Source organism: Tachysurus vachellii, chromosome 10 (genome assembly GCF_030014155.1).
Source record: "Tachysurus vachellii isolate PV-2020 chromosome 10, HZAU_Pvac_v1, whole genome shotgun sequence".
Classification (NCBI taxonomy): Eukaryota; Metazoa; Chordata; class Actinopteri; order Siluriformes; family Bagridae; genus Tachysurus; species Tachysurus vachellii.
In genome coordinates this window covers 10457554-10601181 of record NC_083469.1, presented here as the reverse complement: position 1 = coordinate 10601181, position 143628 = coordinate 10457554, and the positions used below count along the sequence as shown (strand labels likewise).

The window sequence follows — 143628 nt, the reverse complement described above, 5'->3', positions numbered from 1 at the left end:
TTTTTCTGTTCGTGTGACACACAATCCCTTTTATTTGTAATCTTATTTGTAAGTTTTTGCCATAATGTGAGTGTGTTTTGGAGGAATTGTGTGTCACGCGCAGAGATAAAGGGAGATTCAGCACTTTTGATGATATGTGGTTACATTACGGCTCTCAAGGTTGGTCACGGAGTTAAAATGTCCAAGTAACATTTCCTTTTATTTATATCTGTAGACCTTGGTTGGGGTAAATGAGTTGAGACAAAGAGTGTACTAGACTCGGGGCTAAGAACAGTTTCTTGTCATTGGGTGACAACGTTGAATTTTAATCTCAGATGTTGAAATCGAATGTTAAAACTAAACTACCCCGTTATAGCGGAGTGAGAGCCAGTCGTATCTCAATAAAAAAGAGCTTTATCCAGTGTGTGTACATGTGAGAAAATCTTTAGCGTTAGCGACGTTCAGCAGGCCGAGACGTGGCCTGCATCTGTCTCTGTCTTTGTCTCTGTCTCTTCTTCAGTCTTATTTCTTCCCGCCTGCTTTAAATTTACTGCCTCCTTTAATATTCTGTCATACTTAAAGTTTTATTGCTCCGTTTTTACGACAGCATCCTTATGTCCCGATGAACTTTTCTATGCAAATCGCTCACTCTCATCCTTTCCGCCTCCAAAGAAGTTGTATATTCAGGGTTTGTCTTCCGTTTCCGGTTTGTTTATGAGAAAGGTGAAGAGATGCCATGTTGAATCAGAGCTTCAGTGTGCCTGCTTTGAAGCAAACAGACATGCAGGTTGTACTGCAAGCGACCCTGGTGTGTTTGTGCAGTAAATCACATTAACTCAAACGGTGAATTAATTGGTTTTACTTGATGGTCATGTCTGGAGCTTGTCCTAAAGTTCAGTCTGATGCATTCAGACAGCAGGTTTATTCTTAGTTTAAAGTAAAACAGACTTTTTGCTCTGTGTTGAAACTTAACACTAACAAACAAACCAATTTTTGGTGAGATACTGTAATAATACAAACATGCCAGTGTATAGCTATTTATAATGTATAGCTGTTTATATGACGATTACAAATGTAAGATAATGTAACTGACATTATTTTATACATTGCTTGCAAATGCTAATCTCCTGCATTAATGAATCTAAACTAATGCTAACAAAGCTACTGTAACACTGTAGCCTAAATGATATTTCTTTACTCCCGAATTCTCACTTGATCCTAAATGTTGGTATTTTTCTGAACTCTGGGGTCCTGAATTCACTTAAATATTACAATTTTGCTAGTTACAACAAACATGTCCATTAAGGTCATATTGATCACTGAATATTTGCTCACTTCTAGAAGCAGCACTGGTGTGTTTTATTTGGTTTATTTATACTTATTTTATTATGAAATCTTTATTTTATGTTATCACAAATGTTGCTTTGTTTCATTTGGTGTTTTAATGTTGAATTTTATGCTCATTTCTGTTCATGCACCCTTAATGTAAAATACTAACAGCAAGGCAAAAGGGTGCAGTTTGTTCCTTTTCTTATTATTTTACATTTACGGCATTTAGCACACGCTCTTATACAGAGTGACTTACATTTTATTTCAATTTATTCAAGTGAGGGTTAGGGGCCTTGCTCAGGGGCCCAGCAGTGGCAGCTTAGTGGCATTCAAACTCATGACCTTTTGATTAGTAGTCTAACGCCTTAATCACTACGCTATCACATTTCTTTTTATATCTATTTATATGTAGAACAACATTAAGAATATTGATTAATATTGCTTGAGTGTCAGTGAGTAAAAAAGTCTTACAAGACATGACCTGAAGTATGAAATGTTTTCTGAATTAATATAAAGCTGTAAAATTGATATTCAATTAAATGTCAGTATTTTATTTTATTCACTGTTGAATTTCTCAGGGTTTGCATTTTGAGGCTCCAAACATTCATAACGTAATGTGTAGTCTAGTTACCCCAAAACGTAGAAAATTAAATTTAAAGTTTCTATCCGTGCTGAAAGACAAAACACACTGATATTCTAAAAGTACCAGGTTATATATATATTTAATTTGCACTTTAATTAGCATGTGATAAATGTTTTAAAAATATGGCTATGAAACTGTCTAAAGTTATACCAGGCCATATGATTATAGCACACTTTATTCAAAACACTGTCTATCATCCCTTTCTTATTTAATTTTCCTTAAGTTATTTTAAAGAGTGTGTTATTTTCTTATATAACCAGCACAAGTCTTAAACTGTGTTTGAAGACTGGCACTGAAAAATCTCGGTGTAGTATGTTTAAACTGACACCTTGTGCATAGACATTTCATGAAATCAGGTTTCCAGTAATTACAGTGTCCCTGCTTTCTCTGCTGTTGGACTGTCTCAGTCCTCGGAGTGGATAGTGCCTTGGCACATTAAGTTCTGAGAAAGCTAATTGCAGCCAGCAGGCTCGCACCGCTTTTCTCCACCTCATTTGTCAAACTAAGTCTCTGTTTTAACTTTGTCGATTTCTTCCTAACCCCTTCCAATTAAAGCCCACTAAAGCCCGCCATGGGAGATAGAGAGAGGAGAGGACAGCTGTCCCGTGTTACAAATGACGGTAGCTTACTGTCTACCTCAGTCACCAAGAATCCATGACATCAGCATTACAGTGCCCTCATTGTGTGTTCAGTGGAGGTTAGGGTCTTTGGCTTAGACTGCATGAAACAATACGAGAGAGATGATTTCCGAATTGTCTGGCAGCTCTGTTTTCACACATAAAGTGCTTCTGTTACTGTGTTATGTACAGGATGGATCACATCAGTCATGGAACTCTTGGCCGAGTCTAAGTAATATCAAATCTTGTTTTTTCTGTTCTTTTTATTAAATTGTAACTTGATCATGTAGAATTAGTGTGTGTGACAATCAGGACAGATGGTAAAGTGTGATGACTGTGTTTCTGTGTGCAGCGCAAATGTTTTTCCCCCTGAGCCGCTCCATGCCGACGCTCACAAGGGGGACTACTTGTTCTTGGCTCAACTCTTGTAATCACCTCACCTCTGCGTGTTGTCTCTCTTTGTCTCCTTCTCCACCTGTCCTCTTCCTCTGTTTTCTTTTCTAGACTCTGTTTTCCGCTGGAAGATCTGAGCTGCTTTGACAAGCTTGTGACAAAAGGCAGGGAGTGGGGGTGCGTGAGGGTGAGATTTATGAGTATGGATATACCTCTGCGGAATTGGGTTTAGGTATATGTTTCATTTTTTACTTTACTGTCCGCCTAGCATTATTGTCTGAGATGGCAGAATGGGCAGAGTGTATTATCTGTGGCTGAACCAGACTGAGCAAAGCTATATGAGCTGTCATATGGTTTTATACACGTGCTTACAGCCTTATAAGCTACCTCTAGTTCCTGAACTACAACATGGCTGATTTTTTTTCTATCTTTCTGTATGTAGCTGATTAAAGTGAATATAGACAGTGTTTGGTCCGTATTCAACCACAGTTTGTGAAATTGCTTGTACATATTCAAGATCAAAGGACTTACAATCGCATGCACAAGCTTCCTTGAACAATGAAGTTTGTGCATTATCTGAGATGTTGGAATAGAAAATAATACTGTAGATAAATAAAATAATGTTGAAAAGTGTGGGGAAAAAACAGACTTTTGGCTAATTTTTCAGACTGTATGACTATGAATGTGTGCATTATTTGTGCAGTATTGTGCAACCTTGAAACAAGATAACAATATGACATAAAACAAAGAAACTGAAGTTCAGAAATAATTAACAGTGTTGTAAAAGTAGTGGTTGTATTTGGTCGTACCTGTATATCAAATTGAAATTAAGTGTAGACGTGGACCTTTTATATATATGTGTGTGGAGTATATGTATGTGTGTTAATGTGAGTTCACTGCTTTAGATTTAGCCTACCTTATCATCTTACCCTTACTCAACTAACTCCATATCCGCACTTCATACTGCACCTGACGCCAGCACAGTTCAGTTTTGACACCGTGTACTTGTCATTAAGTAGCTGAAGGTGGAACGGGGGACAATCCTGGCTAGGGCAGGATGCCGTCCTGATATGCAGGGTGCCTCTAAGTGTCTGCAAATGGTCCTAACGAGGGTGGCAAATGGAGACATAAAGAGAAAATGGGTACACTTTTCATTTGAGCCTGACATACTGTTGCTGCCCCCCTGAGCCCTTGAGAAGGGCCGAGGACGGTGGGCGGCCATGCTTAAAATTCCCCTCCTCCTCCTTGGGCTAATTGTTGAAGATATTGACCTTGGGTAGGGGAGAGTGGGAGATTGGTGGGGGGAGAAGAGCAAAGTGCTGGTTGGTTGTAGCGCTCTGATGAAAAGACTCATGCTTGGGTTGACCTAGAGATAACATATAAAAAAAAAAAACAGCACACACAACATAAGATGCATCATGGAAACTTGATCTGAAGCATGTATTGACCTGGACAGACATACACATCAGCACAGATACACGGACTCAAAAATATCCTTCGTTGCACACCCTAGCATTTACCTAAAATGCTGTTAGAAGTCAGCGATGCACAAAAAGTACAATGTGTTTTTTTTTTTTTTTTTTTTAATGCCATTTTATGTCAACGCACAGACATTGATTAGCAATGGCTATGCACCGATATATATTCTCTTCCCTTCCACCAGTACACATAGATACACACGCACTGGTCCCTTTATGTCTTGACCCCAATCCTTGTACAACAAGTTCACCATCGCGTTCTCACACAGACCAGTCGATGAGTGTCAATATGCTGGATTGGATGGGCGAGAGGAGAGTCGATTAGGGGCTGATAAGCGGGCGAATGCTTTGTTTTAGTAATGACGGCTTAAACGAATACCTCTCCCAGTCAAGGCAGCACTTCAAACATGATTTTACATCAATAGATGTGTGGAAACAAAGCCAGCTGTCTCAGCGTGCAGGAAAGCCGATGCTGTATATCACTGACAGTACACGAGTATAGATACAGACATGCATGCTATATCGTATACTCATTGACTTGAATGTTGAGTTTGGTCCTTTGGATTTCATTCATATCACTGTATAACAGTAAATTATAATAAATTTGAATTAAATAAATTTGATGTTCGTACCTTTCTGTGTGTTTGCTTGGTTTGGATATGTGGGATTGTTAGACACATCTGTTAGGGGAGTCATACGGTGGCCGAGAAGTGCAAAACACATTAACAAATCCGATAACAAAACAACAAATCCAAAAACACAAGGACAATTCAGACAAACCGGAAAAGGTAGGTATCGTTTGTGATTGGAAACTTACCGATCATTGGACAAGACACCTGTCATTCAAGATATACAGGTGAATGAAAGGTGTTTCGTCCAATGATCGGTAAGTTTCCATTCACAAACAATACCTACCTTTTCCGGTTTGTCTGAATTGTCGTTGTGTTTTCAGATTTATTTGTTTTCGGATTTGTTATTTTGGTTTTGCATTTGTTAATTTGTTTTCGGATTTGTTAGTGTTTTCTAATTTGTTATTTTGTTTTTGGATTTGTTAATGTGTTTTGCACTTCTCGGCCACCGTAAAGTCACATTCAAACATGCAACGTATAAATAAATAAAAAGTGTGGGTTCAAACTTAGTCCTTTTTGCTGTCCTGACATTCACTTGTAAAAGATTTTAGCAATAATAATACTGGACACATTTCTTTGTACAGTATGTCGATCTCAGCTAGCTCATCTACAGCTTCGAGTGCCTTGGAGTCAGAGGGACAACAGAAGCAAAGATAATGATCACAACATTATGCTGAAGCTTTTGTTGTATACGGTTTTAAAAACATGATGGGAAATAACACTTTGTGAATGTTATAACTGCACTGTTGTAGGGACAATAAACATGTAACACAATCTGTATTTTGTTTTATTTTTTTATTTAAATCTTGCATTTCTCTGTGATTAAGCTGATTCCACAGTCAAGAATTTAATGAGGTTCGGTGTATTCTAGCGATTGGGATATTTCTAGACGAGAACTTCAGATATTTTCAGATGATTAATTGCCCCTTTAATGGTATTTTGCAATATAATTTGAACACTTTAATGTGTTGGTCTTGCACATAATAATTCATAAGTTCATTAGATATTAATCAAGTCTTACTGCTCACAATGCATCCATTAAATTTTTTCTAATTGTCTTGATCTCCTTTGCCCTGACGTTTTATGGCGGAAATATCTAAATTATGCACATACGTCATAACAGACATGAAATTTCTACCCCGCGGTGAAGGTGACAGAGATACAGCAGGTTTGTGCATGTAGAGTACATGCATGATGAACTTGATCCATGAATACAAATCCATCCAAGTTCTGCAAACAAATGTGACTTGACAATATTATATTTAAAACAACTGCTGTGGTGAAATGAAATCTTAAGTTTGATGTAAACGTGCCTGACACTGAACTACAGGAACTGAACCACGTACAGGAAGCAGTGAAACAGCTGTGTTTTCGGTCTGTTATTTTGTAGGAGGTCACATGTGTGATCCGGTGAGAGATTTTTACTTTGAACACCTTGTAATTACTTCCAAACAACAGGCTCGCACGTGCCAGTGCCGCTCCTCTTCAATAATCAGGCTCTTTATGGAGTGACAGTTGCACTATACCTCCACAATTACTTTTCAATTAGTGCGATGAACATTTTCAACACTGCAGCGCAATCATTTTATAGCCCAGTGTCTTAGCCAATTAATGGCGCTAGCAACAGCGGCAAAGTGATAAACCATCTGGCCTCGCTCCCAAAGAGATAGAGCACACTTAATGGAGTGAAAAAGTAAAAGCAATTAATGTCACATTAATATAACGATAATAATACCTTCCCTTGCAGCATCGACAGGCTGAAACAGGAGCTGGAACTGAACTGGAAAACGGGGAAACTAGGTACTCTTTCCCAGGGGAGGAAAACACCTGAGAAAGCAATTTCTGCATGAGTTAGTGAAAAGCATGCAGAGCTTACAGGCATGAGACAAAGACAGAAAAGAGGTGAGTTAACTGATTTTTTTTTATAATGCTTTAATAAAGGAAAATTAGAACTGTTTATACCTAAGAGACCTGAAATGTGTGTCCATAGAAATGCACAGTTGTTTGAGTGTGTGTTTGTTTGTGTGTGTGTGTGAGAGATAGTGAGTAAGAAAGAGAGATCCTGTCTCCCCAGACACTCCCATGTCCCTTTCTATCTCCTGACCCCTCTGTGTTCCTGCCTCCCCTCTCTGTTTGTGTTAATTCCTCTACATCCGCAGGGTGGCTTATATTAGAATATCTTAACCAGCCGCCCACATTAGCATAGCGTGATGGATGCTGTTGAATCTCTGTGCCAGATAATGTCCACATTTTGCATTTTAAACTAAGCTACGCCACAGACGTGCTATCCATTCTCACGGGAGACAATTAGGCTCCATTGGCAAGGCAGAGATTTCTATTCCTAATGGTTTGGAGCGGCCTGCAGAAAGCACGCTAACGGATTAGGAAGCTTTGAGCAGTTGCTGTTGATGAACCCGTTCTTATTCCACCAAGAGATGTGACATCGTCATCATCATCATCCTCCTCCTGATGGCTTTCAATAGGAATCATTTGGGATACATGATTAACATTCAAAATCTGTTTACACTACATACTGTATTGAATGGAGTGAGAGATTCCGGGTGAACACTGACACACAGTGACGCTGACGTTTAGCGTCTCAGGCTCCATTCAAAACTCTGTATCAGTTAAAGAGGCATCTGTACGTCGCCAGTGTAAAGGGTGTTGATGCTGTCTACAAAGCTGTCAGACCCTCCGGCAGCTAATCAATGGCCATAAATCATGGCTGCTCTTTATGTGGCTAGAGAGAGTTGTACATTTATAAGCTCCTTTATGAGATAACATCTTGACACTTGAGCTCACGTCATACACACTTGCACTCGCTTGCTCAGCTGTGATCTAGCATGCCTAAACACAAGATCATACGCTGGATATTTTATTGATGATGTAGTCATGTTTAATAGCAATGTTTTCAACTTATTGATTTGTAGCCTAATGGCTCCTTCCCATAGTTTGAGTAAATGCACGATTGTGTGTAAGATAAATAGATGAAGTGTATAGTTATAAGATGCTCGAAAAATAAATATGTGATGTATTAATGAAATCTAGTGCTTTTGATGTTCGGTGCTGTTTTTTTTAAGGTTGCACAAGGAAGTGTGGAGAGGCATGGAAGTCACATGCTTTTTGTTTGTAAAAGATTGTCTTTTTTAATGTATGACCAGGAAAATGCTACTTAATGCATCATATAACGTTACAATATACCACAGTGACTCTTAATTTCATGGAATCTGAGATTCATATTGGTGCATATTGGTGAAGTAATTAGAATTTTTGAATTGTTTTTACATTTTGTAGTGAAGCTGTATTTTGTGGAATACGAAACGATGTTGTAACTTGAATGATTTACATAATTATATTTATATAAAGATTTAAGAGTTAAACAAACATTACATTTGTACATATAGCCAAAAGTATATGGACACCTGTGACCATGGCACCTATATGAGGAGCTTCCCCAAGCTGTTAATATTGATGCCAGTGGTTTTGGAATAAGATGTTTAATAGAAAGAGGTCCACAGATTTCTGACCATGTGCATGTGTGCTAATGAAATCAGATTAGTTCATTAGTTGTTGTCTGATGTGAAATAAATTGTAATTATGTTTTGACATTTAGCATTTGCTTTATTTCTTGTGCCTGAGATTGGTGTGTGTGTGTGTGTGTGTGTGTGTGTGTGTGTGTGTGTGTGTGTGTGTGTGTGTGTGTGTGAGTGTGAGAGAGAGAGAGAGAGAGAGAGAAAGCGAGAGAGAGATAGCACACAAGAATGCATGTCACTCTACTCATACTGTGTTTATTGGATACAAACAATAGTATAATAGTTGTTAATAGTTGCTAAACAATAATATAGTTGTTTTAAAAAAAATAATAGTTCTTAAACTTGGAGACAAGGGCATTTATACACATTTACATAATGCACCCAAACACTAATCAGTTTTTAAATATATGTATATATTTTCACCTTATATTTTATTTATTTTATTTTATTTGGTATGCCAGTATATAATCCATAGTAATACCTCACCTGCACGCTGTAACTCTCACGTCTCATGTGTGTAAACAAACACTTAATACATATGATAGCATTTACTGTCACATTTACTCCCTCGTAACCTACTGAATGTTACAGACAAAGCAAATGCGTGCTGTGACATCGCACTGTCACATCTCAGCACGTACTGAACTCTTGCACCTGCTTGAAGATGCATTAGCGTTTGTGCAGTAATGTTAATGTACAAAGTAAGAAAAAACTGTGTGTGTGTGTGTGTGTGTGCATGCAGCTGGATGTCCTGGTTGTATACGAATTAGCACATTTTGTTACAGTGTGAGCAGCGATGTTACACCGAAGACTATTGACTCTCACCAAATAAGTGTGCTAATCTTTACTATTTGTTAAGTCCAACCTTTGTGATATTACAGTTACAAACATTCATCTGTACATTCACACAATAATCCACAGACTTGACAGCCACATATAACGAATAATGAACAGACACATAACAAGAGCTTGGATGTTCATATTAACCATTAGAGTCTGATTCCAGTGACTTTACTGTAAGTGTGGAATTGTTGGTTGTTGGTTATTTCAGAAACTGCTGATCTCCTGAGAATTTCACACATTCAAACATTCTGTAGTGTTGACACAGAATGGTGCAAAAAGCAAAACTATGATAAACTAAGATAACTCAAATAAGCTGTCTTAGCAAACATGCGGAGCAGAAAAGCATCTCAGAGCACACAAAATTTAACAACACTGAGGTTGATGTGCTACAAGAGCAGGTTCCACAGCTATCAGGCAAGAATAAGAATCTGAAGTTACAGTGTACACACACTTCATTAGTCTTTAATTCTTACACAGAAAATCTACTCTGGCATACTGCATAATGTTTTTGTATTGTTGAAATATTTGTCTATTCTTTCCACCACATCTCCAATTTAATGGTAAAGAATTCAAGTAATCCCGCATGGGGAGAATATTCGCACCGCATGCCTTCACCTTTGTGTGTATGCCTACACATCGACAGGCATCAGATGACAGCCAGTTCCTAGAAGTGGATTGATCTGAACATTCTTCTCAGTAGCAGCGGTGAGTCAGAGAGAAGAGCTGCACACGTCCTGCATTCTGCATTCTCACATGGCCTGTAAAAAGCAAGCCAGAGAAATGGGGTTTGGGCTATGTGCTGAACATGGAGACTAATTTAAACATCTATGTGTAGATGAGCTTGTGGAATCAAAGGTGTGTGTGTGTGTGTGAGAGAGAGAGACAGAGAGAGACATAGAAAGAGAGAGAGAGAGAGAGTAGAGAGAGAGAGAGAGAGAGAGAGAGAGAGAGAGAGAGAGAGAGAGAACGAAAGTGTGTGTGTGTGTGTGTGTGTGTGTGTGTGTGCAGAGAAGGGGGTATGCAGCAATGCGTCCCGGCTTTCCGTGGATGATGGATAGCAACAGTAGGGGGAACAAAACCAAGCATTTCTCATGCTGTCACCACAATGAAACAGGGACAGAGCAAGATTTGGTCACAATGTGAATGTGAGGACTTCAGAGAGATGCCAGGCCATCATGCCACTTCTATTGGAAGTCAAAGACTCCATCCATCACTACGTTAGGTCCCTTTAGCATTTGACTGAGAGCAGTGTTCGGCACTACCTCGCTTGTTTGTGAGGGACTTCCCATAGTCACTTAAGACTGCTAGCTCTGATAAATTTATTTTTTGCCACCATTGTTTTCTAGTCCATTGAGGTGCAGGAACAGGTGTGTGTGAGATAGAAGGAAAGAAAAAGAGAAAGAGAGACATATGTTATATCTTGATCTCACAGTTTTGATCTTGAGGGGACATTTGATAAGTCACCATGTTGATTTGTTTTTCTGTGTCTTTTTAACAAACAATCTAAACAACAGTTCCCAAGCATTTTCCTTCTGTTTACTGAGGATAAGGTTTGGAATTAATATAATTAATTAGCTGAATTAATAATAGCGTTGGGGGGCACGGTGGCTTAGTGGTTAGCACGTTCGCCTCACACCTCCAGGGTCGGGGTTCGATTCCCGCCTCCACCTTGTGTGCGTGGAGTTTGCATGTTCTCCCCATGCCTCGGGGGTTTCCTCCGGGTACTCCGGTTTCTTCCCCCGGTCCAAAGACATGCATGGTAGGTTGATTGGCATCTCTGGAAAATTGTCCCTAGTGTGTGATTGCGTGAGTGAATGAGTGTGTGTGCCCTGCGATGGGTTGGCACTCTGTCCAGGGTGTATCCTGCCTTGATGCCCGATGACGCCTGAGATAGGCACAGGCTCCCCGTGACCCGAGGTAGTTCGGATAAGCGGTACAAAATGAATGAATGAATAATAGCGTTGGTGGGAGGTTCAAAGTCAGGGTGGGGTTAAGGCTAGGTGTAAACACAAGACAGTGTAAAAACTTAACAAATACTGGATTACGTGTGTGTGTGTGTGGGGGGGGGGGGTGTTTATAGTTAAACTGGTATTAACATCAAATAAACTCTTGGATAGATTTTGTGGTTATTTAGCATCACCTATAAACCTCATTGACATATTTCTATGGCTGCATACGTGCACATAATTTATTTGATATATTTGCTTAAGCCGCTTTCAAATCTCATATGCATATTTTATACTATACTCATTCTAAGCTTATAAAACTGATGCTTATTAGTAGGCAGATGGCCTTTGTAACAGGTCATTATGTAAACCCGAAGTGAGCCCTTGCGTTCTGTTTGTCCCGTGCATGCTCTGTTTCTTAGTGAACGCTAATGTGGAAAATCGTCTTTAAAGGAGTGACTTTCACACACATTAATTCTGATACAGAAGGATTTAAACAGGATTTAGAATAAAAGGCTTTAAGTTCATTTTGGTGCTATTGTTCTATTCGAACACAAGCTGCCCTGAGTAGCACTGCTTTAAACAGCAGCCTGTATTGCCTGCTACTGTAGAAGGCAATGACCCCTCAGTCCCCAATGGCAAGAGATCAACTCTATCTCTACCACATGCTGAATGGCCCTCAAAGCACAAAGCCACCCTGGAATTCTGCTGAGAGAAATCTAGTAAACACTCCTGTGCCACAATCAAGAGGAGAATTACTGCTGGTTGATGGTGATCAAAATTGCTTTATGCTCCTATGTGAATTGTGTTTGCGGGGGGAAGCAAATGAAAGGTTTGTATTGGGGCGGTGGCTGTGGGGCACTTGGGGCATTCTTAAAATTAAAAGTTGTAGCCTATTAGTCTGTGTTTGGTAGCTGAGCACGCACCCATGCCTAGCATAGGAGCTAATGGGAAAAGATGTGTGGAAGTGTATGATTTATGGTTGCACGCAAGCAGGGGTGGAATAATTTGGTGCAGAACGGGTACTTACTGAACGGCAACAACTCGCCTACTTATCCTTACTTTCTGGTGATAAATTAGCTCTTGTTTAAAGTAGCCGGGGACCCATTTTTCATTTTGATTACTACACTTGATATCTCTTTCTTTCTTACTCTTTCTTTGTCAGAAATGGTCCTTTGCATTTTTGTGTACCAAGTCTGTGTGTTTGAGTATTCCCCTGCTCCCGTCTCTCTGTCCCTCTCAGTCCAGTCCTCCCCAAATCATACACTCCCACACACACACCTTTTTCAGGAGATACACACACACACACACACACACACACACACACACACACAATTCACTTCTTACTTTGGACTTTGGTGTATTCAATGCTCTGTGGCATTCCTCATTGACCGTTGGCTGCCAGTCATCTGATGAGTCCAGCTTGGACTTTCCTCCCGCCAAGATGACATTCCCATTGATCCTCCTCTGACTGGAGTGACATGACTCAGGAAAATAAGCAGATGAAATATTAAGTTATGGAGGCAGGTCCCAATCAATAAACAACCCCCATGACTGCAGTGGCCACCAAGGTCCCTCGATAGTGGACCCTGGTAATGTGTTTGACGTGGATCTGGACCAAAGCTTTATGAGCTCAACCCGTCCCTGATCAGACCACATTGTAGTGTTTGCCCTGTAGCCAATTTCTTAGCTGGCATCTGCTGCTCATGTCCTCCGTTCTCTGGCACCGCTACCGGTGCCTGTGCCTGGGGTAGTGTTGGCAGAACTGGACACACTACAGAGTGCATAAATAAAACATATGACCACTGTAATGAGAAAATATGGAGGACCAGCAGCAAGCACTGGTCATTGAGGCGAAGGACGGGCTTGGGCCTGCTAGTGGCCAGTCACCTGAAGCTCTGCCTTCATCCCGGAGCAGTGGGATAGAGGATTTGACATTGAGCAGGGTACATAGCATAATTAAATAAAAAAAAGCACCTGCTCTGAACACATGGACAAAGGTTTTTGTTATGCTAGAAGTATTACAGGTTTGTAACAGGGCTGATTGACTAATTTCTATCCCAGTATGAATCATATTGAACTGTATTTGTCATACTTTCTTTAAATATTTAAAGGTCTCTGTGTCTGATTTATTTCACGATCTAGACCACTGTGTCAACTCTGTGACCAGTTCCAGTTGTATGATGCAGAAAAGACCACAGCTAGAAGTCATTAGTCATTTTCTTGGCTTGTGGGACAGGGGTCAGGACAACAATGGCCATGCAGACCCTGGGTGTCACTGACTTTACTGCCCCCATTTAGACCCAAAAGAGCAGCTGAGTGAGCAACTGAAGTTGCGCTGTGCACTGCCTCGTCAGGTCTACCCCCACTGCATCTTTCACCACACGCTTTTGAAATGTGCACCAGCTGACTGACAGCTATCTCCTGCACACCATACAAACCCCCTGCCCCCACCTGCCACACCACTGATAAAATGTTAATGTAATTAACAGATAATGACTGTTGTTTTTAGCTGTCGATACACAGACTGCGGGAGGGATAACGGATCCAAGGCCCACAAAGTCACTTTCAGATATCTGCCAGCCATTGTAGATTTCAATTATTTGCCAAACACTCCCCCTCCACCTGTCTTGATCAACCATCCCTCCCACTAGCCCATACTTGTCTGTCTTCGTCCTTCCAAGGCTGACAGACATGCTGTGCTACTGAAAGAGCTGGAGTCTGGGGCCGAATCTGGCTATGGTACACTCCAGTCTCGACGGCATGGGGGCGTCTTATTAACTCTTACGGTGCTGATGGTCTTTTTTAGAGAAACAGAAGTGAGTATGTTCATAAATCATAAGCCTGAACCGGGCAACTAGACACCCTTCTCACCTCAGACATGGACGGGTACGCCTGGCACCTACAAGACAAATGTATTTATTTTGAACAGGAAGCACTACTTAGGCCTATCAGGACATGGAGAAGAGCAGCCAGTGGCATGGGTTCTTTCTTACCCCTACATTTTTAATAAGCATCATGCCCAAACAAGATTAGGTGCTTCCAGTTTACAAAATGTCAAAGAAGGCAGCATTATCACTCATAATAAATGGGCTTATGCAAACAGTGGAGTTTGTGAAATGCATAAGCCTGTGTTCGGAGTGTGAAGCAGTGATGTTGTGTGCTGATATGCAATTATTCTAAAGAGTATCAAAGTTGAGGCGCAGGCTGTGCGTTTGTCTTCCCAGGCTAAGGCTTCCACTAAGAAAGAGCTCATGAATAAAAAAGAGAAATACCAACAACTAATGATAAGCACAAACTCACACAATACAGGCACAGCTTTTCTACCAAAATGTCTTGTTTGTAAGCGTCCTCCTTATCCATCTGTATATCTGTTACCAATTACTGTCTTGGTTTTCTCACCATTTCAAGGAGGCTTATAAAATAGTTTCTGGATTATTAATGTATTTGCCAAATTCTGTAAAACTTTATGATACCATGTTTTCCATGTCAGATTACATTGATTAAGATCCTATAACTATAGAAAATGAAGAAAATGACCACATAATCATCATGTATGTGCAGAAAATAGGATCCCATTAATAAACATTCTCCAAAGTGTGCTTAAGGTGGTAAGGATATATCTTTCTGTTACATTTTGCCAATGTCTTTACTGTTTTTGTAGCTGTCCTGTTGATATCCTCCTATTTTGTACTAATTCAGTAGGTGCTCTAGCAGCAGTCATACTCTGATTTGATCTGATTAAAAGCTGTAACTTTACAAGGTGAAGATAAGTGTTCAATGGGAAAGAGATAGGAAAACTAATATAAATAAATAAGGAAGAAAAATAGATGCTATTATACTTCCTTATCCTGAAATTATGTTGAATTAACTAATGAAGTAACTTTCCATTACAAAAGCTTTATTATTTTCATCATGTAATAATAATAATAATAATAATAATAATAATAATAAATAAATAATCTTGGATGATTTCTATTTCCCCGTTTCAGAAAATACATGTGCAAAATTAAAGTCTGTATTTGCCTGAAATACGACAAATGTGTATATACAGTATAGCAATACGGGTGACATATTGCACAGCTCATCATAACGATAGCAATCATGAACTTTGTCTAAAGTGTTTGTGTTGCTGCAATTAACCCAGTTTGTGTGTGTGTTAATGACACCTAATTATCACTTCTGTAATAACATTACCCTGTGCATCATAATGAGAAACTGCCGAATGTTTGCCCTCTTCTGCTGGGTTCCACCCTTTATTAGCAGAGTTTTGTATGCAATTACTGCTAATTGAAGTGTTAATTAAATCAGGTGTAGCATGTTTGTAAACAGAAAAGGAGGCTGTATAATGTGCAGTTTGTCTGTGTGTGCTTTAAGAAGCACATTGATTTATGGAGATGTCTGATAATCTAGCTTCCAATTCCCTCATGATAGCATGTGAGAAAAAGATACATGTACCAGAGTAGATGCTGGCATTTTCCTCCGCTGCTAAAATCAAGCCTGGTCCTCTCTTGGGTCTTGCCTAATTGCCATGCAGTAGAGGAAAGAGGGGCAGCTACACTTGACCTTGTCTGACAACACGGTGTTGTATATTTGCATTGCGAAGTAATAAGGGTATCAAATAATCAGCTATTTCAGTGGTCACTGACAAACAGAATTTTAAGGTGAGAGAAAATGATGTGCAGTAGAATTCAAAATAGCAATTAACCATGGAAAAAAAGCTGCAATTATTTTGACTGGCTTTCACTAGCATTGCAAAAGCAATGAGTCAGCGGAATCACGATGACAGATCATTTCAAATGACTTAAACTACGCTTCTTCGCTTCCTGTTTATGTAGGCTGTTTTGATGTCTAAATCTTGTGGGAGAAGGCTTCATAAACGTGCATGTACTGATATGTACGCCTACATCCACACTCATTACCTCTAAACCCTTACACCGTCCCCTGAATTTACAGTATTTACGTTAAAGCACTAGAAGAAATCATTTAGTATCATTTGTCCAGTATGTCGACTTTTGCTTCAGATTTTGCTTTAATATACTGTCCTTTTGACTTTTATTATTCTACATGAAATAGGGGGACAAATTAAAGGGAAAAGCAGTGACTTTGTTATACTGTAAAAGGCATTTTGCTGGAATGGTTTGATGGAGTTCCCTTCCCTGGATTCCTTGGTATGTCACTTCAAACCAATTCAAACTTCTAAGTTCTGACTCCACAGCTTAATTCAGTGCTGAACATTTCAGTCCTAAGGGGCGTGGTCTCTTCCAGAATGATCCCGCCCCCCTCTCCAGGACACGAGGGCTCAGTGAATGGTTTGATAAGTATGAAAATATGTAAATAGCCTTCACCATTGAGGCGTCTCAACCAAATTAAACCCATATGGGAGATTTTGGAACAAGTTTGTCCACTACAATCATAAAAACATGGTGCTTGTCCCAACAGTACAGTTCCACATACTTTATCGCTGTCTTTTCATTAATTTGTCACTGTCAGCATGTATACATATGAAGCGTTCAGTACAGTTGATCTGGTATAGACAAAAATATGGTGTGTATATATTATGATGTTTAATCACATGATCAGATTATTATCACCGCTGACTGTGAACATCTACTGCATCAGTCCTTCTCACTCCTTTTATGTGTGAACTGTGTGGAATAAAATGTAGAACAATACCTGAATGTTCATCTTTCAACTTTAAATTGATTTTTTTTTTCCTGCCCCACAAATTCTGCCTATTTTCTACAGTTAAGAGCACACTTGCTTGAATCCCAGACTTGACCTTTCCTCTTCTACTTTTGGCTGATTTCACCTCTAAGTGTTTTTTTTTCTGTGGCCTTTTCAGCTCAGCAGGTGGCCTTTTGTGTGCAGGACCAGCAAACATCAGACAATTTACTACACTACGGTTTAAAAGGCATAGCATCAGATCTATCCTATAAGGAGCATTCACAAACATGTCTGTAAGAACATGTATACACTTACCTGCAAAAGTTTCCATGTGCTATGTTTTTAAATTTAGGAAAAATAACAATTTCTTTCTATTTACAGGTTTATCTTCAAAAAATATTTTGAAGGACCCCAAGACATTAAGGATGAAACGTAGGCATATCATGCAACAACACAGAATAATTGCATCAACTCTTAATCTCCAGACTTGACATAAAGAAGGCATCCGGGCAGAGTTTATACAAATCTATCCAGATAAATCAGGGTAAGTATTACAAGGAAGTGGTGAACCAATGGCTGCTCAGAGAGGTTATAAAAGCAAAGGGAGTGCAAACAGACGATCACAGAATATTTATGTGATAACTTTTCATACGCTGTTGATGGAGAAACATCAACAAATTAATGTGTTAAATACATGTATTTCTTATTCACAATTAGTCATATTCAGACTTTTGCATACTTTAATAGGAATTCCTATAGAAGTGGATCCTTGTGTGGTCTTCTGTTTATTTAGCCTTTATGTGATGCTTTTTTGCTCACAACGGTTGGAAAGCATGGGGATGTGGGAGCCTAATGGTTAAGGTGTTTGACTAACCACTAGGAAAGTTGTGAGTTCAAATTTCAGGTCCACCAAGCTACCAATTCTAAGCAAATCCCTTAACCCACCATTGCTCAGTTGTATAAAAATGAGATGAAATATAAGTCACTCTGAATAAGGGCGTCTGTCAAAATGCCCTAAATGTAAAGAGTGGTTATTTTATCTGGTTCCTGTTAACCTCAACCAGCTTGGCCTCTCTCCTCTGACATATCACATCAGCAAGGTGTTTCTATCAACACAACTAACGCTCACTGGATGTTTTTCTGTGTAAACTCATAAGACTCATAGATTTGTAAAATATTCAAATGAGTCTGTTTGGGACCAAACACCATGCATTCACATGCTGATGTTTGATGAGGTGAAGCCTATATATATATATATATATATATATATATATATATATATATATATATATATATATATATATATACTTTTTTTTGACTTAAACTTATACTTTTTTGTGCTTAAAAGGCACTTAAAATTGGCACTATTTGTCTTTTTATGTATATTTTTTATAAGAGAACAGAGTTAATTAATAATTTTCAGGAACAGATCTTTTTTTCAGCCATTATATAATGCATTTGTTTTGTTATACAAGAGATTTAATCACACAGTATTTAGAATTTCAGCATCTCAGTATTAATTTTTCTGTAGTTTAGTCTTTTTTCTTTTTTTTTTTAATGATCATGACAGGTCAGCTCAAGACCCAGTTCTCATTTCCTGGGCATCTGCTCGGGTTTGGTGCTGTCACCTGGCTTGGCCCGGCTGCTCCTCTCTGCCCTGGTCCAGCCTCATGTCTGTCACGCTCAGGCTCCTACTGAGCTAATTGAGAATGGGGGAGCTGTGGAATCTTTTCCATTAGCCACCCCTCTAATGACAGGCAGGGAGACAGCTACACATGTTCAGACTCTCCCACTAGAGGCTTGTGGAGATAGCGGCCTGTCAAGCACAGCAGCTTGTCACCACGCCGTAGTTCCGAGGAGCCCCAGTGGCCCCGAGAAGCAGCTTGCTGAACACTGTACTGTAGTGCTGCCAAAAGTAATGGAGATTATTATTTACACCTCTCAAATGACAGGAACTTGCCACAACGATGGTGAACTGTTTGCTTATCCTTTGGCTTTGATACAGGACTGATGTAGGGCTTGTGCCAGCTAATGTTAAGTGCACATTTCTCTTATTCTCCTTCTAGTGTGCAAAAAATGAAATGTTTTTAGCTTGATGACATTCATTCGTTTTGAATATGGAGTTTCAGTTGATTAATAATGTCTTTCTAAGCAGTTTTTTTTTCTTAAACTGGTATTTTATGACCACATACTTGAGTTGCTTGTTGGAAATGTAATACTTCCATCACACCACTCATCTGAATCATACACCTAAAGGCACGTGCTACTTTGAGCTATGAATACAGACGTGTTGAACACATGTGCTAATATCTCCTCATAGAAACCCCAATGAGCCATTACATCCATCCACTCTCCATTCGTTTCCCCATCTGCCACAAGTTCATCAGGAGATGCTCAGCTACCTCCTTCAGCACAGATGGAGCAGGAGAGCTTTGATTGGATCCACTAAGCAGAGAGGAAATGGAGGAGAAAAGCACAGTGGGACAGGAGGACAGGTGAGGAGAAGCCCATCATGCTCTATCCTGAATAATATGATTTACAAAGCCTAGCAAAATGTGAAAAACAAGACCATCCAATGAAGCAGAGAGAGAGAGAGAGAGAGAGAGAAAGAAAATTTAACAGCTGTTTTTTTTGTCAATTGTAGCTGCATAATAGTACAAGACAAACTAAGAGAAGCACTGTAGAGATGGGGAAAAAAGTACAGCCTCACTGCTGCTGCTGCCTCAGGGGGAGGAAGACATATAACATTAATGGTATCCTTTAACATCTCCTTAACCCCGTTCCCCCCGGTGTGTGTGCTCCCCCTCTCCTCCCTTGGGTCCTGTTTGTTTCGCCTGCCAGGGGGGCCGCAGGCGGCGGGCCACTGATGAGCTGCTCAGGCCACCGTGAAATGCACCATAACCTGCCAGCCAAAGGGGCCCTAGCGAGATTGCCATATTTACTTTTTAATCTGGCCGCCTTAATACACGCGATAAAAACTTTGTCATATTAGATGGTGACAGATGGGCCCTGAGATCTTATTGCTGGTCCGGGGGGCCGAGGGGAGGGAGTGCTGAGTATGAATGAGGAGGGGGCAAGAAAACTGAGAAAGGGAGGGAGGAGCTGGTATGCTACCCCAATCACGATAATTTTTCATCACCCCAATTACATTCTTGAGCGCATCACACACACACACACACACACACACACACACACACACACACACACACACAGTGCCTGCACCCTTGGTTCTGCTGGGGAGGACATAAATAAAGATAATATGAGGTGCCCTGGGTATTCAATCCACACACACTATTTCTCAGGCATCAAGGCACACCATGCTGATGCAGCCATGGGTTTAAACAAGAGCTATATCTTATTTAGATAAAGGAATTCTACAGCACAACTGTCTGCCTCTTGAGGGTTACCACAAGGAGGCAGGAGAGTAAAACCTGTTTTTATTTTTCATTATGCACCTCTATGGTCTAGTATTGTGATCTAATGTCATATTCACTCCCAGTTTTTGAACATTCTGTGTGATCATTTGTGGGTGAACCCAAAAGACCCCACAAATATCTAGATCTACTCAGAAAACAATTTAATATTTGATCACTGTAATTCATTTGCAGTAATAACACATAAAAGTCACATAAAATGATTTTCAAATTGTTTAGATTTTTTTCACATATATTGAACGTTTCACCTGTAGGGCATTTGGTTTCATTTTAAACTGATATGATTTTTGGTTCGTGATTAATTCCTTTTCACATGATTACCTAGAGCAAACCTCCATAACATCAGAACCACTGACAGGTGAAGTGAATAACATTGATTATCCTATTACAATGGAACCTGTATAATGAGTAGGAAGTGAACTGTCAATTCTCAAAGTTGATGTGTTGGAAGCAGGAAGAATGGGCAAGCATAAGGATCTGAGCCACTTTAACAAGGGACAAACTGTGATGGCAGCCGACTGAGTCGGAGAAGCTCCAAAAGGGCGGTTCTACCAAAAGTGGTCCAGGTAAAAACAACCAAAAGCTATTGTAGAACAAATTGCTGAAAAGTTAATGCTGGCTCTGTTAGAACGGTGTCAGGATGCAGTGACAGGTATGTTTGCCCATGCTGACACCTTTCCACCATTAAAACTGCCTACAATGGGGATGGAGCAATGGAAAAAATCTGGTCTGATGAATCACATTTTCTTTTACATCATGTGGATGGTGTATAATGCTCTGGGCATCTGGTCCAACTTTGGGTCCTGGCATTCATGCAGATGTTATTTTGAGATGTTCCACCTACCTAAACATTAGGTTACAGACCAAGTATATGCTTCTTCTTGGCAATGGTGTTCCCTAATGGCAGTGGCCTGACACTGCAAAAAAATTGTTCAGGAATGGTTTAAGGGAGATGACAAAGACTTTAAGGTGTTGACTTGGCCTCCGGATTCTCCAGACATCAATCTGATCAAGCATCTGTGAGACTGAACAAACACGTCCCATGCATGGAGGCCTCACCTTACATCTTACAGGACTCACAGGATCTGCTGCTAATGTCTTAGTGCCAGATACCACAGCACACCTGCAGAGCTCTTATGGAGTCAGAACTGTTTTGACGGTACAAGGTTCGCTTTCATAATATTAGGCAGGTGGTTTTCATATTATGGCTGAACGGTGTATCGTTCAGATGATGATGTGTATCCTTTAGTTCAAATGCGCACATTTATTTTTATATTTTTCTTATTTATTCTTAATTCTGTATCTTCTGTACTGATCCCAAAAATTCCATTGCCACTGAAATTGCCACTTCCAATCTGAAGAAAAATCAGCACTACTATAATGGTGGTGTTATTCCTCCTGGAACATGACGTTTTTTCTCACAGGGACATACAGCTGGCATCATAATTATGGAACGTTTATGTTTATTAATTTTTTTTCCATCTCAGTCCGCTCCACCTCTTTCTCATGCTCTCTCGCTCACACACACACACCTTCTTTCTCTTGCTTCTGTTCCCCACACTGCCTTGAGCGCCTCAAGTTTACCAACTTTGTTTTCCTCTCTCTAATTGTTGTCTAAATGTAATGAGTGGGTTTGTTTGTGACATGAATGTGGGTGGTAATCAGGAGAGCTGTTAACAGCTGTTGAGGCTGTGGCACAGTGAAGCATTAGGAGGCTGCCGCTCTCTCCTGAGTGCTGCGCTGTCGAACGCTGCTAATGAAAAGAATGTAGTCACAGATCTCATTTTTCAGGCAATTCTTGTGTAAACTGGAGATTTTCCAGTCTCTGCACTGTGGAAGCGAGGGGGGAGTCCCATTAATCAGGCGGGCCAACTGCTTAGGCTGTGATGGAGCATCGGTGCAGCATCTCTAAGTAAACACACAAACACACACACACACACACACACACACGCATGTCTCAGGTGGATGCAAAAACAACATACAGTAGACTAACACCACAATGCCAGGTTGCTTAACTATTATGTGTACAGAATTTCATTTTATGTCTGAGTAACAAAATAGGACTCATGGCTGTTATCATTCATTTTAATGGATACTTACAAATCTAAAATACAAGTAGAATCAAAAAGGCAATGTAAGAAATTAAGAAAGTAACTTAGTTTACCCCTAAATCCCACCGCATTCTTTATCTTCATCTCCTTTTCAAGATTCCCCTCCCTATTTAACACACACACACACACACACACACACACACACACACACACACACTACACCCCCAGGCAAGCTAGTCAGCCAGTGAAGCTGTACGAGCCACTGAAATGGGTCATTTTTTAATTAAATACAATATTAATTACTGCGAGCATCATTAACGATATGTGAGATTTGACTAATTAGTGTAATAGTTTTGGAGTCACGCTCATTAAATATGAAAATTACGGTGGTCGGAAGAATCAGTTCCATGATCAATCTTGTATGGACAGAGGGGAAATGATTTAGAGAATAGCTTTTATTGTACAATTATCTCCATTACAAACCTGCCAGACATGAAGAAAGAGTGAGAGCCAGGCTTTGGGGAGGTGTTCATGAGCTGCTGAAGGGAAACAACTCTGGAGCTGTGGCCTCGCTCTGGCGTCTTCTGCCTTTCAGTCACAATCGTGTGAGTTTAACCAGACGAGACAGTCGCCACAGCAGCTGAACCTCTCCAGAGTGGAGTGTGTGTGTGTGTGTGTGTGTGTGTGTGTGCTGGATGATGGAGGCAGTCCAGACAGTTGTTCAACTGCAGACTTGTTGATTGGTTGAAATGACATGGTACGCAGTTGTATGTGGCTCCATCAGGGCCTTTTGGTTCTGTGTGTAATATGACAGCACACTCTTCTGATCGGCCGAGGAACAGGTGGCATTGAGAGAGAGAGAGAGAGAGAAAGAGAGAGAGAGAGAGAGAGAGAGAGAGAGAGAGAGAGAGACAAGACTGTCGGATACTTGACCTGGTTACTCATGGTGAGAATAGCTCTGCAATTACATATTATGTGTTATATTTATCTAGCAAGTTTTCAAAGGTTACACAGACATGATATAAGTATCTGTAGCATGCACTGCTATGGTGATGAATTCTTCATTCTGATTGATCAGATGCTGTTGATTCATTAGCAGCAGCAGCACTGACAGTAGATCCAAGCTGCAAAGCAAATCCGTTTTGCAGATTTTAAAATCATTTGCAAATTCAAATTTTTTCTATAGTGACAACTTTCACAGGGACTTGTACGGATGACAATCCACATTAACATATTTCACAGAATTTGTCACTGTGAGATCTTTCGGAAGATGTATCAGAAATTTGTCACAGTCAGAAGTGAGGCTCTATCTTACGTTTTCAGACATGTCTTCAGCCTTGGGGGACTTTGCAGTGACTCTTAACAAGACAGAATAAAGACAGGCTGGTGAGGGAACAACTGCTTAGAGCTGTGTAGATGATAACTATATATACAGATTTAACAGTATGATTTTTTTTTTAATTAATTACAGTTGTAAACGTTAACAGATTGCTGTGGTATCAGATTGCTGTGGTATCAGTGGAATAGCACTTTGGGATGTGCTGTTATTGGAAAAGAATAAACACATCCTGCAGTTCAGTCGCTTCCAATAACGTCACACCTATTGTTTCATTCTTTACATAATGTTTTCTCCAGGTTGTTTTATAGATGTAGATTTTTGGCATCAGTACACTTTAAAGTCCTGAAAATGCAATAAGGACACAAACACTCTCTCTCATGCTGTTGTAAACAGGCAGGTTAGGCCACTGGCCAGCTTTATGGTGTTGTATTTGTGGGATGTTTAGACTGCATAAAGTTGGACTTGGGGGTGGGGGGGTGGGGGCGTGATTTGGCCAAAGTAACTGCAGTGTGAGTCCAAGCTGTGAAAATACAAAATGTTTACTGTGCATCCCGCACTCTCCAGGTGTGCTATCATATTTGGACCAGAAGCCATTGTGTTAGTATGGGAGTGGTTTTATATTGATGCAGTATTGTTTGTACATGTCTCTCAGCTGCGTCTGGATTGCACAGATGCACTTTATGTGGCTAGGACTAACTTACTAAGTCCTTATAGCTCTGTCTTTGTTCTGTGTAGCACCCTGGTCCTGGAGGAACGTTGTCTCATTTCACTGTGTACTGCAACAGCTATATATGGTTGAAATGACAATAAAAGCTTCTTCTTGACTCAAATAATAATAATATGCATACTCAAAAAGTAAGTATGCATACTTAAAAAATAAGTATGCATAGTATGCATACTCAAAAATTAAGTATGCATAGTGTTTTTTTATTCATATTAATATACTACAGTATATATATTGTGTACTATACTATAGTGTATACGTTTTTATCCATATAAAATATGTGTGTGGAAATCTGTATACTTAAAAGACAAGAATGTATATATGAATATTCTGTGAGTAAATATACACAAACTTCTGCAGTCACAACACACACACACACACACACACACTCACTGATTCACACTTTGAGTAGTTCACTCAGTTATAAAGCAGGGTTTTATTTTTATGGAAACTATAGCATGCTGGGAAAACAACTGACTGCTTAAACTACTCATTAATCTAACAGGTCCAGTGCAGTTACGGAAGGTAATAATAACCTGTAATATTCACTATACTAAAACATTATGTCAACATCATTACTGCACATTGCTTTACAGAATTCTAGTTACTTTTAGATCCCTAATGCGATAACTAGTGGTGACAGTGGCAAGGAAAAACTCCATGAGACAACATGAGGAAAAAAATGATGAGAGGAACTAGATTCAGAAAGGAACCCATCGTCTTGTAGGTGACACCGGACAGTGAGATTATTAATCATTATTCTTCTATAGCTGTATACTAAAAGTCAAACCGTAAACAGTGGATTTGTTACCATTTTTCTTTTGGACCATTATTTATTCACTTTGTCCTGATCTGACATATTGCACACTGAAAGTTTCAGAAGGGAACCAGCGCTTTTGCAAAACTCTCTGTGTTTATTGCTTTTCCCATAATGTCAGCCAGAGTGGCACTCTGCATTTTGTTTGTGACCTTGTATCCTTCAGCCACCTTTTGTGTACCTACTTTTCACACATAAACATCTCCGCACTTTAAATATATGCAATAATGCTATCTCTACACTCTTGAGTACTAGCTCTCTGTATTATTTTAATGCTCTCCACCGGACCGCACTTCCAGATAGCCAACACTTTATCACATTTTACTTTTTTATTTTATAGACCCTCTGTCTTTTTAAAATGATTGCACCTGTTTTTGATCTGATTAATTTTGTGTGAGCGCAAACAATTACTTTTCATCTTTATCAGTTAAAGGGATCACCCTCCTTTTATGGGTATCATTTATAACAAGTGGACAGCTACCTGTTTATTAGAATTTCAAGCAGCATATCGGCGCACTGATCTCCCACGGTCCATATTTACATTTCAACTTCGGCTAAACAAGCATGACAAACACACATAGCGCGGGGCCGGCAGGGCGCCAGGCCTCATTTTCATACTGCTCCCCCTTTACACATACACACACACACACACACACACCATCTCCTGTAGACAACAAGGTTTTTAAACCAGCACTGGGACCTGACAGAGGGATGAGGATGGGAGGCTGGCTTGGGTGGAGCCTGGACTACTCCGAATACGTCAGTGTTGCAGATTGTAAGAGCATGTCTATCACTCATATTGTGTGTGTGTGTGTGTGTGTGTGTGTGTGTGTGTGTGTGTGTGTGTGTGTGTGTGTGTGTGTGTGAATGTGTGGCTGTGTCTTTACTGAGAGCAATAGAGAGAGAGAAAGAGACAGGGATCATGGCCTATAAAATTCAGCCATGGCACAAAGGTCCAGTGTAAGAATACAAGCACATTTGCATGTGCCATGGCCAGGGCCACTTTTGACAACTCAACAGCTGTTAATTATGAATTGGCCTGTGGAGAAGTAGACAGTGTTGTGAATATGCAAAACAGAGAAGTGCGGCCAGGGTCCATCCAACACGAGTGTCAAACTCCCACCCTCCCTGCGCACAGTGCCCAGTGCGACACGGGCTGCCAGAAGTGTCAATCATCCGAGCATGGCCTAACACCTGAGTAAGATTGTGTGCAGCTGGAGTTTAACTAGTTAGTCTTTGTCCACATAAAGCTCTTAGTTAATACATTTCCTTTAAAATACTTAGGCAATTAGATCTGAAGCTTTGATTTAGACTCTGAAAGTCAGCCAGGAGTCGTTTTGTTAAAGAGAGCTGTATTCTTGACAATTAATTTAAAAAAAAAAAAAAAAAAAAAAAGAGAGAAGAAAAAACAATGCATTATGCTAGTTTTCTAGACATGTGATTAAACAGTTACACTGTGGGTCAGTTGAAGTGGTGTTCTTCCTTTAAAACAACTTCGACAATTGGATCTGATTAGACTCTGAAAGTCATCCAAGAGTCATTTTGTTAAAGAGAGCTGTCTTCCTGACAATTAATAAAATACAATAAAAAATTAAAAAACAAGAGAAAAGAAACCACAATGCACTAATGCTAGGTTTCTAAACCTCTGATTAAACACTCACTCTGTGGGTCAGTAATAGTGGTGTTTTTCCTTTCTGTGTACCTTGACGGTGTAGTCAGGGATCCCAGGTTTATAGATTTTCCCTAGAATCTGGAAACCAAAAATAAAATCTACCTTTCATGATTGGTGAAGATTTTAGCCAATCACTCTCCTCTGTCATTAATCTATGAAGCCTCTAAAGCCCATCTTAGAAAGCACTTAGAGGTCTATATTTTTCCTTTACAGCTTGGGCATACTGTACTATGCCAAACTCTCAGACCAAGGGTTGAGGAGGCTCTGTGCCTTTAATGTGAAGAGTATCTTCAGGAATTTTAATTAATTTCCCTATTACACCAGCTGAATCTGCTTTAATTTTCCCCCCAAGGACTTTTATAAATTTCATCATTAATAAAATCAGACATTCAATTAGTCCAAAAATCTAGATTGCCAACTGTTTCATAACAGTCTTGCTATGGTTTCCCTCCCTTTTGTGTTATAAGGTAAGAAGAGAGACGCAACGGTGTAGGAGGGGGTAGAGAGAAAGTTAAAACTAATTTCATTAATCTAATTGTCATCACTTCGTACCATCTCTTAATTAGTACAAATTAATATGATTAATCACAATAATGACAAAAACTCATTCAATTACAGCTTTTGAATGGAGAGGGGATGTGTTGGACTGATATGGGGGGCATAAAAAATGGGGGTGGTGGGTACGCTCAGTTGAGCCAGCCAGGATTCATCCTGATTATTCCAATAACTGACAGGTTATCAATCACCCTCTTCTTTTCACAAAAAGAGCAGAAAGTTAAGGCTTCTATGTCACTTGCTTTTTCCCTGTTGTCTTTCTCTCACCGAAGCACAAAGGGTAAATTTATAGTATTTACTATGTTCCGTTTCAGTCATATGAAGTTATCAAAGTGTGTTTGGATTATACATTGTAGTTCAAATACAATCATGGAGCTCGAATACCTGGAGCAAATATATGGAGCTTTTAACCATCACATAGATTTGAAGACAAGATGAGCAAACATGACCGAACTTCAGGTCTATAGGTAGTTACTAATAACTCCCTCATGTGACCTGTCTCTCTTTCTCTGTCTCTGTTATATTACAATTACCATCATGACCCAAAATTTAACAAGCAAGAGAGCAGAAGGATGTCACCATTTGTCACATGTCATCCAGACACAATATGAACAGCAGGTCTACCTCCTGAGGCAGTGCAGAGCTCATAGGGGACTGGCACCCAGCTCACGTCTCAGGACATGCCATCTCTTCATAGTCTGGATACAGGAATAGAAAGAGAGAAAAAAAAAATCTGTGCATCTCTACACCCAGAAGGGAGAAGAGTCTCAGCAGGCATGTCTAAGGAGTATTATTCCTTAAATGTGGGAAAATGTGGGACAAGGAACCATTTGTAATCGCACAAGGAACCTTAAGGTCATCTTCTGTCAGAAAAAAACATGTGACATTACAATTTAAAAAGCAAGGTATTAATTCCACAATAAATTAACAGTCATTTGTCAAATTTTTAAGTAAATGTTTAATTTTTTTTAGTATTTAAAATAATTGGTGAAAGGGTACAGTTACATTCTTAAATGTATACACTTTCTTAAGCAATTTTATATAAGATTTTTTAAAATCATTTTATCCTCTCACTCATCTTCTACCGCTTATCTGAACTACCTCGGGTCACGGGGAGCCTGTGCCTATCTCAGGCGTCATCGGGCATCAAGGCAGGATACACCCTGGACGGAGTGCCAACCCATCGCAGGGCACACACACACTCTCATTCACTCACGCACTCACACACTACGGACAATTTTCCAGAGACGCCAATCAACCTACCATACATGTCTTTGGACCGGGGGAGGAATCCGGAGTACCCGGAGGAAACCCCCGAGGCACGGGGAGAATATGCAAACTCCACGCACACAAGGCGGAGGCGGGAATCGAACCCCCAACCCTGGAGGTGTGAGGCAAACGTGCTAACCACTAAGCCACCGTGCCCCCCTATCATTTTATCCTGATTAATGTATTTTTTACTGAAATGCCCAATCACTCACTCACTCAAAAAAAAACTGGTATAAAGATTTCTGAAAGTAGAAAGGTACTAGGCGACAATACCAAAATGCATACTCTATGAGCTATATGAATAATAAAGTTCAAAGCATCCCAAATAAAATCCACAGCGATGGCCTGAACTTTAATTTACGGCTTTTTGTACAGCAGTCATATCAAATCTGACCATGTGGTCCTTTTCATTATGATTAAAGCTAGTGGAGGCTTATTCAGACAGTCACAGGACAAATAGGGCATTTCTCAAGGTCTAAACATTGCAACATTGAAAGCTTTGCCATGTACATACCCCTATACCCATCCTTACACACACACAAACACACACACACACCAACACATGCCTGTGAAATCCCAGCATGCAGCATATGCAAAAAGATGGAGTAAAGCCAGTCATTGTCCCTGTGCTACCTATGTGAACCCAATTTCCACGGTTTCCAGTTTAAGTGCAGCAGCCTGCAGTAACGGCACACTAATCTCACTTTGACTCCATCTTTTTTTCTCCACATTATTGTTGAAATAAATAACCTTTCACCACAATCAGTTTGGGGGATCTTCCCTTAAATTATTACGCCACAGATAGCTCACTCATGATCTGCCTCTATATCCATTAACGATGGGGGAAAGTGATTTATTGGTGAGGTGCAAGTAGATGAAAAAAATTAGAAGACAGGAGAGGTGAGATGAGTTACAGTGAGGCAATTGTGCCCTCTACTGGTGTTTGGCATTAGCCACAGGTCTTCAGGTAGTTTAGTTTGCATGTATAATCACTGAGCATTTTTTTAAACACCTGATCAATCATCTAATTATTCAAGCAGACAGTCTTGTGTTAGAAGTGCAGCATGACGAATCATACAGATACGGGTCAAGAGCTTCACTTGTGGTTGATGTTTACATCAAAATTCCTAATGGCGGAAAAATGTGAAAAGTGTTGTTGGTACCAGATGGTTTGTATTGAGGATTTAAGAGTATTTGTTGATGAGAGAAGTCAGAGGAAGATGGCCAGACTGCTTCAATCTGACAGAAAGGATATGGTACTGTAACTCAACCACTATTTACCACTGTGGTACGCAGAATGTACAGCACCGCGAACCGTGAGTCAGATGCTCTGCAAAAGCAGAAGAGCACTTCAGGTTCCACTCCCTATCAGGCAAGAACTGGATTCTGAAGCTACAGTGATCACAGGCTTGACACTGGGTAGTTGAAGTTTGGAAAGAAAGACCAGACAATCTTTTTTCAGTCATGTGATTGAACAAATGGAGGATTACAGTAGATTAATAACCATAGCTAATCTTATCCAAACAACATTGGCTGCCTAGTTCTGTAATGACAACAAAGAATATCATGCTGGTCTCTTTCTTCCTTCACAGTCATTATACACATGGACATTGCCAGAGTATCGTTTGAATTAGATCAGCTTTGAGTTAAAAAGAAAATGAGTTTAGAGTGTTGTTTTAATTTTAGCTCAGTCTCACTATTGTCACCTGATTAGTTGTTTGGCAGCAACGTTCATTTCCACAAACTTCAAAATAGTATAAAAGCAATGGTGAGTACAAACCATCTGAAATACAGTGGAATAGGCGGCGATCTTTACTCTAGCAGACTAAGTTCTATGCTTGATACACCATGCAATGTAAAAAAAAAAAAAAAAAACACACAAAACTTTGTCTGTCTGATATGATGCACCTATCAAGGATCATAGGTGATTGAACCGTTTCTGCCATGATGTATAAGGCCATAGACCATGTCTCATCAAACCCTCTCCTCTCCCCCTTGCACTCCAGTGAGGTGTCGTTACACGCTCGGCTAACTCCTCTTCCATGACAGACTGTTACCTCTTGAAGCGGAAACACATTTGATTGTTAACATCTGGGCTATTACAATTGCAAACTAGGGCTCTGTACATCAATCAGAAAGTGATTTCAAAACAAAGAGACCATCTTCCAATCAATCTATTGGGAAGCAGGGGCATTACATGCTCCTGTAATCCCGGCTAATTAGCAGGATAATAGGAACGAGATTTATGAATCCAGTGGAGAGGAATGGAGGCGCGAGAGGGATAGGCGCAAATTAGAAGGGAGGCATGCCAGAGCCTCAATAAAGCCGATGAGCTCTTCTTCCACTGTGTTGTTTTTAATCAACTTCTGTCCCTTATTCCATCACCACAATTCACTTCCTCTCCTTGTCTTTTTTCCTCTCTTTTCATTCCCTGCAAACATGAAGGATGTCAGTGACTTGTTCGGATTAAATCGGCTTTAAGCCTGATTAAGGACCTTGAAGCTGAGAGATTACAGACAGACAGATCTTTCCTTTTTATTCAGCTGCACCATTGTTGCTTAATTGGTCACTATTTACTTGTTTTGATCAGAAGGTTTGATTATCTGTTCACGCTGCTGATCTTTCTGCTGCAAGGCAATCATCATGAAGAATGGCTGTGAAGGCTATTAGCAGTGAACTGAATGTGGTTCTGCAGTGGATGATTGGGGGTGAAGTGCACAACCATATGGAGGTTTCTCAGCTGACTGAGCAGATGGAGAGAGAGAGAGAGAGAGAGAGAGAGAGAGAGAGAGAGAGGTTCCTCATCTTTGGTTCTGGGGCTTGTTGGGTTTACCCTTCATTACTAACTGGATAGTAGGGAGGGGACATGAAAGAAGAGATCAGTTTTATTAGAGCACACTGGCTCATTATTACTCGTATGACTCATTTACCTCATTCATGTACAAAAGTATTTCCATCATTCAATAATTCTTTAAATAATTGTTCTGGTCTGGTTTAGATCTTGCTTGGGAGACTTGCTTATTAATGGAGATTATTCAGAGCCTAAAAGTACAAGTTTTTCTGTGTGACACATAATTTGCAAAAGCAATATTGTTTTTTATATGTACACTGATGATATATCAGTTTAGCCAGATTGAACATAGAAAAAAGGCCAGAAAGACACTTTCCATCTTATTCCATCTACATTGGCTACCTAATTAATAACCACAGTGTAATAACTATAAAGCATATATTGCTTGAAGGATTATATCCCAGTGCTTTGCTCAGCAAAAGCAGATGTGCTGTTAATTTTTATGATATTCACCCCAAACTTCTGGATTAGTGTTCCATAGTATACCGTATTAGGAACTGCTGTTTTTTAGGTGTTTATAGTTCCAGATGTGGAATTTCATATATTCATTGATATATTCATAGTTGTTTCATACTTGTGCTGTTAAATATATTTTTACATTTTTTTGTTATAAATTATTGTAAACATTTTAATAATGTATGCAAACTGGTGGCAAAATCATGAATGAATGAATGAATGAATGAATGGAGAAAAATATATATGATTGCAGATGCCTCCAGATCTCCAGGTGCTACAATTAAGCAATTAAGAGATTATATGAATCATACGATGTGGCCGTCAGAGTCGACTGATCTCAACCTAAAATAAACACCACTTGCAGATTTTGGATTGACGTGTTATTGTCATAACCACAAGGAAACAAACAACATGAATGGAAGGGAATACAGAATGTTTTAAAAGAATGGTGTTCAGGCCTCAAACCAGTACAGTTCCAGAATCCTGACAGATTGTGATGGTCCAACATCTTATCAGAATGCGCTGTTAGTTTTATTTTAATTTGTCACCAGTCTGTTTATGAACCACAACATAACTGTGACAATTGTGCTAGCTTTTTGTTGTCATAACAGTGTTTTTCTAGCCTATAAGTATACGCAGATATGTAATATGGTAAAGAGTCACATAAAGAATCTAGGTCATGCAAATCATAATGCTCTACTTAAGCTGATTTATGACTACTTCCCATAAATTCACTCTTCCTCCCTAGTCCCTTGGCCCTGGTGTGTTTGACAGGACTTGTCAGAAGTTCAGCACCGGATTTGGCACATATTCCTTATATACTGTACCTGGGTTCTGACAGAATGCAGATCAGGCGCATGGCTCCCTGCAGTGCCCGGTCAGCTGTGGAGCGCTCAGACAGACAGCAGCGCTAAAAGGTTACCAAGGTCTCCCTCTGTCCTGCTCATCCAGAACTCAGAAGTGCTACAGTGCATTAAAAAAACCCTCACAACATTTCACATAGCACTGGAGCCTTGATTAGACATTCAAGGCCTTTCAGACTTTGTATATTCAAAGCATAGGAATAGTGTGTCTTGGTTAAGAAACTTTTTTTTATGCAGGTTTTTTTTATTGCCTTCTGAAGTAACTTTTTTGTAATCTGCCTGAAATCCAAGAGGGAAAGTCAAGATCCACCATGACAGCCAAGTATTAAAGTCATAGAGTGTGAGCTGAGCAGGGAGAGGGGGTGTTAGGGGGTGTTAGAGCAGTCTCAAGAGCACACAATCCACTGCCACCCAAGCAGCCTGGTCCTCTTCCCTTGCGGCCCTCGCAGTCCCTGACCTTGCCTCGTGGTGGGAGGACATCTCCCATTAAACCGTTGCATTCTGATAAGGCCATTTCTTTTCTTTCAGCATCCCTTTAATGTCAGGCCTGAAATATGAAGTCATTAGGCGATATTAAAACAGTGCTGACAAACTAATTAACAGAAGACATTATACGGGATGGGCTCAATTAATCCGCTTTAATTGCTCTTTTAAATGGGGGGCTCAAATTAAAATTAATAAAGATTTACCGGTGATCACACAAAACTATGCCAAGGAGTGGCTGTCTGAAGGGCAGGCAAAAGTCAGCCTCTTCTCTGCTGAAGTTCCAGGCTGCCTGCTCCGTGTGCCCTCCGTGCCTGAGCTCCTAATCATAAGTTTATGCACCCACGAGCTCAAACCATGAAACACACAAACTCCCAAACCACTCAAATCCTCTTACAACCAAACCTTTAAATACTCAGACAGTAAAATGAGTAAATACTTACACTCTCACAAAGACAGCCCAAAATATTTAATGCATTCCAACACTTATCTGTTACTCATACTCTTTCTGTTCCTCTATCCTGACAACAGATAGATTTGATCTGTTAATTATAGATTGTTTATACATTTGTATACATATACATTTTATACATATCAATTTTTTAAATATATGTTTAGCCTTTAACACAGAAAATGTTTTCATTAACTCTCAGGCACATATTGAGAATTGGTTTTGGTTGGTTATGACTTTTATTTAAACAATAATTATTTTCTAATATGCCCCAGAATTGAGAGGGGTTGGAATTTTTATTTTATTATATATATATATATATATATATATATATATATATATATATATATATATATATATATATATATATATATATATATATAATATATTTTAATGTTTGTTTTTTGTGTGAATCAATTGATTAATTATTTGGATTAAATTTTTGCATGTTGAATTAAATGGCCTAGTGTCAAAATCTCTGTATCACAAATAGTTAAAACCTTGCCTGGCATTTTGTTATTTTTATATTTAGTATGTGTGTGTGTTGTGTGTGTGTGTTTGTGTGTGTGTGAAATGAAAAACATTTAACAGAATATGTGAAATATAGACTTTCCTATTGTGTTTAAGGTTAATGCCCTTAATTCATTATGAAGTACAACCAATAAACTAAAAAGTAATATCATATTTGAAATATTGTACTGTTGGGTAATTAATTGCAAAATAGATCAGTCTTGTAAAATAACTATATTAAAATGTAATCGTTTTAATACAATAACACAATGGCACTAGTAGAGCTAGTGGGTTTCTGCAGTCAGAATTTCTCTGCAAAGGTGTCAAAGGTGAATAAAACACTATAAACACCACAGTATATAATAATGCAGCTATATAAGTATATATTATTAGTAGTATTTTATAAGTTGCATTTGTAAGTTGTGGCTGAAGAATGAGGCACTGTTCTTATGTAGTTTGTCGTTTATATGTGATAGTGTTTCCCTCTTCTGGTCAAAATTATAAATGACAGAAAGCATTCAAATGTTTCTCTCTGTCTTAAGTGTTTCAATTCAAAACTATATCAATAAAAAATTACAAGAAGAGCTCAAAAGTTACTGACCAAGCTCTTCGGATGGCATAATATACTGTACACCCATATTTTAGAGTATAAATGAACATTAACTTCAGATTTAAAGGCTTTATTATAAATGTTTTATTATTATAGCGAAATGCAATAGACCTATAATGTAAATGATGCATGGCAATGGTAATCTTTGCTATTTGGACAAGGAGAATTAATAGGTGATAAAATATTTGACAGGCATCCTTAATCTTGCATTTGGGTGTGAGGCCACTAGGTGGCATTGTGTTCCTTCATTCAGGAGAAAAGAGCTTTCTGGGCCTAATAATTGGAGTGAACATGGGCACGTAGGAAAGCTTGCTCTTTTTCCCATTTCATATATATTGTGAATAATAATAATAATAATAATAATAATAATAATAACAACAACAACAACAATAATAATAGTAACAATTATTATTATTATTATTATTATTATTATTATTATTATTATTATTATTATTATTATTATTATTATTTTGCCTGTATTTAATTGGTCTTGCTGTCTGATATGACTGTGTTTCATTCAAGTCTCACCAAAATTCATCAGTTTATCTCACTCACTCACTCATCTTCTACCGCTTATCCGAACTACCTCGGGTCACGGGGAGCCTGTGCCTATCTCAGCCATAATCGGGCATCAAGGCAGGATACACCCTGGACGGAGTGCCAACCCATCACAGGGCACACACACACACTCATTCACTCACGCAATCACACACTACGGACAATTTTCCAGAGATGCCAATCAACCTACCATGCATGTCTTTGGACCGGGGGAGGAAACCGGAGTACCCGGAGGAAACCCCCGAGGCACGGGGAGAACATGCAAACTCCACACACACAAGGCGGAGGTGGGTATCGAACCCCAAACCTGGAGGTGTGAGGCGAACGTGCTAACCACTAAGCCACCGTGCCCCCCTCAGTTTATCTCATTCAAGTTTATTAAAGAGCAAAAATTAAAAATGGCTCTTCAGCTGAGGTTGAAAACAACAAAAAGCACTTACCACCTCATTCTCGTCAAAACACTAATCGAACGAGCATCTTACCCTAAGCAAAACACTTCAACACAATTATGTATGTTTTAATTGAAAAGGTAAGCCAATTAATTTGGGGGGAGATTGATCCAATTAAAAGCAGATTTCTCAGAATTCATTTCCTCACTTTATTATTATTATTATTATTATTATTATTATTATTACTATTATTATTATTATTCTCCTCCTCACAATGCCAATTAAACTTGTGTTTTAATTTCTCCAGTATTGTCATTTCAGATTTAATTGTTGCTTGGGTGCCTTGCAGGGTTTACTATTTAATCTGTTTTCCTCATGGCTTACAGTGGCTCTGATTAAAACATTAACACAAACAAGTTATTGCAGTCTCAATTAAAGCAGTCTTTAAAGTGTGACCAGTTATCTCATGCTGAATATGTTAATTTGATTTTGTGTGACTAAATGAGGATTGAGAGTTTATGTTCAGTCTGAGGCTACAGTGAGTGCACGTTAATGGAAACTGAACAGTTAAAAAAGTCGCCTGGTCTTTTTTTTTAGTTAACTGTTTCACCTTAGGATTCTGTTCTTGGCTGACATGAGTGGAACATGTTGTTCTTCTGATATTGTAGCTCATCACGTCTGAGATGCTTTCCTGCTCACCATTATTGTAAAGAGTAATAATTCGAGTTACTTTCAGCTTGAACCTGTCCAGCCATTGTCATTGACAACATTGATGTTTTTTTGGGGTTTTTTTTGCATGGAAAAACAAAGCAGAGCAGATTCTGAAATACAACCACAGTCAAAGTCGCTGAGATCACAGAGTTTCCTGCATTTCGGTTTTATTATTCTGCTTGTTTTAAAAATTAACCGAAGTTCTTGACCTGTATGATTAATGCATTGTGTTGCTGCCACATGGTTTGGACATGAATTTCATGAATGTACAGTTGTTTCTAATAAAGTGGACGGTGAGTGTATGTATACTGTGAGTGGTTTCTACAATGGGTTCCCTTTTGAGACTGGATTCTGTCAAGCTCTCCTCGTGATTTCCATTTCTAGGCTTGCTCGTTAGAATTTTAAAGCTACTATTATTAAAAACGCTATACAAATTACAACGATATGGATCAAATTATTTTAAATGTGGTTCGAGAGTAAAGAGCGAGCACTTCACAGCAGCGGTAAGGAGCGATGAGTCGGCAGTACACGGGTGCTTGGAGGAAACACTCTATGTTTGGGTGGAATTCTGCCTGGGTGGCAGATCTCTGTCATGTGCTCGTGTGCATTAGTCATGACCAGAGAATGCATTGTTGTTGTTTTTAAGACATGGCAGTTGCAAACGCTCGTGCCTGCCCTGACACAATGAATGAAAGCCTTAGAAATGTGACTTGAATCAGCTGCAGAGAACAAAACAACTCTGCACTCTGAACAACAGCCTTTATGTCCTGGATTACTAGCACCTTAGTGGGCTGCGTTGGGGAAAAGTACTTTCAATAGTGTATTCGGCGCATCACATGGGTGAGCAGACCAGATGTTTCCAGAGCTTGAAACGTCAACCAGCAACATAATTGTAATTTGACCACGATGAGAAGTTCAAATGAATCCTCCAATACACCAAAAAAGAAATCATAAAAGTATGCAACAACTGATAATATATATTACAAATACTTCATAGGTATCATTTTATTTTTTGTAGAGGTATAACTCAAAACTACTATACTTCAAATAATTCATTTGTCATAATATACCATACTACACAACTACAGGCAGGAAGTAGAATCTCTTTAGACGTATTATTTAATTTGTTACAGACTTTTTTTTTCCATGAGATGAAAGTTCCGAGTTATATCACAATCTTTTATATAAGATAAACCCGAGGTGACACAAAAAAAAGGTACATTTCTCCAAAACAAAACTGCATAACTTGACAAGAGTTCCTCACCATTTGCAGTATAAAACTAAAGTACAATTCACACCAATTAAAAGAAACTGATATTTCATTAGATTCCCTGTATCGGGACTGAACACATTTCAAAATGGCTACTGAATCTCCTAAAGTATTCATATTCACGGCTTATATCAGATCTCCATCCTGCAAGTATCTACAAATATGAAGGAGACTTGAACTCATCAGGAACGTCACTGTCCAGTTTACCGATGATTTTGTAAATGGCTTTTTTCCATGATGGGTCAGAATCTTTGCTGAGAGAGATGGCATTATAAAACTCATGCAGGGTGATTTCAGCCACCTCCAAGAAGCGCTCCGGCACCTGTCAATCAAAACAAGGTCTTATTGGTAATGACTTAAACTTAAAATGAAAGGATTCTCATTCTTAAGGAAACAGCAGGTGAACTCATAATATTCACATATGAGCTTAATTTATTCTTGTCTAAGTGAATACGCTCAGTCTTTGATGTAACACCATGATGGCACGAAGGGAATGGCAACAGACAAGTGTGATCTCCCTTTTGCTTAACCTCTTCATTAGCACAGTACTCCGTACTAACCAACACTGCAGAGCTCGTCGTCTTTATGTGCGATCTTTAATGCGCTCACTTCAAAACAGAGTTCAGCTTTTTTTATATATGCTGGCTTTGCTCTCAGCATGTTTCAAACAAATACAGTGTCAGAACCATTAGCTGACCGGCACTGACTGATTCTTTGATTTTTGTGCTTAAAAATTACTAAAAAAAAACAAGTTTGGGGAAAAAATAGACTCAGAATTCAGGCCCTTCCCTGGACTTCAGGCTTTATCTGGCACAGACAATTCAGTGTGATCACATTGGATGTGTGGGGGTTTAGTGGGACGATGCAGGATCTATCTGGTGTCATTTTTTCCCATAGAATGGCTAGTCAAGCTGCTGACGTCCACACAAGCTATTTTCTTTCTCCAAGTACAAAAGCAAGCCCTGGGAAAGGAATGTCTTAGGCCCAAGGTAAAGACAACTGTCTTTGCACGTTCCCATCAGCCGGGCCTTCATCCTCAGAATCTGCGGCGTCTTTCTCAGCATTCCGCATCAGTAGCAATCACAGTCTCACTCAGGCATGGCCAGTTCGTAATCCTGAGTTGTTTTAGCAGGATTCTGTGGCTTCCTCTTCCCACAGTAGGCTAAAGCGGTGCTGTTCGCTTGGATAATGGCTGCCAAAGGTGCAGTATGACACATGGGTCACACCGTGGACAGCAGCTATATGTGATCATCTGCTGACAACATCAGTGCCTAGCTTTAGTTTCTGTGCAGTGTGTATCATACTCAAGGGAAGAAACAGTAAGTCACCTAGTAGTTATATAAGAAGTACAACATTTAGGGAAATACTGTTAGAGGAAAATAAACAGTGGTGAGTGGCTTGATGTTTCAACTCGACTGCAAACTGTTGTAGAAATGACATTATATACGTATACATTTACATTATTTACTGTCCAGTGTCACCTAGATGAGGATGAGGTTCTCTCAATGGGTTCTTCCTCATATCATCTCAGCTAGTTTTTCTTTATCACTGTCACCTCAGGTTTGCTCATTAGGGATAGATGTTAGAGCTATTCTGTTATTTAATTCTGAATAATTCTATTTAATTCTGTTTCTATACTTCTGTAAAGCTGCTTTGAGACAGTGTGAATTTTTAGTATCACTACAAATAAATCAAATTGAATTGACTTTACTCTTACAACCCGGAAAAGGATTATTTTCAAATAAAACAGCAACTTAACAACTCTGATCATTTTTATACATACAAGTGATATTTTCTGCTTTCACTATCATAATATACAATTCTTCTCATTCTTAAAATTCAATAAAGCTAAATAAAAGCAGCAGAAAATGTAAAACAACAGAACTTTACCGATTCTACCTTGTTCTTTGTTAAAACTCTAAAATAATTGTTATTTATCTCTCAAATTCTTATTATTGATTTTTTAAAATTATTTCTCTTATGTTTTATTGATTTTTTTTTGCATTTTTTTTATTAATCTTTTTTTGCATGGTGTTATCCAAACACAAGTTAATAAAAATGTAATGTTTATAATAAAATGTCTGTAAAATCATTGGGAAACAAATTCAACAAGGTGTGTCAAAGCATGTATGAAAGGAAACGTACCTGGAAATCGTTGGCTTTGTTGTAGTGCATGTTAAGAGCACGGAAGACTTCAGAGTCTCTAGTAACAGAGATGTCCTTCACATCACTCACTCCATCTACGATGGCATGGCGTGCAAACTTCTCCATCTGAATGTAGTAGAACTCTCGGAAGTTACTGAACCACTTGATTAACTGGGACGTGATACAGCGATTAAACTGAAAATAGAGGAGGAAACAGATTTGACATTTTAATTAAGAGCATAATTAATTCGAGATTTGTACATTCTAATACATTTAACTAAAAAGGTTATAGATAAATGTTCAGAAACATAGAAAAGGTCTTATTAAAAAGATAAAAACATGGAGGTTCTCTGGGTTCTGCAGAAAGAAAGAAAAGCATGTGAGAGCCAGTCTCCAGATGAACAGTGGAAATTTTTCAAAAATGTTTAGAACAAACTAAATGATGAAAAGTCTTTATGATTACAACCCGATAGGGTATCTTAGAGAGTTAATGCAGTTTTAAGGGCATGGGGTGATCATACCTAGCATTAATTTTATTTCTTACTTTTACTATACTTTTTTGTACATAAGCATATATAAAATATAAAATGACGGATAAAGTCCTCTGAGGGTCTAAGCAAGGGCCAATATTTTTCCTATTTTATTTACAGATCAGCTGTCATTTCCTGATGTTTACATTTAGATGTGTTAAATAACTTAGAACATAGTGCGTTTTGTTTGAACAATTGATAGCTTAGAATGTTTTCTCTGTAAAGACTGCATTTTTTGCTAAAAAGAACAAACCAAATTGAAGACCTTGGAGCTGTCTACAGGTGAAAAGCAAGTCATTTTGAAGCTGTGAAGAAAAGGTATTTCGATATACAATACATCAATTCCGAATGGCTGAAAAAAGAAAGAAACCACTGGTATACAGAAAACCAGACACAGAACAAGTCAGCCAAGGAAACAACAGCAGACTCTGAAAGAAAAATTGTCAAATCAAGAAGAACAGAAGAACTTTGGGAACAGAAATACAAAGGCCAAACCACACGATGCAAATTACTCATCAGCAGTAAGAATTGAAAGGCAGATTAAATCACAAGTATAGAGATGAGCCACAAACGTTGTTGAACCTCAACCAAAGTGAGGTAAATGTTAACATGTGGAGAAAGAAAGGATCTGCTCATGATCCAAAACTTACAAGCTCCTCAGTCTAGTATGGTGGATGTAGTGTCATGGCTTGGGCTTGTGTAACTGCTTCAGGAACAGACTCATTAATCTTTATTGAGACACATCTTTATTTAGATGTTATTATTGGAAACTCATGAAGTTAGGAGCAGAAGGAATTCAGAATTTTTCAGAAACATTTTGTTTAGATTGGACAAGTCAGTTACCGGACCTTAACTTGCAAGACGTCCAATACTTTCCACGGTGACTGTATGTAAAATAATGGAGCCTGTTTGATGGAAATCTGTTCTAGTACTAGTTTGAAAAATGTATTTTTTATTTAGGAATCAATAAAGTTTATCTTAACCTATGTAACTAATGCATTAGTCCAGTTATACATTTCAGTCCATTTATTTGATTTATAGAGGAACACAGAAAGAGGTTTTTATTTTTACATTGCTATCATTGATTATATGGTCTGCTTCACAAGTACTCATTTATCATTTTAAGTCCTTTTTCCCATTTCCTAGTTCCCACCAGCTTCTTGTGCATAAACAACCAGCAATGAAAACACTGGGCTAAACTCAGTCTTGACATTAACCTTGTTATTTTATCTGCTCATCCAAAAAGAAAAAAAAATGGAGCAAAAAATGCCCATAGGGCTGAGCGGCCATCAAAGATGTTTCTTCCCTCTCTGTGCCCTGTGTGAGAACGTGACTGTGGAAGAGTCCAGGAGGAAGCCTCACTGTCAGTGGGTTTAGATGATAGGAATGGAATCAGACACTGGGATTAACTTTGTCTTTGTTCACTTTGACTCCTCACAGAAGGGTCAGCAATGGACTAGGAGGAGACTCAGCCAAGGCTCTCCTCACTAACCCCTGGAGGGCACGGAAACATTCCCAGGAAGTGCTAGAGGGGTGCAAGGAGCCAAACCAGACAGGATGATGTGTTCCAGTTGCTTTAAAACCTTCAGTACTCGGTATAGCCGAGCAAGTTTGGTGCGTAATAATAGGTAGGGAAATAAAACACAACTGAGTGTGATGTTATAGATAAATAATCAATAATTGGGTGGTGTACCAATCCAAAGTATGTCTCTACATGTTTTACTACTCTTATACCACATCAAATTGCCAGTGATTGTTTTTATTTTATATGAAAATTTTTATTTAAAATCAGTTTAGACAGTTTAGAATTACAATTAATCTTATGAAATAAGTGTTATGTGAACATTGTTATGTGAAACAATTAGTTCTGTTATCACATATGTGCTAGTTTATAATTTAACACCTCACCAGCCTCTTTATTTCCTTTTCTTGAATTTAATAAGACAAGGCGAAAAAAATAAAGCATGTAATGTTACCAAGAAACCAGAAAGTATAAAGTACTCTCTTGTACTGGAGTCCTTATAAATAAATAAATAAATAAATAAATAAATAAATAAATAAATAAATGTAGAGCATTACAAATATTACAACAAGCACATGAATATAATCCTGGGATTTGACTACTGTTACAGATGCTATAATAGAAATGTAATTAACATCTTTCTTAGTAAGTCCTACAGTCCTTTGTATGACCTATTTAACACTTTGCTGTGATTTACAGAATTGTCAGAATTAATTATTAGTCACATCATTTTAAACCCCAATCTAATTCTCTCTTGGTAAACTAAAGCAATATAAATGTTTTGCATTATTTTTTATTATATTCAGGAACAGTGGGCTGGGAGCAACTGTGAAGTTTTTTAGAAAATATTTGATTGAGTGATTCAAAATAAATGAAGCTGATCGTTTCCAAATCATTTCAAACTGTTATTTCTGTGTTCATAACCCAAGGAATAGATAGTGAGAGGTAATAAATCCTTCTGAAAAAAGTGATGTTTTGTATTCAGATGATTTTTGAGCCTCGGGACATGTCACACACTCACAGGATGTGCAGTCAGTATACACAGGTTGTTGTTGTAGAGCCTAAACTCTTCGTCTGTGTCTGCAGCTCAGCAGTGCTCTTTTGTTGCTTATTGACAGCTCACTGACTACACAGCATTTAGGGGTTAACTCTGAATAGAGAAGGCTGCACACTTGTCTCCTTTCTCCTTTTGTCTCCTTTTGCTGACTTGAGGAACTTTTTTAAACACTCTGTTAAAGATAAACCATCAGTCCCTGTCGCCTAAAGTCCTAAAATCTCAATGACAAATTATGGAAACTGTTTAGTCTTTTGTCATGGTCAAACGTAACTTAAAAAATGTGCTAAATAAGAGGTATATGTGTCCGGGTTAGATTATACACAAAACACCCTGGTTAATTACATGTGTATAAACAAATAGATTTAAATGCTTTAGATACTAGGAAGGCGGCGAACTTGGAAAAAAAGAGTTATATTGAATTGTGTGCAGAATTTTAATGTACCTTGACATCGGGGAAATAGGCCTTCAGGATGTTTGAACTTGGATACCGTGTGTAGAAGAACATCAGCTTGGCTTTCTTCAAATGGTTAGGTGTTAGTCCCTCTTGGATGTAGGACAGTTAAGGACAATATGTTTGATAAAGATGATAAGACACTTCTATTCAATGAGGAAAAATGTTACATCACGGTAATCTTTCAGTCAAAAAATTGTTACTGGTTGCCTCAGAACTGGTTTTAAATTTGCTTACGCCATCACCTAATTTCATTGTCTTTGTGTAATGTATTCTATAAAGAATCCTATTTAACTCCTGAGGATTTATCTTGACTAGTGATTTTACAGTGTGGTGCAAATGAAATATATTAAGAAAGCTCTACACTAACCATAGACTCAATTAACACCTAACAGTACATGCTAATTGGAGACATCACTAAACAAATCAGATTAGGGATTTCAATTAGAGACTTCCACAGAAGCCTCTTAGTTTCATGTCCATCAATAGTAATCGATTTGTTGGGAAAACACTAGGAAGTAAACGCAATTTGGATATGAGGACCCCACTGTCCTGCATCTGAGCATCGCTTTCAAATCTCTCCCGAATAATCTGACGACTCATGCATTAGGTAATAGTTTCTTATCCACTATAAGGTCCTATCAGGCCATCCATTAATTAGTAAACAGCACTTTTGAAATGGGAATACTGAAATAAAAGATAAATTAAAGACCAGCGTGCTGTAGCACAGTTCAGAAGAAAACTACAGCATATGTTGTGAGAGTCCTGGTAATGCAGGATCTAACCTAGCATTCTAACAAATCACAATAGAGAGAAATTCACCAGCATCACATCTTGAAAGGTTCAGTGTGTGTACGTGAACACATGCATACTGTATATGTAAGATATGCATATGTATGGAGTGCTGGTGGTGAACTTAATGATAGCAGAGAGCTTCCTTTTCATAAAAAAAAAACTAAAAGTGACCACTCTGTGCCATTCCATTCACATGTAGAGTACCGAAACATATTCTGCACCTTTTCAAGTCAAGGGGAAAAAAATCAAGAGAATTTCCTGAGCAGAAACTGCTGCTTTTTCTGCCTTTGAAAATTGGCTTTTGTTCCTGACAATTCTTATCAAAGCCTTGTATTCCTTTTTATTTGTCTTTTTCTGGACTTACAGTCATTACTGGGCCCAGATTAAAGAAGATGCTACAATTTTCTTTGGGGTTACCAAGATCAAAGGAAATATTCTCCTTGAAGTCTGGGTTAGTGGACCTGCTCACTGCAGCACTCAATTCAACGAGTCATTGTTCGCCATGGTCGGGCTACCGGAGCAGGTAGTTTGTTCTGCAGCTTCTCTCTGTTCCATATACAGCACTACATTGCAAATAGCAGTAATTTACAGAGAAGCAAGTTGGTTCAGAAAACAGTTCTAATAAATTGTACAAATACTTGAATGAATATTAAACTAAGCGTATGTGCCATAAAAAAATTAAAAACCTGCAGGTAAGGCTGAGTTTTTAGAGTATAATTTTTTTTTTATTAGATTAGATTAGATTAGATTAGATTAGATTAGATTAGATTAGATTAGGGAGCTTTATTGGCATTGGTAGTACAAGATAAGAGTTCTACTAAGCCTTGGTGCAACATTACAGAATGTGAATGTTTACGCTAATATATCGCTATTCTAATATACACCAATAAATAGTGTTGTAACACAATGATACTAAATTTCACATGTGATCATTTTATTGGTGTATTTTGGGTCAGAGATTATGAATGAATAGATTTGTGAAAAATCCCACATACACACACATGCATGCATGCATGTGTGTGTGTGTGTGTGTGTGTGTGTGTGTGTGTGTGTGTGTGTGTGTGTGTGTGTGTGTGTGTGTGTGTGTGTAATTTTTTCACATTCTCCTCAATGATCAAATTCTCTCACCCACAATACTGCAATAAAATTACCGCACGAGACCTTTCGTGTTATGGTGTTACAACACTATTAGTTTTCACATGGTCTTTGTTTACTTATATTTGCATATCTCTTTAGAACCCCTGATCTGTTTTTTTTTTTTTTTTTTAAGAAATAATGTTTTTGTATTCAGTTTCATTGCTACTTCATGAGTTAAATCATAAGCACTGTGATTACACACCAACTGTGTCATGATCTGAACTTTAAAAAGGATATATTGAGTGACATGAAGTTGCTCCTTTCTGCCATACTCTGCAGTTGTCCACATTCCATCTTTACTTGCGGGAGGCAAAGGCTTTCGATTGCCACTTGGCTGAGAGCCCCGGGGTGATGGTGCTGCCCAAGATGACCAGAGCTTACCTTTGACCTCATTGCAATGCTTTCCCAAGGAAGAGCCACAGAATCTGTAGATGATCTGTCCAGTGATGGAGGAAGGCAAGAGATCCCACTGAAATTAGCATGAGGTCCATACTTGAGGAGGTGCTCCAGGATTTGGCTGTCATGCAGAGGAGTGCTGTGACTGAACTGGAATGGAGGTTGGTGCAGAGGATATGGTCTCTTTACCGGATGAGTTACTGAACCCAAAGGATTTAATGGAGGTTTTCGGACCACTAGAGATAAAGCTTCTGTCTGATGCTCTGGGCTGTGAGAAGGTGTGCTTTCAAAGCACTCTGCAGGCCTTGGTTTTGTGGCAGTCTCTAATTCAGAAGACTCTCTAGAACGTGCTTGCTGCTCTTGTTTCTCCATATTTGAGTGCTCTGGACTCTGACACAGGTGTAGCTGTGGTGATTGGTTCTCTAGGATCACAGAGAGTCTTCTGAACACCATATCAATGCTTTCACTTATAGCCCTGGAAAGCTCACATTTGAGCATTTCCTGGAGGTTCTTTTGATCCCTCTGCAAGCTCAAACAACCATCCCCTAGTTTCCAGCTATCTTTGTGTTCATGTGTGTTGCTATTATCAGAATTCATGCCCACATCAAGATCATGACTGTCTTGCTGTTCCCCTTTCTCTTCACTCTCTGAGCTACTGTGGTCGTACATATGTAGAAATTTCTCCTGGAGTTGGTGTAAGAGCCGTTGCATGCTCTGGAGTTGTTTTCTTAGCTTGTGACACTCTTCCTCCCTGCTTGCATTAGCATCAAGGTTTGTCTCTGAAATTCCAGAATGGTTGTGCTCCTGGTGCTGAGGAAGCTTCTGTTTGCGTTTGTTCTCTTTATAAACTTCTCTGCCATACCTGCTGACTTCACTCTCAGAATTCTCTCTGTCTGCATGTGACTTGTCGCTCGGTGAGCTCGCCATGCCTCGTATGATATTCTCCACCCTGGCTCGTTTGGCCTGGACATGCTCGCTCAGTGGATATTCAGGAGATGCTGATTCCAGCTGGCTGTCTTTGGAAGACAGGTTACTCCAGTCATCCTGAGCAGTCTCAGTTATAGTGGGTCTTGATTCAACCATGCTGGAACTAGAAATGGAGGTCGCTGGCATGTAGAGTTGGTTGTTGTTAAGAATGGAACGCTTATTGTGGATGGTTTTTCGTAAGAGATGAGAGATGAGCGGTGAATTGTGGTAGGAGGAGAGAGGCTCCTCGTACATGTCTCGGCGAAAGCACGGGAGCATTACATCTGCTTTGTTGTCCTCCACGCAGACCTCATTAGGATTATGAATGCTTTGGTCCGGTGGCGTCAGATTCATGTTTACAATCAGTTGTATTATTTTCTGTTGCACTTTAACTTCACAATAAATCAGTGTCAAAAGATTGACCTCAAAAATACATATATTGTACCTAAGACAAAAGAAAATAGAGAAGAAACAGAAATGTTTAATATATTAAACCAAGGTAAAACAAATAAAGGTTAAAAAACGTTAAAAAACAAGGTTAAAATTAATATTTGTCTAAAACAGAAATCCTTTTATGCACAGTAAGTGCAATCAAACCTTTCTTTGTAACTATAATTTTTAATGTTAAATGCCAAGAGGAAAAAATCTACAAAAATATATGTGTGGCTTGATGTTCATTGTGTCTAATGAATAATTTAATAATAATAATAATAATAATAATAATAATAATAATAATAATAATAATAATAATGCCATTCCTTTATAAACATATAATAATTTTAATGACATAATATTCTATAGTAAATACTGTGGGTTGTATCTGTTAACATTTTAATGAACGATTTATTGTGCATATGGTGATAAAGAAATTAAACAATAGGGAGTAAAGATGAGGAAAAAGAAATAGGTGCTTGAATAAACCAAATATTTTTACATTTAAAATTTTAATTAATTATGTTCTAATAATAAAGCATTTTCTTAGTTAGTATTTTCTGCTGCATTTAAAACGAATCAACTCAAATCACTGCATACATTTCAGATTTTAATATATGATAAGCAATATGCAAAGAAAATGATACCTGAAAATGATCTGGAAACAAACAGGGAACATACATTTGCAATGCGAAATACATTTATGGGTAATTACAAATGTCTATATTTCTATATTTCCAGAAGTCTTGTCATGATTTCAAAATCATAGAGTCCTGTTTTGAATAAAAGATAACACAAAAGTCTTGTGTGTAGCTTATTTGTAATGCTCAAGTAAATGAATTCAGCATAACATTCATTTGAAAACCTTTTTTTAACCTTTTTATAAAAATATAGAAATAGTAATCTCCAGCTATGCCTAATGACCACACTATGACTCTGTATGTTCCAAAATGAAGAGCGTTTTTATTTAATCTCGTACACATTTAGGTTAATCATCATCATAATCGGGTTATTCAATTTGACAAATAATAAAAATCTAAATATTTCTTTCCAACACATAGGTCACATTTATAAAAATGTAACATTACTAAATTGCTTGTCTAAAATAAAATAAAATAAAATGTAAAGTACGAGTCGAAAGACCGAACACACCTATAGATTTCTTTTTTACCTACATTCACGTTTTAGAATAATGCTGAAACTATTACAAATAAAGCAAAACGTAAAACATAAAACATGAAACTATAGGATGAGGAAAAATAGATAGAGAAAAAAAAAACAGGACAATTAATGGAAAATATGAAATTCTCTTATCCAGCTTATGTTTATGTAAGTTTATGCTGTGCTTCTTTCTTAGAAAGAACATATATATATATATATATATATATATATATATATATATATATATATATATATATATATATATATATATATATATATATGTACATACATATATATATATGCTGGGGGTAAATAGGATGTAAGAAAGTGCTTGCTAAAAAAAAAAAAAGTCTGCAGTGCAACTCATAACCCAAACATCCTAAGAGTAAATGATTTTAAAGTATGAAACAATTTTTATATAATCCTATAATAAGACTGAGAAGAAATAGAACAGAAGTTAATATAACTCCAGTGCTGTGTAATGATGCAGTTGAGTATGAAGAGAAGATAGAGCTCTTACCTGTTGCCTGGTCTGTGACACACTGACAGTGCGGCTGTTCTCAGCACCTCCCAAAAGCCTTAGATAGTTAAGGGGCGTGGCCTCCAGCATCTTGTGCTCAGCGCGCGACCTACCGAAAACGCGCGTGCTCCCGGCTACTTAAGTTAATCACTACGCAACATGTGCAAACATTATGATTTTGACTTCAGGTCATCTCCGTGTAATAAGAATACGCGGGTGGCATCGTTGCAGTATATACTAATAAACAACCTATAGATAGATAGATAGATAGATAGATAGATAGATAGATAGATAGATAGATAGATAGACAGACAGACAGACACAGACTTTTTGTCTTTTGTCCTGCACAGCATATCTGTCTTTTGTCTTGCACTGTCTGTCTTGTTTGTCTTGTCTTCTCCTGCACTGTATTTCTGTCTTGTTTGTCTTGTCCTGCACTATTAGCACCAGGTTATACAGCTGCACTTTATGTGGCTAGGACTTACTTAGTAAGTCCTTAGCTCTGTCTTTGCTCTATGTAGCACCATGATCCTGGAGAAATGTTGTCTCATTTCACTGTGTACTGCAACATCTATATATGGTTGAAATGACAATAAAAGCTTCTTGACTTGACTTGACTTGACTTGATGAGGATGAAGCTTTGACCAATATCTTGACCAAGACTCTTTTGCTGACAACCAGATAGTAAAATTGTAAATCCTTACACTATATAGTTCATTTTGAAGGTAGCATCCATAAAAAAATGCTTAAGTGTTTTAGCCAGGTTTAGACCTATATTGTATCTGTATCTCTATTCCTTCCTTAAGTAGACACATTATCTAATATCATATTCTTACCCAATGAGGAGGATGCTCGGTTCATGCACTTCTTTGTCTCAATGTTTCCATAAATATATATGGTCCTATATATGGTCCTATGGTCCTGGAGAAACGTCTCAATTCACTGTGTACTGCAACAGCTATATATGATTGAAATGACAATAAAAGCTTCTTGACTTGTTGACTTGACTTGAGATAGACAGATAGATAGATAGATGGCAGTTAAGAAGAGTGAATTTTCTCAGAAGTATGTGCATATTAACAAATTATTAATACAGATCTGTCGCTCAGCATAAACAACGTGACGGATTTCTGTCCCAAACACAGACTGTTGTAGTAAATAGCATGACACAAGCACTATTTATTCTACAGTTGGCCATTATAGTATTACTTACTATTTAATACGGTATAATGTTTTAGCAAAATGCACGTCTAATTTAGGCCAATCATTGAATCAAGGGTAACGGGTATACTGAGACAGTTAGGTTTTCAACAGCCTGACAATTAAAGTCTTCTCAGACTGCTTAACAGAAATAAGATATAGGTTGGTGTGGCCAGCATCAAAAAAGGACGCTGAACCCCAAAATACTGAGATAAGGAAAATGACTTACGTATGTTGGCTTGTCTTTTACTTTTTTTTTTCTTTTTTCATTTCCCCAGATTACACATATTTATTACATAGCATGCATTACAGTAACAAAACAGTTATTTAAAATTATTACAGGTGGTTGATATTTGCTAATAATTTTTATTAGTTTTAAAATGCACTAAGTGTGTTTTTTAATAAAACTCCTAAATACAGAATGCTGCACAGGCTTATTGCTGATTATGCAAAGATTTTTTAAAGATTTGTACTGTGCAGAATTTCTGAGATTGATGTTGAGATTGCAGTTAATGTTATTTTATTGTTTGATTTGTTTTAAATCCTGTATTTTGCAGCTACTGCAAGATTTTGTGATTCTAATTTGTCATTCAAACTGATTTCTTCTAATTTCATTTTGAAAATGTGAACTTTTGAAACCTTTTTTGTTTCAGATGCTGTAACTATAAGAAATTATTATTATTATTATTATTATTATTATTATTATTATTGTTAATATTATTATTATTATTATTATTATTATTATTATTATTATTATTATTATTATTATTATCCTATCTCCCTAAAACATGCCAGTAGGGGTGTGTGTGTGTGTGTGTGTGTGTGTGTGTGTGTGTGTGTGTGTGTGTGTGTGTGTGTGTGTGTGTGTGTGTGCGTGCGTGCGTGCGTGTGTGTGTGTGAACATATCCTATTCAGAATGTATTCCCTGTGTTCTTGGGGTAAGCTTCAGAGTGATTTGTCATGCATTTATTAGATATTTATATACAAAGTGGTCTATTGTACATTTACATGACAAAATGGCTAATATGTGTATTTGCAATTATAGAGTATTTATAGCCTATACAGTGGTACTGATCACTTTAATTTTTCATTACAGCTGTGCACACATTTAAAAGAATTTTTTCTCTTCCCTTTTTGTTAGGTGCCGACTGTAACCTATCTTATGTGCATTGTGTCATCCCACCCATTATCACATCTGTCAGAAGCAAGAGCTGCCATAAAACCACCACTGAGGAGAGATTTGTTGTGGTGGATCCCTCTCAGGCCTAGCAGTGTGATCCTGACATGATAATAGCATTACGCATGTGGTGTTGGTGGGAGTAGAACAGAACAGAATAGAATAGAATAGAATAAAATAAAATAGAATAGGACGGGGCATAGAAGCCTTTATTATCGCCACATATACATTACAGCACAGTGGAATTCTTTTCTTCACATACCCCAACTGAGGGTAGATCAGGCCCAACAGGGCTAATAAAAAAAAGTAGATAGTGGATAATGATCTTCTAAAACTTCCTGGGTTCTTTGTGTTGATACCTGGAAAGAAGATTATTACAAAATATATTTTACTCTACACCCATATACCAAGCACCTATATGGTATGCAGTGATTACTGTATAAACTGACCATTGAGAGTAAAGTAGTTTGCAGTACACGCATGCGCAGTTCATGTCAGCGAGGCACGCAGGCGTCAAAGTTTGTGCGCGTGCTCAGTACGGAGCTGCCTGGAGACGCCGCTCTGACTTCTTTCTGTTGGGGTTCGTGCTGGTGTATCATACCTGTGTGTACAGCCGATATGTTATCCCGTTCCCGGTGTCTCACGCGCTCTGTCGTTGCCCTCCGACAGGTACGTAGTTACAGCTCCCATGTTAACGTCCCGGTTGGTGAACCGGGTCGCTGTCCTCAGTTCCGAGTCATGCTAAGCTAATTGTGCTAGGGCTGTATCCTAAATCAGGGTCTCCTCAGTACGTAGGGCACTACACCTGTCTTATGATCGTGTATATTAAAGGCTATGTAGGGCACTTATATAGGAAGCATCGGACGAGTTGGGATCAAGCCTTAACTACTACAGCGTTTATTAGGCCCCATTTCCAGACCAAGGGCAGCATGTTATCCTGTTTCTGCTAATCTGAGATAACCTTAATAACTATATTAATAAGTACACGTCTTAAATTTATCATAACAATAACTATTCGTTTATAGATAAACGTGTTATCTAGAATGGCTGTATTTTGCTTAGTCCAGAGAAGGGTAACGTTAGAGGGGACTTTGGTACGAGGTCATTCAATTGCTAGCCGTTAGCTAGCTACATATTAGCCGATTAGCAACGTCAAATCTGTTGCTTGTTGGTCGCAGTGCGAAACGGGAACTTTGCTCAGTTGTCAGTTATTTGAAGTTAATTGTAATCACACTGATTTAGACATAGTCAACAGTCTGTATCTCTATACTGCTAAAGTGCTAACAAGTCACCTGACACTATAAATGGTTTTTATGCCACCAGGTAACACGTCACTTTGAATACTAAATCAATGAAAATCTGACAGATGATCAAGGCTACGTGTAAAAAAGTGCCTTCATTTCTTTCACCTTATATACATAAGCTTGACACTTTTGTTTAACGTAATCACACATTGTTGAAGAACTCTGCTTTGTACCTAATGTGACATGATAACTGACCAATTTACTAAATAAAGACAGATCATGACCAAGTTCTGGCAGGGAATTTTAATTTATTCACATCTGGGTGTGATCTGTCACGGGCTCTGGATATATATTTATAATATTTGCACAATAATGAATTCTAGATGCACAAGAAAGCAGGCCACATGGCAGAGAGAGAGGCTTTCTGGTTGGATAATGCATTATTTTTTATATATATTTTTTTATAACCTAAAAAAATCTAAAGCACCAAGACAGCTGAAAATGGGAACTGCTTTGGCATCTGTTGCTGCTCGTGTGACCATAACCTCCAGACATGTTAGAACGAATGCCTTCCTTCTGCATGAGAGAGCCCTGGGATCTTTTGAGAACATTTGTATGTTTGTTTTGAAATGAGTTTTGTAAGTGGGTAGCATTTAACAGGATTTGTCAGATTATTAACGCTGCAGAATTTTGTTCTTCATAAATGATCTCAGTGGTCGAGTTTCTGCTAAGCAGGTTAAATATAGTCTTGTGGCTTCAAGAGTTCATTTCCCAATAATCAGCAGTGGTAAATGACTCTTGCTCTATCTCTGTCTGGCATTTGACTGTGAACACCTAAAATATTTCTGCCTTACAAATGGCATATATCTAAGTACAGTTTCAGTGCATATGGCTCTTGAAAGTGTCTTTTCCCTAAAATATACGACCAAAACAAACTACCCAGAAAATATCTTTATAATTATTAGACATTGATAAGTGGTCGTTTTGTTTTTATAGAGTAACCATATCCTAGCGAGACGAGCTGCTTCGGGTAAGTTTACATTAACTCAAATTCCGTGTCTGATATATAATAATGTAATCCATTTTTCCAATAACTGATAATAACACAGATTTGTTTCAGATAATGTAAAAAAAAAAAAAAAAAAAAAAAAAAGATAAAATATGTTCTTGGTTCTTCAGGCATATCGGCTTCTCAGTGCATCACCGCCAAGAACAATCTGTAAGTATTGCTTTAAGGATTAGGATATTAAAAGCTGAACTACTTTTTAACCATGTCTTTCCTTAATAAGAAACACTCGACTTTTGTATTATTTCAATCGAATTGCAGGAAATTTGAGACAAGGGCCAGTATCTTCCAGATCAGATACTTCAAGACCACTGCGTCCCACAGTATGTAACTTCACATACTTTGTTTTGTTGCAGGTTTTATACGTTCTATCTGTAATATGTAGCCTGTTGATATTAATTGTTCTGAAATTCCATGGTTGCATTACATCTGTTTAGAAAAAAGGGAACCAACTACAGTGATACCACGAGATACGAGTTTAATTCGTTCCATGACCTTGCTCGTATCTCAAATTGCTCGTATTGCAAAGCAATTTTCCCCATTTAAATTAATTGAAATCCCATGAATCCGTTCCAGCTCGCAAAATTCCACTCTGGTTGTTTTGTTTGTGTTTTGAATATGAAAAATGTACAGTACCTGTGTGTGTGTGTGTGTGTGTGTGTATATATATATATATATATATATATATATATATATATATATATATATATATATATATATATATATAAATATATAAATGACAAATATTGTATAAAAACATACAGTAATAAAAGAGAATGTTAAAAACTGTTTTTACTTTACGGAAGATACGCACAGAGGTTGAGGGACGAGTAAAGAGGCGGAGGAGTTAGGAGGAATTACACTTTCACTTTCGTTCACTTACTCGCACTCTTAATGCTACTTTACACTTAAATGGAACTTAACTAAACTTCATTTAGAGCGGGAAGAGCAGCAACTAGAAAATAGAATAGACCCCCGTATAACAGAACCATTAATCATGCATAGAGTTAAAAATAGGAAAGGAAATAATAAATGGATAAATAAATAATTAGAGAGAGAGGGAGAGAGAGAGAGAGAAAAATACAACAAACACATTTTCTGGCATGGTGGAGTCGGGGTTGGAGGAGTGAGTTTAAATCGCAGCAGCAGCGAAGCACTAGAGCGGCTCTATGAATGGGAGTTTAAATGGTCGGGTAATATGGATGTCGTAACCGGATTGGTGCGCGTCATGGACAGCTGATTAACAGCTGATGCACGCTTAACGACGTGGCCTGCCAGAACTAAAGCGATGCTTGATTTCTCTTAATTTAACGGAACTTAATTGCTACGATTTCTGTTTTCTTTACATTAATTTTGCTTAATTTTCTTCATCGCTTTTCTCTTCACTTGTTTTTGCTTTTTTTGTCACTCTTTCCTCACTAACATCTGCCGGTCGTTTTAATAAAAACCTGTCCGGTCGGCATATCAGATGTGGTGTAGACGCACAAGTTCAAATTTTTTAACGTATCCAACGCTCAAAATGGATCCAAAAATTACGGATCCGCAGATGGTCGGCACCTCACGCAGCACCTTTGCGACTCTCCATAGGAAATGAATGACTTCCTGTTTATCGGCCCCGTTTGTCGTGTGCAGTGGAAAGGCGGCTTTAACCGAGTGAGACGCGGGAAGCTGAGGCGGGGGAAACAGAGCACACGTGGTTGTTGGGGATCTTTGTTTCGGTGGCGGCGGCTCGGATGCTCATATCTCAAAGATTTGCTCGTATCTCAAGCCAAAAATATGGTTGAATCACAGCTCGTATCTCAAAAAATTCGTATGTCAAAGCACTCGTATCTCGAGGTATCACTGTATCTCTTAAGACCAGTGTATCTGGGGGAAGAAGTGGGGTGTGTTGGGCTGTTGGTGTCCTTGTTTATCGTGTTCACAGAATTTAAATTGCTTGATGTAGGTCCATGAGAATGTGAGACATTACCATTGCCATCCATAGCATAAATACAGAGTAGGTTTATTCAAAACTGCCAACTAAACTGATACTGTGCTTCAGTGTAAACCTTACAAAGAGGCAGAAGATATTGTCTTTGTCAAATAAAAATCCCAAACTGTTGTGACTACCTTCTTTTTCCCATCTGGAGACACTAAATTATTTTACTGCTAAATGTGTTTGCTCTATTAAATGCAGGATGCGTTAACTGACATTTACTGTTACATAATAAGGATAGTAATAACGTGGTTATTATTAGCTACATCTTAACTTACTGTTTTCATATATCATATAAGCCAAGCGTTTATCTAATGTCGTAGTAACCGGTGCTGTAGCTGCTAGGAAGCTGTACACACATGATATGGGAGTTGTAAAGATAAAGGCTTAACAGATACACAAATTAAATAGTGTCACCAGTGTCTTCACCGTGTTTTCTGAATGGAAAAGAAAACAAATCTATTTTAAAAAGTTATTAAAAATAAAGACATTACAAATGAAACGTAAGCGTGCAGTAAGAGCTCTAACTTATTGAAGGCTTCCTCACTGGCCACTTTATTAGGAACACCGGTACATCTGCTTATTCACACAGTAGCCAAGAGCTTCTATTAATGTTCACATGTTGTTATTATTGTCACTGTAACATGGTTTTATTGCCAGAGACATTGGTTTGGGTATTTCAGAAACTGATGATGATATGCGAATTTTACACCTAACAGCCTGTAGGGTTTTAACAGATGGTGTGAAATAACACACAGACATCCTGTAGCAAGAGGGTCTGCAGACTACAACACCTTCACGAGAGAGATAAGAAGAAAATGACCAGGCTGGTTTGAGCTGACCGCAAGTTTATAGTCACTCAAATAAGCCCCTACAACCAGGCTGAGCAGAAAAGCATCTCATAACACACAACACATCTGACCTTGCAGTGGATGAGATATAACAACAGCAGAAGACCGCTTTCATGCCTGTCAGCCAAAAATATGCTCTGTGGCTATCATCCATGAAACAGGACAGATGAAAATTGGAAAAAACACCAATTTGATGCATTGTGCTGCTGCCACACGATTGACCAAATACTGCATATATAACCTAAATCAGGTGTTAATAATAGTGGATGGGATTTTCTTCAGTTATGTAATCGCCTGTCAAATCAGACACTATACAATATTCCTTTCTTCATTTCATACATTTATACATTTTAAAAGGCACAGCTATTTTGCGTCTAACCTCTCTTATTTTCTTTGTATTTTTTTTTCCGCAGGGAACGAAGTTATTACCGTCAACACACCACCCTTTGCGGAGTCTGTCACAGAGGGGGACGTGAGGTGGGAAAAAGGTATACGTGTGTCTTGTGATCGCCCCACTGACAGCCTCAGCATGTTAACTCATTATTAACATAATTATTAACGCTTTGTCCCGTCTCGTAGCTGTGGGGGACACCGTCGCAGAAGATGAGGTGGTCTGTGAAATCGAGACCGATAAGGTAAAAGATGAAAAATGAGCTAAATGTACATTGTTCATGGATGATATGACAACGATTGTAACAGCCTGTGGTGGTAAGTGTTGCGCTGTGTCTGTGTTCAGACGTCATTGCAGGTGCCCTCTCCAGCCGCAGGCGTGATCGAGGAGCTCCTGATTCCTGATGGAGGCAGAGTGGAGGGAGGCACTCCCCTGTTTAAACTTAAAAAAGGAGGTCAGTGCACGATGGTCTCTTCATTCCACTTAGAGGGTTTTCGTGGTTTTCTGCAGTGGGTATATGTTTTAGAGAATGAGTATACTAGTAACAGCTAGACAGCTTGCTGTTTGTCAAAATTGGCTTTATTCGTAAAGCATGCACACACACACACGCACACACACAAGGAACTTGTTGCTCTACTAAACATAGTGTGTACATTAACACAAAAAAATGTTTAAAAGGGTAAAAAGATAAAAATATACATAATATACAGGGTGCAGTTGAGTACAGATGTGTCCAGCAAGTGCTGTATATTACAACTGTGTATACTGTACTTTTTTAAAACCATAGAAAATAGGAATGTGCATTTACATCGCTCCATAGATTGTTGGACTCGCATTGATTTTAGTTTAAAGGAACAGCCGGTGAAATAGGCATCGCTTCCTCCCTGTCGTCTTCATCTGATGGGATTTTATATTTTAAATCAAAAGTTAACATATGAAAAATGTGTCATATGTTCGCCGATGTCACTCATTGTAGGCAAGGCAAGGCAAGTCAAGTTTATTTGTATAGCACATTTCATACACAGTGCTTTACATAGAAATTAGAAAACAGTTTATAAGAGAGAAAAAAAAAAAATATATATATATATGTAAAAATAAGACACACACAATAAAATCATCATAAAAACAAAGAACAATTAAAAAAAATAAATGATTTTGATAAATTTTTTTCTAAAAGATTTTATAGATTTTAAAATATGTTAAAAAGAATAAAACAGGAGTAAAAGTGATTTGGATAAAAAGTGCAGGCAGCAGTCATTGTACTATAGTAATGCTTTCCTATATCAGTTGCTACAATTTACATTTCAGTGTGACGCACACAGTAAAACGTTCCGGCTTGGTTTACACCATACACATGGAATGCCACTGGTCCAGTCAGATATGTGAACCATTTTAAGACCCAACAAGACACCTGGGTGAAAGATCTCTTGCGAGTGACGTACTTTCGTTTGGGAGGAGTGTAGCGCTGACGTATGTAGCTTGAACAACCACATTCATTTACACCTGTCCAGTTTCATCTGAAATGCGTCCCAGACCACCTCCTGAAGTGGTTTGAACGATCGGATTTATATCCGTCTCGAAAACGTTTCAGAGGGCATTTAGACCTGATCTTTTTACCATCGGATAGCTATCGGATCACAGAAAACGCATGAAGTGACCAGGTGTAAAAGCCCCCTATGAATAAGTGGCTTCTTTATGTGTTTACAGAGATAAGATTCTCATAAAGGTTTGGTACATAAAAACAAACTGAAAATACAATATCCTTGTCCTTGTGAAGGTTGAGACTTGTTCTGTGGTTTCATTCTCTCCTTAGCTGGCGTTCCCAAGGCAGCTGCAGCCCCCACTCCAGCAGCTGAGGCCCCGGCAGCAGCTCCTCCTCCTCCTCCTCCTCCTCCTGCTGCTGCTGCTGCTACAGTGGGACCCATCCCAACCACCATGCCCCCAGTGCCACCTGTGCCAGTTCAGCCTGCATCTTCTAAATCAGGTGAGCCAAACGCAGGCCAAGAGCGGCACTGCACTCGTAATTTTTTCACCTGGGCTCTGGAGGGGAAGCAAATTTCTTCCAGTTTCAACACTGATATTACGTTAAAATAGTAAAATATTAAGAAATTATTTTCATTTCTTAATGAGAAACCGACTGTCAGTTCTTCTTTTGGTTTTAAAGCAACATGGAATGCAGTGTCTTGACACATTATACATGTTTGTTATTTTACTGAAGTTTCAGCCATCAAACCCACTGCTGCTCCTGCTGCCCCTGCTGCAGACGCTGGAGCAAAGGGAGCACGCTCCGAGCACAGGGTAAGAGACTACTGAGGGTGGCAGTATTTATTCAACACCATCACACATTTAAAGAAAAGCAAGTCTACAGAGGCTTGTTGTAGACTGTAGTCTAGACATGCATGCTATAGGTACCTTTTTTAAAGAAGGGAAACTGTGAAGGGCAGGACTTTAATAATTAAGATATTTTTCCATTCTCTTTAATCTGCAGGTTAAGATGAATCGTATGAGGCTGAGGATCGCACAGAGGCTAAAAGAAGCTCAGAACACCTGTGCAATGTTGACAACTTTCAATGAGGTGGACATGAGGTCAGATTAGTCAATAATACCTGTATTTTTCTTTTTTTCTTTGTTTTTTTTATATAAAAGAGGCTCTGGGTCGTAGGCCGAGTTCAAGTCAATAATATTTAGAAAGTAAAGTCTTGTAATGGTGGAGCGAAAGTCCTGTTTGTTGCCTAAACTTGATTAGAACCTCAGCAATGCCTAACACAAATGGTTATAGATTGGAATCTGCCCTACAGGAAGAGCTTTTTGCAACCCGATGCCCATTTAAAGCCTGGAATGTAAATATTTGGTACTAATGTCGGTAAAAACAAAGATAAGATTTGGGTAAAACGTGCTTTATTAATTTAGAAGGAAACGTTAATGTCCTCAGACCCCCACCCTCACTTCAGAAGATGACACTTTGAGGATTTCTCCCTGGTGCAAATGGTGGTGTCGGCTTTCGGCTGCGCATGAGGTTTCGTACTCACACAAATCTAGTTGGTATCGACGGGATGGAGCAAGACTCCGCAGACCAGGGTTAGTGCGGAGACGAAGAAGCGTGGCCGGCCAGGGGCCGAGAGCATCTGCACTGCTCTCCCCTGAGAGCAGCCCTCAGAGAGCAGACTGCCTGCAATGTTATGGGCTTTTATGACAAGCCAATAAGATTTGAAAGGTTTAGAAAGTGAAGATTTTTATCTTGTCTTCTCTCCTTTCTCGGAGAGTGTGTCTCGGGACGGTGCTAATTCCGTTAGCGGCGAAACCCTAGAGCTTAAGCGGAGTTGGAGACAGGAAAACAGACAATTAAAAAGCGCTGGGCAAGTGCACCGTTTTTATCGTACACGCAAACCATCGTCAATAACATCCCTGATGTAGCACTTCAAGGTTGTGCTTTCTGGAAGGCATTTTGTTTTTGCCGTCAGCAGCAACTATTAAAAATATAAATTGAAACAATTCTCCTCTGGAAAGTTTATGCAAAAAAAAAACATGCAATTTTATGATTAATTGGTTATCACTTTGCAAAGGGAACAATTGCTTGGATTTCATGCTTTTTTCGCCTCTTTTTGTCCATGATTGCAGCAACATCACAGAGATGAGGAAAGTCTACAAAGATGCTTTCCTCAAGAAGCATAACATCAAGCTGGGCTTCATGTCTGCATTCGTGAAAGCAGCTGCCTACGCTTTGGTAGACCAGCCAGCGGTCAATGCAGGTATATCTCTCCAGCAGCAGCTAGTCATGTTTTTCACGTCTCCACCTCACAATCGACTACTAGCAAGTATATGTGGTTATTGAGGTTGTGTTCTGCATCTAAGATCACAATTTCTAAACTATTTTTTTCCCCCTCTACTTCCTTCAGAACCACAGAAACCTGGCCTAGATAAACAAGCCTCACTTAATCTAGATTTTATATTTAAGTATTGAGCCACAAACCAGTGTGGGCAGGCGTAACTGCTTTTATTTTCCGTGTTCTTGAACGATTTAATTATAAATACAGGGAATTGAACAACATTGTGCTCAAATCCTGTCGCTGTTAAGACATTCAGTTCACAGTTAATAAAATTTTACACCAAGTCCAAAATGTTGAAGACGTTCATTTGACTTTTTTGATTGATTTTTTTTTTTTTCCCCCTCGGCAGTAATTGATGACACAACCAAAGAGATTGTGTACCGAGATTATGTGGACATCAGTGTGGCAGTAGCGACACCAAAGGTGATTTCTGGCGCTTGTCTTTTTTTTTTTCCCTAATAATTTGGTAACAGAGAGCATTAGCGCAGACTGCAGCCTTTAATGCTGTAACGTGCATTTAGCCAAAAACGCTAATCCTGTCAATGAGAGTGAACATGATGCATTTCTGCTGTAATGCACTATAACCACTTTACTATAAATGAGTCTCATTTTAGTCTGAGACCTGCAGACTGACATGCTAGAAGCTGATATTTTGCTTTCATGTGGAGTGGCACTTTCTGTTTATTACTCAATGTTCATCTTGTCTTGTGCCTGTATATAAGCAACTCATTTCAAAAGTATTTTGCACACGAATGTAAAGTCGATTCTAATTATTCTCATCTTATCCTTACAGGGTTTAGTGGTGCCGGTAATTAGAGGTGTGGAAGGAATGAACTTTACAGATATTGAAAAAACAATAAATGAGCTGGGAGAAAAGGTAGGAGCCAGTATTTGCTCTGCAGTTGAGCACGTTTCATGTGATGAAAGACATTAGTCATCATCTTTATGTGCTTTTATACTCCTAGTGCAGTTTGTACCATTAGATTACACTGGGTGCTCTTCAAACTGGATTAACAGACTGTTCACAGAACCTGCTATGTTTTAAATGGAACAACTAACCAAAACCTTGTTTTTAGACAAATTTGTGATATGACCTCATTTATAGTAGTTATACTTTGGGTTAAGCAGATGGTTTTAAAGGGGAACAGATATTTAGTATCTAGAAAAATAAGTGGTTTACTCTTCGGTGGCTTCAAGCTTTGGCCTTTAGAGTCCTAGAACGGAGCTTTAGATTTGTTGTACTTATTTATTTATATATATTTATAATATATATATTTTGTCTCACAGGCACGCAAGAACGAGCTGGCAGTGGAGGATATGGATGGTGGCACGTTCACCATCAGTAATGGCGGAGTTTTTGGCTCACTCTTTGGCACACCCATCATCAACCCACCACAGTCGGCCATTTTGGGCATGCATGGTATCTTTGACAGGCCAGTGGCTATTGGTGGCAAGGTTAGTTATACGCGTGTTGTGTTTCAGTTTGGCCTATCTGTCGGATGTGTGTGCTTTCGAATTTTCTCTGCCTCACAATGTCTCTCTCTTTTACTCTCCTTCTCTCTGAATTCTTAGGTTGAAGTCAGGCCTATGATGTATGTGGCCCTGACATATGACCATCGTTTGATTGACGGCAGAGAGGCCGTCACCTTCCTACGTAAGATCAAGTCTGTGGTTGAGGACCCCAGGGTGCTCCTCTTGGATATGTGAGACGTCATAATGTGCACATTAATGGCCGACTTCCTCAGAGTCTCGCACAGTGGTTATCCCTCCTTAAAAAAAATCCTTACTGTGTATGACATACTGTGTTGGTTAACTAGGAAAAGAAGCATTCTGAATGTTCAATAAGAAGATAACAGTTGACATTTGCATGGGCTAGACAGGAGTAAGGATATTCTTGTACAGGTCTCAGCTGGCATCTTCTTAGCCAGAAGGCTGTCATGCCATTCATAAGTGCTTTTTGCCATTGCTTAACTTGATATATATATGATTATTGTAATACATACACAGTTATATGAATAAGTTGCTCAAAATATGCCCAATATATTGGTTTCCTGACTGGTAAAACAAGCACAGTAGTAGACAGTATCTTATGTTTCACATTGTGTGTTTAAAGAGGTAGTAATCTAGTAACCAGCAAATCTCAAATACGATTTAGTTTTGTTCACAAAAACTTTTTTTTTTTTTTTTTTTTAAAGAAATCACTCTTTGGTACATATTTGTATACCTGTGTTAACAGTATGGCCCTTAAACAATGTCAAGTTCAGATCCGTCAAACTCATTGGGAACAGATTCTGTCTCTGCTGTGTAAAGAAACAAATATTTAAGAAGAAAAAATAAATAAATAAATAAATAAATTGATGAAAGTTATTTTTTTCTTGTCCTGGTGTTTCGTACAACTCCTTTACTTAGACAACAAAAGTTACAGGCTAATAGCTGTTGAACATCATGGCTATTGCTAGCTGTGAATCAACAATTTTGTTGCTGCTTCTTTTGCGACTTTGATCAACTTTAAGCAGACATGCATGCGGTTAAACGTAGGTGCATGTGGCTAATCGTTCTGCGAAACACTGGTGAATCTGAAAGGAAAAACCCATAAATTCATAAACCTCATGTCTCATCTATGACTTCAGTGGCAAGACAGGATGTGGTTGCTGGGCTAGGGCACATGCTGGGGGGGGGTAGGGTAGGGGGCCTTGTGCTGAAATAAGTTCTTGATTTTTACATTAAGATTGATGCATGCATGGGTGTATGGTCGCTTGACTGAAATGCAAACTGACAACACTGCAAAACACGGTGATCAAGAAAACACAAGACACGGTTTTCTTTTTTTAATTATTACTTTTGCTTTGGTTAAAAATGTAGGTTGCTCTTGAGCATAAAAATGATTCTTAATGCAGACAGTAATCATTTGAGGCACAAATGTTTGACATGAATGTCAAAATTATTAAAATCTGTACTTTCAAAATGGACTGATATTACATTGCATGCTTGATAAACATGGTCAGAAGTAAGGTTAATATTGCAGATCAGTTCATCTGCCATCCAGAGGTGCAGCAATAATTTGATGCCTGAGATGTAGGTATATGTTTACAATAACCCCATACATGTGCTGTAGGTTCTTTCATTATTACTGAAAAATGTCTGTTTAGTTTAATACACAGTCAGAAGTGTGTTAAATGTTAGTTAAACTCCATAGTTCCCTTTTTTTTTTCTTTTTTTTTAATGTTCAGCTGAGGGTTTGGAGATCCTCGTGCTTCTTGTGTCCTACACCAGCAGGGGGCAGTACAGACTTTTCTTTGAATTTCCTGACCCACTGGTGTTAGGTGTATCAGTTAACTGGCCAGTGTGTGCCAAGGAACAGAGTTAAAAAAGGGGTGGAACTTAATGTCACTCACACCTCCACCTCCAGAGCCCAGTCGATAGCCAGCATCATACTGAAGGAGCTGTGTGGAAATACATATAACATCACTGCTTTTTTTTAAACAACGTTATACATGTAAGTGTACGCACATTCAGCACGTGCTTTAGACATACCTCTGTGAGTAATGAGGCCGCTGCGGTGCTCAAGTGGTCTGGAATACGTAGCTGTGTGTGTGGATGCACACCTGTAGGATGACACTGCCACAGGGGCTGATATTACAGAAGAGGTTTTATTTTCCCAATCTCACACACAATGTATAGTCATATATGAGTTTGTATATGAAGGGTGGTTTTTAGTTTAGGTGAAGTCATATATGCTTACCATTCCAGTAAGAAGTTCAAACAGTAAAGCTCCCAAACTCCACCAATCACAGGCCTCTGTGATTTTAGATACGCCCCCAATCTCTGTTTCCAAAAGATTAAAAACATAAAGTTACTGCTGAGCAATATGACTGTTATTCCAAAGTCATAATGTCATAATACACCTTTGAGATATTGCAGTAATATGGAATTATTCCTCAGTATCATTCATTCATTCGTTCATTCATTCATTCATTCATTTAGTATGCTGAGAATACTGCTCAGGTTCGTGGTATGATCCAGGAACACTGACTTATTGTACTATTACTTAATACATGAAATTATGTATACCACTAAAAATACTTTTTATAATACAAAAATACATTATATGCAAAAACTATACAAAATAAGGACACACATTGATATAAAAAAGTGTTTAAAAAAAACACTGGACAAATAATTGAAAGTTATATTCAGTATCATATATGCTGAATTTCAGAAGATCAGAATGATTAGGCGTCGCTGCTTTAACCAGACAGAAGGCATCGTTAGGTGGTGTTGTATTGTTCTAATGGTTGATCCATAAAATGCATATGATCTGAAAAAACACTTGTAGTACGTACACATGGATTGTATTATACATTTGTGCATATTAGGATCAGCCACAGCACTTATAATAAATGAAAAATATTGTAATTCCCATACTGATTCATCCCTAATAATAAAATAAATAAACAAGTTTCCATGGGAATTATGTTTTTGTGTCCTCACCTGGTGCACAGTACATTTCATCCATAGCTTTAGGACTAACTTCTGTCTGAACCTCAGTCCACTGTCCAAAGTAAGTCAGGCACACATTTCCTATTCAGAATACATCTCATTATTTGCTGCACAGACAGAGCATTTTATGTCAGTGTTAAGTAATTAAGGCCATGGAAATACTATAAAACAAATCCGTATGCAAATGTTAGCGTTACTGTAGAGTCGCATACTCACCACTGCTATTGAGCAGAATGTTTCTGGGGTTGAGGTCCTGGCACACGATGCCTTGCTCATGAAGACTCTCGAGAGCCAAGAGGATCTGTGCTCCCCACATTCTCACTTCTATTTCAGGAAGACCCCATCGAACAGGCTGTTGCTTTGTTGCCCTAAACTGAGGCAAGTGACACCATCCGTCAACTTCGATAAGCTGCTCTTCTTGGAAAGAGCGAGGCCTGAACAAAGGATCCTGTGTTTTATCTGAGCACAGTGGGCTAAGGAGTTCCCAGTTCTCTTCTCCAATCTCCACAGGCACTCTTTCCACGTCTTTACTTATATTGTTCACCTGAGGAGCTGTTGTCATGAAGTCTAAGGTGAAAGGTCTTAGAAGTCCGTTATCCACAGTAGATCCTGTTCCGTTGTGGTACTCTGTACCTGGTTGGGAATTTCCTGAGCTTAAGCTTACCGTATACTGGGAACTCTCCAAATTTGTTGTTTTTTGGTGAGTAATGCCATTTTGTTTTTGGTTCTGTGAGGATAATGGGAGGGAATTGGGAACTACACGAACTTTCTGTGGAAGGATATTGACTGTGCTACACAGGGTTGGCTGTGTGGCATCAAATAAAGAGCTCAGTGTGATCTGAGGTGCACGGTTGAGTCCAAGAATGTCTGGATTTGACCCGGTTCCTATTAAACACTGTTCCTGAGCAAAATCTAAGCTTGAGTCGATCCGCTCAATATGGACGTCGTTTCCTAAAAGATCAGTTGTGACACTGAGTGGGTCTCGAGTATCCACAATCACACAAGGATGAACAGGAAGTGGAAAGCTTTCCTGAGATAAAAGACAATCTTGCAGACCAGTACTAATACTGGAAATAGAATCTGTCCTTATTGCATAAGGGTGAGAGGATTGCCCTTGCTGGAATTCAGCTTTTTCCGACCGGGAATTTTGCAGGCATCCTGTTTCCTCACAGTATGAGTGTGTGCCATAGGTGTTGAGCTGCCGCTCAGTCTCATTCCAAAAAGTCAGCCCACTGTCCGTTTCTAAGCTTCCCACATTCTCCCTCTCAGCAAATATGGATGTTCTCTGGTGGTGCTCTCCATTCAAATGGCACAACTGGGTTAGAGCAGGTGAGGTGTAGCTGTTCTTTAGCTGGAATTTGTGCTGGTTGGCGGTGGAGCAATCTGGATGTTCTCTGGCTAACTCACTTCTGATCGGGTGCAGTTTGGAAAAGAGCCTTCCACCTGAACAGGGACAAACGATTGGCGTTCTCACATGTTCTGTATATTATTGAAACCTATTTGTTATATAATAAGTATAAAATGTGTGATGTTCCATCTGATCAGCAATTCAGTTCACTTCTAATTGCTAAGCATGATAGAATGAAGGTAATGTACAGTATTTGTAATATAATACTAATACACATAATACACTAATACACATTTACATTTACAGCATTTGGCAGACGCCCTTATCCAGATCGACGTACATAATTGCTTAAATCTCTAACATTGAATCATTAATGCTGGCTCACTAGGTTACATACTTAAGATACCATGAGTTTAAAACATTTGTTCAGAGTTACCATGAAAAAGTGTCAAAGGTGTTTTTTTTTTGTTGTTTTTGTTTTTTTTTAAATGCAAAAGATAAGGAAAGAAGTGCTAGTTGAAGTGTTTCCTGAATAAGTAGGTCTTCAACCGCAGCTTGAAAATAGCCAGTGACTCAGCTATCCGGACTTCTGGGGGAAGTTCGTTCCACCACCTTGGTGCCAGAACAGAGAAGAGTCTTGTAGTATACTTGCCTCTAACCCTGGAACCAGTCGAGCAGTGCTGGTACTGTAGATCAGAGGGTGCGGGGTGCATAGTATACTATGTGTATACTATGTATACTATGTGTATTAGTGTATTATGTGTATTAGTATTATATTACAAATACATTACCTTCATTCTAAGGTAAACATGAGACAGCATAATTTTGGCTAGTTGTAAGTTATCCAAACAGGCGCTAATACTTAAACTTAGTATTGTTTAAATATCATATTCAAATATTATTGTATGATTCTTTCGTGGAAGTTCTTTATTTTTGTCATCATGTTACATCTATTGTATTGAGTATATATAGTTCATGAAAAGCTATTTTGGATTAAATATGGCAAATGTTAGCTAGATGTAACCATGTCTGTGACTAGAAAACATTATACTGGGAACTTCTGATAAGAGTTCAAGAGTTTTCACCTTTCTTATTTACCTTATGTTATAGTGTAGTGCTACTGCTAATGTCCCTTCTTTCTGTCTTTATATTCATAATGCTTGATGTACATTGTGTTTCCTGTAATCTATAGACTACCTAATTTTCACCATTTGCACCAAAGCGCAAAAGGACAAAAGTACTCCAAAAGCCCTGTAACACATTATTATTAATGAAGTTATTATCACTGATTCTTTTTAGTTTTAGAAATACTGCATATGTGACTCTATATTTTGTTCTAGTTTGTTTATCTCCAAAATGGTTGGGCATGACAAATTTAAGACTTTAGTTTAAATGTATGTTCCTACTCTCGGACTGTATTTCAAGGCTGGAGGTACTTCACAGTGTGTTCCTGTAAAATCAACAGCCAGCTCTATGTATTAAAGTGTATTTGGCTTAGCACAGAACTTTTCCCAGCTCACCTTGGACATGTTCTAGATGCAGGAACACAGAATCCTCGCTGACGTAGTACCTCAGTAACTTCACCATGAACGGGACACCCTGAGGGATGATGGTAGAACGCTCTCGATTCTCCCAGCTAGATTTAGGCAGGCTCTGGAGGAAGGAGGAATGAGATATGTACTGTAGCCTGTGTTCTTTTAAATAAAAAAGTACAGTACAGAGCTATTCAAAATTGCTTTTACATCACTCACTAAATATAATTAAACCATTCTCAATTCTGATTGGTCAGAAGGTGTTGATTAATAATGACACCAGCCCTGATGGTAGTCATTGCTGCAAGGCAAATCGCAGGAGGATATTAATCTGTCATTTGTATAATAAGAAATGAATCAGGACTTTTGTTTTGATGCTCCACATCAGAGGAAAGTCTACAGGTTTCAGCCTTATTTTTGTCTAGTTGACTTCAAGACAGAAAAAAACCCTTGTTTTTAGTTCCACAACAATAAGCATCACTATAAACATAATATTTAAACATAAGATGACGTGTCTTTCATTAATTAATACAAAATTATAAACACTATTAATAATAGACCTGACAATAATCAGGTTCAGGATGCTATCTGATGATATATCTATAACAGCACGTCCCGTCATCTTTTAGTCCTTGCTTGTACAATAAAAGCATTATTTCCCAGCCATGTCTCTTACTCTCCTAGTTGTGAAGCCTTGTTTCTGGCTTTAGAAACATGAGATGGTTTGAGTAAGATGCACTAGAGCTTTTAACTGGATCAATCCCTGCTTCATGAGCCGAGACGAGACGTGAGAGTTTTTCCCCCTGTGTTATCAGCCTTCTGCCGGGCAGCAATTTTTCCTCTAGGCTGGAGTTCTATCATCAGGACATGGCGAGACACCTACCTTAATCACAAATGTCTCCTTGCTAATCAGGTTTTGGACAGTCAGGACCTACAGACACAAGCACAAATGAAACACTGGCATGTGATACAGTGTAAGAAGAGAGATGGAAACACTGTAAACATGATAGAATCCAAGTGCTATTTCCTTCACAGCATTAGGTTTTTTTGTTACTCACCTAAAGTGGAATTTTATTTCCTAATACAGAGCTAGACAATGTGTTCTGTGTTCTTTCATTTATATATACAGCATTTAGCAGACTTTTATCCAGAGCGTATTTATCTCCTTTATACAGCTGAGCAACAGTTTGGTGGCCCTGGGATCCAAACACACAACATTCCCATCAGTAGTCCAACACCTTACATTTTTTTAATGCTTCTATGTACTTTACATCAATGTAACACCCACTGTGTTACTGTTAGCAAGACTCCAGAAGTATCTCCTTCTCTAATGTTAGCTATGCTACCATTAAAGATTAAACATCATTGCTGGTAACATTGGCAGCCTTTTTGTGATAAAATGTTTCATCCCCTCAGAAAAAGCTACTGCTTTTGTAGTGTCTCGATGAGCTAGCTAAAACAAGCATGGCTCAGAAGTTCACCTTAGCATGTAGTGGTACAGTATGTTAGCATAACTCGTGATGACTTGAGGTAGCTTAGTTTCGGTTTGATATTCAGTTGTTAAAATAAGCATTCAGAAACAGGATTGTTACTAAAACAGAAAAGCAGAGCTCTGTTTCACACCTGCTGTACTTCTGTTTTCTTCATGCAACCCACACACAACAGTATATTTCTTGGGTTTCAGTTCACAACACAAAATCAGCAGGTGTTTTAAGGAACTCACAATATGAATAATGTTTCTTTTTCTTACCTTATCGATAATCCCCACCACTTTACACATCTCCAGGTCCTCTACAGGCGAGCTCAGATATCTGATAGACCTGAACCTTAGGCTGCTGTAACCCTGCTGGCCAAAATACAGCCATTAGTGTTTCAGTAAACAAAGCAGCTTTAGTACATGTACGACCTCAAAGCCAGTGAGGGAAGTCTGGGAGTTACATAACAAGTAAAAGCCTGTAGTTTAGTAAATTTTGGATTAACCACATTCCTGCTTAAAGTAAAGGAAATACAAAAAGAGAATGTAACGAGAGGAGCAGTCGGAAGGCCATAATCCTACAGCCTTAAGCACGTTTTATACTGTTACACTGTGTAAATTTAAGAAATGTATTAAATCTGAGTGTGACCTTATGCCATGATGCTCTTCTAAAAGCCACCAATAAGTGGATGGCAGAAGATAATACATAATTCATGGACAGCTACAAACACTGTAGTGACAAAAGTTTATATAAATATGAACTTTAAAATGTAGAACTTAAGACATTTGCTGTTTTCTTCAGTCATGTGGTTATTATTATACCACAGACCCATTTCTGTTTAAGCAATCACATCTTAAGTCTGGATCAAACGGACTACATAAGCAGAATGCAGTAATTCCAGTTAATCATAATCCGACTGTTAGACGATTTCATCATTTAACTGACATGGATTGCAAATGTTGTCACATATCACTGTTATAGTGTACAGCCAGGATTATATTAGGACCATGTCAAGTAATCAAGTTCTAAAGCTGCTTTATTCCACTGCTTATCTCTGAATAATAAGCAATACAAACATGTTAGAGAGGGAAGCAGAGAAGACAATAATAGTTCATGAAAACAGGAACAGGCTCTTTTTTTCTTTTTCTTTTTTCAGGGGCAGACACAGAGGAAACATGAGCAAGAATCATTTGTATAAGCTGGAAAATTCCAGCCAGCTTTCCATAAAATAAGATGATTTAAGATGAATGTTATGTCTCATACCCCTAATTGTGTGGTGTCATTGCTGAAGTTGTACTGTAGATGAGAGTTAAAGATCTCCTCCGCTCTCTTCAGATACTGAGTGGTTTTCCGCTTCACAGCCTCACGTCTCTCTTTATTTGGATCCACTGGATGACAGAAGAGAGAAGTCCAATCAGTCTCTAAAATCCTAAACATGAATTTCTGAGTTCATACTCCTTGCTTTTAAAATCATTCTGTTGCACTGTTTGTTGATTGTTACATCAGGGTTGAACTTCTGATATCTGAAGATTCCTGATAAGTTTATTGCGGATTTTGTGATAGAGATACAGCTAATTTTGGGCAAATGATTGTAGACCTGTGTTCAGCAAGGATGGTGACGACTTATCACAAATACAATGTTTATCAGTACAACCACAATGGTCCTTATTCAGCTTGATTATATTATAAGAACTGTGCAGATTTAAACCCATAGAAATAACATTTAAACAAATCTGCATCATGAAGCAGCTTTAGTTGTGTATGCAAATTCCTATCCTCTAGTCCCATGTCATATGCATGCCCTCTAATACATACGCAGATTAAACATATTCCAGTGTTGGTTTTACAGTAGTGACTCAGTGTAAGTGATACATTCAGGAGATCCTTATTACATTTCATTTCTACCTCTTATCCAAACTACCTTGGGTCACGGGGAGCCTGTGCCTATCTCAGGCGTCATCGGGCATCAAGGCAGGATACACCCTGGACGGAGTGCCAACCCATCGCAGGGCACACACACACTCTCATTCACTCACGCAATCACACACTACGGACAATTTTCCAGAGATGCCAATCAACCTACCATGCATGTCTTTGGACCGGGGGAGGAAACCGGAGTACCCGGAGGAAACCCACCAAGGCACGGGGAGAACATGCAAACTCCATTCAAAGGCGAATGTGCTAACCACAAAGCCACTGTGCCCTCCTTATTACATCATAAAGTTATTTCAGTGGATAAAATATAAAAATATTTTGGGGGAAGCCACAAAAACTGCAAATGAAATGCAGTTAATGGAGGAAAGGGTGGTATTACTCTTTGTTTTTACTCAAATGAAATACCATGAAATACAATCAAATGAATGGAATTACATGAGCAAATCTATACGTTTTTATTGAAGCTTTATTTTATTTAATCTAAAGGGTGCCTAAATAAGTGATTACAGATATTCGCTTACAATTCTGATAAAATACACTGTAGTTTCTTTTTCTGTTATTTCTCAAGGTTTTATCTTTATTGTTGTTGTACAGCTCTTAAATACTGATATGAAATTGCTGTCAGGTGCCTTCATGTGAACAAAAACAGGAAACGATGTTCAAATGTCAACCTAAACCCTGTACAGTATCTATCGGCCTACAGTGACCACACAGAGGCATAATATGACATTAAATACATACAGTAAATTGAGCATACCTTGCACTCCATTTAGCAGCAGGTCCACACCATTCTTATAGTAACTAAATGCAGCTTCGTAGTCCTCGTTGACTTCTCTGTCCAGGGCCATGCGGATTTGCTTGGCCGCATCCACCAAATAGTCTCTTTTAGCCATGTCTGACTATGGTTAACTGTGCTGCAGTCCTGATGGAACAAGAGTCCACAGAGACCATACATCTGTGGCGAAATTAGAAGGATGAGCTGCATGTCTGGGATGTGACCATTCCTTCACCATTTTCATCAGTTTCTCTCACACACCAGAGTTCCTCCGAATGCTTCCTTCTTTCTTTTCCCTCTGCTATACGGCGTAACATGTGTAAATGACTGCTTCTGAAGTCATAATGCACATATAAATAAAGAAAAAGATCATACATGCAATTGTATTTCTTTTATTTATTTATACAAAATGTACTTTTACAATGATGATATTCAGATCTAATATATCAGGTAAATATATCATCATGATCAGTTTCATTTAAAGCCGCAGTAAGTGAATCAGCCATGTAACCGTCTTTTAAAAACAACTGGAATTTGACTTCAATCCCATTCTACTGCTATGATAAGCAGATGTTATCAAAAATAATTGGGATGACCAAAATTCTTCAGCATACCTGTATGATTCGTCCTTGCACTTTAAGGCCATCACAAAAAGACACCATGATGTAGCAAAGCCATTTAATTCCTCTCTCTGTTCTCTGTCTCTACCTGAGTCACCTAAATAAATCAAAATGGTTAATAATAAACAGAGTCCAGCATTTGCACACTGCACTGCAGATCACAGTGAAAATCAAACCAGCAGTGGTATAAGGAAGGTAATAAATGATATGACTCATGTCCTCTTAGACTAGTCATCTCAAAGTCTTAATGCATTTTCTGTAAATAGTCGCAAAGGAAAACGTGTAGGTGGGATCAACTACACTGAAACCAAATACAAGCAGTACTGTAATAAGTGTCATTTATTGGAAACTAATAAAAAGTGGTGTCGGTGAACAGCCATTTTCTGACAGTTATGTAGTGTGTTTTTCTCCAGACACAGACAATTAGCTGATAGCAAAACAAAAGACATTAATTATTAAAACACTATTAAGCTGGATTTCCAGTTAAAAAAAAAAAAAAAAGCAGAAGTGATATACAGCTCAGGGAGGAGATTTTAAATTTACTCAGTAATATAAAGTTTGAATTCATGGATTTAAATTTAAGGTGGAAAAAACTGTATACACCTGGAAGACTAATTTAGGTATTTAGTTATTATAAATTATAGTTATAATAATTATTCATTGTTCATGTCAATGCATGTCATACCCTGTATGTATATGTATGTATATTTGATTTGATTTATAGTTAGTAAATTTCAGTAACCAATTAGCTTTTATTTATAACAAGCAAACTGTGGAGTGTTTTCCATTTGGCTCCCTGTGAGAAATTATCCCTTGACACGTTTACCTTTTGCATGCTCGTCTTATCCACGTGAGAATTTGTAGACGCGAGCTCGAGCTGGGTTTTTTTATAGGGTTCCCATAAAAAAAAAAAAAAAAAAAAAAAAAACAGATACTGTGGCTTATAAAGCTGAGCATGGTAACAGATTTCGAGTCATAGCCCAGGCTGCATTCCTAATGTTTCTGTAGAGGATACTGTAAATAATGCACTAAATAAGGTGCATAAGGCATTATTTTCCCTCCATGCTGTGCATCTCAGGGAGCCATTTGGAATGCAACCATAGATAAGTTTGGAATGAGGTCTGTTGGACTGGATATGAAATATTGCATAAATAATCAGGCAAGGCAAGCTGGATAACAGAAGAGTAAACGAGCACGGGGCTGATGGGAAAGGGATGGACCGCAATGCAGCTTCGGTGACCAACACTGTCCACACACTCACCACGTCGCATCATCCACACACCATCAGTCAGCCATCACAGACATCATACTAAAAACACCTTACACTAAAACTGCCCACAAACGTTTCACATGATTATTCCTTAGAAGTAAACAACATTTCTTTGCAATCTCCTTCATTCTAAGGCTATATGCATAGCATGTACAGTATAAGCTTCACTATACATATCCGTGGTGTCAAAATATATGCACAATTGTAAACGCAGCAGATGCAAGTTAAAATGTACTATATTGCGCTTTTACCTAATGTAAAGGTTTCCTTGCCGCGCGCGCGCCTCCGCAGTGTCGGGCCCGTGTGTAGCGGAGGCTCGCGCAGACAGCACCGACTGGAGGAGAGGAAGCGCGCGCGCAAAGCTTCCTATTGGCTGCTAATGATGTCACTAGTGCCTCTGTTGTATATTTATAACAACGCCCCATCCCTGACTATTGTTCACACACTAAACATACTGTGCACTCACAGGTCACTGTTTTAGGAACACCTCTACCCCTGACAGGTCATGCATGCAGTTATCCAATCAGTGGATCAGTCTGGCAGAAGAGTTTCAGTTCACATTAAAATAAAACAGGAATGGGGGAAAAAGAGAGGTCAGTGACTGTCGGTACTAGAGTTTACAAGGATGCAAAGAAGAAAAAAATGCTGCATTAACCAAAAATCATCCAGTCAGCAGCAGACATGAGTTAAATGGTCAGACTCATTCGGGTTTAAAGGAAGACTGTGGTAACCTCTCTATACTACCATGGCGAGAAGAAAAGCATCTCAGAATACATGTCCAACCTTAAGGTATAAATGGGCAGTGTAGGTCATTTCATGAATGAACAGGTATTGCTATTCAGGTAAAGATGCACCCATTAAAATGGCCAATAAGTGTATAGTCTATAATATTTAATGGTGTCTTATTTATTTCATCTCTTATTTTTTATTTAGTCATTTATATGCACATTCTAAAGAGGAGAAGGTCATATTTTTATTTCACTGAAAAGTGTATACTGTATATGTGACAAAATATACAATTTTGAATCTTGAGTAATAAAATCAGAGTCATGTAATTCTATAGACTGTGAAGGAGGTGCAGCAGCTCATGGGTAATTAGTGTATTTGCAGAGAGCAGCTGGGTCCAAAAGCTAGACAACAGAGACAGGAGGGGAGGTGATGCTGCTACAGAGGGGCTCAGGGGGCTCAGGTTGCCAGAATGGAACTAGTTTGAAAGGGTATCACATCACTTCATGATCCACTCCATATCTACAGCATAATCAACCACAGCCACTGTATCTTCAAGGAGGTATAAACAACATTTAAATCATTACTTCAGGAGAAATTGTTAGTCCTTCTAAAAAAAATGTTCATTTCAATAAAAATAAATAATCAAAAAAAAAATAATATAAAGAATAAAAATGTAAAATAAAAATGAAAACAATATATAGTAATATATAATATTAGATAAATGATATGTATTTATTTAATTTGATTTTATATTATTTATTATTAATATTTTATAAAATATTACTCTTGCCTCTATGTGTGAAACTCACACATAATTTGGTTGGATTTTTATATTGATTGGATTCTCTCTTTGCTGTGAGCCAATAAACTCTTTACAAATGATTCATTCATTTCTTTATCTTTATTTTGTTTAGGATGACATGCATTCACTCACACACCCATTCACACATTCACCCAAACCAAACATAACAATATAACTTGCGAAAAGGCATCTGAGTAAATGCATTAATTAATTTTTATTCATTCCCCAAAACAGAAAAGTGTACATGTTCATATAATTCATTAAACAGAGAATTAAGATCACACCTGCAGATTTTCAAGTATATTTTGTCTGACAGTTTGGTCTGACTCTTAGGTACTCTTAAACTTCACATTATAAGAGACATAGTAGCCATTGTTGAACATGTAGAGTTTCTGATCTCTAGGGTTATAGTCCAAGTTGACATAGAAATCCTGGAACTTTTCAAAATGAATGCTAACATAGCTATCCTGTTTCGTGCGTGTGTTGAAAGTATAAAAGATCTCTTCTGTTTGAGCATCTATTGACCGTGTAGCGTAAAGAACGCCACATATCATGAAGGCATTTGTGACGGACTGTTTGAAAATGCTGGTTTCCCAAACCTCTGCTAGAGCAAATGATGCTTCATCTATTTTGCCTAGCACCAGTCGACCCTTTGTTTCCTCTGTAGCGTACGTCACCCACAATCCATTCTCATCGGCGGCAAAGTCTAAGTTTTGACTGTCAGAATATTGGTAGGAGAATCTGTTACTGGCGTTTGGTACCACCCTGTACACTGCGGTCTGACTGGTCATGTTGTATTTACCCATGCTGAAAGGATCTCTGAACTGATAATACAGGGTGTTACCACGCACAATGTAGTTATTACCTAGACCTCTCCAGTCACGATTAGTATGAAGCTGATGTGTTTTCATTGCTTGTCTCATGATCAATTTGTAGTAGTCCGAATAAACATAAATTCTACTCAGCAGTGTGTTAGAGAAAGCAGAGTACCAGTACATATTTTCATAACCAGGCACGGGGTTAGAGTCTTTTCCCCATCCTCCATATAAGTAGCTTCCACTCAGATCAGCATTCAGCTGGCTAACTACAGGCTTGCTGAGTTTTAGGATACCGCCATGCTTGCAGGAACCTGAAAAGATAAACCAGCTCAGGGGTGAGAATAATTATTATTAATTATTAATATGTGGAAATTACAAGCAAAACCTGGTACATCTATTGCACGTTCAATATTAAAGATGTTAAAGCTAAAAACAACTTCCTTCTAGAAATACTTGTGGCATATGTAACAATTTGGGAATATAAATACACAGAAACAAATGTGAATAAATTACAGCTATTTATCTATACTTGATGCTGTAACTTTCAGATGAATGTTTGATTGTTAATACATGATTGAAGCCATTATTGCCTTTATTAACTGTACCTACTTATGCATTTTGTCATATATTCATGCACACTGAAACTGTTTGGTTATATCTGTGGAATTTTTTCTTTAGAAATAATTTCTTAACTTAGACTCATGTAGCATCACATAGTATCTTAAATATTTTAGTGCAACAAAGTATAAGAACTATACCGATTGCTGCATTGGAGAAGTCATCTTGTTCATCTCTGCATTTCTCCAGCTTCTTCTGAAGCTTGATAAACTCGAGGCGGATCACTTCTAAGTTGCTCTTATCATAGCTTTCCAGCTGGTCTACAGTCAGGCTCATATTGTGGATCTTTAAGAAATATATATAAGAAAGTCAAAACTGCCTGCATTCAGCACTAATCCAGGTAAGACGTCCTGAGATATAAACATATAGTCACTCATAATCAATAATACAAACTGATGTATCACTGAGATTTGAATTAATATACACTTACCTCATGGTAAAGAATATCAAAGACTGGTGAGGTGGAGTTAAGAGATGCTTTCAGGTGTGTGACCAGCGATTCAAACTCACGCAGCTCAACCCTCAGGAGGTCAAACTCCAGTTTGATGTACTTGTCAGGCCCACTTTCCAAGATCTCCACACGGGTGGTCAAGTTGGTGAGCTCAGAGAGAAGAATAACCAGCTGGGCTTTTATATAAATCACCTAAGAAGAGAACAAGAACATTTTGCAGGATAATCACTGTTTTTTTTTCCATAAAATTACAAAAACAAGGTATGCTTCATCATGTAGAATGTACAGTAATGTACCTTGTTAATATGGACCTCCACATCTGTGGTCAGCTTATTAGACGTTATCTGCACAATATCCACACGGTCTGCTGGGAACATAGTGTCAGGAAGGAATATGTTGCAGATACATTGTCCGAATTCTCCCACAGTGCCTGTTACATTTCCAGAACCCCACTGCTCCACCGGCTGCAAAAAAGAAGAGAGAATAATATAATATTATAGAATCTGCTTGTTTGAGTCTGAGAAATTTTTCAAGAATTGGCTCTAAAGAAACTACCAACCAGCCAACCATATGTTGAGCCGGCCAAAAAGAGGAGCAGAAGAATGTGATGCATCATGTCAGGCTTTCTTAGTTGAGTGACTACAGCCTTACTTCCAAATCATTGTCTTTTATATATGAAGGAATCCGGTAGACATCCTGAACATCTTTTCTCATTCCCATGGTTATTGTCAGTTGATTTTGAAATGACATCTGAAAGACAACTTGTTTAAACATCCATATTTGTTTTAGATATTACAAACTAATGAGGCAATAGCAGATTATTTGTTGGCGTTCCAAAGAAGTTAAATTATATGGTGATGATCTGAGAAAATATATTGCAGGTTGCACCTGGTAAAATAAAATCTTATTATCACAGTTAAAGAGTATTTTCAGTTACCACTAATTACAGTATGGTGATCTGAATTTTACAGCACTTTTGGAAAACTAGCCCTTAACAGATATTGCTTGGGAACATTTTCAACATAAACACTTCTGTTCCTGTGTTGTAACAGGGGCATAAAGTACCTAAGCTGATGTAATGATTGTAAATACTGTATACATGATTATTTTCTATACAAGTCTGATCGAGTTACTGATTCAGATAAAATAAGTATAAAAATACATTTCACCTACATTTCATTAACTATCATAGTAGCCAGTTAAGTTTTCAGTACATTGTTGGTCAAAGTGAAACAATCACTGAAATATCAGGTCAGAGCATTTAAATAGTCTTAATAATATAAATATATATATAATTTTATTATTTTTTTTGCTAGCTAATTTTCTTGTTTATTAAAAAAACAACATGCAGTAAAGATACAACATACAGTAGGGGCTTTTATGATATGTCAAGTTAAAGCAATTAGTTATATTTAAACTTAATGCAGTTATAGTACCATTAATACCACTAAAAAGCATAGTTTGTGTACTTTCTTTAAGAAGGAGCCTTTATGTTTTTTCATATATACAATTAAACACATTAGAATTCAATCCTTCGCTTATCTCAGCGTGTTGTAAAGCTGGGAACAGAGCACAGGGTGAGCATGATTCAGAGCTGTTTGAGCAGATAGGGCTAAGGACCTTTCTCAGTAACCCATTGGAGCCAATCTTGCCACTGACATCAATAACCTATAAATCTTTATGACATTTTCATATGAGAAGAAAAGCAAAATTCATTCACTCATTCATTCAGGACACTAGCCTACTGAGTTTATTCATCAATACATGTATGTAGTATAACATGAAACACAAAAAAACTACATAAAAAATACAACTGTAGTATAAATTCAAGTAAAACTAGACATTTGAACAGATATATAATCTGATACATCAAAAAGAGCTGGAAAGCTGTAATTATGTACTGAGGTCTTATTTATTTATAATTAGTGAACCAAATGAAGATCGGTTTATAAGCAACTGTCTGCGATAAGTCAAAATCGAACAGCAATATAATATTTTTAAAGTATATAGGAAGCTTTTACCAAAGAATAATAAAACATTGTCTTTGTCTGTAATTTACAAGAATGGTTACTGCAAAAATTGTACCAATAACAGGTCCAGAGTTACTGAAACAGTTTTTAACAGACAGATGTATAAATTCCTATATTTAGAGCTATATAAAACTGTACCTGATAGAAAATATCTACATACTTCTTATTAACTTTGAAGAAGCTGCTTACCAAGTTGCAGGGAACAAAAGCTACCCAAGCAACAACAAGCTGGCTAGTTAGGTTTTAGAGTTTACTGTTAGCAAGATGGGATTTTTTATAACTGTATTGCATTGATTCATCTGAAGCCAATAATGAATCACATATAAAATAAAGACATTTAATGATTTATATTTTCATTCATAAAATACAACAGGAAACTGAACATATGTACAGACATTAAAGAATGCTGCCAACACTGCAACAGACATTAGGCAGAAAGTAGAATCAAAAACATCTGGATAAAAAAAATTTAGGTTAAAATCGAGGCAGAGATCAGAAACTATATTAAAAATGTCCAAACGCCAGATAAACATGGACAGTAAGTCAGGCTTGGTAAAAGTCATGACACTAAAGAACCAAAATAACACCTTGCAAATAATGAATTGAAACAAAGGTGTTTTCATACAGTGCTAACAGATCATACTCACTAAACAACGTGGGAGTGCAGGTGTTTGCTTGGAGTGTGAGTCCAGGGCGGCTATGTTTGTAGGCCGTGACGTGTGACGATATGACAGTGCCACATGATAAATCTACAGAGATTGGTCTCAATATTATTTTCTATTATTTTTTCTATTATAATAATATTTTCTTAGTTTTTATGTATGATTTATTTCATTATCTGAATACGCATAAGGGGTACATTTTTATGCTTATATAAAATATATAGTGTATATATCAGGGCAGTGGTGGCTCAAGTGGTTAAGGCTCTGGGTTGTTGATCAGCAGATCAGGGTTCAAGCCCCAGCTCTGCCACTGTTGGGCCCCTAAGCAAGGCCCTTAACCTTCGCTGCTCCAGGGGTGCTGTATCATACCTGCCCCTGTGCTCTGACCCCAACCTCCTAAGATGGGATGTGTGAAGAACAGAATTCCACTAAGCTCTAATGTATATGTGGCGATATTAAAATCTTCCATGTCCCCAATTTAATTCATATGTTCTAATAGTAAGATTTATGCATTCTTTATTTTCCAATGGAAAAAATAATCGAAGAATCTCAGTGTAACCAGTGTTTATCGATTGATTTCATACGGTAAAGTTTGGAAATAGTGCACTGTCATATGTCTGAGTATAATCTTTACATTTAATATGTATAATTTACATTATATACAATTTTTGTGGAAATGACACAGGTCCATTGACCTCAATTTAACATAGACTTTACGTAGGTGACATTGTATCATGAAAAAACCTAAACATTTATTAATGAGTGTTAGTGTGCATTGTGGACTAAAGTGTATAATAACAACAATCATTCAGGAATAGTGCTCATAAGATTTTATTAATAAGAATAAAAGTCAATGCAGGACATTTTAGTGTTTAATGCATAGCTCATCAGTCAACAATGGTGATATACTGTATGTTCATCTGTATTCAAACCAAAGCATTTTTTTTTATATCAGTAGTTGTGCCTTGTTCTTATTCTGATGGAACCACACATGATAGCTGATATAATATCCATTGTTGTACATGTACAGTTTCTGGTCAGTGGGGTTGTAATCAAGGTAAACATACGTTTCCTGGAACTTTTCAAAAGGAATGCTAACATGGCTTTCCTGTCTTGTGTGTGTGTTAAAAGTATAAAAGATCTCCTCTGTCTTAATATCTACAGATCTGGTAGCATATAGGACTCCACAAACCATGAAGGTGTTGCCTACTGATGGTTTGTAGACGTTCAATTCATAAACCTCTTTTAAAGCAAACGCTGCCTCGTCTATCTTACCCAGCAATAGTTTGCCCTTTGATTCTTCTGTAGCGTACGTCACCCACAATCCATTCTCATCAGCTGCAAAATCTAGGTTTTGGTTTGCTGAATAAAAGTAGGAGAATTTATTGCTGGCATTTGGTACCACCCTGTACACCATAGTCTGACTGGTCATGTTGTATTTACCCATGCTGAAAGGATCTCTGAACTGATAATACAAAGTGTTACCACGCACAATGTAGTTATTACCTAGACCTCTCCAGTCACGAGTGGTATAAAGCTCATGGGTTTTCATTGGTTGTCTCATGATTAACCTGTAATAGTCTGCATACACATTAATTTGGGTAACCAAAGTGCTGGAAGAACCTGAGTACCAGTACATATTTTCAGAGGTAGGCAATGGGTTTGAATCTTTACCCCATCCACCATATCTGTGACCTGCATTCAGATGTGCGTTAAGGTGGCTGATCATTGGTTTACTGAGTCTTGATATGAAACCATGGTCACAAGAACCTAAAGAGAAAAAGTCAAAAGTCATTTATGCTTCTACAAAGATCGCAATTGTGTCCATGTACTGAGCAGACTCACCGATGTTAGGCTCAAAGATCTCATTGTGGCGTCTCTCACATTCCTCCAGTTTCTGCTGAAGCTTGATGTATTCTCTACGGGTCAGCAGTACCAGGTTCTTGTCATATTTAATCTCCAGTTGAGTCAAGATGACGATCATGGAAGTGATCTGTATGATATAGTAGTAGATATCACATATATGTGTGTCAGCAATCCAGATATAAGTTATCCCATGCCAGCACACATATGTAACGCATGATAACACAATACATCCAGTGTGTTTTACCTCTTTCTGAATGCTGACAAGAACTGTAGAAGAAATCTCTATAGATGCCTTAAGCTCTACAATCAGAGCTTCTATCTGCTTGATCTGAATCTTGACTTCCTGTATTTGGACCTCAGTATAAGAGTCAGGGTCCTTTTCCATGATCCCAATCGACAATGTGAGGTTTACAATCTTCTCCATGTAAACTGTAAGCTTGCTCTCAAACAACTCTATCTGAAAAGATGAGATAACAATATTTAAAAGCCTGCACATACGTTTTTTTTGTTTGTTTGTTTTATTTAATGATCCTGTTTTGGATGTTTGTCTTATACCTTGCTGATTTCCAGCTCTAACTTGTGACTGATCTGGACTGAGGATTTCTCCAGCAGCTCCAGTTCCCCTAAGGGAAATATAGTATCCGGTAGAAAGGCCTCACAGGTGCACGACTGGCCTGGAATAACAGTCTCGTTCTTCTCAGTCCAGGGGTCCAGAGACTTTTTTCAAAGGAATAAGGTAATTGGCATGTAAATTCCAGACCACTGTGAAATAACACGAAGATGAAAAACAACTGAATAATGACTTACCTGAAAGGCAAGAGTTGCCCCAACGAAGAGGAGACTGAAGAGTATGGCGATCATTGTGAATCAGGTCGGGTGATTCTGCTTCAGAAGTCAAAGCTCTGTGGCTTTTTAAAGGATGACTATCATAACGTATTATTATATCAGCTGGAGTCTTCTCACAGTTACTTCCCAACAGCTGAAAATCTGCTTGCATACCACTCATTACTGATGTAATAAACTACTGTTCTGTAAACATCACACTTATCTTAGGTTTGTAACTAAAGGATATAGGTGCGTTTGCATTAGAGTTTCCCAAGCTTTATCATAAACAGACATGATCACACACCCAGAGTGAATGTATTACTGTATTTATCAGTCATCAGTGCAACTCAGCACTGTGCTTTTTCTCTCTTTTTTTGCACTCTTTTGTGATTATTCTTCTTTATTTGGGAAATTGACTAAGAGATTAAGTATTAGCCACAATCTATTGATTTAGTTATTATTATTATTATTATTATTATTATTATTATTATTATTATTATTATTATTCATTCATTCATTCATCTTCTACCGCTTATCCGAACTACCTCGGGTCACGGGGAGCCTGTGCCTGTCTCAGGCGTCATCGGGCATCAAGCAGGATACACCCTGGATGGAGTTCCAACCCATCACAGGGCACACACACACACTCTCATTCACTCACGCAATCACACACTAGGGACAATTTTTCCAGAGATGCCAATCAACCTACCATGCATGTCTTTGGACCGGGGGAGGAAACCGGAGTACCCGGAGGAAACCCCCGAGGCACAGGGAGAACATGCAAACTCCACACACACAAGGTGGAGGCGGGAATCGAACCCCGACCCTGGAGGTGTGAGGCGAACGTGCTAACCACTAAGCCACTGTGCCCTATTATTATTATTATTATTATTATTATTATTATTATTATTATTATTATTATTATTATTATTATTATTATTATTATGCTCAGAAAGACTTTAAACCTTAGAGAATATTCAAACATTAGAAAATAGTCACACTAAGTATTGTTAATGAAAAATGAGGAGTGAAACTACTTTAAATCTTTACTTAAAAACAGTTCAAAGTTTAAACTTATAAACTCTCAATAAAAGATTTCCAATGTAATTTTTCAACACATATTTATTCTATACTTTATACTCTGTATTACTTATTATAAGCTCCTCGATGGCATTTTGACTGGTTAAGGGTTTCAGTTATAGAAGTTGGATTGTACTTTGAACCTTCTCTAAAAGAGAACCCTTCTGTTGTAGACTTCATATAACCTTTAGAGAGATAAACTAAACAACTCCTTAGAGTGCTGAACACTTTCCATCTTATGTTTTAATATGTTAAATAAAGAAATCTATTCTAAATGAAATCTATTTTCTTCATTTTTAAAGAAAAGTAAAGATGATTTTTCCAAAAAAAAATAAAAATAATAATAATAATTTCAAACCAAGTTTATTTCATGTCAATTTATGCATTATGCATTATGATAAATTATTATCAATTTTCAGCATTATGGTGATCATTACAGTTATATCCATATAACATTGTAGATTTTGTGTCAGTCATATTACATATTTACAGTTACATATTTGGATTATGAACCTATAATTATACACCTATATATGCGTTATATATGCATAGTGTTCATATTATATTCTGTTCTTTGAATGTCTTCTCAACTTTTTTTTTTACTTTTCTTTTTCTTCCCATTGGAAACTTTTACTCGTACAATGGGTTGCTCAGTGTTTATTGCCGGTCTTGATCTTGTCAGGTTGTTGTCAGTGGGACTAAGTTTACTGGAGATAGTGTTCATACCCTGAGCTGATGCAGGTTTGGTTAGCGAAGGCAGGGAGCTGCGATTGTCTATTAGGTTAGGCTGGGAGTAAGAGCGCATGGCTGGGGAGCTCAGGGACCTGCAGGATGCAGCATTCCTTATCATAGGAAACTGGCCATGCTCGCTGCTCATGTTAGTGACGGAGTAACGGCTGCTGTTGGATATGACAATGTGATGCCAGGAACTGAGGGGGGTGGCTGAAAAGCGCTGAGGGCCACTGGAGTCCTCTTTAATTCCTCCTGGTGACATGACAATGGAGGTACGTGGGGTAACGGCCTCAACGGCTGATTGGAAGGTCTTGAGGATGCGCTCACTCTTCTGCTTCTCCTTCTTCTGACGGGACTCTACTTTGCGCAGCTTTCGACGATGGTCTCGCATCATCTGCTTTCTCGTGTCAGCCAAGCCTCTGTAGAATGCCAACAAGGGATGTTCATTAAGTATCTTTCCTTTTCATTACACCACACTTTTAACATGAAAAATAAAATGACACTGTCTTAATCCTGGATTAGACAGCAATAGGTATATATAACTGTAATCTTGCTCATTAAGACTTTCTACTCAAATGGTAATCATGGCAAACATAATCAGAGATTTAGAAATGGTAATGGTTTTCATTTGTATAATAAACCCGATTAAAGGAATCATCACACCTATAATCTACCATGCCTGTTCCTTCCCGGTCTAGTTTTTGGATGAGCTGTTCAATCTGAAAGCGATCCAGTGGGATGTTAGAATGCTGTAACAGAAAGTAACACCCTTTAACTTTTGAAAACCAGACAAACAAATAAACAAAAACACCCACAGTTAACAATAATCTATAAATATTAAGGAAAAAAAGGAATTTTTTTGCAAATGGTTATTTAGAATCGTCACAAATACAATACAAAAGAGATTATTACTTTATGCTTCTATACTTTATACATAAATATTATACTTCATATTTTACATACTCTTTATATTTTCTGAATGTTAAACTTTTTTTGTTTTTGTTTTGTTTATATAATTGTGCAAGGTGGATGGATGGATGGATGGATGGATGGATGGATGGATGAAAAATCAATGCATCTTGATCACCAGTAAGTCTGACTCAGAAGACAGATACACAGCACTGCATCAACAAATGTTAATGACGAGAATATGAGCTCATGCCTGCACTGCCTTTCTGAAGTCTGAGACAGAAACATGCATTGTCCCATCTTTATCGATGTTGCGGAAGAAATCCCACAGCCGAAGCTTGCGCTGATCAAGATAATCCTGCAAAAATAACACATAACAAATGACACTAGAAGAAATTTGAAATTATCTTTACCAGTAAATCTTACATTAAAAGAACATTTAACTATAATGTTTTGAATTTCTAACACAGTCACTAACGTGTTTATAAGTAAATATTCCTAGTGTACCTGAATAACCTTCATAGGGTCAGGCCTCTTTGGAGGCTTTTTGGCAATAAATCCTCCAACACCACCATAGTGCACCTGTAAGGCAGGGTGGTCCTGACATGTCAACTCCAGCAGCTGTATAAAGAGTTCATTCACCAGCACGTTCTAGCACACAAACAGTGCCATAAAGAGGTGGTTTAGTGCAATTGGTGTGAGTATGACAAACAGAACGAATGCACATTTAATCTAATAACCTTTCACAATGCTAAATGTTAAATAAATAGGTGGGTTGTTGGATTGTGTTTACTATGAGACTCACACATATGTTGATCTCCTCGAGGGCTGTTTTCAGAGAGTTCTTTATGACACTGATCAAAGCCAAGGCACCTTCTACTGTCAGTGAATTATAAGCCAGCTGCAAGAACAGTACAGCATTTACTGTGAACCGCTGCATGTGACAAGTCAGTAAAAAAGAACAATCTTTGTTTCAGGCCAATTTCAAGATAACACATTAACAGGATATGATCATATTAACTGAATATGCTCCATGACGTCTAAGATCAAACAGACATACTTTCATGTTCAAGAAAAAAATACAAAGATGTGGTGTGGATACTCATGTGGCAAACACTTACAGTTATCTATTTAAAAAAAAAAAGTTTTACAAGTTTTACATTTATTGTATTTTACATTCTGTTTATTTTTATTTGCAATAAATATTTATAAAAATGATATATATCATTAAAAACTATATGAATAGTTTTTATCTCAATGAATCTATCTATCTATCTATCTATCTATCTATCTATCTATCTATCTATCTATCTATCTATCTATCTGTCTGTCTGTCTGTCTGTCTGTCTGTCTATCTATCTATCTATCTATCTATCTATCTATCTATCTATCTATCTATCTATCTATCTGTCTGTATGTCTGTCTGTATATCTGTCTAACTGTCTGTCTAAAGATATAATTCATGAAAGAGCTAAAAAAAGATTAAATAAAAAAATCATAAATTATAAAATATCTTCTTCTTCACCTTCTTTTCTTCTTCTTCTTCTTCTTCTTCTTCTTCTTCTTCTTCTTCTTCTTATTATTATTATTATTATTATTATACTGAACATTTAACTAAACCCCACCTTCAGTGTTCTGAGAGTGTCATTGGTCTCAAGTCCCCTGCAAAGCATTCCGACTCCTTCATCACTGATGCGGTTGTTACTAAGGTCCAGAAAAACTAACGTATTGTTGAATTTCAGAGCTTCACCCAAAGCCAGCGCTCCTTCATTGCCAAAGCCGTTCCAGGAGAGGTCTAAGTGTTTCAGAGTCACATTGACCTGATGGACAGGAGAGAATAAATCATCTCAGGTATCTTCAAGAATCATAATACTTAACTAGCGTAACACGATCCCAATAATATACGATTCCATGATATATGATCTAGTCTTTAATCTAATCTTGTTGTTGTATAGCTTCTCATACTTTAAGTCCAGCGCAGAAAGCCACAGCACCCTTCATCCGGAGGTGATTCCAACTCAGATTAAGGACCTCTACACCCTCGTTGTTAGCTGTATCAATAGAAAAGTATCTGTTTTAATCACATCTAGAATATTGTAAACACACATCTCACACTTTTTCTAAACTATATTTACTGTACCTAGCATTTGACCAAGGTATTCTCCTGCTCTTCCACAGAACTTATTGTGACTCAGGTCTAACTCTTTTACTCTGTAGTTGGTCTAAAAAGAATGTTAAAAATTAGCACTATTAAAAATCAAATGAATAAAGCTTTTCTTACTTTCATATAAGTGGTTTATATTGATGTTGATGTTTTATGTTTTATGATTATGTTTGAACATACCGTAAAGGCTTCTGCAAACCATTTGGCATCATTCTCGGAGAATCCGTTTCCTAAAAAGAAAGTGACAAAATCAGTTTCTGTGATGTGCTTTTTTTCTTCTCTAAATATCGTGGATGTATTAAAATGGCTCGTTCTTTAATGAACAACAGGGCGATACCATAATTAGGGTGTCATTTGGGTTCCTCTGATATGAAATGTGTTTAAAAAGTCATTTTAAACACATGAAGTGTGTCCTCTACAATAATGTCATGACACCAATATCATGGGTGTGTGTTAACCAGATCTTATATATCTGCAAATTCAGTGCAAATAAACCTCAACCCTGATACTAAGGGTAGAAGAATCTTGGGGGAAAAAAATAAAAAGAGATTATTTTTTTTTTAATTTATAAAAGTTTAATATAAAAATGTTAGTAATTTATTTATTAAAAATTATGAAATGTTATTTATTTTATTTATTTAAAAAACATTTTTTTTATTTAACGTTGACATATTTTAAGCACAGCTTTTTTGAAGGCATAAGAATCATTAAATCACTGGAAAACAGTTTTAAAGAGTACCAGATAGTCTGAGTGATCTGATAGACACGTTATCCACCAGGATCCTTGTGACATGCTCAGCTCCAGCAGATTGTAAATGATTGTCAGAGAGATCCTATAGCAAGAGTGAGAATCAATAGAACTGCAAACTTTACTGCCCTCTAGTGCTTAAATACACATATTGCACTCATTTAGTGTTATGAAATTTCCTGCATTGTACTATGTATGCATTTTCATCACAATGGATATTAAAAATAATAAATATGTAAGTATTACTGTTGGCTCCTTATTATTATTATAAATATTAATAACAACAATATTAAATATCAAAAGTATTATAAAGAGCATAAAGAACACAAAATGAGTGATTAACAAAATAATCACAGTAATCAGTAATCATCAGTATCAGTGACCAAGTTACCAAATTTTGAATAGTTAAATTAGCCTTCAGCATCTGAACAAGATCTCTTGCTCCCTCAGCCAACAGAAAATTGTCAGCCAGTTCCAGGGTTGTTGTGTGTGTGTCAGTCTGTAGAGAATACAGAGACAACTTTAGTAAATATGTGTATATGTATTAAGCACACTAGCATTCCATCCTGGTGATTTAGAGGGCTCACACACACCGTATATAAGAAGCCTCAGTAATCAACACTCATTAAACCTGGAGTCAAGTAATCATATTGTTTACCACAAGAGCGATGGCCAGAGCTTTTCCACCTAAAGGGCCGAGTCCATGGTGGTTGAGGTTAATGGTGGCACAGCCAAGGTTTCTCAGAAAGTAGCTGACTGGAACGACACCGAGCAGTTTGCATGCCTGCAGATACACCTCAGCTGTGGACGTGTCTTTCGTATTTCTCTTCTGCTCTGTAGTAAATTGACAGGTTTCTTATCAGAGCATGAATACTCACTCTCACTCATTTTCTGCCACTTATCCGAACTACCTCGGCCTATCTCAGGCGTCTTTGGGCATCAAGGCAGGATACACCCTGGACGGAGTGCCAACCCATCGCAGGGCACACACACAATCTCATTCACTCACGCAATCACACACTACGGACAATTTTCCAGAGATGCCAATCAACCTACCATGCATGTCTTTGGACCGGGGGAGGAAACCGGGGTACCCGGTGGAAACCCCCGAGGCACGGGGAGAACATGCAAACTCCACACACACAAGTTGGAGGCAGGAATCGAACACCCAACCCTGGAGGTGTGAGGCGAACATGCTAACCACTAAGCCACCGTGCCCCCCAGCATGAATATGATTCAAATAATAAAAATTTTTATTTTTAAATATTTAAGTTCACTTGCCTTCAGCTTCAGTGTCTGTATCCCACTCATCCTCAAATTTAGCCTCATAAGTTCTGTCTCTCTCAGCTAGGCTTAGACAATCCAGTGACACAATGGTCTGCTCCATATTTTATCCTCCATCCATACACTCTGGTAGTCAACTAAATTTGGCTCAACTACTAAATCCTCCAAAGCTTGATGTGGGTTTTCTTACAGTGTAATACTCCATCAGGTGGTGTGTTTATGTCTCTGTTTACTTAAATGTAAATTCAGATCCTGTCTTAGCAACAGGAATACATGCGATACCCGTGTTGCTTGTGGAATACCTTTCAGTCCTAAGCCTATTGACCCGTGCAGTCATGAAATATTTATTGTCTTAGCTCGATGCAGTCAGTCACAGATATCCAGAGATACAGAATTTCACAACAAATTCTATCAAGAAGTTAATATATGTTTCTAACATATCAATCATTCCAGTAACAACTAAGAAAGCAAATGGATAAATAAAGTTGTTTAAAAATGTTATCAAATGATAATCATCTACAAACCAAAGATATCAGGCTAACTAGTTACAAACGGTCACTGTTGAACACAAATTGAGGGTTTAACACAAACTGTACATACTAAAACAATGATGATTGACTTCAGTGCCGTTGTAATGAGAATGATCAAGAACCCAAACAAAGTGGGTCAAATTGCACATACATGTTAGATTTATCTGATCGGTAGCCTAAAAAGCACAGTAGCTAGAAAAGTCCAAATGATTATTTTGTTTGCTTTTTTGTATTGTTCGTTGCAAACAAATGTCATAAAAATCTTCCAACATTTGTCCAACGATTCATTTTTCTAATTTATGTCGTATTTTTTTACCTTCATAATCTGTATACTGTGTATAGCAGTTAAATGAGGTGCAACTAAAAACCTGCATGTCTGTACAAATAAAACAGAATTAAAATAGCAATATCCTGAAACAGTTTTCGCTTTAGCTATTAGTCAACAAGTCAAGAAGCTTTTATTGTCACTTCAAACATATATAACTGACACAGAACAAAGACGGAGCTATAAGGACTTAAGTAAGTTAGTCCTAGATACATAAAGTGCATCTGTACAACCTGATGCAAATAGTATGAGACAAGACAAAAAACATAAAGACAGTGCAGGACAAAAGACAAACACACAATGCAGGACAAAAAACAGTGCAGGACAAAAGATAAATACACAGTGCAGGACAAAAGACAATGCAGGACAAAAGACAAACACACAGTGCAGGACAAAAAACAGTGCAGGACAAAAGATAAATACACAGTGCAGGACAAAAGACAAATACACAGTGCAGGACAAAAGACAATGCGGGACAAAAGACAAAAACACAGTGCAGGACAAAAAACAGTGCAGGACAAAAGATAAATACACAGTGCAGGACAAAAGACAAATACACAGTGCAGGACAAAAGACAAACACACAGTGCAGGACAAAAAACAGTGCAGTAAAAAAGACAAACACACAGTGCAGGACAAAAGACAAACACACAGTGCAGGACAAAAAACAGTGCAGTAAAAAAGACAAACACACAGTGCAGGACAAAAGACAAACACACAGTGCAGGACAAAAGACAGTGCAAACAAACAATACAAGACATGACAGAAAAAACAATCCACAATTAAAGTACACGATTTACATAAGTAGATTAATCAACTGATTAATAATTGGACAGGTGAATTGACTGATAAGCAATTAGCAAATTTATTTAATATTTAATTTTAAATATTTTATTTAATTTAAAATTTTTATTTAATTTATTTAATTCATTTCTGTTTACAGATCTTGGCGTGTGACACAGCAGAGCCTTTAACATCTGCTGCAGTAAGAGTAAGAATTATTACTTAATATAATGCTTTCTCACTTACTAAACCCACTACACACCTTTACTGTCTGTTACCCATAATTCCACGCTTTGTTTACGACTGTCTAATAGCCTGTTCAGAGCGACAGTGTGTTGTTGTGTGACAGAAGAAGTTTGACAAGCGTCCAACGGAGCAGTGCACTGGCTGCTCCTTGTGCCATGATACTAACAGATTTGTTTCTGAAATCCTTTTATTACGAATAGTTAAGTCATGATTGGAAGCCTTATTTATTATGGTCTGTACCCGCTAACCCAACTCCTCACTAGGCTATCAGGTAAGCTCTTAGCATAGCATAGCATAGCTACAGCATGCTATAGCATTACACTCCTTACAGCTAGCTAGCTCACTTTTATATCACTAAAATTCGCACATTACTCACGCACAAATCATAAAAATAACTGCGTGTAATGTCACAATTTTCTCGGTGTTTTTACACGCTTTGTTTGTCAATAAATGTAACTTGTCGAGTGGTGAGTTTTAGATGCTAAGCTACATAACCAAACACCTGGCTCTGTAGTGTTGTGTTCCAAATTCAGTCCTATGTGCTACAAGAGTGCACTTGATATTGTATGAAACAAGGTTACACACACTCTTTAGAGCACTCCATAGCCAGTAAGGAGGGTATTTATAATTCAGCCTAGTTTTGTGTGGTGTGGTGTTTCAAACATGTGCAATAACAGAAATTTTGAAAAACGTGCAATATTTATTACCTATCTGCAATATGTCTTTCAGTGTAACTACTACTCGTGGTTTCTTTTTCTACATTTTGTCTTGTATATACTGTATATTATATTATGTCTCTATTCTTTTTATATATATTTGCATTTTCTTACTCTTTGCTGCTGAAACAGAGAAATTTCCCCATTCTGGGATGAATAAATGTATATCTTATCTTCTTTCCTCAAGCAATACTCACAACTTAATATAAAATGCCTTTGTCTTTCTGGAGTGTTTTAAATAATCTTCTTGCCTACAGTAATGTGTTTAACAACCTTGTGCAAAAGTTTTAGTGTCATATGCTTCCAGCCACAGTGCTGTATATGGTGGTGAGTGCAGGGGGGTTTTGTCCTGAAGTCCACTATCATCTCCACTGTTTGTAGTGTATTGAGCTCCAAGTTGTTGTGACTGCACCAGACAGCCATCTCTTTAACCTCCTGTCTGTAGGCAGATTCGTCTCCGTCCTTGATGAGGCCGATGACTGTCGTGTCGTCCACAAACTTCAGGAGCCTGACAGAGGGTTCATTAGATGCAGTCGTTGGTGCACAGGGAGAAGAGCAGTGGGGAAAGAACACAACCTTGAGGGGTGCCAGTGTTGATTGAGCAGCTGTTTGACATGAATTTCCCCAGTCTCTCTAGCTACTGGGATAGCTATAGAGATAGAATCAGAAACAGGTTTGAAGGCCAAATGTGTTGACACACACAAGGAATTTGGTTCTGGCTGTTTGTGACTCAAAAGTACAGACATAACAAAAGAACAGAGAGCTGGGTTAGTTTGGTCTTGAAGTGTGTGAGTGAGTGTTGGAATGATGGTGTTAAAGGCACCAGGTATCCAGGTGTTGCAGGATGAAAATGCAGTACCAAGTTTACTGCATCATCCACAGACCTGTTTGCTCGATAAGCAAACTGCAGGGGGACCAGTAAGGGACCAGTGAAGTCTTTTGGTAAGCCAGAACCAGTTTTTCGAACGACTTAACAACTACAGACCTGTAGTGACGTCTGTCGTCATGAAGTCTTGTTATCTTGGGTTTCTTTGGGAAGGGGGTGATGGTTGCACATTTGAAGTAGACAGGGACTTCACACAGCTCCAGTGAACTGTTAAAGATATGTGTTTTCTGACAGGCTGGTGTCACACCGTCTGGGCCTAGTGCTTTTCTTCTTTTGTTCTTTCCGAAGACCTGGCACACATCATCTTCACTGATCTGGTGTCTTGTGGTTGGTGATGGCTTTCAGACCTTTTCAGACTGAAGCTTAAGTGAACTGATCCTCCAACTTTTTGGCATAGCTCTGGCATAGCCTTAGCTGCACTAACCTCCTTATTCAGAGTGTTCCTGGCCTGACTGTACAAGACCATTCTCCATTTCTGTCTCCATTTCAGTAGGCGTCCTCTCTAGCCTGACAAATGTGTTTTGCTCTAAAGCATCTGTAAACCATGGCTTATCATTGTTGAATGTTAGATGACTTCTGATAGGGATGCATATGTCCTCCTAAAAACTGATAAAAAATACACTGTTGAAACTGTCTATTAAAACAAGTTTTAAGATCTGTTTAAAATAGATAATTCAATTTAAATAACATCATATATTAATTATTTAATAAATGAAAGCTTGCAACCCAATTTTTAACTTTTTTTAACCTGCTACATGTCAACTGGTCAGGCATTCGAACTAATAACTTTTTGGTCTTTTTTAAAACACAATTCACATACAGTACTTGACAAATGTCCTAAAAAGTCTGTTTTAAGACTTATTTACCATTGTTTCAAAGTATATTTATATAATGAAGTGTCTATACATGGACTACATTATATTATGTTTAAGGAATTAAGCTTTCAGAAAACATATGATCCAACAGTAGAGATCTAAAACAAATAACATTTTACTTAACAATGATAGAAGGAATTCTAACCCATCTGGAAAATGATCTGAAGTAAAAACTGAGATTGTTTATGGAAATGAACTTATTTGTAATGGTCTCTATTTTACAGAGTCTTGGTGGAGACGTCATCAGGTAATCATTAATGGCAAAGCAGTGTGTGATGGTGGTGCAGGTTCTTACAGAAGGTTTTATGAGCAGCAGACTGCTTTGTTGGATCAGTGGTGCAACGCAGGAACCAAAGATTCAGAAACCCCTACACACACACTGCAAGAAAGGAGCGAAGCTGAGGGACTGGTGGAGAGCAGATCACTTCTTAAGATCAGGGAGGTGGTAGTGGAGCAGAAGAGTGAGATGGAGCAGGACAAAGAGAAGATTCCTTCAGTAGACCTGATGGATCCTAATCCAGAATCAGTGATAGTCTCTAGATCAGAACAGACCAAAATGCAGCCTGCTGCTGATGAGAGCAAATCGAAGTCTAGTTCTGAGAAGGAAAGACAGAGATTTCAATGGATGGTGACAGAGACTGGAGGTGACTGTCAGTTCATGCCAGCAGCTGGGTTCTCATGTGACTTGGGCTCTAATAAAGCAGCTCCATCCAGCACACTGATTCATTCAGCTTTTGAAAACCACGATCTTCTCAAAAGCCCACAAGAATCCCAAGCTTTCACTAAGAGAAATGAGGTCTTTGAACCAACAGCAGATGGTGCTGAAGAGAATGAGAATAATGGTTGTAAAGCACAAGTACCATTGACTTCTGGTCTGTTTACCAGTGAGAACATGCATTGTGATGACTTTGGTACTAGAGGAGCTGAAGCCCAGGTCAGTAACGGCAGTCTTTATGACCTGACTGCACTGCTGGCGGACAATAACACACAGTCCTTTACTAATCACACATGGCTCCGGCCTGTGCCCACTGGTTGGTATCTTCCAGTGGAATATGGGCAGTCAGATATGGTCTATTGTGACTTACAGTTATCTGGCACAAGCTACTACCATGGATTTCAAGAAAATTTTGAAGGTACTCTTTTCATAAGTACTGCACTTCAATTCTTGCTGACCATTTGTACTTAAAATTGACTTATTTACTTCTAATTATCTTTAATTGCAGGCTATATACCAAATCAGTACATACATACCAACCATCTTAGTATGTTTCTAGCATGAATATTATTGTAATTTCCTTACTAGGGATGTGGAGGGAGTGGGAGGATCTTGGTAAAACTTCAAGTCCCTGTAGATCTCCCAAGACAACCTCTGTCGAGCCTGGCTCCAAGTTCGACTTCACCGTTATGTCCTATAACATCCTGGCCCAGGATCTGCTAGAGGCTAACCTAGAGCTGTATGCACACTGCTCAGAGGACGTGCTAGCATGGGAAAACCGTTTACAGAACATTCTCAAAGAGCTCCAGGTCTGGGAACCTGAAGTGAGTTAGAACTCAGCACCACTGCTTTTTAATTATTCAAGTAGTTCTTACCAGATCACAATAAAGTTTGGTGGAAAAAAAGGAATATAAAATAAATGTGATTTAGTCAGGTTTCATTTTCATTTTGTTAATTTAGTTTTTTAATTCTGGTTCTGTGTATTGTTACCCTTCAGATTATTTGTCTGCAAGAGGTACAAGAGAATCACTTCCATGAGCAGATGTATCCAGCTCTGATTGAGATGGGTGAGAATATTTTTTTTTCTTTATTACATTTCTAATAGCTGATCTGGGAATAACTTCTGTATACATTTAAATCATTTTCTGGAAAGTCTCCATGCTGGTGATCTTGCTGTTTTTGTTATGACTATCATTTTGTGATTTGTAAGTCTTGCTCATTTCCCCCCAGGATATGAATGCGTGTACAAACGCCGCACAGGCATCAAAACAGACGGCTGTGCAGTGTGTTACAACACTAAGTGCTTTTCACCACTCTCTGTGCGCCTGCTCGAGTTCCAGCGGCACGAATGCGAACTGTTGGACCGGGACAATGTAGGCATCGTGCTGCTCCTCCAGCCAAACACAACGCATGGTGAAGGCATTAGGTTCCGACCCATCTGTGTGGCCAACACACACCTGCTGTTCAACCCCAGGAGGGGAGATGTGAAATTAGCCCAGCTGGCCATAGTGCTGGCAGAAATTGAAAGCATAGTCAGGCAGTATAAGGTCAAAGGGCACGAGTGTGAGATCATTTTGTGTGGGGACTTCAACTCCTTACCCAACACGCCGCTGTATAATCTGATCGTCACGGGCCAGCTCTACTACCATGGATTACCAAACTGGATGGTGTGTGTCAGTCCTCACACTTTAAGGTTTATCTTATGTTCTTGCTTACAGTCTCAGTTAACTGAAGAGCAGTTGCTTTCCTTACATATCACACTAATTCACATGCATCACGGTCAATGAACATGCGTTATCAAACACGATTCCCAACACTACTTACTGATGACTTTCCGTTAAATCTTGACGCAAACGTCATTTAGATCCCTGGGATCGATCTTTAATCACCCTCTCATCTGAAACGCTCTTTGTGAAGCTGTGGCCTTATAATCAACCCTTTGTCAAAGACATGTAGACAATTTCATCTTGCAATTGGAATTCAAAATTAAGTTCAACTGGGTTTTTATACATCAAAAGTTTACACATTCTACGGGACATTTTACTATTTTTATTGCTTAGTTGTATCATGTATAGCACTTGTTCAGTTTCTCCAGTCATTTATGCAGGTTTTTTGTTTACCCACCTGTGTGTGTGTGTATATAAAAATAAATTATATATGAATGTATGAATTTATAAAAGTAAATTATATATGAATGTTCAAGATCTACTACAGAATGTTCTCCACTGAGATTAGAGGAAACAATAGTTTTAACATGATGAACAAACTGTTATACTTGGAATGTTTAATTGCAGGTGTCTGGTCAGGAGGATTTGTCTTACAAAACCCATCACAGGCGACTCTATGCACCTTTGTGGCCCAAAAGCTTGGGTATCAACGATAACTGTCAATACTATGATGTCTGTGAGTCTCAGGGCAAAGAATCAGGTCAGCAATGTTCCCACAATATCAACAAGTGTGAGTGGGAGATTCTATTTGTCTGTGTATATACCATTATATTTATTTGTGTGTGTGTGTGTTTGCTTGAGTATAGTGTATTACTCTGAATTATTTGAAAATAATTATAATTATTAAGTTTTCAAGTTAATGAATGTGCTTATACTGGCAGTTTGTAGCTCCATTTTAAGACATATGTGCTGTTGTGTGTGTGTGTGTGTGTGTGTGTGTGAGTGAGTGAATCTATATTTATTCTCTCTGCAGGGAAACTGCAGTACAATCATGACTTCCTGCGGCAGCTGCGATACTGCCCGGCAGCCTGTGTGCGGCCCCCTGACCTGGAGCTCATACCAGGTGTCACTGACAACACTCCAAGTAAATATCAGGCCTATTTTAATCATTTTGACTCTAAGCACCAAATATGGAAAATTAGCAGAGTGACACCGACAGTGACGGTCTTCTCACACCAGCTGAGTCATGAGTCTACAATGGGTTCATCTCAGTTTAGTCAGTGATGCATAGAGCTACTCATTGGGTGGTTGCTCTGTTTCCCTTATTTAACACGAGTCAGCATATACATATAGATTTCGGTAAGTCCCCTTAAGGTTTACTAACAAGCTAACAGAAAAACGGATTATTAGCACAAATAGCCAACGTGAACACCGGGCCATTGAACATCCCATTCCAAAACCATGGATATTAATATTGAGTTGTTCCCTTTTTCTGTTATAACATCCTCCCCTACACTGAAAAGGCTTTCTGTTAGATTTTGTAGTGTGGCTGTATTTATGCCCGATCAGCCACAAGCACATGAACTTTGAAAGAAATTCAGGGCCACTGGAGGTCTTCTACACCATCTATTCAAACAATGCCTTCATGGATCTCCCAAATTCACAGGCGCATTGTCAGGTTTGGGCCACTTGGGTTCCTTTCATTGAAAGGAAGATCTCAATGCTGCAGTCTACCATGACGTTCTAGAAAATTGTGTTTCCAACATTGTGGCATTAGTCTGGGGAAACCCCTACATGGGTGTGATGGTCAGTTGTCCATAAACATTTGGCCATATACAGTAGTGTAGGTAACTTCCCATATTTACACTTGGTAAGTATGATAATTACAAAGGAATATCAAACAAATCAAACTTGTCTACTCAAAAAGGATGTATATATAATATAGCTCATGTCATAAAAATACATGCATACTGTACATACAATACATAAGCTCACAATATAGCAGTGTGTAAAAAAAAAAATATATAGTAAGGAAGTGAACGAAACCCCCTGAAAGTAAATATTAAATGGTGTTGCCTGCTTAATTTATGCTGCATTCATTTTCAAAGTTTTTTAATTGATGCAGTTCGAAGTGTAAAAATATTCAATGATTTGTTTTTTTTATTGGCTCACAAGATGTTCGTGAATACACTGGTGAAACTTCTACAAGATAAAGTCAGTATAAAGCGAAAGTAATGGAAAAGAGTCTTTCATGTCCTGTATTCTTTACGCTTCACTGAATTAGTTTTTATTGCAGGGCAATTTTAGTGTGAAAGCTTTAAGTTGTCTCCCATATCTCCTTATTAAGGGGTCAGCAATCATAAATACCACTGAATAATGGTAGACATCGACTGATATAACCTGTGTAACTAATCAGTTGACATTTTAGCACAATTTGTATATTTTGTAACCTTTGTCTTATGTAAAGAGTTGAACTTTTTTTTCAGTCATTTAAAATGATGATACTGTTGTATTGAATGGTCTTTGTTTGTAAAACAATATCCACACATACTCTGTTCCAGCTCCTGAAGAAACTCAGCCATTTCCTCCAAGGTGAGCCTTGCACTTAAAATGAGATCTTTAAGAATATCATTAATGACTGTCATGGTACTGCATTAGGAAAAAAAGATTTCTTCAATTTTTTTGGTTCTGGTTTTACAGGCATTTCAGAAACGTGGTATGTCATGGGTTTAACCTAAGCTCTGTGTACAACCAAAACATATCAGACACTGAACGCTGCGAGGTCACCACACTGCACTCACATGGAGCTGCCATGGTTGACTACATCTTCTACTCCACAAGAGGAGGACATGCTAGGGGTTGTGACGGTAGGCCAAAGGACACCATGTTTACAATTTCATTTCAAATCACTGAAGTTGAAAATGTACAAAGCTGTTTCCTGTACAGAGTTATATGCACAGCGGTAGACAAATGATACATTATTAGCAAACCTACCAGTTAAGTTAAAGCTCTAGTATGATGCTGAGTCCCATATTTTGAAAAATATAGCTAACCTGATATATGGTGAGCTTAAACTCTTATGGTCATTGTTCTGAAATAGCACCTCCTCTCTCATTAATGTAACCTCAATAGGACCGTGTCCCATTCATACTAATTAATACTCCTAGTTAAAATTGTCCCATGATGCCCTAGTATCAGATTACCACATGGTTGGTTCCTGTTGACGCCACAGCCATCTGTGGCTGGGATATCTCTGGGTGGGGAAGGATGACCTACTGTCTCTCCCCTGTCAATCACAATGGCACTAGCAAATTATGAGTGCATAAAAATCTAATAGCCTGGACACAACCTCTGTTTATCCAAGATTATCCAACCTACTGATTTGTGCACCCCAGTGTGTACTGTATCTATGAATTTTGTTTAAAGGATCGTCTTCCTTTATTCATACCAACAGACAAAGAGAAGGGTCTGAAGTTGCTCGGTCGTCTTTCTCTGCCGTCTCAAGATGACCTTTGGTTGCTGAATGGACTCCCAAACAAAATATACCCCTCTGATCACCTGAGTCTTCTTGCCACGTTTCAGCTCTGCTGAGTGTTCAGGGTTCTACCAAGAAGTTCATCCATGACCCCAGTATTGTACACTGTGTTATAAGCCCTAACACTGCTGTAAGTAAGAGTTAAGAGATGTTCCAGCTATATAAAGTTAAAGACAGATGGTAAAACCATTTTTTTCTATGGTGGATGTTATCTATGATTTTAAAGGTTTCTTCCTTTTGACTGGTGAAAATTTCTAAAGGATGTTTTATGTACATGACATTTCTTTTATATTTGTAAGGTTGTTTTAAAGCTTGAGTTAAGCTAAAACACAGAATTATCAAAAATAATCAGCACTGACAAATCCGTTTGTGTGGTTTTGATGCCAAAACATTTTTATCATGGGAAATGCTGAATGTACCTCATTTTGATTTTGAGTTTATATATATATATATATATATATATATATATATATATATATATATATATATATATATATATAATTTTTTTTTGAGATCTGCTTTTGTTTTGAACAGCTTTGTATTCTTTCAGTGGAAGAAAATAATAAATATCATGTTAAGATATAGTATTATTGTGTTGCAATGTTTTTTTTTTTCTCCTGCCGAAAGCGAGAGTGATATAGTGATATAAGACAGTGCCATTCAAAAGAAAAAATAACGTGTAGATTTGATTAAGAAATTCAGGGCTTATGTGTGTTTATGTACAGTATGTGTGTGTGTATGTATGTGTGTATATATATATATATATATATATATATATATATATATATATATATATATATATATATATATATATATATAACTTGTGATAGCTCCAGATTTAGTAAATAACTTGATACACCTTGCTTTTTTTCAAACACAAGAGCAGAAAATCAGTACAATTCTACTGCAGGCTAGAATATGTGAATTTTCTGGCTGCCTCCAGTGGCTCAGGATCAGACTGAAGTTACACAGCACGAGTGCATTATTCCTGCAGCCATGGTGCGTTAATACTGCACGGAAGCTATTCACGTGTCTCAGCGTTCAACTAGGTTCAGCGCCCTGTTCGGTCTGACTGCTTTCACAAACCTTTTATTGCTCACCAAATAAGTGCTCCAAATCCAAGAACTTCAACTTCATAAGACAGATTTTACAAAACCAAGAAGTGGTTTTCATGTTGTTATCCTCCAGCTAATGCTGATTAAATCTTCTTGTTCCTTGCTGTTTTGAGAGCAAACTTTGGCATCAGGGGTTATTTAGACAAGACAGACAAATACAAGTTGTAATTGAAAAGAAAAATTTTAGTAAAAATTTGCAGTTGGTAATGAAGTCGTTGGCGTGTGTGTAAGCAGATATTTCCCAAAGTAGAGCGTGTGTGTTCAAGAAGAGCTCTGGGTTAGTGAGTTTTTAAAGTAGGACAGCAATTCTACAGGTTAATCTGTACAATCTAAATCCTAGCTTACTGTATCTCACACTCTATATTGTCCTCCAAAATTTCTCTCTGTTGTTCCTAAAAATGTCCTGCACTGTCTTGTTTGTCTTGTCTTGCACTGTTTGCACCACGTTGCACAGTTGCACTTTATGTGGCTAGGACTTACTAAGTCCTTAGCTCTGTCTTTGTTTTATGTAGCACCATGATCCTGGAGAAACGTCTCATTTCACTGTGTACTGCAACAGCTATATATGGTTGAAATGTCAATAAGAGCTTTTTTACTTGACTTTGACTTGAAATAATCAATACTGACAAATGGAGAAGTGCTGTCTTGTCACTGAAATATTTTCTAACTGACAAAATGCCGAATGTACCTTATACTGATAGGACTAAGTTCCTAAATGGAACGGCTCTCTCGGAGTGCGTTATCGTTAAAGCATTTGTAGTCTAATTAAATATTGTAAGACCTTCTCTCCTTAGCAATACAGTGTGTCTCATACAGTTCAGTCCATCGAAACAGGTTTATTCACTGAAGCTGCTGAGCTCATTTGAGCGTCAGTGGTGCAGCGTGTGGTTTGTATCTTGTCTCCATTCCGATTTTCCTTATAGGAAAGAATACAGAGTGCTGTGGGATCGCTGTAGATCTCAAAGTTTTCTTTGTTCTTAAGAATTGCAAACAGCTTCTATTGTGGGGAGAAAAAAAAACAAAAACAATAGAGCTGCTTTTTCCTCTCTAAACGCCCAGCCACATTTTCCACAGCCTCTCTTAGTACTTTGCTGAGGGAAATATCCTGCCGACTCTCTGATCATTGCTCCATGCTTGAGTGCCTCACAAAAATGGTGCAAGCAGGTGCTAAGAGACAGAACACACACAGTGCTGTGTGTGTTCTCTACTGTGATGTCTTAATTAAAGGTTTGTTGCACTTTTAAAAGCTTGACTCTAAGTATAGTCTGTTAAGCTTAGAGGTGACTAAAAGATCTTTCAGTGGTTTATGTTTTTCTATCTCAAACCACCAAGTACACAAATAAGCGTTCAGCGAAGTTCTGAGTTATGGCATTTAAAATGTAATGTCTAATAGTGACTGTCTTTCAAACAAAAACAGATCTTCATATTTCTCACAGACTGATGTTCCATATTTACTTTGCTAAAAGGAACCAAATCTTGTCTTTCTAAGCATATTCGATTACATTTGGAAATGGTTAAAATGTCAATGTTTAATACAAAAAAAAAGAGTAAGACTACATCATCTGCATTCAGTGCTTAAAATAACACCTCTATTACAAAAAAGTCATTAAAAACTCAGTGGCTGTTTAAATAGTGGAGATAGGTAAGGCTAATGTTTGGCCACACTGGTACTTTCAGTCCAATTTTTTTCCGACCATTCCAGTCCATAATTAAATAGGTAAGCGATGGAAAAAGAGTGTGCTGACAGTCTGAGATTTTCAGTTCTTGGTTTTTCTTGAAATGATAACTCTTCCACACACACACTGTGACAATTAAAAACATAAAACACTTGTTTTACACGGCACAGCTTTGCTTGTGTATTATACAAGGCAGCCAAATTGGACATTAAAAAAAAACAGTATTGTAAGAAGTCATTTAAAAATTAGTGGGGATCACGAGACAAGGACACGCCAGCTTTTTGAAAAATGCACCACTGTCCTTGCAGAGTGGATTCAAAAAGTTTGAATTGACCCATTTAGCGTGGACTTCAGAATATTTCAAAAATATGCAAGCGCTGCAACGGACACCATACGCCGGATTTGCCTCTTCACATAGAAGTCTGTTATATTTGGTTTAGAGAGGTCTCAGATTGTTGGTGTAACCAGCAGCTGCTTGCCTTCAGACGATCTGAAAAACGTGATGAGTGTCGAGCAAATCAAACCCTGCGAGCCATGCTGACAGAAGGGTGGCTTGATTGTGAGGTGTTTACAAGGCACCAGACGAGTGGATTAAAAACGTTGTTGGGGTAAAAACACGAATAAGATAAACAGGTATGCACAATGCCGTATTTACACAATTAAGTCGTGGAGTACAGTGAATATACAACTCAGTCGAGTATTTACAAAACTTGTTGCTTGAAGTAGATCCGTTTAGCTGATTTGTTAAAAGTGACATGGCAGCATGTTTGCACAATTTTACATTATTACTATTCTGTGACACAGTTCAGCCATGGTGTATTGTCCCACTTGTTTAAAAACATTTTTGTCCATTAAAATGTCTTCTTCAGACTTGTTTTTCTCCTGTATCAGTTTATCCGCCTAGAAAAAGTTTGGCTGCCAGACCGTTTGATGTCAACTGTATGGTTGAAACATTGAGACCTCGCTCACACCCTGATCTGGTATCCATTCATATCAGCCGGAGGTTTTGGATCCAAAGACTTCTTTTCAACTGATAGCCTAATGCAAAGTAGAAAAAAAGAGACAGAAATTTGATTACTGCTCAGAAATGAAACTCTCTCATAATTTAGGGTTAGCAGAAGCTTTTCTTAACTTTACTGTCCTAGGAATGCTTGGTTACTTAACATTTCTAAATATTTTAGTTGTAATATTTTAATTAACACGAATGATCTTGTATCTCTTTCTGGTAACTTGTCTGCTTGTTTTAACATGTTGTAAAAACAACTATTATAGAATATCATCATTTTATTCCACCTCAGCACTGTTAGGAAAAACGGACATATGATGTGTGTACTCATACTGTACACTATATAGCCAAAAGCATGACATGTGACCATCACAGTCATACATGCATTTTGAGTATCCCATTCTTCCTTGGCTGATCTCATAACCTCCACTCTTCAGGGGAAGATTTCCTCTAGATTTCCTCTAGAGGATTTTTGCTCACAAGACCATTAGTGGAGTTCAGCACTGATGTCATGTGAGGAGGTCTGAAGTGCAGTCAGCTTTCCAGTTCATCCTAAAAAGTGTTGAGTGGGGTTAAGGTCAGGGCTCTGTGCAGGACACTCGAGATATTCCACTCCAACCCTGGCAAACTGTGTCCTCATTATCGCTTTTTGTGCACAGGTACATTGCTCCTAGGCAAATTGTAATGGTACATCATACAAAGATTTTCTATGGAACTGTGTGCTTTAAACTGTGGCAACAGTCTGATGAAGGACCACATATAGGTGTGATGGTCAGATATCCACAAACCTTTGGCCATATAGTGTACATCCTACACCAGTACCAAAATCTTCACTGTGACAGAGCGCCACCATCCAATCAGGAAATGAATCAAGAAGCCAAACTTGAGTGGCAGAATCAGAGTCCAATATGATTAATAAGAGGAAAATGTATCCAAGATTGTTGGAGTTATAGCATTTATTTCTCAAAATTTGGGAAAAGCTAACAAATGATAGATGATTGATTATTTATCCTTGCTGTGAAATTTGTAAATTTGGCCAGTTTTAATGTTGTTTTAGCTTAAGAGATGTTGTAGTGTTCATTGTGCTGTTTGTAAAACAGCCTTGACTTCTCATCTGAAGTTTAAAGTCACATATTATTTGACACTGTGTACTATTTGGCAGCAGTAATAGATGTGTGTGCATGAAGAATGAGTGCATGAGTGTACACTGCGACAGACAGAGCATTACCTCCTCTCAGCACGGCTGTTCTTACGCATGGGGCTGCCCGGGTTACGTAGAGGAGATCCCATGTCTTTCTTTCTGTCCTTGGTGGGGGAAATATTTGCAGGCTTGCCAATCTGCCAAACATAATGATCTTCATTTAATACTGTTAAGACTGCTGTGTCAATCATAACCCTTCTTATGTCACAACACAGTTATGCAAAAACATTGATTGAAAACATTGATTGCATGTTCTGTTGAAACAGAGATCTTGAGAAATGTAATGATTTTTAAAACGAACATTAACAGATGCCTTGCTAACAATTCGAGTAATTCTGGATCAGTATTTTACACCATTGGCTGGAGAAAGGCAGAACTGTTTTGAACACTTGATACTTCCTCCTCCAGCCATGCACTCCATGCACTCCAAAAGTGAAAGTGTTGGAGGACAGCATACAAGCTCAGATGTACACGATCACATCAAGAGAACAGCAGAGGGAAAGTGCTGAAGGTGGCATCAGGAGAAGAGCAGACATAAAATCCTTCCCTCACTAATGGAATTATGTCCATTCAGGGAGAGAACCTTCTTAATTAAATCAGTTATCGGTTGATGTTCCCAGTTGTGTGTAATGCAAAACAGAGGAAAAGCAATTTTGTGTGAGAGGGATGTCTTTCCTTTGCTTCCTAGACTGATGGCTCAGTAAGAAGCCCTGCTAGGAAATGATGAGTGCATAAATGGCATGATGTCAGCATGCATTTAGATCAAATATATGCACGCTACATGCACCATTTGGATTACACAACTTTTTTCCTTGTGCTCGTTTCAGCACACTACAACTATTGGTGCTTCCTTGCTCCCGTCTGTTTAGTAATAACCCATATCCAAGTTCTAAGCTTTCTGTGGTTCCTTACTTTTATGCAACAGAATAAATAATTAAACTATGAGATTTCAATTTGTTTTCCATTTTATGATGCATTTGGTATCATGCTGTGGTGGTATATTAATCGATCATATTCATTAATTCAATTCTAATTTTATTATATGCATCTTTTAATGATGATGTTTTATGTTTAGATAAAATATTGGTGCTATTTTGTTTTGAATACTGTGATTAGCATGTGACATATGCAACATATTATAGCATACGTTACAGAACACGTTATAGCATTTTAGCGGTCCAAATTCAAACTCAATAAATGTGATCGTTCACTATTCACATGAAATTGTCGTTGCTTTACGATACCACCTTCATTTGCATCAGTTCAGTGATCGATAATCTTCATATCAATATTGAGCAAACGCCTTAGACCTTTTTTTGTCTATCCCTAATACATACACATCATTAGAGACACAAACTGCAAAGCAGGCGTGCCTAACAGACGTCAGCTGAAGCCTGATAAAAGGAAGAGCCACTTTTGCCACAACGAGATAAATATTCTGTTGTAATTCCCAAGTACACCACGGTCGTTACTGCTGCACTGTCAGTTTAATTTCCAGCTTTCTAAGCCACAGACAAGGCTGACAATGCTGTGTTTACACTGTGGCTGAGGCAACCGAAACTCAAGCCAGGTTTGTTCCTCCCTCTAATAGATATTGTAGCAAACACGTCTCCGGTCTGTCACATTGTCACAGTGCTACACTGTTACAAAGTCCCAAAGCCACTTATTCACCACATCTGTGTTTACACTTTGGCTGAAGCAGCGCAGTACGTCCGGTTTGTGCTGTTCTAAAATAAACTAAATGTTGAACAGAGCTCTGTTGTTTATTTGTTTTGGTGACATTTGGGAATGCAAATATATACCTGTGGGACTGTACACCATGAGACAATAAGAATCAAACTTTAGATTTTTTCGCTCACCTTTAGCCTCATGTCACGTGTATGCCTCTCCAGCTCCTTCCTCAGCTCCTCTTTTGACAGTTTTTCAACATCCAACACCGAATGCTTCCAGTCGATCTGTTCCACGCTGTGTGGGTCATGTGACACGTACTGGCCGATTTTCACTTTGCGCAGTGTGTGCCAGTAACCCTGATAGGCAGTCTGAAACTCCTGCAGCAAGTCGGCGAGCGTGCGGTACTCCAGCGGCTTGAACATAAGATCCTCACGCCGGCTGATCCCAAGAGCTCCGAACCGGCCGGCGCTATGGATCCCCAACACAATGTGGCGAAAGTGGCTCCCTGAGAACTGAGTTTTAAAGCTGAGGGGGAAGCGCTCCACAGTTGGCATACTGTTGGTGAGGTAACTGGCGTGTAGGTCACGTTAAGAAATTCAGCCTTTCAGTGGGTTTGTGGGCTTTGAATTTTATTTCTAAAAATGTAGCTCTGATCAGAATGGTACTAAAGCAAATGTCTGGAATACAACTAAGTTAATAATACTGTTACATCCTCAATGTTTTGGTGTTTGTTTCCATCAACATTCTGGGACCATGACAGTTAGCATACATTATATAAAACATCATGAATCCTCACCATGAACAACCAATCATATAATAGCACAAAATAGCACTTAAATAAGATTGAACAGAATAGTATAGGTAGAGAAGCAAATATTAACCCCACAGTAGTAAATGTTCCATACAACTTCTTTTTTAACAAGATTCATTCCTTTAACTTTTCTACATTAACTTTTGGCATGAAGTTTGGCAAGAATAACTATTTCTATTTATCCATGTATTGTTGACATAACATCATTCCATTAAAGTTTTATTGTACTAAAATGAGAATATGAGCTGTGAAGGATACATTCCAAGGATTACAGCCTCCAAACACTTGATTGGTAAACATTCTCTGGTCATTTCCTTCGCAATGTCCATTAACCTGTGGAAGTAACAGACATTGATATTGAATATCAACAAGCTCAGCTTAAGCTATTGTTTTGCTGAACAATGAGTTTCGCTTGGGATTTCTCTGTGTATGCACCCCTACTAACACGTTAAATGTGTGTGTGCGCGCGCAGTGTCCTGATTTTGAATTAGCATTTTGTCAAGGATGTATTTGGGTTTGTTCCTACTTATGCCCAGTGATTTCCCATGAACCTGAGCAAGACGCAGCACTTACTCAAGACAAATAAAAAAATAAAGCACTTTAAAAATAAGCACCATTAAAAATAAAGCACTCTGCTGTTTATGACGTTTTGATCTGATCACACACATCCGGTGTCATGTGATGCTGAAATCAAATTTCCTTCAGCTGATGTCACTGACCATGTAATTGTAACCAGGCCAATCCAGAAACATCCTGAGCTGCTTCCTGTGTCTGCTTCTCAGGGTGCCAGAAACAGTAACAGGAACAAGACATTTACAAAAGATATGAAACCATGTTTAAAAAAAACTATTCACATGGGCTGCTTGTAATTTCCGTTACAGCTCAGATGAGTGTCCGACAGAATGCAAGCAACATACATGACCATTTTTCTTTTACCAGGAAGAATAGCTGTATCGGCAAGATTCTGTTAGTTAGCATGACCATACTGGTGCGCCAATAACGCCAGAAAACCAGTGCATGATTTAGATTTAAGCTGCTAATTTATTGATATTACACTTAGCAGTGACAGTATTAAGAACAGCTGCACATTCATACAATTATTTAATCAGCCAATCATGTAGCAGTAGTGCAGTGCATACAGGTCAAAAGAATAAGTTAATGTTCACATCAAACATCTGGGTTTGGGGGGATGTGATCTCTGTGACTTTAACCGTGGCATGATTGTTGTGGCAGATGGGCTGGTTTGAGTATTTCAGAAGCTGCTGGTCACCTGGGATTTTCACACAAAAAAAATTTTCACTCTCTAGAGTTTACAATGAATGGTGTGAAAAACATGCAAAAAAACTTCATCTTCCAGTGAACAGCAGTTTTGTGGGTGGAAATGGCTTGTTAATAAGAGATCTCAGATAAGTCTGGGCAGAATGGGTCAAGCTGATAGGAACTCAAATAACCACTATTTACAACTGAGGTCATCAGGACAGCATTGCAGAATTCACAACACACCGAAACTTGGTGGCTTCTACTCCCTTCGGCCAAGAACGACAACGCTACCGTGGTTAAAGGTTAAATAAAAACGTATAGGATTTTGTGCTGCTGGCATGTGATCGGTGGACAGTGAATATAGACTAAGAGACTGTTATAAACAAGATACTCACGCTGTGAGAGGTCTGCTTTTCTTGATCTCAAAAAACTGGGTTCCTGTATGATTGTACCTGGTTAAACACTGTTAAGTAAATAATATTTCTAGGCACGTCATCCATAAATGGCAGATTCAAAAGACAATCACACTAACAGCATTCAAATAAATAAAGTAAAAAAGAAGAAAAAAAACAACATTAGTTACATAAGAGATGAACATGTATATTACAAAATTTACACTTGTTCAAAATGTTTATAGAAATGTTTACATACGAGGAATAAACATATATATTATTGGGATTCGGACTGTAAATTGTGGTCTCTTATTTAAAGCCAACTAGTAAATATTTCATGTGTCTGGATCGTGTCTCTGTGGCCTACTTTCTCTCTGTCTGACGTTAAAAACTAAACATCAAACAGAACACTTAAAGACACAAATGATAAGCTAGCAACCTTGCAAGATGTTTTTACGTCTGAATCTATAGCTGCGAGGTCAACCACGTGCCACGATGTATATAAAAAGCAAGCATTTGTGGACTGCATTTGAAAAATTTCCCGCTGTAGATTGGAAGAAGGATACTGCAAATCCCTGATGTATTTCTGTATGGCTTCCAGGCGCTGTGGAATACTGGTGGTTGGCTGGTATGTAGGCACAGTAGGTACAGGAATCTGTGGGATTAGAGAGATAGAGCACGCTGTCAACACGGTGGTGCAGTGAGTGTTGCTGGAGAATATCTTTCCAATCGCTCTGACAGCAGATCCACAGTTTAGGGCAAAACCCATGGTAAGAATCCTAATTGCTCACTTGCAAAGGAATGACAAACAAAGGGACGTTGAAATGGGGAACAGATACTGCATTTAGAAGGAAGCGAATCTGTCAGACTACATATCTAACCTTCTGAACCTTCTGCCCCGCCAATATCACCGTAGTTCTGTTTTAACAGATAGCTCATAATGGAGCCTTTAACATTTTTGGGACTTTTAACACTTAATAAAAGAGCAATTATTAAATATTCTTTATGTTGGCTAGGCTGTAGACACTTTTTCCAGAATCATCAATATATAAAGCGGATCAGAATCAGCAATGTTTAAAATGTCTTGCTTTTGCAAATATTCTAACAAGTTCTCGGTGTGTCTGAATGAATAACTTATTATTATTTGAATAAAAATGTGTTCTTCGGGATCACCATGTGCATGTGTAATAAAAATTTGTGTGTTAAACATGCAATCCTATAGTCAGGATTTCAGGCCTTTAAACATGAATGAATACAACAAACATGATGTCATGACGTTCTACCAAGAAGCAGCTATGAGCTCACATCACACCGGTTACAATCAGGCTGCATAGTCAGCAATCTGTCATCGGACTCCCATTACATTCATGTGATGTACTGTGTGTTAATGGCCGATACATTTTCCTGACCTTGTTCCTGCTTGAACTTCTCCATTTGAAAGCAGTGGCTTGCTACAGAGCAAGGTTACACTGTATTATGCTTGTGAATATATACATGTTTACAATATCATTCATTTAAAGCTCAAATAAATAAAACATGTTTGTACTTGTAACACAAAGAGAATGCAGAAACAGAGTGAATATTTGAAATCTGCCGTGCAGATTCGAGATCGGCAGGCGAGCTTTGGATTCTCAGCAGTTGATCATGTGGAAATGACTACAGCTCTGTGTGACTGATATCTAAATGAAGATGAAAATGATATGTGCTGATGTTTTTGCTTAGACTACAAGAAAATGCATATCAAAGAAGACAAAAATAGATTATATGTAGGACACACACGGGGATGTGGACACACACGGGGACGTGGACACACACGGGGACGTGGACACACACGGGGACGTGGACACACACGGGGACGAGGGCGTGGACACACACGGGGACGAGGAGGCACACGCACACGGGGACGAGGACACACACAGGGACAAGGAGGTGCACGCACACAGTGACGAGGATGCACACAAACACGGCGACAAGAACACAAACACGGGGACACACTGTTAAACACTAACACTTGAGAGGCATGGTGTTATCATGCACATTTTTGGGAGGTAGAAGGAAACAAGAAAACCTTGAGGAAACCCACACAGGCATGAAGAGACATGCAAAACACTGCCCAGGCAGCAAGCCAAGCTCAGGATCAAACCAGGGAAGAACAATGGTGTAACTGCAGTGCATAAAGTGATGGCCCTGCACATGGTCTGGTTTAGCTCAGCTACAAAAGCAGACATCAGAAGACTACAGAGAACGATTGGGACTCCTGAAAGGATTATTGCTGTTCCCCTGCCCACCCTCCAAGAAATGTATATATCCAGAGTGAGGAAAAGTGCTCAGAAAATCACTCTGGATCCCTCACATCCAAGTCATCCACTTTTTTAACTTTTACCATCTGGCCGTCACTACAGAGCCCCAAATACCAGCACAACCAGCACAAGAACAGCTTCTTCCCCCAGCCAATCTACCTCATGAACAGTTAAACCTTCCCACTATTACGCAATAATAACATGCAATAATCTTAGATTGATTTACCACCTCCATCCTAGTACATCGCTGCATCTCATTCTATTCCATTCCATTCTATCATCTATAGCACAAGAGTCCATATGACTTTATTTTTCACTTTTTTTTGTCTATTTGTATTTACGTGTGTATTTTTTTGGTATTCTCATCTTATCTTTATTGTCTGCATTGTTGTTGTTGTTGTTGTTGTGTACAGGAAGCGTATGACACAAACACATTCTGATTCTGATTCTTATTCAATTATAGCAGATGTAGAAAAAGTTCAAAAGAAAGACTCACAAAAAAAATGGATGTGTTTTTATATACTGAATGAATAGGTATAGAGGAATATTGACCTTGGGCAGGTCTGTGGCTCCTCGAATCTTCTTCTCCACTCCTGCTCCATCTGGGTGAATCCGGGTCACATGTCTCCACATCTGCTCCCAAGTATCTTCATTCACTGGTAATCCTCCACGATTCACAATGAACGGAATCAATCCATCTCTCAGATCTTCCTCACCATCATCCTCCTGCTCCTCATCCCTCTCCTCCACACCCTCCAGACTCAAGGCAGTCCTCAGCATTGGGACCTCAGTGACCTTTGACTTGCACTGTGGCTGATTTAGGCAGATGCCGATTCCTGATTTGTCCATCAGTCTCCTAGGAGACGCACAGTGATGGACACGCCCACAGCACGTGACTGGCATCTAGGGCTCATAACAACACACCTGGTGTTGTTACCTGGATCATCAACTGCTTAAATTAAGATCTGCATAAACAACCTTCCATATTTAAAAACGACTTGAACATATGTAGAAAAAATAAAGAAGTATTTTATCAACAAAAATTTAAAAAATAGCTATTTGTTGAAAAAAACGTTGAAAAAACAGCACATATTTTTGATATCCGCTTATTAAATAATACGCTACGAAAAAGAACGCAAAAGATTTCAGTGTTTAATAAATGAAACACGTTAGAAAAAGGCAGAAAAAGTGTCTGGAAGCGAAGACAAAAAGCTACACAACAGACACTAAATACCGGTGAGTCGGTTCCCGGAGGTCGGTTCAGTTCATCTCCATCTGTACAATAAACTACTCAGTGTCAATTTCTCTCACACAAGTGTCTTGTTACATCGTCCCAGACATATTTCCGTATTTTCCCACACAGGCCACTGTTATTAAACCTTGAGTCAGTAACCCGTTAACCAGACACTAGCGCCGGTGTAACGCCGGGTACAGTGAACGTCTCCTAGACACTCCCAGACCTCTCTACTGCGCATGCGCGGGTTAAATGGCTCACAATGAGCCGAATCTTAAAGCGGCTCCCTATTTCCTATTTAGGTGCACTATCTAGGGTGTGAAATAACGGTCTCTGCAGGCTGTGTAGTGCATTACGTATCGATTAATGGTCTATTCGGAGTTCATCCAGATCCTGCAGCCTTAATGTCTCCTCCTAATTAAGCCTGCACTGAGTGACTTGATCCTTAGATCTGTATCAGATATGGTGTATAAAATAAGCAACATCATAACAGTCTCTGCAAACACTATCTTATTAACAATTATAATCATTTACTAACAACGCAGAAAATATCTTTATGTAATTTTTTTTTAGATCTTAAGAGTGCCACAATTAATTATTGTTTATGCCTAGATTGGTATTTCATGCAAGAACAATTTTATTACCGTTTTATTGCGGAATATTCTTACAGGCCCTTAGGCCATGATTGGTTAATAAATGTCAGTGTTAAATTGGTCATGACCTCAGACAGAAATCTACACACGATATTCATTTCATAAACACACAGGCCACTTATTCACATTATTACATTTTTATTTATCCAAATAATTGACTTGTACAGAGGGAAAAAAAAAAAAGACGAAAATTCATGGAAAAGCCAAATGTGCAAAAAAAATAATATAAATTAAAAACAAAATGTTGAATTACTTGAGAATACAATTTTCTGGTTTATTACAGAATTAAAAAAAAAAAAAAGAAAGAAAAATGTTGATCACTTCCATCATTACTTTACTATAATCTTGGTGCACCGTAATCATCTGCCATTCGTTCAATGTTATACCTGTTGAGGAAAAGAAAGTTAAAAATTTTAAGTTTAATATAATGTAATATTTAATATAAAATTAGCATTTATTTGCATTGGATTAAATATAATTGGATTAAAATTCCAATCACAAACTGCAAAAAACATCACTTCATCCTGAGAGCTCAAGCACACAGAGCATTAAAATGTGTCTATTGAATATTTTATATTTTTTAAAAGGTTCAGTTATGTTGTTCAACAGTGCACTCTCAGTTAATACGATTTCTTATTTTACTTAAAAACATTTCTAGTACTCAGAGCAGAATTCAGTAATGAAGTATACGCCCTCTACTGCCCAACTGCAACAACTGCTTCTAATGATGCATTTTAATTTTTTCCTCCCCAGACAATCAGGTTCATAAGGGAAAAAAGAAAATGGAAAAAAAAAATGTAGTGCAGGCATTTGTTTGCTTGATCACCTGTGATTAGAAATGTACATGATTGGGACTCCTGGGATCTTCCGGATTCTCCTTTTCAGATCTCTGTCCACTGTGGCCACAATATAACACTTATGCTAGTGAGGAAGATGAAGGAAGGATATTAAATGCCACTATTCAATTCAGGTAATATCTTTGTAACCCAAGATGTAGATCAACTGACAGATGGCAATGCTGTATTACCTGAGTTACTCTTTGTACTAAGCAGTCATCAGCATATGTTCCCTTATGTGAGCATGGCAAGCGATCAAAACGAGGGTCTTTGGCTATTCTACAAAGAAAAGACAAATGACAGTGAAAAAAAATCCCCAAAACCTTCTGGTTGTATTAAAAATCTTACACATTCCTTAATATCACAGCGTTGTGGCCGTTAAACGTTGATTATATTGAAGTCTAAAACAAGGCAAATACATTTAAGCATGAGACAAAAAAAAGGCACAGTTTGTCATGTTACTAGAGAATCCAACCAGAAAACATACTCTTCTCTGTTCTGCGACTGACTGCCCTTACTGACTGTTATAAAAGCTCTTACTCCAGAGATCTCTGATCTTTCTTACATGACATTTCATACATTCATTAATGATTAGTCTTAAATGGCAGATAACACTGCTGTCAAAGAAAATGACTCAATACCTCGGACAGCAATGATTACGCGATGCTTTAAGAAATTATTTAAAATTTAGGTTTATAATTAACTTAATGAACTCGATATCATCCACTCGATATCATATTCTGACATTTGACGAAATAACATTTCCATAAAATATGAAAACATACACATATAGTGAGGATGTTCTTGGATACATCTATATTGCAGTCAACCATTTTTTTATTTTTTGTTATAAAGTACGCAGTGAATAAAGAGCCGAGGTATGCGTACGTAACAATGTTGACACGGCATGTATACGTACATGCCAGATATACCTTTATTAACTGTGCAATATTTTGTTAGGTAAAAGAGTTGAAGAAAGTCTGAATGCATGTTGTTACCTCAATGCAACTCTGTATTTCATCCCAAGTTTCTCAAGCTCAGCCATGACACAATCTGTGATGCAAGGAATACCTGAAGAGAACAAACACAACACAATGCACGTATGAGTTCAATGCACTCGGTTAGTCAGGCTGAAAAAAAGTCAGTGATCACTCACATTTGGCGTAGAGGCAGTCCATCATTGACTGAACCAAATCAAGTTTGGCCTTAATGGAGAAGTTGATGAAGTTTGTGTCCACGAGGATGTGATAGGGAGGACCAAGCTGTGTGTTGTACTGGAAGAACATACATGATGGATATTTTGGCCTGCGGTGATAAACACAGTGCGTCACTTGAGTCCGTACTCAATGCGGATACATCGAAGAATATTTTAAGCAACATGGACAGAGAAATAAACCTCAACCGTTCTTACACTTCACGTTCTGTGATGGCTGATGGATCTACTTTCTTCTTTTTCACTGTTTTTTGTCGATCCTTCTCCTTTCTTGATAACAGAAAAATCATTCTCGATTATTCGATTTTGCATTGGCATGATGCTTTAGTGTCATTGTACTATTTCACACATGGCTACATATGCTCTTTTGTGGGATGAATGCACTATAATTCCATTACTTACATTCTTTGATCCTTTAAGCTTATCATCTTTTTCATCACAGCATATTTCTGCTTCTTCTGTTTCCCCTGATAATGAGAAGAAAATATCCAAAAGTTTAATGCTTGAATCTGTTTCATCTGTAAACTGCCACATGCATGGAGATTATAGTTTAATATCAAATCACATATTATACTTTAAAAAAACCTTCAATCACAAACAGACCATTAGTATTGGCAATCAACCAATAACTAACACAAACTTAAGTGAGCTTCTATCTGTGCAGAGGAAATCATCATCATCATCAAGAATGTCTAAAAGAGACTCCACTTCCTCAGATATGTGGAGAGGTCTAGAGCTGCTGAGTTCTACTTCACAACTGTCCAAAGCAACCTGAGAGCCTCTTTCAACAAACTTGAACAAGACCTCAAAAATAATAAGATAAAAATAATTAAATCAATGCTTGGACATCCAATACATCCAGCTGAAAAAAAAAGCACAAAATCTGAAAGATATCCTCTGATTCCCAATCCCACCCAGTACGCATCGTATTTCATGTCTTTACAATCTCCTGGTGGATTCACACAAGTTTCTTTCTAACCATAGTGATGTGAAATTTCACATCTTTAAGAAGTCACTATAAAACAATTGAATGCGCTCAAGCAAATATTTATTTAATCATAAGACTTATTCACAACCCTGAGTAGCCAGTCCTGCTTTACCCAAGTTGTGCTACAGTGGGTTCTCGAGTTGATGCATGAATAAACATATAATAACAACTGAATCATTCATCAACAGATAACAGAGAATAAAGTACATGACTGGTTATAAACAAACCTGATTAACATAGATGCTCTGATGGATGTTCAGAACTAAGAGAATGCTAACTAAGCTTCCTATGGCTCATATCTCTGCTATGTGATATAAATATAAACCAGGTCTATTGGCAGTCTGTAGAAGCTGTGACTTCTACTGCATTTGAACAGTTTCATGTCATGTAAATGATATTTAAGTTTGTATAATTCACCAACAGCAGAGAGGTTATTCAGAGGCTTTATTCTCAGCATTTACAGTACTATAGCATATAGATAGTACAGTACTATAGCTAATGTATAGTCCCATAAGGAAAAAGGTACCGAAGCATTCGGCCCCTCACAACCAGACTGTGTAACAATTTCTTTCTACAAGCCATCAGACTCCTTAATAACTGAATTGAACTGTATCAAGCACAACACACACAATACACACACAACACACACAATCAACTGTATGGACTGCACAGACCTTCACCAAATACACACTCTTTCAATATACATCCATCAAACTGTTTACATGCTGTTTTTGCTCTTTGCACATGCTGTCTCACATTTCAGTCGATTGCTGTTTTGCACAATACTTTTCATTACCTCATGTAACTGCTGCTACAATACTGTGTTCATTCTAGTTTTTCTGCACATGCAATATTGATTGAACATACAATATGTACAGCGGTTGGCGCTGTTTTTGTGTATTGGCTTTTGTTTAATATCTTGTATTTTTTGTCCTGCACTGTCTTGTCTGTCTTTTTGTCTTGTCCTGCACTGTTTGCACCAGGTTGTACAGTTGCACTTTATGTATCTAGACTTACTTACTAAGTCCTTATAGCTCTGTCTTTATTTTATGTAGCACCATGATCCTGGAGAAACATTAAAATAAAAGCTTCTTGACTTGTTAAAAGCTTCTTGACTTGTCATTGCACATCTACTTCAACCACTACTGCTGCTATTGCTTTAAACGTGTCTGTATAGTTTAAACACTTGCACACACTCTTCGGCCCGATACGTACTCAGGGATGTGGTAGCCTAGTGGTTAAGGTGTTGGGCTACCAATCGGAAGGTTGTGAGTTCGATTCCTACGACCACCAAGCTGCCACTGTTGGGCCCCTGAGCAAGACCCTTAACCCTCAATTGCTCAGTTGTATAAAAAGTGCATAAAAAATGTGCAAGTCCTTCTGGATAAGGGCATCTGCTTAATGCTGTAAATGTACTCACATTAATAATGTACTTTATTGTTAGCTGTGTTGTTGAACTGTACCAATCTCAATTTTTATTGAATTTATTTGTTATGTACTTTATCAATAGACAATATCTCAGAGCAGCTCTGCAGAAGTATAAAAACAGTAAAAACGAATGTTTCACATGATGTTAGTATTTATCTGTAACATCTATCTCTACTGAGCAAGCTTGAGGTGATGGTGGAAAAGAAAAACATCCCTGAGATATGATGAAGAATTCTGGCTCTGAATTGAACCTCATCCTCATGTGAGAGACTCTGGACAGTAAACCATATAAATGTAAACAATGTCCTTTTACAGGACAATGTAAACAGTTTGTAGTCCAGTGGAATTCACCAACACTGCTGTGTGACAATAAAAATAATCTCAAGCAACATCACAATCATTCATTTCAGCTATTTAGCAAACAGCTAACTAGTTAGCACAGTTTAGTTTTTTGAACATTATCAAAAAAAAATTTGTAATCCGTATAATAACGCAGAAACAGTATTAATTCAATTTATGTCCGAAGTGTTGAACAACATCGAATAAACTCTTACCATTTTTTTTTATTTGCTGCTGAAAAACACAACTTAGATCGAAAACCCTCGTGTGTTGTCGACAAAACGAGTCGTCGGTGTTTTGACGTCATCAAAAAGCGACCTCGATATAGCGCTGCACTACTTCTTCCGCTTGACAACGGAATGCTAACGGATATTAGCTATAAAAGTAAAGAAGTACCGTTCGGCTCTCAGGTACGAATTAAAGATACAGGGCTTGTTTTTTCGGCTTGTTTTACAGCTCCTGACGGTTAAAATGTCTGTCAATTGTTGATTTATTTTAAGATTCAGCTGTTGTTTTTATTAAAGGTCTTTAGCTAGCTGCCTGGCTAAGTTGTGTTAATGGACGTTGGATGGATTTCTGCCTATTTAACCTTTTCCTGCCTCATTTATAAATGGAACGACCTTCAGCAATTGTTCATTAATATTTAAGTTTACGCGTTTATTTAATGTTTAATGCCGTAAATACTGCCTTATAAACACTGTTGGACGAGCAGGTAAAGTGCCACCATGGTTTTGTTTATGGAGCCAAATGACCTGAAACACCTGGTTACTGATAGTGTCTTCATATTAAATAAATCTAAAACAAAACACAGCATAAACTGCTTAGACCTGAATCTACTATAGAGTATTATGTGTCAGCGGATCCCCAGAGCTCTGATATGTCATTTAGCACACAAGATCTGCCTTATTTTCCAGGCTCAAGGGCACAAGATGAATTGATTTTGTTAAGAAAATATCAAACGCTGTATAATAAGATCTCCAGGTCCAGTGTCTGTAAGATGTGTGTAAGATGTGTATTAACTGTGCACTGGTGTGATGGCACATTATTATAACTAAGTATTCTGCTCATTGGGGTAGTTCATGCATAATGAATACATATGGATTACACCCTCCACAATCCCCTGCATGCTTTTTAAATATTTACAGTACTTTAGAAGACACTTTGGTTTCCTCACTAAGACACATGCTTGGATTTTGTAATAGGATTTCTTAAAAACACACATATATATATACATATATAATCAACAGAATGCTGAATTTGGGATATTGTGTTTTTTATACAGAGGTGCAAAGAGAAGTACCGAAGACAACATGGGAAGAACACTGAGAAGAAAAAACGTCTTCTGAAAGCACAAAGTATAAAGATACTAACGAGAGAGAGAGGTAGAGAGGCGCTTCATCTACATGAAGTCCACCGTTATTCTCTGAGAACCGAGAGGTCTGATCAACACTGAAGATGGTCTGATGGACCGGCGCTTCTTACTGACATTAATCTTCTGTTCAGTGTCATGGATTTTCTTTTGGGAACTGCGCTGGAAGAAGAGCAAGGAAAGTCAGATTGAAGAATGGCTGCAAGGCCATAGTCTGTCAGAATACAAGCATTTATTTGAAGGTGAGGAGTGTTTATTTATGTCATTCGATAGTTACCAAATGCTACTATTTCCTTTCAGCATGGTATAGAACCATTAAGGATGCATCGTTTGTACTTTTAGTATGTGTCTCCTAACTGAGAGTGCATATTTGGATCTCAAGGACTACTGATGTACCTTAAAGATACACCCCATGCACCTTTATGCATGAAAAATATGAATACAAATATCCATAATATGCAATCATGGTTGTTTCACTCCAGCATGAAGAAAAAATACAGTGGATAATACAGAGAAAATGAAGGAAATTTGTTGGTTGTGTTCAAGTAAAACTAAAAAATTTAATTGCACTGGAAGTTTATGGCACTTAAATAGATTACAGCCTCATTTTCTTCCTTTATCTCAAGTAATTAGTGAATAAAAAAATAAAAATATTTTCGTTTTAAAATTGCTGTCATGTTGGTGAGAGTTTGTTAACATGGTGTATATTCAAGAAATTTTAATACATTCATTACCTAGATTTTTCTTGAATAATTATGCAGCTATGACTTTCCCATTTGTTAGCCTGCAAGAGACTTACTCATTAACTTATTTGATGGTACAGATGTGCAGTCTCTGGAAGAATTGAGTCTTAGTGTGTTGACTCGTTTGGAGGACGTGGTGAAGGAACAGCGGCGCTGGAGGGACATCGCTGAAGCCGACGTCCGTCTGCTCAGAGACTTTGCCTTCCAGGAGTGGCTGTGCTCTCAGAGCCTCGAGCACTACTACCACACGTAAGGACAACCAAAGACACATATTAAATATAAATATATTAAAAAATATTATGATTCAAAACCCGCTGGTCCTATTGGATCACAGCAAATCTGCTCTAGTCAGGAAACTTGCATGAAAGTGTAGTTTTGGTGCCAGAAAACATATGGCACCAAATGCAAACAACCAGCATATGTTTTGGCTGTTTGCATTTAATTCCACGAAGGGGCAGTATTGCTCCCACAGCCTGCTCCAGCTGAATGACATTGAGCTCTGCCAGCTGCAGTGAACACGAGGTCATTGCAGCAGCGATTCTTTAAGCTTTGTTCCACTCATTCTGTCTCTGCAGCGCCGCAGCAAATGCCGCAACATTCTCACACTCGGATTACACAAATCAGTCTTTGCTTGAAAACAGTTTAACTTTGTGGATGTTTTAGCAATGAGATACATAGTAGTAGTTATAATGTTTAAGCATTTCTTATTCTGTTTATTATGTCATGTTTGACATTATGCTTAATGTTGTGTTGAGTAACTGAGAAATCAAACAGTTTTTCTTACAAATGTTTAATTGTTCCAGACCTCTGAGTCTGCTTGGTGCTTGGTGTTGACTGATTTTTGTTGACAGAAGCAGCAGCTGTAATTCAGATCACAAGTGTATATCAAGACACTTGTTCTGTTACATTTCTGCAGCGAGAGAGTGTGTGTGTATATAAAACAGAGGAAAAAGTTGTAAAAAAATGTTGTTTTTTTTATAATGTATAAGTACATAATACAAACATTAAACATACATAAGTGACTCGACATTTAATGTAACCACCTACAAATAAAAAGGGCAAAGTGATGTGTTTATATATAAATAACACACCTGCTCCCCATTCACACCTGAGACCTTGTAACACTAACGAGTCACATGACACCGGGGAGAAAAAATGGCTAATTGGGCCCAATATTGACATTTTCACTTAGGGTTGTACTCACTTTTGTGGCCAGCGGTTTAGACATTAATGGCTGTGTAGAGTATATTGCAGTGTTCTCTGCACATGTCAAGATTGTAGGCGTATTGCGCATGCTGCAATTCTGATTGTCACCGCCTGCTCCAGTATTTCCTGTTTGCTAAGGGCAAAGTTCTATTGAAAATATGTTGCATTTGTTGCGACTTATTTAAACACCATGACCACATATTGCTGAACCTCACCACTGGGTTGTTTATGTTTTGTGGCTTAATTTTCGTCGGTTGTGCTTCTAAATCAAGACTAAAATATACCAAAGACAGACTACACTGATGCCTGGAAGTATTTGGTGGTAATGTTGCTGAAAGTTCTGTTGGCTGTGGATTTGGGTTTATATCATGTCAGTAGTGTACACTGAAAGAAGAAGTATAAAACACTGCTTCATACAGTAGAGAGGAACGGATTGTAGTGAATGTCAGTGAATACCTACATGCTTAATTTTGTTTCACTAAAATGTTTGTACTGCACTGAATATGCTCTCAATGTGTAGGTGAAAACACCATTATAAAGGTTTACTATTCCAGTTTATAATGGTGTTTTCACCTACACATTGAGAGGATATTCAGTGCAGTATAAACATTTTAGTGAAACAAAATTAAGCATGTAGGTCTTATTTTCTTGCACTGTTTCGCCCTGCTATCAGTTACTGTAGTAGAGGCAAGCTTTCGAATAGATTAAACAGTGAAAGTTTGTCTTTTGTGTAGTACATGGTATTTGTATTAGCATCCAGAAATAGCTGAAAAAAGTAATATTGACTTTCAGGGATAGTCAGTGTATGATGTGAGGATTGTCACATGGTGAGGATTGTCACATGTCACAAGTTTGACAGAACATAATTAAAAAGCACTTCCATAGATCTGGGACAAACTGTTAATTTTTTCCCTCGATAACAATTCTTACTCCAGTACTTCTTATCCTCTTTGTATCTGGTTCTGGCTTAGTAGAAATGTAAGTTGAGTTTTGAAAGCCCTTTCGCTGGACTCTCACTCACACTGTCTAAATTATACTACAGCAACCGCCACCTTTGATGGCATATCAAGCATGTTTGTAACTTCCATATGACTGCTAATAATTGAGTAATATCATTTGAATAGATGAATCGGCGTTGGCTGTGTGGAAACAAAGTCATTCAAAAAAAACTTATTTGCGTATCATATGCATATGACACCACGATTTGCAGTCCTTTAACATTTACATAAAAGTTCTCAGCTCCATTATTGTGGACACACATTATTCTGTACATCTTCAAGGTCATGCAGCTCAAAATGACTGGAACTATCTGTAGGTATTTGTAGGTTGTTGAAGCTCCAACGAACATAAAACATCCACAGAGTTATGAATTTGTTGCAGTCGACACTGAACCAATACAGTTATGACATTATTTGGATGCAGATGTTGAATAATAACTGCTTCTTTCTGCTGTCACTCATACATGCAAATCATGCTAATATTTGATTTGATGTAACCTGAAGAGGCATTAATGATATTATTGAAAAATTGGTATATTACTGCTTATTACATTTGTCCAGTCGGTCAATCTCGTGACAGAAACACAATGCAAATATCTTGTAGATACACATGAAGAGTTTGACTTCATTTTAACATCAGAGATTAAAGTGGGGATAAAATGTAAGCCCGATGATTTTGACCATGGCATGGATTGCTGTTCTTCTAGGAATTTTATCATGCACTCTTTTAGTGTGATACAGCAGTGTGCCGTATGAACTGAGCATTGCCTTGAAATCTTTTCTTTATAGTCTGAAGACCCTGGGATGCACCAATCTGGATGACCTAGCCCAGTTTGACAGCCAGCTTCAGCTCTCTCTGGCAGCCTGGGGCTATTACTACGAGGACTATATCAAGCTGTCCACAGGCGTAAAGGTCCTCCAAGCATCCCGGGGTAGCAGGGACCAGGACTACGAGGTTCAGCTGGTGCACAGCCTTGCTGAGAGGCGCCTGAATGAGAAGTGGTCCATTGGTGAGTTTGAAGTGGTTTAGAAGTAGTCCATTAGTGGCATTAAAAAGAGTTTTGTTGCGTTCTAAGCCTTAATATTACATGGTTATTATGTTAGAAAGTTATGTATGTTATGTTAGGTCACCACACCCTGTTAGTCTGAATGTGTGAACCTTTGTTCTCTTTAGCTTGGTGCTGTCACTCTCAGCTGCTCACACCCGTTCCCTTCTTTTAAGGGAAGAGGCTGTTCATTTACTATATGTTGTAATGCGTTTATTTCAATTGCTAGATGTTGTAATGAGCAGCTGCTTCTCAACAGACTACAAATGATCATTCGTTTTTGAAAGCAAGGAGATCCAATAAAGGAAACTTAACATAGTCAAAGGTTTTAGGTTTGAATGAGGCCAAGGTCAGGGAGTACTTTGTGGTTTGGTTCATACTCTTCCTGTTCATCATGTCGGGGTTTTAATTCGTGCAGTATTACATCCTCTGCATGTTTTCTCTTTCAGCTGGAGCTCTGATATTCGGCTGTACGGTTGCACTGTGCTTTCTGATAAGGGACCTCATGTTTTACGTGATTGGTGAGTGTTATCTAGAAGGAACAGAAATAAAATCAACGGCTAGAATGTCATAAATATGCAGTGATCTGCTTCTGCATTTTAGTTTCGGCTTAAACAAACGGCTGAATTCTTGACTGCATTCATTACACACTATGTATAATTTTAACCACTTGCTGTGTTGATGAGATCTCAAAATACACATTTTATTTTATCCATATGTCTCAGTTCCTGCTTTACTTACCTTGACCTAATGACCTAACCTTGTACATTCCTCTTTCTTTACCTATTTTAGGTGGAATAACCGTTTCCATCATTGCATTTGTCTTTACCATCAAGTTCTTATGTGAGCTTGCAGCACGTGTGGTCAGTTTCCTGCAAAATGAGGACCCTGGGCGTCGTGGGGATCGCAGCATTTATGACTATGTGCGGGGGAACTACCTGGACCCACGCTCCTGCAAAGTCTCCTGGGACTGGAAGGAGCCACAGGAAGTGGGCCAGACCATGAGCTTCCGTGTGCAGGTATCCTTAGCACTGCTAAATGCACATTGTCATCATGTTAAAAGCGATCATCCGCTGTAAGGTAAATATGTTTTTTTGTAAAGCGCTAATGTAAATAATTGTCACAAAACAGCTTCTTTGTAATGAAAACACATTGGTTTAATTACACGTAATTTTTTTTTATACTGTTTCACACAGTATTCTGATACAACCTGGAATTGTATCCCCCCTGCTCAAACCCTCTGACTTGTTTTACACATCTGAACTGTTTATCACTGTGACCCAAAGGCTACTTAAATAAGTAAGAATCATCTGTCGGTAGCATGAGTATTTCCCAAATGGGTCAGTATTGGAATAGTTACAGCTGAAAATCTTCTGGAAGCTGTCTTTATCAGGTTTGCACATTAGAATTAGGAACATTTTGGCTTTGACAGATTGTATAGAGACCGATGGATAGAGATAGAGAGTCTTGCCACTTTGTAAACACTGCTACATCCATTATAATAGACCTACAATACTATTACTAAATACCATTTACTTCTATACTACTATAAAACTAGACTGATAATGAAAATCTCTTCTTTCTTTAAAATAAATTCTGGAAGCTATACATCTAAAAGTCTGTAATCTAGAAAACAAGCACTTTTCCCAATGTACAGCACCAGATGATGAGATTAAAAAGCATTACAGGACACAAGTGTACAAGAGTAAAGACAAATAGTGCTATCTGTGTTGAAAGGAAGTTCATATTCTATATACTCAAATAGTCCTGTTCTAAGCATAAGTTCCGCTTTATGATTACAGTAGCCGTGTATAGAAAGTTTACAGTGTGCTACCTGTGTCCTTTTTCCTAGCTCTTCTATAAGAACGGCCAGCCATTTCCTGCTCACAGGCCAGTGGGTTTGAGGGTGAACATCACTCACATAGAGCTTGCTCTGGACATTCCTGTCACCCAGGAGATCCTTCAGGAGCCGGAGTCCAACGTGGTGAAAGTGACCTTCACTGTGCGCAAGGCAGGCCGCTACGAGGTGGCAGTGAAACTGGGGGGGCTCAATGTGGCATACAGCCCCTATTATAAAATGTTTCAAGCAGGTAACATGAGCTCAGGGTTGATGTGAGCACGACATGCTGTTTTTGTCATTTCTGTTATTTAGTTTTGCTTCGAGATAAAGTTTCCCTTCAGATGAAAACTTTATTGCATCAAAGTGTTTGATTTCTGCAGGGCTTTCCAGGACTTTATTGTGTTAGTCAGCTATGTTTATGGACATGGTGTACTAGTGTAGTGTACATTGTTGTAGTCTGTCATTCTGATTGATGTGCTTGAAATGTTTGTGTTTTTGTGTAGATTTGTGCTTGTTTCTTTCTGCCTCTCAATGACTTTCTTTCATGTGTGTTTGTTACAGGGACGGTGGTGCCATCCAAAACAAAGATCGCATACCATTTTTCAACTTTGGTGCTGACATATGGTCAACAGCACACACTGCAGATCGAGCCTCGAGACGAGTACGGCAACCCTACCAGTAACTCCGTCTCTCTCGTGGATGAGGTCAACTACAGTGTGCATATACACTCGGTAAGACCTCTTACAGGATAAAATAACAACATCTAGACATGAGAAGAAACCTTAATTTGCCATATATACGTTAAGGGCCTTGCAAAACAGTGGAACAGTTTGAACCTCATTATGGTTAAAACACGAGTGTAAGAGTTTCACAAACATGTTAACAGAAAACGCACACACACTTACACTCGTCATGATTCACACCGGCCCGACCCTGCATTCACTCTTCCCTTTCTCTTAGACTGGAACATTACAAGCAGTTTTATCTTATAAAGTTTTATGGATTCTTTTTTAGTTGGGTACAACGGAGGAGGACAGTTCTGATGATTACTACAGCACGTCTGTCTGTTGTAATAAGCAGCAGTGTCAGGTTCTGCTGCGGCTCACTCTGAACAAAAAGGGCTGCTTCAGGGCACGCATTACTTACAGGGACCAGCCTCTCAATAATGGAGAGTTCGACATCATTGTGCTTACTGGTGAGTCTCTTTGTATCTTCCATTTATAATCCTGTAAGCAACAGTAATATAGATCTGTGCTTTCTTTTTTGGTGCAATCAAATATTTTCCTTAGGTTAGGTTTGGTTCGTTTTGACAGATTTGTACACTCTGCCTTCTGAGAACCCCAAACGTCTCGGTTCTCACCCTTTGTCCTAGTGAACCATAGTTAATTTTGTTATTGCTGAGAACGCTTGTTCACACCACAATGATGTGAAAATGAGTTTCATTTGGACTGAAATAACATTTAAACCGATACAGTGAAAGTTGTTCCACTTTTAACTGGATGACCACAGATAGCATATAATGCACACCATCTGTGCTGCAGAATAAAGGGAACCTCTTCTCACTGAATAAACTGCATGTATTTCCAGCAGACCTGGAGATCAGTGCATATGTAATTATTTTTATTTAAATGGCTTAAATCCGTTGCAAGAAAAATTTGACCTTCTCAACAAACAATATAAAATAGCTCTATAATTGTGTGTAATAATGTCAGAAATGATTACTGACCTGAAATGACTGGTATAGGCTTTTAAACGCTAATAAAATTGCTCTCATGCGACCTGCAGAGGAAGGCGATACTGAATGAGAGGGAACTATCCATCAAAGCACACACTGTCAAATTCCTGACTTATCAAAAATCACCTACATGTGGAAACGATTTACTGCACAGGATCATTTTTGTAAAGTAAAATTAACTGAACCAAATGTAAGATACGATGGAAAGTAATAGCAAACCAATCGTTTTTATTAGCTTTGATCCAAACATATTCTATTCTGTGAGCGTGGAGCTGGGTGTGAGCATGCGGTTGGGTGTGAGTGAACGTGTGTGTGTTTGTGTGCGTGTGTGAGCCTGCGTGCGTCTGTGTGAATGTGCGTGTGTTTGTGTGTGCGCGCGTGTGAGCCTGCGTGCATCTGTGTGTGCAGTTGTTTGTGTGCAGTCGTGTGTGTGTGTGTGTTTGTGTGCAGTTGTGTGTGTGTTTGTGTGCAGTTGAGTGTTTGTGTGTTTGTGTGCAGTTGTGTGTGTGTGTTTGTGTGCAGTTGTGTGTGTGTGTGTTTGTGTGCAGTTGTGTGTGTGTGTGTGTTTGTGTGCAGTTGTGTGTGTGTGTGTGTGTGTGTTTGTGTGCAGTTGTGTGTGTGTGTGTGTGTGTTTGTGTGCAGTTGTGTTTGTGTGCAGTTGTGTGTTTGTGTGCAGTTGTGTGTGTGTGTGTGTGTTTGTGTGCAGTTGTGTGTGTGTGTGTGTTTGTGTGCAGTTGTGTGTGTGTGTGTTTGTGTGCAGTTGTGTATGTGTGTGTTTGTGTGCAGTCGTGTGTGTGTGTGCAGTCGTGTGTTTGTGTGTGCAGTTGGGGGTGTGTGTGTGCGGTTGTGTTAGTTGTGTGTGTGAGTGTGTGTAGCTGAATGTGCACATAAGATTATTAGGATTAGGCAATAATGAAATTTTAATAAAATCTTTTATTTTTATTAAAAAAACCAACTTAATTGCAGCAGAACAGCTGATGATGTCAGTGTCCTGGGTGTTTACATTACTTTATTTTCCCTGATGGTGAGCTGATTACGGGCTGTGCTTCTGAGATCAGTCAGTAAATCAGAAAGATAATTAAAATCATTAAATCATGATGGCGGTCATCATTTTAATTCTGTAGATGATGGAAGAACTGACATGCAAGGAAGGGACCAGGCCATAATAACTTCAGCTCACTTGCAAATCCTAACATTTAAACACTCTCATCACTCACTCATCTTCTACCGCTTATCCGAACTACCTCGGGTCACGGGGAGCCTGTGCCTATCTCAGGCGTCATCGGGCATCAAGGCAGGATACACCCTGGACGGAGTGCCAACCCATCACAGGGCACACACACACACTCTCTTACTCACGCAATCACACACTACGGACAATTTTCCAGAGATGCCAATCAACCTACCATACATGTCTTTGGACCGGGGGAGGAAACCGGAGTACCCGGAGGAAACCCCCGAGGCACGGGGAGAACATGCAAACTCCACACACACAAGGCGGAGGCGGGAATCGAACCCCAACCCTGGAGGTGTGAGGCGAATGTGCTAACCACTAAGCCACCGTGCCCCCCACATTTAAACACTTTTAAATAAATTCGTTTCATTGCCTGGTATAAAAATCTGTGTATATAAAAACAACTCTATCGAGATCTGAGGCTTTGCTCTGTTCAGCAGTTCTCAAACGGATTATTAAAAAATGATTCATTCTGGTTTTTCTGTCATACCTGAATGTTGATTTAGTGCTGAGACTATTTTATATAGTATATATATTTATATAAATCAGATGGGCTACAAAACACAAACTGGTTAATATTCTACTAATCAAATAAACATTAAGCATCATGTAAACATCAACTACCACTTGATACGTTATGCATTTTGATCATTCCACTATTATTATGTCTATCATCAAGGCAACACTAGAGCACATGTGTGTTTAATTCTTCTGCACGCTTTCATACCACCTCACCTTTGTTTATCGTCACCTCAGAGAACGAGAAGAACTGCGTGGAGAAGAACGTGTCCACTCCAGGAATTAGTATATATTTTGAGGCCTACCTCTATGGTACAGGGAACTATAGCAGTTCTACCTGGCAGTTCCCAGCATCCTCTCTGCTCACCCCACCACGACGGCCGTCCACGGGCGACGACGAGGAAGAGCACGACTCTCCAGTAGAAGGCCAACCGGAGAAGGTCAAGAAACCAAAAAAGGTCTACTGCTACATATCACCAAAGGTCAGTGATTTATTACTCAGGTTAGCAATGTTGGTTGTTTGCTCTTTTTTTTTTTTTGAATTCTCACATTTATTTTGTGTTCTATCGCAGCAACTCTCTGTGAAGGAGTTTTACCTGAAGATTATTCCATGGCGCCTTTTTACTTTTCGTGTGTGCCCTGGAACAAAGGTAATGTTTTAGTAGTTCAGGCAGCAAATATGCTTTTTTCTTTTTTTTTTTTTTTTTTTTTTTTTTTTTAAATCAAAACAAAAAAAAGGAGGAGGCTTATCAATTACCTGTCTCACTTTCCTGGTAGTTCACGTACCATGGGCCTGACCCCATCCATAAGTACCTGACGCTGGTGGTGGATGATGGGATTCAGCCTCCTGTCGAACTCAGCTGCAAGGACAGGAACATTATGGCAGCCACGTTTATTCGCTTTCTGCATAAGAACATTGGTGAGTTTGAAAAATGTCTGAATCTGAATCTGCTTAAGTGTAAAAGATTTGTGTCTGACTGTTTCTTTTCTCTGGATGTTAGGAGGCTCAGAAACATTTCAGGATAAGGTGAGCTTTTTCCAGCGAGAGCTCCGGCACATTCACTCCAAGAAGCCTCGAATTAAAACGTGCCTGAAGATCAGCCGTCACTCCATTCTCGACTCTGTGAGTAGTCTGACCTGCCGGAGCTCTTCGGGGCTTAAAGGATGATGTCATGATTCATGTGTCTTTTTTTCCCACAGTCTCTAAAGGCCACCAGAAACTTCTCTGTATCGGACTGGAGTAAGAACTTTGAGGTGGTGTTTCAGGATGAAGAAGGTCTGTTGTTTAAGCACAAATGTAATATGTTCTCAAATAGAATCTTTGTACGTGTAAACAGGGAATATATGAATCACTTGGTGTGACGTTTTTTTTTTTGTTTTTTTTTTTTGAAGCTCTGGACTGGGGAGGGCCGAGACGCGAGTGGTTTGAACTCGTCTGTAAGAATCTGTTTGACACAAATAACCAGCTCTTCACACGATTCAGTGACAATAACCAGGGTCTGGTAAGCATAGGCTCTTATAACCTCAATGTTTTCCTGTTTGCATTTTTAGAATATAATGCAGGGCTGATGTCATGCAGCAGTGTACATAAGGCAAATTAGTGCGCACACTGGCCAAGTGGAAGTTCTAGTGTGTTGCTCAGTCCCATGTTTTAATTGCTATAAAGCTTATAAAGTAGGATAGAACATGGTAGCTATTTTTTTCCATGTGTAAATGTTATGCTGAAAATATTTTACCTTCAATGAAATGATCAGTGATCAGAGCAATAACAATAAAAGAAGGGTAGTAATTTTAAACAGAGGAGCACAGGTACAGTCCACACTTAACACTATTGTGCTATGGTCATGGTCTACAGCAAGCTCTTTAATAAGGTCTATTCAGTAGCTGTAGAATTTCTAACATGACATTCATGTGTACAGATTTATAGAGCGATTGCTATGTCCATGTGAAGCATACATAATCATTACAGGTGTCTGACAACATTACTTAACAGACATTCATTCATTTTCTACCGGTTATCCGAACTATTCTCGGGTCACGGGGAGCCTGTGCCTATCTCAGGCGTCATCGGGCATCAAGGCAGGATACACCCTGGACGGAGTGCCAACCCATCGCAGGGCACACACACTCTCATTCACTCACGCAATCACACACTACAGACAATTTTCCAGAGATGCCAATCAACCTACCATGCATGTCTTTGGACCGGGGGAGGAAACCGGAGTACCCGGAGGAAACCCCCGAGGCACGGGGAGAACATGCAAACTCCACACACACAAGGCGGAGGCGGGAATCGAACCCCGACCCTGGAGGTGTGAGGCGAATGTGCTAACCACTACGCCACCGTGCCCCCCCTTAACAGACATAAACATGTAAATTGTAACCCCTGTGAATGAAACATAAAAGAATTAAACAAGATCACTCTCTTCTTATAAAGTTTTTAATGGCACTCGCGTACACTAGGGGTGTTGACAAAAAGTCACAAGTTGTTGCAGGGTTCCCACGCATCCTGGAAAACCTGGAAATCCTGGAAAATTAATGACCAATGTTCCAGTCCTGGAAAACACATGGAAAATGAGAGAAAACATCAACTGTCCTGGAAAAAATCTTGTTGTCCTGGAAAATTAATATTTTTAAAAGTTCTTGATCATTTAAAGAACAGTTTACAACTGGTCGAAACAATTAACGTTAGTAACAGAAAGCGCTGTTTAATCTCGCTGTGACGGATGACGCTGTTTTGTGTTGGCGGTTTCAGGTGCTACTGTAGGAATGGTTTAAGTGCTTGAATGTTTTCAGCAAATGGTGATGGGTAAGCAGGTTATATTAACCTTGTTAATCTGAATATAATGTGCAAGGGGAATGCACAGCAAACTAAAGCATGCGTGACGGCATTGGCCTGAGAAAGGAAAGGGTATTAATATGTGCGGTCTTTTTATTTTATAAATGTTGAAATTTCATTCACATGACAAATTGTCTTTAAAAGTAATAGCCATAAAGTGTACGTTGTTTTTAAGACTTCTGGAGAGAAGAACATATTACTTTAGGCCGTGTGATCCTTGTCTTTTTTTTTTTTTTGCTAAATTTGAAATGTCCTGGAAAGTGATCTCTGAAAAAGAGTGGGAACCCTGTGTTGGTCAGCCACAGTATGGATTAATGTATGGTGTGTTATGACTTATGGTGTGTGTGTTTGTGTGTGCGTGTGCATTTGGCAGGTCCACCCTAACCCAGAGCGTCCTGCTCACCTGAGATTGAAGATGTACGAGTTTGCAGGGCGTGTGGTAGGGAAGTGTCTGTATGAGTCAGCTTTAGGAGGAGCCTACAAGCAGCTGGTACGAGCCAGGTTCACTCGCTCTTTCCTGGCCCAGATCATTGGTCTGCGCATGAACTACAAGGTGGTACACAGCCCTTATTTTGCAACACATTTAAGTTTCAAAAATACTGCATGTTTGTCATATGTGGTTTCTTGAAGAAAAAAAAACCCTGCATGTTCTGTCAATTCTCAGCGAATGAATAACTGTTTATAGCTTCATTTTTTGTTTGCACAAAGCCACAGTTTCTGTCATGGTGTTTATGTGATGCATATTAAAGTGCATAGTCCTGGATAAACTCTTTTATTGTGTCTGAGAGAAGTAAAGCATGTTTGTTTTATTTTATCTGACTGTTTTACATTACCGTTTGCCATGGCAGTACTTTGAGACCGACGATCCAGAGTTCTACAAAACAAAAGTCTGCTTTATTTTAAAAAATGACGTGAGCGAAATGGACCTCGTATTTGCTGAGGAAAAGTACAAGTCAGGACAACTGGAAAAGGTGATACACACTCAAACAAATGACTGTTTTGTATGATGATAGCTAAAAAAAACCCAGCTGACTAATGTTTTTACTTAACTGTTTTTCATGAATCTAACGGATGTGTGATGCATCAAGGTTGTATGGCTGGGAATCAGTGTGTTTGCTGTACTCTACTTTTTAACGGGACATTACAGGGTTGTGTGTATGAACTGTAGCCATGTGTATTTTAGAGATGTGTGGATATCGTGCTATGTGTTTTCTGACGTTTTCTTTCTTTCCAGGTGGTGGAGCTGATATCAGGCGGTGCTCAAATTGCCGTCACTAATGAGAATAAGATCCATTACCTGAATCTGCTGGCTCAGTTTAGACTGGCCAGTCAGGTGAGGGATGAAGTCGAGCACTTCCTCAAAGGTACGAGCTCCTCCAACTGGAACTCGGTTGGTATATGAATGTGTTCAGAACTAATCAAGTTGTTTTGTCATTCTTAGGGTTGAACGAACTCGTTCCTGAGAACCTTTTGGCCATATTTGATGAAAATGAACTAGAGGTAATCCAGATGAGAGTGAAAGTGGGTTATGCTTCGAACATCAACTTTTTGCAGCTAAGCACCCGTATAACTGTGTAATGTACATATATCCCAGACCGCCTGAATCCAGATTTGTTTTGTTTACATTTTAAATCAAAATGAGCATCAGAAATAAACCCATTTCATTCCAGTAACCAGTTGAATTATGGGAATTCAATAAAAAACATAATAAATCACTTTGATCTCGTAGGTTGTGATTTCCACCGATTGTTAACTTTTATTTATTTTTTTGGTGTGTGCATGATTTATCTGGATTAATCACTTCAAAGACAAAATTATTCCTTTATTCTCTACATATGGCAACTTGTGCCCACGCCTCTGGTTTTGTGCCGTTATTTATGCCAGGTGTTTTTGTGTGTTTTTTATTTTCACAGTTGCTGATGTGTGGTACTGGGGATATAAACGTGCAGGATTTCAAAGCCCATGCTGTTATCGTTGGTGGCTCATGGCACTTCAGAGAGAAGGTGTGTTGCTAAATTTGTATTCGCGCTTTCACATATGCAGCATTCAGTCCGTTTGACTCCGAACCCTGGTGCGTTTTCCCCTGTGGTGTGGTCACATTGTAGTGCAGAACAAAACATCCTGCAAGTGGTGGGTCTCTGAGTATTTTCAAACAAGACTGCTTTTCAAACTTGACTGCCTTGATTCAGTACATCAAACCTGTTGTGGGTTTTGGGTTGTGGGAACATTTTTTGATATGCAAGCTGCTAAACTTTTATGCAGAACGGTAAAACGAGTGCCAGAGGATAGATCTAGAGAACAGCATGTTCGGGATATCTCAGCCAAAATATACAAAAGGATTCACGCTTAATGTTTCAATTATATATTTATTATTTAACATTGGATCCATGCTCGGTTAATTGCCTTTATTTCTGCACACGTCCCTAATTGGTTTCTCTTCATTTTCTGTCACCGTATTCATCATGACTAAATGAAGGTTTGGCTTTTACAAATGATCTAGGTCTGTTATTCCCACATGCTCCATAATGTTTTTTATTGGGATTTGATTTGTTTAAATATATGTGAAACCTAAGAATTAACTCTCCAAAATAAGTGAGGAAGAGTCGAATGAAGACTCGAAGACTTTCCCAGTGGTTGTTTAAATTTGATAGAAAATGTATTTATAGTTCGTAACATTTCAACAGGCAAAGCCAATTTCCCTTCCATGTATTTAATAGTCAAGAGGTTCATGGTGTGTGTGTGCGCGCGCAGGTGATGAAGTGGTTCTGGGCCGTGGTGTCCTCCTTCACTCAGGAAGAGCTTGCACGTCTCCTTCAGTTCACTACCGGCTCCTCTCAGCTCCCTCCTGGTGGCTTCAACACACTCTGCCCATCTTTCCAGATCATAGCAGCACCAACACACAGCACGCTGCCAACTGCACACACTTGGTAAGTAAACATCCCTGTACATAAAACAGTCCAAGTCAAGTTACAATAATGTATTGTGAATTCAAGGTGAAATTCAAGTATTGACACACACTCATACACACATGCATTACTCGAGTCTGATTAGTGTCTTCATTCTAGTTTTATGAAGTATTAAATATCAAATGTGACTTGAGCGTTATGCTAGAATTCTTATGCTAGTTTTTGTGCTGTACTGAACTGTATATTGTTCACTTGGCACTATTTCCATATCTTGATTCTAGGTCAATTGTAACCTCTTTCTATTTTTGAGTCTAGAAATATACCTAACATCCATTTCTTACCATCTGCCAGACCGCGTCTTCGGTTTGCATGCTTAGTGCAGCAAGTAGTGTAGTTTAAAAAGATTAGCAAACATCACAGAATTGAAGTGCTTAGCATCACAGAATAATATATAAACCAATTGGCTTTTCTTCATTAGTAATTATTGGGATCTTGTTTCTTGGTACTTCTCTAGTTTCAACCAGCTGTGCCTCCCTACCTACGACTCCTACGAGGAGCTGCACAAACTGCTGAAGCTGGCCATCAGTGAGGGCAGCGAGGGCTTTGGCATGCTCTGACCACACACTGGCTCTGACTTTCGGATACGCTGAAGGAATCGCTTTTTTTTGTGTCTTTTTTCCAATGAATGAACTGCTGTATATGAGCCAATGCACCTTTTATTGTCCAATAACAGACCTCTTAAGTGAAGGCCACACAGATGTCCAGATTATTCTCTCTCAAGCAGGACCTTCACATGATCCTGAGTTGCCTTTGGCTTATTCCACTGGATGCTGGAGCAATGTAAATATGTAAATCTTTTGTTTTGTACTGTTTAAAAAAAAAAAAAAAAAGAGGGAAAAATAAACGAAGGAAGAACCGTTACGTTTAATTCTCGAAGGTACAATTGTTTCATTTTATGTGAGTTTGTAAAGTCATGAAAATGTGTGAAGCTACTATCACATTTGGCATTAACAAAGCTGGGAACATTCACACGGAGTGTTGCAGCCTTTAAGATGTGTGGAGCTACTACACACTCACTGCACTTTGGCCTTAACCGATCAGGGAAGGTTGTGTGTTCGTTTTTGTATATATCAAACTTGTAAAATGTTGTCTTTCTTGATTCTTGGTTATGTAGTTCTGTCATGTAGCCTAATGTAACTGTGTGTGTGTGTGTGTGTGTGTGTGTGAGAGAACAGAAGAGTCTGCATTGCAAAATATGATGAAGGGATAGGAAGAGGAGCACTGGTTAAAAAGAGCTAATGGTTAATTACAAATCTCTGGGTAACATCTATGCATTTTACTAGTGAGCCTAATTTACAAAGCAGGATGTCAAAGGATTTTTTTTCTTTCTTTCTTTCTTTCTTTCTTTCTTTCTTTTTTTTTCTTTTTTTGAATAAATAAGGCATGTTTGCCTTGACACAATTGTCTTCATTGGACAGAAGATGTTTTTTTTTTGTTTGCCTTTGTTATTGCTTGATTTTGTTATACATGACCTTTAATTTATTTTTAACTTATTCCCACTTACCAAAATGTCCTGTAATATTATACATGTGTTGTTAAAATGAGTGTTCTATGAAACAAAAGAGGCTAAAAGCCAGATGGATGCATTTAAGTGTCTTTAGTGTTTTGTCATATTGCACCTAACCCTCACAGACCTATTTCCAGTAACCCAAACTGGAGAAATACTATTTATAATGTGTAATATTCATCAATTAACCAAGTATTCTGAAAATTGTATCAAAGCTAGTTTCAGAGAGATGAATGTTTATTAAAGAAAAGTGCAGGTAATGTTGCACTGTCCATGAAAACAGCCTCTAATAGATGGAAGGTTGCTCTAGATGTCAGTACATGGGTGCAGCGTCTCACATGAGTGGAACTTCTTATGAGTGCTTTTTATCCATTGCATCTTAAGTTTCATGTTAATGTGGGTGCTCATTTACAAAGCCTACACACTGCTGTCAAAATGTGTCTTAACATGGACTGTCCATTCTATCATCCTATGTAACTATGCTTCAAGTCAAAACACAGCTGCTGTTAACTTTGGCGCTTATGACCGCTTGAATAATTCATAGAGAATTGTGTCATACAGGTTGTATTTTAACCACGGATCTTGAAGTTAAGCAGCAGAACGGTTCGAACTTTTAGTCACCCTCCTCCCTTTAATGCCACAATGAAGATTTTCATATGGTCTCGTTTTAGATATCGTGCCCTTTGACCTTGGATAAATAACACCACAGCAGAAACTCCAGGGTGTGTCTAGACTGTGAATGAAATCACTGCATACGTGTCTGGCTGCGTGTGTTGGACGAGGCTCGTCGTGATGACCTCAGTCGCCATCTTGTAAAAGCACAGTGACTGAAAAGTGTCCTGCGATTATGTCAATCATGCTGCTGCTGCTGTGTTTCAGTCAGTCAGCATAGACAAAGCGAGACACAAGCATGACCATTCTGGTTTCACTGACCTTAATGTGCAGGGCATTTTCTTACTGATTTGAAAGTGTGAAATAATGCATTATAAATTTCATGTGTATATATTGTAATAAAGATGCCAATGGCTTTGGGTTGATTTTTTTCTGGGTTTTTCTTGTGTGTGGAGAGGCCTGGTTACTTTACATTGGTACCTGCAGTATGAATGTATTGGGTTTTCAGCACTGTTCTAATGGCAAAATCACTTGTTTCTTATTTATGTGACAAAATAAATTGAAAAGTGGGACAATTAATATTGTTTCATGACTACTTTATGGTTTTCTGTGATTATATATAGGATTATCTATCTATCTATCTATCTATCTATCTATCTATCTATCTATCTCTGACCTTTCACATGGGATTTCAGGATGTGTTTTTTACTGGAATTGTTTCCCCCATCCATTGTCCATTTAATAATTTTTCTTCATGCTTAATGCCTGGTCAAGATCATAGAGGATCAGAAGTCTATCCTAGGAACACTGGCTGTGAGGTGTGTGTGTGTGTGTGTGTGTGTGTGTGTGTATATATACTGTATATATGTCCTGCACAGGACACCTTAAACTCTCATTCACACCAAGTGCCAATTTTCAGGTACCAGCCCATCTAGTGGTGTGTTTTGAGAGGTGGGAGGGAATCAACCATAGCACTGGGAGCACATTAACAGAAACTCTATTACCTTGTGTTTAACATCAAATGGAGTGATGAAGTGGAACTGTTATTTAATAATAAGATACAATATATATATATATATATATATATATATATATATATTTATTTATTTATTTAAAAGACTGCTACACTATAGCTTCAGCCTCTAAAACCCAAAAGCCTGCTTGACGGTAGGGCAGGTGTAATGCTTCAGCCATACTCAGGGTGGCAGCTGTAATGTACCAGTTCCAGAGGTGAGAGACTACTGAAGCTCTTGGACTGCTAACGATGGTACATTCCCTGATGTTGACAACGTTCCTCACCCCACAACTATTCTGGCAAAATCACGTTGTTAACAGTAAAATACTGACTCATTCACTGCTTGGAGTAAACAGTGATTTCCTATTACTCATTCCTCGAATTAGATTTGCTTGGAAAAGGGCATCTACTAGTTGATCACTTAATGTGTTCTCTCAAATTCCCTGGAATGTTTTTTTACCAGTAGAGATTTAAACTGTTTGTATCAGTTACACATTAAGTTAAATTATGAAAAGATGGGATGAGCACGTGATTCATTCTAGTATTCAGTGCTGAACAATATGGTGTGTGTGTGTGTGTGTGTGTGTGTGTAAAAGTAATAGCACAAGAGAGAGCATTGTTTATGTTTGTTTCCTGAAGTTTTTTTTCCCTATGCCCCATATATACAGTATATATATATATGTATACAGTCTATTTTATCTTCATGTATCTTTCTTGTTGCAGGCACTTTCCTGCCTCTTTTTTTTCACCGCTTGCCAGAGTGTGTAACTGCTGGAATGCTCACCTGGGCAGGAAATAAGGTGTGTGTCTCCTGTCCGCTGTCAGTCATCACCAGGCCTGTGCTGCAGTTCAGTCATGCTGCAAGCATTAGAAACATTAGTGTTCAAAGTCAAATACATCTTTCAAATAGGAATCCTGTTTGAAAAAAAAGGACATTAGCACATGATCTTTTCCTAGCTCTTACTATATATGGTAATGTATCAGTTCACCCTGTACATTTATGCTATCCAATATCCAGCTCCTTAGAGAAGAAATTATTCCTTCTCATGTTCACCCATTGAGAACAATGCATTGGTTTTAAATAAGTACTAAAGTCTATTCATGATTTGCTCTTGAATAGTTACAAGTTACTAAGGAATTGCATTGTATTGTGTTGGGTATGGTAGATTTGTTTTCACACACACACACACACACACACACACACACACACACACACACACACACACACACACACACTTCCTTTTCTCTAGGTTTGCTTGATTCCCACCTCTGCCATGTGTGTGGAGTTTACATGTTCTCCCCAGGCCATGGGGGCTTCCTCTGGGTACTCCACTTTCCTTACCCAATCCAAAGGTGTCCAAATGTCCAGTGGGATATGCAGTGTGTATGTTGATAGATGGTTCGTCTTCCTACTTCGAATCGTCTGTAAAAGAGAAAGAGAAACCCTCTACATAAATCCACTTAATGAGACAAACTGTTACAACTTTTATTGTGCACAATAAAGTGCACTTGTTCTTATATTGTGCACTTGTTCAAAGACATTAATTAGATTTAAGATTAAAATCCTAGTACAGAGACATTAAACAAACATCTATTTTTTAGAGATTATTGTAATTAATCATTCTGCAGTTTAGAACCTTATTTCTCCATTGAAATTGAATATTTCTCTTTATTTTAAGATTTGATCTCAACATTCTTTTAGATTAATACTTGTCACACTGTTTGACTTGATCCCAATAAAATCTTGGCCAAATTTAGCAACAGATAATATGTTATATCCATATCAGATCATACAATAAAGATCCTCTAACAATAGGCCTGTTAAAAGGAAATTACTATGTTTTACTTACATCATCTATAACCACAATCCAATCTTGTGAAGAAAACGGGGTTGCAATAATACCTAAATGCCTGGCGATCTGTGGTTGGATAAAAGAGAACAATATGGAATGCCTTTCTTAAAGACATGTATAATTATGGATTTTTCTCTAAACTAGGAATGTCCAATCTTATCTGCAAAGAGCCAGTGTGGGTGTAGTTTTCATTCCAGTCAAGCCACACCTGATTCCATCTGTTTAATCAGATGATCTTGGATTTCAGTAGACTCAGGTGTGGTTTCTATCTGGTTGGAATGAAAACCTGCACCCACACCAGTCCTTTAGGGATAAGAATGGACTCACCTGCTCTAAACACTTTTATAATAGAATGTACGGACATGAATGATATATAATACCTGTAGCGTAAATGTTGTATATACTTAAAATGTGTGAAAAGGAGTCATGTATGAATACAGTACAACAGTACAACCGATATGAATTTTTATATAAGCGTGAATCAGAGAGATCTGTCCACTGGTTTGTTTGCTTCTGTTGTTGTGTAAAGAAGTGCAGGATTAGACCTAGGCATCTTGAAGATCTTGAAACATTTGCCAACACAGTCAGTCTAGTCCTTCCTCCTTGGCAGAGTTCTGGTTATTTGTATAATAGCCCCCTCTCAGTTTCCTCTCAGGAATGTGCAGTGGGCAAAGAGCAGACCTCTGAGAAATCTACTGCTGGCACAATTTCCAGAGGTAACCGGCTTATTTGTTAGTCACTCTAAGTACCTATTTTATGTGATTCCATAGTTTGTTCTCAGTTGTTGTTGCCGGTCGTCTAATCTCGGGCATGTCTGAGTGACTAATGATGTGACATTGTCTTGGTGGGACAAAAGAAGGCATGGTACAACCTAGTCTGAGATTACGACACATTACTGATCTTTCATGCATCATGAATGAACCTGTTGAGGAAAAGCAAGGTTGAAAGGTCAAATGAAAAGCATTTTGAAAAGCAAAATTTTCATTTTGTTTTTTTTAATATTTTTGAAATCATTTGATTACCTTTAATTACATTGATATTTTCTGAACTGGATTACACAACCTGTTTTTTGGCAAATGTCATAACTCAGATTAGATCCACCTAAATCTGTCCATCATAAGTTCTTATACAATAAAGACAATGTCAGTGCTCCAAGCCTTTGTGTCTTTCTAGAAAACATCTGTAATAAAGACTAAAGCGTGCCTGGTTAGACATAGCCCCGGGGATCTATTCATGTCAACTTCACACATGGACATGCAGCCACATGCATGTCCAGCACTCCCCAAAGCAATGTTATTGAGTTATGTAAATTGTTTTCTGGTAGCTTTGTTTTTGGGCAGTAGTACTGTGAAATGATGTGTACAACATGCCTGACCTTTCAAACTGCAAGACACTAACAATTTGATTCTCTGTTACCTTGAAAGAAATTAGACAACATATAGACAAATTGAACTCCCTGCACCTCATAATCATCTGAACAAGCTGAAGAGTAACACGTTTCTAAGTGAAGTTCAATATACACCTCAAATTCTCGTTTTATAAATGACTATTTCCTTCAAGGCTCAGTGACTTCACATGGCGTGCGACCATCCTGTTAGGCTGAATGCCAGAGCCTGGCAAATGCACGTGGATGGCTCAGTGCATGAGAATAAACTATCCCAGTGTGTAATATCTGGCCAGAACGTTTGGCCAGACAAGGTGATGGATGAACCAAACCAAACAAATGTGTTATGTCCCCTTGGTTTTCAGTATTACAGCCTGATAAGACTTGCAGGCTGTACATGACGTTATGCTACTATGACATAGTAGTTGTATCAGATAAGTCTTCTCCAAATAAGTGTAACTAACTCTGATGAATGTTGAAGATGGGTCAACACACACAGTCGAATACCTGCTTCCTGTAAAATCTTGGCGAATGATCCAGGACTGATCCCTGTTCCTGTACAGCTTATCCCAATGCAATGCAAGGGAAATAAGTAAACTGTCCTTGGTGGTAAATGGGGCGATGAAGGAAGCTGGCAGCTCTGAGTTACAGGAATGAAGCTGGGGGATGCTGCTGATTAACAGAGCCTTTGCTCACTCAGAGCTGGAATTCATCACCAGTTGAGGGACAGTCTGACTAGACGTTCTTCCAAGAGACCCTAAGAAAGATCGCCTCAGCTTATAGCCGACCCTGGAACTTCATCACAGGCCAGGGTCTTGTCTTGGTGCCTGGAGCTGAAATATTCCGTTCGCCATATTTCATTACTGTTGATCTGAAATGACTGAAGTATGTGATCACTGAAAATATGGTTGGCTTAGCAAGAACAGATCACTGAAGTGATAGATGATGCAGAAAGTTTAAAATTTGTTTTTTTGGCTGATTTTGTGTTGCATGTTTTTGCAGTTAGGATATCTAATGCAAAATAGTTTTTCATACAGATACTGCGCTTAGAATCTTACCTTAGATATCTTGTTTCTGTTTTAAGTTTGAAGTACATTAAACAGCCTCTAGGTTTACATCATGTTTATGGAATGGGCCAAAAACCCTCAGTGTATGAGAATATAAAGCTGATCTGATGAAATACACTTTTTACATCTCATTAAAAAGTAGAAAGACAGGCACATGCGGCAGTATGTAAGCCATGTTTTGGAAGTTACATAAAGAACAGTGCTTATGTAGCCCAGACTGAGGTCAAGTACACAGCAAATCTTTCACGCTGTTCGAACCACAGTACAGAATAAAAATGTCATTGTAAATAAATGTTTTGCAGCAAAAAAAGAGTGCTCTCTTGTCTGGACCTGTCTGATTTATATATGGGCTTAGAGAAGTCTACACTGATTCACGGCCTTAATGGTCCTGCAGGGACATGCAACCATCTACGCCTTTTTGTTCATCAGGAAACACTTGTAGTGCTTGTGCATCCACCATGCAAACCACTGGCCTCATGATAGCACAGTTGGGCCCCGAGTCCCTTTTCAGCTGCACTAAGAGCTGAGATTGTAGTAAAATGGAACATCATGAGGATAAAAGTATGTGAAGACGTCCTGGTGGAACAGGCCCATGTCAAATTGTGCCTTAAACTGCAAGCGTGTGTTCTTACCCAAGTCGATTTGAATATTCAAAATCTGCTTGTGTGGGCCTCCAGGACATTCAGATAAGTGGCTTTCAACAATATTCAGAGCGAGAGGATTTTGAAAAGGGAGGGATAGAAAACAGAACAAGGTCAAGCTGGCATGCAGCTATCCTTGTGGGTGAGTAGTGGTGCCAAAACCCGGCTGTTCCCGAAGGCCATGAATGAGCCTTGCATTAGGCTCTCTTCCTTTTTCCAGCTGCAGCTGCTACAGATTTCATTCTATAATCTGACTGTCTCACACTTATCCAGGTTCTTAGATGCTCCATGGTTTGTCTTACATAATAATACTTAGAGAAAACCTACAAAATACACACATAGATTCACTGAAAAACATTTTTTTTAATTAATCACATTTTTTTTTTTTACTTTGAGGAATCTTGGTGGGAATGGCCTCTTCCTCCACCCCATTCAGAAGGCACAAGCAGTAACTGAATGGCTACTGAAGGGCTGTCACCAGATCGCACCCCAGTGGTACACCTTTGGGAGATTTTGGACTGTGGTCTCGAATCACTACCTTAAAACACATCTGTATGTGGTTTTATTT

The 143628-nt window shown here is 38.3% G+C and overlaps 10 protein-coding genes across 13 annotated transcripts; 3 read left to right on the top strand and 7 right to left on the bottom strand.

Annotated features, from left to right (window-relative positions):
• Positions 1–37894: 37894 nt before the first annotated feature.
• Positions 37895–49193, bottom strand: prox2 (prospero homeobox 2). The gene is made up of 5 exons (XM_060879316.1): positions 49183–49193; positions 45945–47514; positions 43767–43874; positions 40216–40410; positions 37895–38392 (listed from the first exon to the last, which is right to left on the bottom strand). Exons 2-5 carry the CDS (start codon positions 47421–47423, stop codon positions 38225–38227), a joined length of 1950 nt encoding a protein of 649 aa, XP_060735299.1. The 5' UTR covers positions 47424–47514; positions 49183–49193; the 3' UTR covers positions 37895–38224.
• Positions 49194–52092: 2899 nt separating this feature from the next.
• On the top strand, positions 52093–63280 carry dlst (dihydrolipoamide S-succinyltransferase). Its single transcript, XM_060879337.1, has 15 exons — positions 52093–52228; positions 53800–53833; positions 53983–54022; positions 54131–54192; positions 57109–57183; positions 57275–57330; positions 57432–57540; positions 58900–59070; positions 59305–59384; positions 59575–59672; positions 60705–60835; positions 61263–61336; positions 61707–61790; positions 62201–62368; positions 62486–63280. Exons 1-15 carry the CDS (start codon positions 52178–52180, stop codon positions 62618–62620), a joined length of 1368 nt encoding a protein of 455 aa, XP_060735320.1. The 5' UTR covers positions 52093–52177; the 3' UTR covers positions 62621–63280.
• A 456-nt stretch (positions 63281–63736) lies between these two features.
• rps6kl1 (ribosomal protein S6 kinase-like 1) lies at positions 63737–74738 on the bottom strand. 3 transcript variants are annotated; one of them, XM_060879911.1, is made up of 12 exons: positions 74620–74738; positions 73093–73195; positions 72461–72811; positions 71032–71156; positions 70044–70136; positions 69177–69224; positions 68282–68414; positions 65630–66856; positions 65405–65494; positions 64656–64738; positions 64448–64543; positions 63737–64356 (listed from the first exon to the last, which is right to left on the bottom strand). In XM_060879911.1, exons 3-12 carry the CDS (start codon positions 72594–72596, stop codon positions 64246–64248), a joined length of 2142 nt encoding a protein of 713 aa, XP_060735894.1. In that variant the 5' UTR covers positions 72597–72811; positions 73093–73195; positions 74620–74738; the 3' UTR covers positions 63737–64245. The 3 variants fall into 3 exon arrangements, with proteins under 3 accessions (XP_060735894.1, XP_060735895.1, XP_060735896.1); XM_060879912.1 differs by lacking the exon at positions 74620–74738 and having other exon boundaries at positions 72461–72658; positions 72740–72811; positions 73093–73300; XM_060879913.1 differs by lacking the exon at positions 74620–74738 and having other exon boundaries at positions 64448–64531; positions 73093–73300.
• Positions 74739–76094: 1356 nt separating this feature from the next.
• olfm4.2 (olfactomedin 4, tandem duplicate 2) lies at positions 76095–78418 on the bottom strand. Its single transcript, XM_060879049.1, has 5 exons — positions 78346–78418; positions 78083–78250; positions 77766–77978; positions 77476–77620; positions 76095–77028 (listed from the first exon to the last, which is right to left on the bottom strand). The coding sequence occupies exons 1-5, from the start codon at positions 78400–78402 to the stop codon at positions 76229–76231; spliced, it is 1383 nt and encodes a 460-aa protein (XP_060735032.1). The 5' UTR covers positions 78403–78418; the 3' UTR covers positions 76095–76228.
• Positions 78419–81293: 2875 nt separating this feature from the next.
• Positions 81294–83247, bottom strand: olfm4.1 (olfactomedin 4, tandem duplicate 1). Its single transcript, XM_060879079.1, has 5 exons — positions 83152–83247; positions 82900–83061; positions 82589–82801; positions 82324–82471; positions 81294–82248 (listed from the first exon to the last, which is right to left on the bottom strand). The coding sequence occupies exons 1-5, from the start codon at positions 83203–83205 to the stop codon at positions 81425–81427; spliced, it is 1401 nt and encodes a 466-aa protein (XP_060735062.1). The 5' UTR covers positions 83206–83247; the 3' UTR covers positions 81294–81424.
• A 1588-nt stretch (positions 83248–84835) lies between these two features.
• Positions 84836–90484, bottom strand: LOC132852243 (leucine-rich repeat-containing protein 74A). The gene is made up of 13 exons (XM_060879322.1): positions 90084–90484; positions 89461–89631; positions 89194–89301; positions 88794–88887; positions 88235–88284; positions 88031–88112; positions 87856–87941; positions 87516–87710; positions 86696–86791; positions 86398–86541; positions 86144–86248; positions 85645–85730; positions 84836–85400 (listed from the first exon to the last, which is right to left on the bottom strand). Exons 1-13 carry the CDS (start codon positions 90129–90131, stop codon positions 84836–84838), a joined length of 1830 nt encoding a protein of 609 aa, XP_060735305.1. The 5' UTR covers positions 90132–90484.
• A 1550-nt stretch (positions 90485–92034) lies between these two features.
• Positions 92035–100793, top strand: angel1 (angel homolog 1 (Drosophila)). Of its 2 annotated transcripts, none has more exons than XM_060879331.1 (10): positions 92035–92240; positions 94671–95579; positions 95750–95985; positions 96159–96228; positions 96392–96828; positions 97456–97588; positions 97862–97972; positions 99390–99420; positions 99529–99695; positions 100283–100793. In XM_060879331.1, the coding sequence occupies exons 1-10, from the start codon at positions 92177–92179 to the stop codon at positions 100417–100419; spliced, it is 2295 nt and encodes a 764-aa protein (XP_060735314.1). In that variant the 5' UTR covers positions 92035–92176; the 3' UTR covers positions 100420–100793. The 2 variants fall into 2 exon arrangements, with proteins under 2 accessions (XP_060735314.1, XP_060735316.1); XM_060879333.1 differs by lacking the exon at positions 92035–92240 and adding an exon at positions 92999–93358.
• A 2194-nt stretch (positions 100794–102987) lies between these two features.
• On the bottom strand, positions 102988–113239 carry vash1 (vasohibin 1). Its single transcript, XM_060879677.1, has 7 exons — positions 112348–113239; positions 110062–110150; positions 109499–109555; positions 108102–108176; positions 107221–107602; positions 105389–105498; positions 102988–104192 (listed from the first exon to the last, which is right to left on the bottom strand). The coding sequence occupies exons 1-7, from the start codon at positions 112696–112698 to the stop codon at positions 104120–104122; spliced, it is 1137 nt and encodes a 378-aa protein (XP_060735660.1). The 5' UTR covers positions 112699–113239; the 3' UTR covers positions 102988–104119.
• Positions 113240–113855: 616 nt separating this feature from the next.
• fcf1 (FCF1 rRNA-processing protein) lies at positions 113856–118797 on the bottom strand. The gene is made up of 8 exons (XM_060879328.1): positions 118702–118797; positions 116134–116198; positions 115930–116001; positions 115675–115823; positions 115517–115589; positions 114710–114797; positions 114509–114603; positions 113856–114068 (listed from the first exon to the last, which is right to left on the bottom strand). Exons 1-8 carry the CDS (start codon positions 118702–118704, stop codon positions 114020–114022), a joined length of 594 nt encoding a protein of 197 aa, XP_060735311.1. The 5' UTR covers positions 118705–118797; the 3' UTR covers positions 113856–114019.
• Positions 118798–118803: 6 nt separating this feature from the next.
• arel1 (apoptosis resistant E3 ubiquitin protein ligase 1) lies at positions 118804–137679 on the top strand. The gene is made up of 22 exons (XM_060879327.1): positions 118804–118896; positions 119769–120097; positions 120679–120847; positions 123592–123812; positions 124298–124369; positions 124641–124867; positions 125701–125938; positions 126250–126419; positions 126703–126883; positions 129414–129658; positions 129749–129826; positions 129954–130095; positions 130178–130299; positions 130377–130452; positions 130569–130678; positions 132389–132568; positions 132864–132986; positions 133250–133379; positions 133457–133515; positions 133929–134018; positions 134767–134942; positions 135436–137679. Exons 2-22 carry the CDS (start codon positions 119950–119952, stop codon positions 135536–135538), a joined length of 3060 nt encoding a protein of 1019 aa, XP_060735310.1. The 5' UTR covers positions 118804–118896; positions 119769–119949; the 3' UTR covers positions 135539–137679.
• Positions 137680–143628: the final 5949 nt, after the last annotated feature.

Bases quoted from the DNA above. Each gene is read 5' to 3' on its own strand.
- olfm4.1 (XM_060879079.1), bottom strand. From the start codon at position 83,205: ATGATCGCCATACTCTTCAGTCTCCTCTTCGTTGGGGCAACTCTTGCC. The intron at 83,062-83,151 runs GTAAGTCATTAT...CTTTGAAAAAAG, and splicing joins GGGCAACTCTTGCCTTTCAG to TCTCTGGACCCCTGGACTGA. The intron at 82,472-82,588 runs GTAAAACACACT...TATATCATACAG, and splicing joins TTGTCAGCATTCAGAAAGAG to ATCACTTCCATGATCGTCAT.
- dlst (XM_060879337.1), top strand. From the start codon at position 52,178: ATGTTATCCCGTTCCCGGTGTCTCACGCGCTCTGTCGTTGCCCTCCGA. The intron at 59,071-59,304 runs GTGAGCCAAACG...ATTTTACTGAAG, and splicing joins GCCTGCATCTTCTAAATCAG to TTTCAGCCATCAAACCCACT. The intron at 62,369-62,485 runs GTTAGTTATACG...CTGAATTCTTAG, and splicing joins CAGTGGCTATTGGTGGCAAG to GTTGAAGTCAGGCCTATGAT.
- rps6kl1 (XM_060879911.1), bottom strand. From the start codon at position 72,596: ATGGCTAAAAGAGACTATTTGGTGGATGCGGCCAAGCAAATCCGCATG. The intron at 66,857-68,281 runs GTGAGCTGGGAA...GTCCCTGTTCAG, and splicing joins GCATCTAGAACATGTCCAAG to GTGGAAGGCTCTTTTCCAAA. The intron at 65,495-65,629 runs GTGAGTATGCGA...TATTCTGAATAG, and splicing joins CATTCTGCTCAATAGCAGTG to GAAATGTGTGCCTGACTTAC.
- prox2 (XM_060879316.1), bottom strand. From the start codon at position 47,423: ATGAATCTGACGCCACCGGACCAAAGCATTCATAATCCTAATGAGGTC. The intron at 43,875-45,944 runs ATATCCTTTTTA...TAACTGTCCTAC, and splicing joins GCAACTTCATGTCACTCAAT to ATCCAAGAGGGACTAACACC. The intron at 38,393-40,215 runs GTACGTTTCCTT...TTTGATTGACAG, and splicing joins ACAAAGCCAACGATTTCCAG to GTGCCGGAGCGCTTCTTGGA.
- LOC132852243 (XM_060879322.1), bottom strand. From the start codon at position 90,131: ATGAGGCTAAATTTGAGGATGAGTGGGATACAGACACTGAAGCTGAAG. The intron at 89,632-90,083 runs GCAAGTGAACTT...ACTACAGAGCAG, and splicing joins TACAGACACTGAAGCTGAAG to AAGAGAAATACGAAAGACAC. The intron at 85,731-86,143 runs GCATGAGCTCAT...TTTCTGTTACAG, and splicing joins ACTTCAGAAAGGCAGTGCAG to CATTCTAACATCCCACTGGA.
- angel1 (XM_060879331.1), top strand. From the start codon at position 92,177: ATGATTGGAAGCCTTATTTATTATGGTCTGTACCCGCTAACCCAACTC. The intron at 96,229-96,391 runs GTGAGAATATTT...ATTTCCCCCCAG, and splicing joins TCCAGCTCTGATTGAGATGG to GATATGAATGCGTGTACAAA. The intron at 96,829-97,455 runs GTGTGTGTCAGT...GTTTAATTGCAG, and splicing joins ATGGATTACCAAACTGGATG to GTGTCTGGTCAGGAGGATTT.
- olfm4.2 (XM_060879049.1), bottom strand. From the start codon at position 78,402: ATGATGCATCACATTCTTCTGCTCCTCTTTTTGGCCGGCTCAACATAT. The intron at 78,251-78,345 runs GTTGGTAGTTTC...TCTTTTTTGCAG, and splicing joins GCTCAACATATGGTTGGCTG to CCGGTGGAGCAGTGGGGTTC. The intron at 77,979-78,082 runs GTACATTACTGT...TTCTCTTCTTAG, and splicing joins TGGAGGTCCATATTAACAAG to GTGATTTATATAAAAGCCCA.
- vash1 (XM_060879677.1), bottom strand. From the start codon at position 112,698: ATGCCAGTCACGTGCTGTGGGCGTGTCCATCACTGTGCGTCTCCTAGG. The intron at 107,603-108,101 runs GTATCCTTCACA...CCTACACGCCAG, and splicing joins GAGGCTGTAATCCTTGGAAT to TTACCTCACCAACAGTATGC. The intron at 104,193-105,388 runs GTAATGCTCTGT...ACTTTGCATTAG, and splicing joins AACAGCCGTGCTGAGAGGAG to GCTATCAGTTGAAAAGAAGT.
- fcf1 (XM_060879328.1), bottom strand. The intron at 116,002-116,133 runs GTAAGTAATGGA...TCTGTTATCAAG, and splicing joins AGCTTAAAGGATCAAAGAAT to AAAGGAGAAGGATCGACAAA. The intron at 114,604-114,709 runs GTAATACAGCAT...CTTCCTCACTAG, and splicing joins TAGTACAAAGAGTAACTCAG to CATAAGTGTTATATTGTGGC.
- arel1 (XM_060879327.1), top strand. From the start codon at position 119,950: ATGGACCGGCGCTTCTTACTGACATTAATCTTCTGTTCAGTGTCATGG. The intron at 132,569-132,863 runs GTGGTACACAGC...TTGCCATGGCAG, and splicing joins GTCTGCGCATGAACTACAAG to TACTTTGAGACCGACGATCC. The intron at 132,987-133,249 runs GTGATACACACT...CTTTCTTTCCAG, and splicing joins AGTCAGGACAACTGGAAAAG to GTGGTGGAGCTGATATCAGG.